The sequence below is a fragment of the Lepidochelys olivacea genome, assembly GCF_965140295.1.
Source record: "Lepidochelys olivacea isolate rLepOli2 genome assembly, chromosome: 20".
In the NCBI taxonomy this organism is placed as follows: Eukaryota; Metazoa; Chordata; order Testudines; family Cheloniidae; genus Lepidochelys; species Lepidochelys olivacea.
Genome location: NC_140430.1, coordinates 12,247,082 through 12,388,921, shown reverse-complemented (window position 1 = coordinate 12,388,921; position 141,840 = coordinate 12,247,082). Strand labels below are relative to the sequence as shown.

General features: G+C 52.2%; 2 protein-coding genes across 2 annotated transcripts in view; both read left to right on the top strand.

Moving 5' to 3' along the window:
• Nucleotides 1–29,777: 29,777 nt before the first annotated feature.
• Nucleotides 29,778–116,223, top strand: RAPGEF3 (Rap guanine nucleotide exchange factor 3). Its single transcript, XM_084610801.1, has 28 exons — nt 29,778–30,083; nt 30,238–30,444; nt 89,133–89,186; nt 89,545–89,651; nt 90,458–90,579; nt 91,596–91,764; nt 92,531–92,615; nt 93,351–93,411; nt 94,082–94,158; nt 94,545–94,691; nt 97,581–97,696; nt 98,177–98,265; nt 99,231–99,309; nt 100,133–100,283; nt 100,784–100,866; nt 101,502–101,541; nt 101,809–101,890; nt 104,371–104,517; nt 105,440–105,537; nt 106,042–106,167; nt 106,297–106,478; nt 106,644–106,734; nt 107,556–107,606; nt 109,137–109,224; nt 109,969–110,033; nt 111,824–111,878; nt 113,598–113,669; nt 115,205–116,223. The coding sequence occupies exons 1-28, from the start codon at nt 30,078–30,080 to the stop codon at nt 115,321–115,323; spliced, it is 2,769 nt and encodes a 922-aa protein (XP_084466927.1). The 5' UTR covers nt 29,778–30,077; the 3' UTR covers nt 115,324–116,223.
• An 18,086-nt stretch (nt 116,224–134,309) lies between these two features.
• The window catches only part of LOC311510263 (E3 ubiquitin-protein ligase TRIM58-like), a 9,006-nt gene continuing 1,475 nt past the window's right edge, over nt 134,310–141,840 (top strand). Inside the window, exons 1-5 of the mRNA XM_084609792.1 lie at nt 134,310–134,817; nt 136,316–136,411; nt 138,754–138,984; nt 141,456–141,478; nt 141,583–141,683. Coding sequence (XP_084465918.1) covers nt 134,389–134,817; nt 136,316–136,411; nt 138,754–138,984; nt 141,456–141,478; nt 141,583–141,683 — 880 coding nt within the window. The 5' untranslated portion in view covers nt 134,310–134,388. The remainder of the gene's footprint in view (nt 134,818–136,315; nt 136,412–138,753; nt 138,985–141,455; nt 141,479–141,582; nt 141,684–141,840) is intronic.

Sequence of the window (141,840 nt, the reverse complement as noted above, 5' to 3'; positions counted from 1 at the left end):
AATACCCACTTCCTCGGTTTTGTTTCACAATGCTGGAAATGGATCAATATTTGGCTTTATGGATTTATGTGAATTTTTTTTAATGTTTTTCTGGTTTTCAAAAGTTTTCAATTTTCAGAAAGGACAGGAAAGGAAAATAGGGTTTCAGCTACTTTGGAGAGGAAAAAGCCAAAAGGATACAGAAAAAAAGGAACAGTCAAAAATCAAGAAAAAGGCTGCATGGTGTCCGATTTGGTCAAAAAAAATCAAAGTTTTATGAAAATGTATTTGGAAAAAGGCCATTTATCAGTGAAAAAAATGTACATTTGAAAAATGTCCAGCAGCTGTACCGGTAAAACTAGTCTGCTCCCACATGGGCTGAACTGACACTGCACTGCTGTTCCAGAGTGCATGATTGTGGAGACAAGCTACTACAGAAGGAGGTTTGAGCAGAGCAAGGGAACTTGATCAAGTCTCACTCCTGTGGTTCTTTGGTTACACACAATGCCTGTTACTCAGATACTCCACATTGGCTTGTGAGCTGCGATCACAGTAACACCTCCTGTGCACACCCAGCCACAACAGAGGTAAATGCAGGTCCTCACCACACTGCAAAGAGATGAGATGTCTCCCTCTTGTCATGGAGAGTGTGGCGGCTTCAAAGAAAAGCCCAGAGGTGTTAGGAAATGGGGCCCGTCAGCAAGTATTCACAGTTAACTCCTTGTCACACTCAGTCTCACCCACGGTTTTTCCGAGCAATAGATTGCTGTTGTGCGACATATAGACACGCCCTCTCGCTGATTCTGGTCCCACTCGCTCTGTCTAGCTCCTGTCACATCACTGAACTTACTCCTGCTTCACCCCAGTGTAAGTGAGAGTGAGAGCGGGACCAGGCCCTGAGTGTTTTGCTGCCCCTAGAGCAGAGCAATGCTGTTGAAGTTTCTAATAGACTTAGACTTGTAGAATCATAGGACTGGAAGGGACCTTGCAAGGTCGTCTAGTCCAGTCCCCTGCACTTTCTCACCCTCTGGAGCTTTCTCTTGGTCTCTGCCCACATGCCTGACCTTTTAATCCAGCATTTCCAAGATGTGGAGTGCTCACAGATCTAATCCAATGCTCTCTCTTGGGTACCCACCAAACTTGTGTGGGAACCAACCTCTAGATCTGAAGAGAATCCAGGCACTGCCCCATCTTGGAGTCCCTAGGCACACTTTTGCGGTATAGACCCTCTACCTACCACCTTCTTGAGAACTTAGACCCTGAGATCCAACTTCCTAGTACTCGGGACTAATGCTGACCTTTCAGATTCCCTATAGATTAAACACATGCCCTCCCAGAACTCCAGACGTGAGGGTGTTCTGCATTCACAAGGCAACTCTTCAATGGTGTGTGGTAGTGTAAAAGGGTGCTGGCCATGAGGTTCTGAGCCAGGCCCCTGTTAGCCCAGCCCCAATTAAGGACTATTAATTGGTGCTGGCTGGGTATAGCTCGCAGAAGGGCTTCAGGGCTTCAGCAGAAATGCCTGCTGGCCTGCTCAGATAGGGAGCTATATAAAGCTGGCAGAAAGGAAGCTAAGAGGGGAATTGGAAAGGGAGGAGTCTGTGGCTGTAGTGCCCTGCTGGCTGAAGAAGCTAGCTGTTCCCTAGGGAGCTGTGTGGAATGGACTGTACGTAATGGTGCTGGGAACTGACACTGTGAATAAAAGGGCACTGGTGCTGGCATGCTAAGCGGTCTCTGACTGATTTGTGGCATGAGCAGTGAAGGGCTCTGTTACAGGTAGGTGTAGTACATAAAATGCATGGATGCTTTGCACAGGACTAACAACGTTGCTCTTTACTTAATTGCACAAGAAATATACAGACCTAGACAAAAATAACAAACTCTACATGTATTCCCCTGGTTAAGTTTCCTCACCATTCCAGAGCATTCTTTGGGCTAGAGCCAGGGTCCTCTGGGGTAGCCAGGGCCCTTCTACTGCAGCTCATGACTTATCTTCCCAACCATGGGGCCTCTTCTCTCTCTCCAAGTCACCTGGCTTTGACCTTGGTTGGTCTCGCAGCTAAACTAGGCCCCCTCTTAAAAAAGAACTTGCCTGTCAGTGGGACAATGGGGCCTGTGACCAGACTCTCCTATCAAGTGGGGGGCCCTGGAAAAATGGGTGTCCCAACACCCTGACCCACTCTGCCTGCCTGCTAGGTGCTCCTGCTGTGGAGTGGGGTTGGGGTGCAGCAGCTTGCCCTGCTCTTCCTGGTACTTGTCAGGAAGTGGGGGAAGTCCTGGTGCCCTGACCCTGCTCCCTAGCAGGAGTGCCTAGTGGGGGGCAGGGCAAGCCCTCACACCCCAACCCCATTTCCCTGGCAGGAGTGCAGGGAGGTGCAGAGGTGGCCCCCTTTTCCTCTGGCCAGGGCCCCACAAAAGCTTAATCCACCTCTGTCTCTTCCCCTCTCCTGCCTAAAACTTCTTGTGTGGCTCTGAGTCTTTATCTGACTCATCCCACTTCTGTGGTATTTAAAGACTAGCATCAACACCTTGCTTTCTCTGTCCTGCTGTTGGTAATTTTCCACTCCCCAAATGCCAGCCCCTACTGAGGGGTTGGGTAAACTTATTTCTCCTGGTTTCAGCCAACCTCCTTAGCACACCCATTGTGTGGTTAGAGTTAACGTCTCTGCATTGTCCCTAGTCCAGTGGGTACGTGTTTACAAGCCATACCAGCATTCATATGTTGTACAGAGATTCCCCAAATCATCACAGGGTGCTGCCCTTAGGGGGTGCAAAGGACTAGCTGGGCATTGGACAGGCTCCTCAGTTAATCTCCAGAATGTTCATTTTCATTTTAAAAATCACTCTAGCTGTTCTGGTTGCAGAGAGACCTTGAGAATATGATTCAAGTCTAAAGGATGCAGTGATGGCTGCCTGAGTTTGCAGAGCCTGAATGATATTTAAATTTCAACATTGTTAATTATTTCATGACTCTTCAAAGCATGTGAAAAAGAAGAGGGAGGGTGAGATTTGCACACTCCACTCTGAAGGAGCCCTCATTTATTCAGCCCCCAGGCCAGATGGGGGCTGCATTGTTTCATTTTTCTGTTGAGGGGGTGTCAGCTTCCAAAACTTTGGGACAGGCAGTTCTTACACTTGTATCATCTTCATAGCCCTTCCCTGGATTTCTTTAGGACTAGTACCTTGCTGCGAATGTCCACTGTGACAAACGCCTTTCCCGGGCTTGCTGCTAGCAAACAACAGTGCTCGTGGAGATGCACAGGAACGGTGACCAGGGGATACAAGAGTGCTATTATTATTACTGCTGGTTTCCTGTGAAGAGGGACTGGCAGCCACTGGAGCCTGTCGCTCTCTGCGAAATGCTGGGAAGCAACTGCTCCCTGAATAATGTAACCACTACCTCTAACTCCCCTCCTTGAAAAGGCTGTTAAGAAGCTCGGGTTGGCACAATCCCACCAGCACTTGGCTTCCCCCAACAACCCGGTTCAAAGAGATTGACTTTGATTAGTACAGGGCCAGAGAGACTTCAGGGTTTCCTGACACAGGCCCTTTCATTCACTGCAGCAGCAGAACTTAAAGCGAGGGGCTCTGGCCAGGCAGTTGGCCTGGGTGCCCTTCTGGAGCTACTCCCGGCAGGTTAGTCTCTTTGTTTTGGGCATGAGGGACCATGTCTGAAGAATCCAAAGAAGGTTTTAGGTCCCCCTCTCCCTCCTCCCATCGCTCCAGCAAGGTGGCTTCTAGGCCTCTGTCCGTTCCGGAGGAGTGCCAGGGAGGGCCCAGGGGCTGGACTGTTTCCAGGGGCCACCATAAAGAACCCCAGGGGGATCCTGTTTCCTCTGGTCCATGAGGGCCACCCAGGCAGAGGGGCCATCCGGGGCGAGAGGCAAGGACCCAACCTGAACAGTGTGCAGCCATTCTGTGGGCAACGTGGAGGCTGTTGCTTTTCTTAGCTAACGGAGATGTGATGAGAAATATACAAAGCCGCTCTCCTGCCCCCTCCCCCCATGTCTCTCTCTCACCCTCAAAGCGGGGACAGCGGGTGAGTGCTCTGCCTGCGAGAGGGGCCACATCAAAGCAAGAGTTGCAGGTCTTCCTGCTTCAGAGAGCCTGCAGCAAGAGTGAGAGAGACAGAGCAGAGAAGGGGAGGCTACCAGCATTTTCAGGGGTCCTGGCCAGGCTCTGCAGGGCCCCCATAGCTCTCAGGAACAACCAGCAGGTACGTTGGGTTTGCTTGGGGGGTTGCAAACTGTGAATGGAAACTGCAGCTTGACTCTGGGGTCAAGACAGGTGTACCAGTGGCTCCCCTCAGTACTAGGCGCACACACTGCAGAGGGGCAAACATGACACCTGGGAGCCATCCCTCTGCCCCAATCACTCTGCAGCTAGTGGGGGGGTGGTCTGTGCCAGGGAATCCTAACTATTTGGCATGCAGGTTCGCTGCCCTCATCCTGGTCAAAGAGCTCTGGGGCGTACATTCCTGCCTTTGGAGCAGTTGCTGAGAAAAACAGGGGATGTGAAAAGCAAGGCAGACTATTGAGATCAATAGTAGAATTTCCCTGAACAAACTCAAAGTGGGGAGGATCTCCCTGTCTGCCTGGTCCCACTGTCTGCCACTGCACTCAACCAGCAGCCACAAAGCCTCAGTGAGTTTCAGCAGGCTTTGTGGATACGCTTTTCATTATTCAGCAATTATGGATGATTTGAGAGGAAGAATGGGCTGACTTGGGAGAGCAGGGTTCTGTTCCTGGCTCCAGCACAGACTCCCTCTGTGACCTGGGCCTCTGCTCCCCATCTGTGCAATGGAATGCCCTGCCCTGCCGCACAGGACGTGGGAGGACAAATGCATTAAATATTGGGAAGTGCCCAGCCACTGTAGTGATGGGGGCCTGATAAGTGCCTTAGATTAATGGTTTATTGATCTTTCAAACATCCAAAAATGTACTAGGTGCGTCACAAAAACAAGTTGAAGACTCAGTTCTTGTACTGAAGAGTTGCTAATCTCTGTCTGACCTGACACAATTAGCAAGGACCATAAACAGGCAAGAGTGATGTATGGAGGAAGGGCAAGGGGGGATAATAAAACAAGGAGGATGATCTTGGGCTCTGGAATGGGACCCTGGAAATCTAGGTTAAATTTTTGGTTCTGCCTTAGACTCCCGGTGGAATTCTGGGTATGTTTGAAAATCTGGCCCTTAAGGGGGAGGGGAAAAAACCCCTCCATGTGCCTCAGTTTCCCCATTTGTAAAAGGGGGATCATGTCTTCAGTCTAATAAGAGAGTTGTGAGGGTCCAGTCACCAATGTCTGGGAGGGACTTAGAGTTTAAGGCCAAAAGGGACCATCAGATCATCTATTTTGATCTAGATCGCATAGAGACTCTTGCAGTGAAAGCAAGAGTTTGTCTAGAAAAGGAAGATGGCCTCAGTGGCCTTGGCAGTGGTGGAACACGAAGTACCTGCATAGACAGAGCTCTAGGGGCCCCCAGCGCCTCAGGACAGCATAGGCTTATATTACTGCTTCTGGTGGCATTTACGATATTTTTGGGTATTTTGCTATCTTTTTGCTGAAAACTTTATATGAAAATTCCAGCCTAGTGGTTGTTTCACAAACTGTTTTTGTTTTACTTGCTCATTACTTTTAATTGTCACTGGGGAGCTCATGATTGGTCACTTGTCACATGGTGTTTCCATTTTAGATGGCCTGTGTGACCCAGGAGCCAAAGTGCCCTGGTCTGAATTTTCAGGGAGTGGGGGACTAGCAGTTTCTTGAACAGACCAGACTGAAATGGGGGCTCATCTGTGCACGGCCAGCGTGGCTGGCTCAGTTTGCGCATGGCCCCATTCTTTCTGCTGCAGGACTCTGTCCTGCCATTAAACGTCTCCTCCCACCAGCTCTGTAATTGCCCCTCCAAAGAAGGACAGATTCATAAGAAATGTCTGGGCCACACATCAGAGATTTGTCCGGCCTAGGGTGTGCAGGGGTTGTGTGTCAGAATGAAGTAGTAGCTAATGCCTTCTAACAGGTCCTTAAACAACGGAGGGCGAGACAGAGGCTTTGACTAGCTGGACAAGTTGAAGGCTAGACTCCCACTTCTCAGCTCCAGCTCACTCAGGTAACCCACGTTAAAGTCTCTGCTGCCTTGTCTCCACTAGACCTTCAGAACAGGGCAGTTTGAGTGTGGTACTAACCCTTCCTACCAGCTAGTCAGGGCAAACCTAGACAGCCACACAACGCGCAGCCCTCTCCACAGTACACAGAACACTATTATGGCACAAGACATAGCCCTGATGGCATGGATCCATTTGCAAGTGGAATGGGTCCCCTGGGAGCTGCTAGCTAGGGCTAGTACCAGCTCCTGGTTGTGGGAAAGGCCAGGTCTGGAGCTATAAAAAGAATTCACTCTGACATGTCACAAGCTTTATTCAGTGTTGACAATGCGTGTTTGCTGCTTTTCCCACAGAAAGCTGGGACCAGCCTGCTGTGTTCCTGGGAGGTTATTTTATCTTGGACTTGATTTATGAAAGGGCCCAAGAGAAAGCTAGAAGGCTTTAAAACTGGATGAAGAGATCTCACCGTTCAGGGGGTGAAACACAGGGGAGGGGCTGGGCAAACGCTCCAGAAAGGATGGTCTGGCTTATCTCTTGTGGGGCTCAGAGGAGCACTCACTTCCTGCCAAATTGCCTCTTCAGCGTTCCCAGGAGTCCCAGCATGAAACAAACCCAGAGTTTATTTAGGTCTCTGGTGGTGGCAAAGGGCAGTACCCAAAACCTGTGTGAAGTCAAGGTTCAGCTTGTGTGCACTCCCCTGCAAAGGCAAGAGAGTTTGGGACTGCCGTGTGAATTGGCTAGGCAGAAGAGTCCTGCTGACAGCAACTAGTCTGGAATCTCAGAAAGGGTGAGAGGTTCTTCTCTCTCCCACCCCAGCATCAATCAGAAGTAGCTCCCCTGCCACCTGTGGAGTCACCCTGGCGTATGATTGGTTCAGGTGAGATTGGATTCAGGCTCAGTGGGTATGCCTACACTGCAATTAAAGGGGCTGTTTAATTGTGATGTAGATCATAGGACTGGAGGGGACCTTGAGAAGTCATCTAATCCAGTCCCCTGCACTCATGGACTATATTATCTAGACCATGCTTGACAGGTGCTTGTCTAACCTGCTCTTAAAAATCTCCAAAGATGGAGATTCCACAGCCTGCCTAGGCAATTTATTCCAGTGCTTAACCACCCTGACAGTTAGGAAGTTTTTTTCCTAATGTCCAACCTAAACTGCCCTTGCTGTAACTTAAGCCCATTGCTTCTTGTCCTATCCTCAGAGGTTAAGAAGAACAATTTTTCTCCCTCTTCCTTGAAACAACCTTTTATATGCTTGAAAACTGTTATCATGTCCCCTGTCTTCTCTTTTCCAGACTAAACAAACCCAATTTTTCAATCTTCCCTCATAGGTCATGTTTTGTACACCTTTAATCATTTTTGTTGCTCTTCTCTGGACTTTCTCCAATTTGTCCACATCTTTCCCGAAATGTGGCATGCAGAATTGGACCCAATACTCCGGTTTTTATAATAATCAGTGCAAAGTGGAGCGGAAGAATTACTTCTCATGTCTTGTTTACAACATTTTGTTAATACAGGCCAGAATGATGTTTGGTGTTTTTTTGGCAACAGTGTTACCTATTGACTGATATTTAGCTTATGGTCCATTCTGACCCCCAGATCCCTTTCCGCAGTACTCCTTCCTAGGAGTTATCCTAGTTATCTCCCAGTTTGTATGTGTGCAACTGATTGTTCCTTCCTAAGTGGAGTACTTTGTATTTGCCCTTATTGAATTTCATACTATTTACTTCAGACCATTTCTCCAGTTTGTCCAGATCATTTTGAATTTTAATCCTATCCTCCAAAGCACTTGCAATCCCTCCTGGCTTCATATTGTCTGTAAACTTTATAAGTGTGCTCTCTATGCCATTATCCAAATCATTGATGAAGATATTGAACAGAACCAGACCCAGAACTGATCCCTGTGGGACCCCACTCAATATGCTCTTCCAGCTTGATTGTGAACCACTGATAACTACTCTCTGGGAATGGTTTTCCAGACAGTTATGCATCCAGCTTAGATGTTCAGGCTCATGCTGGAGACCACACTGTAGGATCCTGTGAGGAGGGAGGGTCCCAGAGCTTGGGCTGCAGTCCGAGCCCAAACCTCTACACTGAAGTTAAACACCCCTGCTGCAGCCCAAGCGCCACCCCCACCCCTGACCCCAAGTCAGCTGGCATAGGCCAGTCGCGGGTGTCTAATTGCAGTGTAGATATATACCCAGAGTTTTTCTCTGTGGGGGTTTGAAAAGTACTTAGCTGTCCTGGGAACTCCTTTCTGGTCAGCTACTCCAATCCTGTTGGAAGCTGCTGGTGTCCCATCCCTGCAGAGCTCCTTGTTTCCCTGGAGAGGAACACGGAGGTGACGCATGCTGTTCAGCACGGCCGTTCTGTGTGTTGGAGTTTCTCGTGCGAAGAACAGGGAGGGTTTCTGGCTTGCAGGAGGAGGGCGTATGCTCACCGCAGCTAGGTCAGGGATGTCGTCTCTGTTCACAGCAGGACTGTGGGCTGGGTTCTGAATGCTGCAGCTCTCTAGTGTCAGTGTTAGTGTGTCCTGCTCACCTGGACCCTCTTCCAACCCCCATGCTGGCAGGGCCTCAGCTTCCCTATTGGTGGAATGGCCCAGCTGAATGCTGGGCTGCACTTGGGAGCTGGTTTGGGTGACTTTATCCCCTTTGCCTATTTGTCAGACTCTTGTGAAAGCTGGAAGTGACATTTCTTCCCCTGGTTTGGTTTCCCCACTTGGCAAACAGTCCCCCCTCCATGCCTGCCTCCCCATAGATCTGGATGCTACATTATTGTTTGCTTTCTTTGGGGAGCGCTCAACTGGCACTGCCAGATATGAGAACGGGCCCCACATGGCATCGTGGAGTCCTGAGTTAGACTCCTCTCCTGGAAACGCACGTTTCCTCCTGAATACAAATAGAGTACGAGATAGTGGTGTTGTAGCGTGTCAGTCCCAGGATATTAGGTCTGGTCTACACTACAGCATTAGTATGTCAACCAAATTCTTGTAAGCGTCAACACTAAAATGTAGCTCCCACTGACGAAAGTAACCCACTGCACCGACCTAATAACTCCACCTCCGTGAGAGTCGTAGTGCTTAGGTGGATGTAGTTAGGGTGCAGTGTCCGTGTAGGCACTGCACTACTTACATCGCCTGTTGGCTGTTGCCCCTGTTCAGGGCTCACAGCTGGAGCCCCCCCCCTTGCTCTGGGGCTGACAGCCCAAGCTCACTGCTCAGCCTGTCAGCTCCTGGTGGCAGAGCTCCAGCTGTCAGTGCCCCACACAGTTAAGTCAGTGGAAGCTCCTGGTAATGATGTGCATCACCAAGAGAGGGGATGTAGTGTGGATGTGATACAGCGCTTTAATTACTACAGGGGCTGTACATCCAGTTAACTTTTTTTTTTAGGGTTTTTTTAAGGTCAGGCTTGACAAAGCCCTGGCTGGGATGATTTAGTGGGGGATTGGTCCTGCTTTGAGCAGGGGGTTGGACTAGATGACCCCCTGAGGTCCCTTCCAACCCTGATATTCTAAGATTCTATGATTAACTTAAATCAACTTAACTTTGTAGTGTAGACATGCCCTTAGAGAGACCAGGTAGGTGAGGTAATATCCTTTTATCTTATGATATCTTAATAATGATACATATTTAACCCAAGCTGTGGGACCTCCCACTTCGTACGGTCCTAGAGCCTGGGCACCAGCCCGAGCCTGAACGTCTACATTGCAATTAAACAGCCTCTTAGCCTGTGTCAGATGCCATGGGCCAGCTGTGGGTGTCTAATTCCAGTGTAGACATACCCTGTAAGAAAGGCCACTCCCGGTCCCACCATTCTGGTGCAGCTACAGTGAAGTGGGTTGGCAGCCATCGCTTTGGCTCGGAGGCGGAGAACCTGGCGGGGGAGACAGGACCCTGGTGGTTCAGGCCTCGCTGCCTCAGGCTGCTGTTGAGACTTACATGGCCTTGCACAGGCCTGAGAACGTGCCCTGGGGCTTATGCCCCCCACCCTCCCTCTGTCCCCGTCTGTATGGCATCCTGGGGGAGGGGCAGTGCAGGGTGTGTGTGCTGCGGGACAGGCAGCGTGGAGGGCGTATGTGCTGGGCAAGTGGTGGGGGGCGGTTCTGGGGAAAGGCAGTGTGGGAGGGCATGTGCTGGGGAGGGGCAGTGGGGGGTACATGTGCTGGAGTAGTGAGGGTTGCTGGGGGAGGGTATGTGCTGAGCAAGGGGCACTGCAGGGGTGACCATGAGGGCCAGGCTTTGAGCCACATGGGCACATTCTGTAAGTCACAGACAAGAGACTTTCCAAGCTTGGTTTGTGCCTTTGTGATAAAGTAACTCATGTGCAGTGTTCAGCATCCCACCCCTATGGAGCAAGCAGCTCCCCTTCCCGAGGTCCAGGCAGTCCAGGGCAGATGGGATAAGGCACAGGCCCCAGGTGCAGTCAGCAGGTAACATATCACCTTCCTCATCCTCTACAGGGAAGGAATGGCCTCCTTATCTGACCCCCAGGGCAGAGGGCACCCCCACGGTGGGTGCTGAATGGCCTGCCCTGTGTCAGAGACCAGCTATCTCCTATCTCGCTCCTCTGGTGCAGAAAGCTCTTGGGCATGGCTGGGCCAGAGGAGGCTGAGGCTGGTTTGTCACCAGGAGGGTGATCCAGGCAGGGCTCAGTCCGAGCATGGCTCCCACTCACCTTAGCACCTGATGGGGACAAAAGGGGTCACCCCTGTGAAAACCCCACCCCCTGTGGTACTGCACTGGTGGCAGACGGGAGGGCTCTGCCCAAGACTGGGCCAGCCCTAGGAGCAATATCAGCAATGGAAGCGGAGTGGCAGTCAGATAGGGAAAGGGCACAGGCTGGGGCACCCCTGCAGCTTTCCCCTGACCTATCTCATTAATGGGGCATGCAAGACTCAGAATAAGACGGGCCCTTTCACAGGGTTCCCGGGACAAAACCAATGCTGGCAGGCTGGGGATTACCCTAGTGCCAACTTTCCCTGCAACACTCCCTGCTCAGGGCTGTGTCCTCAGTATCATCAAAACCTCACACCAGCTTTCCCCCAACAGCCCTTCGCACCCCGCCGCCCTCCGCCACATTTGCCTTTGCATCACCCAGTGACATCAGAGGGGAACACCTTTAAAATTGGTCAAAGGAAATACTTTTCACGTCACACAATTAGCCTGTGGGACTCTCTGCTACCAGATGTCATTGCGGAAACAAGCTCAATAGGGTTAAAAGAAGAACGGATGTTGTATCCCCGTTTCATTGGAGAGGGTAGAAAGGGTACAAGGGCTATAAACCCTACTGCCCCATAGGTCACTAATGGAGGGGGTTAAGGAGCCATGGACAGGTTATTCCAGAATTGCCCACTAGAGGGTTTCCTTCAGCTTCCTCTCAAGCAGCCTTGTGTCCAAGACAGGAGCTGGATTAGATGGACGCTGCTCTGATTTGCTACAGGAACGCCTGTGTTCCACGGCGGGTGCCAGGGCATTGTGTCTACCTGGCCATATGGGGAGCTTGTTGTGCGGTCCAACAAAAGCCCCTGCTGGACACAGGCTTCCTCCTCCTGCTCCCGTGGGAGGAAGAGGCAAGCAGCTTTAGGGCCAGACTGGAGCCACACAAGGAGCCTCATTCTGGGTGAGATTCTCAGGTTGGGGGCAGGAATTTCAAACTTTTCTCTGGGAGAAAACTGATCTCTTATCTTCAAATCTCAACTCGGGCAGGGGCTGCAACTGTGCCTGGACTTGAGTCAGCAGCTCCCAGCCAGCAAGGCTGATTGTGACGAAGTGGGACTGTTCTTAATGTTTCCTCTGAATAGTGTGGGGGTGCCTCAGTTTCCCCTATGCAGTTCATAAGTATCTAGGTGGTGGGGTAAGGGTGTATGATCATTGCAGAGCCCTAGAGGGCAGGTGTGTGCAGGGGTCTGGACACAGAGAATGGCCGACACCCTGTTTCCTGGCAACTGATGGCCTGGGCCCTTCCCCCCTGCAAGGTGAGAGCTAAAGGGTTGGAGAACAAAGGAATCTGGTGACCTCCTGGCCCTGGGAAAGGGACAAAGCCCAGAGGAGGAGGGGCTGGAGGGAGTTTCAGTTTGGGGCTGGCTGGGACATGGAGTGAAGTGCAGACGTGGTTGTCTGGCTCACTGCCCCCAAAATGGACCCAGCTGAGGAGTCCCGTTCTCTGCACCTACAAGCTCTGTGATAGACCATGTTCCTGTTGTCTAATAAATCTTCTGATTTACTGGCTGGCTGAGAGTCCGATCTGACTGCGGAGTTGGGGTGCAGGACCCTCTGGCTTCCCCAGAACCCCGCCTGGGTGGACTCGCTGTTGGAAACGCACGGAGGGGCAGAGGATGCTGAATGCTCCGAGGTCAGACCCAGGAAGGTGGAAGCTGTGTGAGCTGTGTGTCCTGAAGACAGGCTGCTCACAGAACGGCGACTGTCCCAGAGTCCTGCCTGGCTTCATAGGGAGTAGTTCCAGAGCATCGCCCGGGGACTCCATGACACTGATATCCACAATCCCCTATTCCAGGAGCTCTGGTCCTCTGGAGCGGGTCCCTGCTCCTCCATTGCAAATCTGTGTTACCACCTGCGGGACAGTGCACCATCACCATGCCCCGGCAGGCTCCGAGGCGAGGGCAGTCTGACACAGAAGACACCCCCAGCTAGGGTGAGGGGGTGGCAGGGAAGAGCACAGGTTACAGCTATGTGCTGGCTGGCGGGTAGAGGGCATCTCTGCCTGTTCACTGACCCAGCCACCCCACGTGCTCCCCTGTGATTGTCTCCTCTCCTAGAGATCAGCTGCCCCTGTGGATCAAAGTCCCTTCCCAGAGGCCTCTGGGATTGGTGCTGATGATGAGTTTGCCTTGACACATCAGTGGGTGCTGGGGCTATTGCCCCATGATCGTTTCAAAGCTGAGGAGGAATTTCTCCCTCTTCCAAGGACTGCTCATCTGCTACAGCTTGTGGGAGGGTGGTTAAAGCCAGACAGACCAGGACCCACCCGCCCTGGCCTGGAAGTGCCCAGAAGATTTGGCTGTGCCCCAGCGAGATGGAGGTGCTGCTTCCATGCAGTCAGGACGTTTGCTGGTTTATGGCTGTGAATGCCATGATCAGCCAGATGCAACAGTCCAAGGGAGCTGACGTGACTCACTGGCTGGAGCAGGATCCCACGAGGAGCAGGAAGCCCCTTGTCTCTGAAGAACATTTTCTTATCCCCACTCTGCGCTGCTAATAGGAGCGAACTGATCAGCCATCGGCCCCGAAGGAGGATCCTGCCCAGCACAGAGTTGTGCACAAGGCGGCTGGATGGGGAGAGCAGGGAACCCACAGCCTCTATTACTGAGATGCTGCTGCAGGGTTAGCAAAGCCCCAGAGAGCGGAGAGCACCTAGCTAAGTGCCTCTGTCACTGGGTGGCTGCCCTTTGAGGGATCTTAGACCTGCCTCACCTGTGTCTGATCAGCTATTTCCAGCTGAGATGCTAAAAACCGGGGATGAGCTGCAGGAAGTGGCCTGCCCTGGAGCAGCAGGAGGGGTGCGAGGGTAGAGGCCCCTGGGCCTGCACTTTGTGCTACTTGGTGAGTTCGTATTTGAAGAATAAAACTGCCTTGCAGGCAGGGCCTGAGCAGACTCTGGGTCAGGGGTAGTCCTTCTGGGGCTCAGGAGCCAGGCCAGCAACTTCCAGCCTTGTCCTTAGGGTGAGGAGGGTCACTGGTCCATGTATGCTCAGCCATGCCCACAACAGATTCCTTGGGTGCCCTGCCTATGTACAAGGTGAGGAGGCTGGTCGGCAGGAGGCTCAGATTCCCCCCCTGCTCAGGTTTGCTATGTTCATCAGCTGCCAGGACCCTAGATTGTGAGCTGCGTATCAGTGCAGTGCTGAGCTTGCTGGGGCCTGATCTCTGCTAGGGGCTCAGGCTCAGCTACAACCCAAATTGCTGCCAGGAACCAGTGCCCATGAAATCCTCATGCTGGAATGTAACAACTGGTGTTCCCCATGGTGTGATCCCACTCATTGCTGGCTGCTGCTTTGTAACTGGAGCTTACTGTGAATGGATTGAGTGTGACCTCCTGGGCAGTCGTGCAAGGGCTCCGGTATGAAACTGCAGAAAAACCTGAGTGTCTCTGGATTAAGTTTAGAAGTGTGTGCAACAAGAGTGATGTAGTGGTGGGAGTCTGCTATAGACCACCGGACCAGGGGGATGAGGTGGATGAGGCTTTCTTCCGGCAGCTCACGGAAGCTACTAGATCGCATGCCCTGATTCTCATGGGTGACTTTAATTTTCCTGATATCTGCTGGGAGAGCAATACAGCGGTGCATAGACAATCCAGGAAGTTTTTGGAAAGCGTAGGGGACAATTTCCTGGCGCAAGTGCTAGAGGAGCCAACTAGGGGGGGTGCTTTTCTTGACCTGCTGCTCACAAACCGGGTAGAATTAGTGGGGGAAGCAAAAGTGGATGGGAATCTGGGAGGCAGTGACCATGAGTTGGTTGAGTTCAGGATCCTGATGCAGGGAACAAAGGTAAGCAGCAGGATACGGACCCTGGACTTCAGGAAAGCAGACTTCGACTCCCTCAGGGAACGGATGGCCAGGATCCCCTGGGGGACTAACTTGAAGGGGAAAGGAGTCCAGGAGAGCTGGCTGTATTTCAAGGAATCCCTGTTGAGGTTACAGGGACAAACCATCCCGATGAGTCGAAAGAATAGTAAATATGGCAGGCGACCAGCTTGGCTTAATGGTGAAATCCTAGCGGATCTTAAACATAAAAAAGAAGCTTACAAGAAGTGGAAGGTTGGACATATGACCAGGGAAGAGTATAAAAATATTGCTCGGGCATGTAGGAATGTTATCAGGAGGGCCAAATCGCACCTGGAGCTGCAGCTAGCCAGAGATGTCAAGAGTAACAAGAAGGGTTTCTTCAGGTATGTTGGCAACAAGAAGAAAGCCAAGGAATGTGTGGGCCCCTTACTGAATGAGGGAGGCAACCTAGTGACAGAGGATGTGGAAAAAGCTAATGTACTCAATGCTTTTTTTGCCTCTGTTTTCACTAACAAGGTCAGCTCCCAGACTGCTGCGCTGGGCATCACAAAATGCGGAAGAGATGGCCAGCCCTCTGTGGAGATAGAGGCGGTTAGGAACTATTTAGAAAAGCTGGACGTGCACAAGTCCATGGGGCCGGACGAGTTGCATCCGAGAGTGCTGAAGGAATTGGCGGCTGTGATTGCAGAGCCACTGGCCATTATCTTTGAAAACTCGTGGCGAACCGGGGAAGTCCCGGATGACTGGAAAAAGGCTAATGTAGTGCCAATCTTTAAAAAAGGGAAGAAGGAAGATCCTGGGAACTACAGGTCAGTCAGCCTCACCTCAGTCCCTGGAAAAATCATGGAGCGGGTCCTCAAAGAATCAATCCTGAAGCACTTGCATGAGAGGAAAGTGATCAGGAACAGCCAGCATGGATTCACCAAGGGAAGGTCATGCCTGACTAATCTAATTGCCTTTTATGATGAGATTACTGGTTCTGTGGATGAAGGGAAAGCAGTGGATGTATTGTTTCTTGACTTTAGCAAAGCTTTTGACACGGTCTCCCACAGTATTCTTGTCAGCAAGTTAAGGAAGTATGGGCTGGATGAATGCACTATAAGGTGGGTAGAAAGCTGGCTAAATTGTCGGGCTCAACGGGTAGTGATCAATGGCTCCATGTCTAGTTGGCAGCCGGTATCAAGTGGAGTGCCCCAAGGGTCGGTCCTGGGGCCGGTTTTATTCAATATCTTCATAAATGATCTGGAGGATGGTGTGGATTGCACTCTCAGCAAATTTGCGGATGATACTAAACTGGGAGGAGTGGTAGATACGCTGGAGGGGAGGGATAGGATACAGAAGGACCTAGACCAATTGGAAGATTGGGCCAAAAGGAATCTGATGAGGTTCAATAAGGATAAGTGCAGGGTCCTGCACTTAGGACGGAAGAACCCAATGCACAGCTACAGACTAGGGACCGAATGGCTAGGCAGCAGTTCTGCAGAAAAGGACCTAGGGGTGACAGTGGACGAGAAGCTGGATATGAGTCAGCAGTGTGCCCTTGTTGCCAAGAAGGCCAATGGCATTTTGGGATGTATAAGTAGGGGCATAGCGAGCAGATCGAGGGACGTGATCGTTCCCCTCTATTCGACATTGGTGAGGCCTCATCTGGAGTACTGTGTCCAGTTTTGGGCCCCACACTTCAAGAAGGATGTGGATAAATTGGAGAGAGTCCAGCGAAGGGCAACAAAAATGATTAGGGGACTGGAACACATGAGTTATGAGGAGAGGCTGAGGGAGCTGGGATTGTTTAGCCTGCAGAAGAGAAGAATGAGGGGGGATTTGATAGCTGCTTTCAACTACCTGAAAGGGGGTTCCAAAGAGGATGGCTCTAGACTGTTCTCAATGGTAGCAGATGATAGAACGAGGAGTAATGGTCTCAAGTTGCAGTGGGGGAGGTTTAGATTGGATATTAGGAAAAACTTTTTCACTAAGAGGGTGGTGAAACACTGGAATGCGTTACCTAGGGAGGTGGTAGAATCTCCTTCCTTAGAGGTTTTTAAGGTCAGGCTTGACAAAGCCCTGGCTGGGATGATTTAACTGGGAATTGGTCCTGCTTTGAGCAGGGGGTTGGACTAGATGACCTTCTGGGGTCCCTTCCAACCCTGATATTCTATGATTCTATGATTCTAAGGGGGTCAGGGGAGTCTAGACACAGGGAGGAACTGCTAGTCCTGCTAGTGTCTCAGGCATACAGGAAGTCATGCATTCCCCACCCCCACCTTGAGAGCTGCTTACTTGAACACATGTACTCAGCCTCCGCTTTGGCCATCTTTCTGTTACTGCCCAGCGAGCCCCCAGCCCACTGCTGTTCCATCTCCCCACCCTGCTGCCAACAGTGGCTGTGGAGAGGCTGGCAAGACAGGTGCCTGCCCAGCAGCGTAACCTCCTGATCCACATACAGCACATGAACCACAAGGTATGTTTAGATGAGAGCCTCAGATCTGAGTGACTGTTGCTCGGGATGAGAGATGGGAGTGAGAGACTTTCAGCCGTGCAGCCCTGGCCTGGTTACCTTCCCTTCGGTGCTGATCCCAGGGCTGCTTCAGAGATTAGCAGCTGGGTTAGCCATGACCCACCGCGTGCCCAGACAGTCATGGCTCCCCTGCATTAGCTTGGCTGGTTTCAGTATTGACTGCTTTGCTGCAGTAGTTATTTGCATTTTCCAAACACCCCTTTAGGTGCCATCCAGTGTGTGGGCACCAGTTCCATCACTCTCAGATCACACTGTAAGGACTGACCACAGCTACCCCTGCTGTCCACACGCTCTTCAGCAGCCTCACCCAAAGGAAAGATGAGCTTGCAGGCATGCCTGGAAGGTAATAAATCAGGGTGCAAGTGAAGCTGGGAGCAGTGAGTTCCTAAATTTATGAGCCCCCCAGCCCAATGTGAGCTGCCCCCAGCCCTCTCTCATTTATGCTGAATGAATGCAGTGGTGTGGATTCACACCACCTGAGAATCCAGCCTGCAATGTTTCCCCTCTAATGCTTGCAAGAAATAAAGACCAGCAACATTGTAGCCACTGGAAACAGGCCTGTGTAAGGCTTCTCAGGTCTTGTGATAATACACTCTTCTTACCTCAGCCCTGAGGCTGCCCTTTGCACTGCTCGGGCAGCACAAGCCCTGGTACTGCAGAGCTCTGCTCCTAGCTCCCAGCCCAGCAGATGAGTTGGGGGTGTAGCCAGGGAGAGGAGTGTGGCAGGAGTGCCAGTGCGGTCTGGAAATCCCCTGTTGCCAGAATGGCTCTTGGGGACTGACACAGCTGGGCACAATTTGGAGGAGCCCTGAAACTACTCACTAGTGCCCCTCCGATATGCTGAGAATGACTCTGCCGTGGCAGACCCTCAGTGTGCTGCACAAATTACTGGGAGCAAAGGCAAAGCTGGTGAGTGGGTGAGATGGCATGGGCTGGTGTGGGGCGAAGAAGGGCCAGAGAAGTATCATAGAATCATAGAATATCAGGGTTGGAAGGGACCTCAGGAAGTCATCTAGTCCAACACCCTGCTCAAAGCAGGGGCAATCCCCAATTTTTGCCCCAAATCCCTAAATGGCCCCCTCAAGGATTGAAGTCACAACCACAAGTTTAGCAGGCCAATGCTCAAACCACTGAGCTATCCCTCCTCCTCAAGTAGCTCAGTCCAGAACGGGTCAGAAAATGGGAACCTGTTTTCACAAAAAAAAAAGATAAAAAATTGAAAATTTGGAAGTTGTTACCAAAGGTTCAAATCAGATCCATTTTCTGTTTAGTCAACATTTTTCAAGCACTTTTTGAGTTGTGTAGAGTTTGGAAAGCATTTGGATAATAATTGCAATAATATTGTGGGGGGAATCTCAGAAGCATGACATTTTTCACGTAAAATATCAACAATCCCTCATGGAAAAGTTTTTTTTAAAAACGTGGCCATTTTTCAATGAAAACCATTTTGTTCCAGAACCATTGACAGACCGCTACACTTTGGCAATCCAGAGGCTTTGGAACAATTCCACAGAGCAGTAAAGCTTTTTCATTTTCTGGGTGGGGTGTGGGGGGGGGGCAAGCATGCAGCACCAACTCATTTCCCGCAGTTCACAGCCCTGGAGGATGGAGAGTTCCCAAGCAGCAGGTCCCAGAAGAGGGAGAGAAATTCCAATATGTACTTCAGACAAAAGGCAGATTAGTCTGGGGCCAGGCCCGGCTGTTTCAGGAGATTAATTATTAGTCAGGTGCAGATAAAATGAGCAAGTTAAATATGGTGATAAAGATTTAGATAAAGCAGAGCCATTATACGTGTGTTTTATGGCAGGGCAGGAGCTCTGCGTAATGGGGTACCTAGAAGTAACCAGCTTGTGCAGCTGTTCATGCTCTAAGCCTGTTTATAACTGAGTGTATGAAACCTGAATTTGGTGACAACCTGAGCATAAGGTGAGCTGCAGTGGCCTCAGTGCAGTGTCTGTGCCCTGACACCATCACAGGCTGCCCCACCCAGCACCTAAGGTAGGCTTGCAGATGTTACCATCATGGGAATGCTGCATATTGTGCCACCTCACACCTGGCACTGAACTGCTAGGGAGGCCAAGGGCTGGATTTTCAAACCAGTTCAGGTCCATGGAGCTCAGAAGTATGCACCCGCAGCAGCTCCGGCTGTGCTGTTTATGGGCAAGTTTTCCAAAGAGCCCAGCACCTGATGCGCTTGGTCTCAGCACTCTGAGCTCTGGCAAATCTGGCCGTGACTGGGGGTCTGAGGCTGCCCAGACGTTTGGAATAGACCAGCTGCCAAGAGGACATGGCCATGCTGTTTTGTGCATGTTTCAGGGGCTCCCTCTTCACCAGCACAGCTGCACCAGCCCAGGCCGTGACCTTGGAAATGTTTACAAGCTAAGTACCGCTCAGGCCTGCTCTGTTCTCAGAGAAACGCCCAGGAATGCATGAGGTGGGGCGGAGTGGGGGTTGGTAAATTAGGTTCTTCTCTTTGATTGTGTCGAAATTAGGGAATTCAGGAGCCGTGATTCCCCACTGGTGCAGGCAATGGCAAAGGATTCAGGTATTTTGTATCCCTGCTCAGAGCAGATCTGGATGATGTCAAGGTAAAAGCATCAGTGGCCAGTCCTGCTCTCATGGTTGCTAGCTTGGGGAGAGAGAGCTGGGGATGGGGATTCCTCCAATCCCCAAGGGGATGGGATGCTTCCAATCCCCAGTGCAGCCTAGCCCCTGTATCAGGGCTTTGTTAGCATGTTGCATTTGACCTCAGCCTTCAGGATAGATCGCCCAAGGGCAAATGCTTTTTTGAGTTACCTCACAGTAGATTAGCTTCTTTCTGCCTTTTCCTCCTTTAGTATGTGTTTGTAATTGCTGTCAAATGCATGGGTGTGTATCTGTGCATTTCAGTGCTCTTGGGCACATATCAACAGTAGCCAGGTGCCTGGCTAAGGTGGGAGAGCCCTTTATGTGTGAACTTGGCACATCCACATGCATTATACAGCCAAGAGTATTTACTTTCAGGGACGGGGAGTTTTCCAGAGGGGTCATCCCCAGCAATATCTGTTCAGCATCCTCCTTCAGAGCAATCTAAATGATAGGCCCTGCAAACATGAGTCACTCACGTTGTGCAAGTGGCAGCTCCCATTAAACTGTGAGGCACCAGACCTACGTGGGCAGAGTTCCCCCTCTCTCGGTGAGGGGGTTCCTCTGGAGACAGTGCTGCATGGCTATTTTCTAAGGCCCGCCCATGGTGCAGGCTGGAGGCAGGGCTTTCTGACATGGCAAACACACCAGGGGAAGAGGCCCCCTTGCCATGTCTTTCATGTTGCAACAAATACGGGTGCTGTTGGTTGCTGCAGAGCCTTCCCTCAGCATGCCTGTGCCTTTGAGGCTGAAGCAGAGCCAGGAGAAGAACAGCATTAAAGGTTTCCTGTACAATGGGTGAGGGCTGCAGGAGGGCCTGCCTGGAGCCGGACGGTGCAGCTAGTTCAGTGCAATGTTCGGGGCTGTTGCACACCTGGCACCACAGATAATAGGAACTGAATAAACAATAATCAGGTAATGAATGCTTTAGTGTATTTCTGTACTAATGTCTGAGTCAGGCTTTACAAATCCCTCCCAGCTGCTACAGGGTTATGCTGGCGGTGCTGGGGTGGGGAAGGATTCTGCAGAGATTTAAATAGAGAGAAGGCGAGAGGTGAACAAGACTCTGCTAGGAAATGTGTTTGCTTGATGCCTAGTGGAGAGGACACCACTGGCACGACAGTGATTTACACTCAGTTGGATCCATCTGGGAAGGATGCCAGTTCCCGCACTGGGAGAATGGAAGGAGGTTTGTTCCTCCCTTACTCATGGGCTCCTAGGGACCAACGTGACTCCTGGTGCAGGCCCTATGGACCATTTCAGGGCACAGAGTCACCAGCCTGCAAGAATATCCTTGCTATGCCCCTGGTCCATGCCCTCCCACAGAACATACCCTGCACTTGGGGCAGCTGTGGAGTGGGCAGAGCTGGCAGAGCCAGTTCTTTGCTTGGCATAGAGGCCCCAGCTTGGAAGGCTGGAGGTATTCCCTGAGACCTGGCCTACACACCCGATTCACCAACCTTTGTGGCACAAAGGAGCTGTGAGGCAATGCTGGCCCTTCCCAGCCCTGCACCTCATGTGTAATTTACACCAGTTTACAGTGGGTGTAAAACACAACTCAATCAGAACTCTTCCCTCACACCTGTCCATGTGCACACTGGATTCACCTATGGCTTGCACTCCACTGGTGTCAATAACATAGTAGGTGCCAGGTAGGGGGACTCAGGCCCATCGTTACAGGGATTGGGCCGAAGCAGACAGGGCAAAGGTTTGCCAAATTGCCGGGGCTGGGGCAGGGAGGCCTATATTAAACAGGCTGGATTTAGAATCTTGCTCTCTGCACCTGGCATCTAAAGAGCTCTCAAGGGTGGCAATGCCAGGGGCCATCCCATACTGTGCTGAGTCACTGGGGCAGACAGCACGTGCTTCCAGAGCTGCCTGCTGAAGCTGATGACATGCAGGGGTAAAGCATGGTGACCTGCTGCATCCCAGGCCTGCTGGTGCGGCAGCCACCTCCCCTTCAGTCCCTAGAAGGTCTCCTTCCAGTGCAGCCCTATGGGGCTCAGTCCCAGCAGCAGTCCTTCATAGAATCATAGACTATCAGGGTTGGAAGGGACCTCAGGAGGTCATCTAGTGCAACCCCCTGCTCAAAGCAGGACCAATCCCCAATTTTTGCCCTAAATCCCTAAATGGCCCCCACAAGGATTGAACTCACAACCCTGGGTTTAGCAGGCCAATGCTCAAACCACTGAGCTATCCCTCCCCTCCTTCTCCGAGGCTGCTGCAGTTTGAGGTGACTGAGCTGTCCGCTTGCAAGTGGAGGGCGTATCCTCACCCAGCTAGGTCAGGGATGTCGGCTCTCTTCACAGCAGGACTGTGGAGCTGGGCTCTGAATGCTGCAGCTCTCTAGTGTCAGTGTCAGTGTGTCCTGCTCACCCGAAGTCCGGACCCTCTTCCAACCCCCATGCTGGCAGGGCCTCAACTCCCCTGCTGGTGGAATGGCCCAGCGGAGCCCTGGGCTGCACTTGGGAGCTGGTTTGGGTGACTTTATCCCCTTTGCCTGTTTGTCAGACTCTTGTGAAAGCTGGAAGTGACATTTCTTCCCCTGGTTTGGTTTCCCCACTTGGCAAACAGTCCCCCATCCATGCCTGCCTCCCCATAGATCTGGATGCAGCATTATTGTTTGCTTCCTTTTGGGGGGCGCTCAAGTGGCAGGGTCACAAACCAGATGCCCCCAGTGTTGATGTTCTTAAAACCTGCAAAACACCCTGCCCCCCTACAAAGAATTCCCTCTCTGTGCCCAGAGAAGAGAGAGAAAAACACCTATTTGTGTCCAGCCTTTGTGACAGGTGTCACAAAAACAGTGAACCCCCAGAGACGGCTGGAGCATGCAATGCTGAGAATAACACTTGGTGCAGCTTCTGAGCCCACAGGGGCGTGCATAGCAGTTACAGCACTGGTTTTATGGAGGCCCTAGGGAAACCTTGCTCGTTGTGCCATTGGTTTCTGTGCTGTCAGGACTGTAGTAGCGTCATTTACAGTTTACTGTGAGTGTTACAGGGTCTGATACCCCTGTAAAACTGGAAAGGAGAAACAGTAGTTTGAATGAAGTTATTCTCAATTTACACCAGGAGAATTAAGACCCTTGATGTCAACAGAATCACTCCTGATTTACACCAGAGTAGGTCAAAGGTGAATCAGGCCCTTTGAGTGCAGGGACCAACCCTGCAGCAACTCCCTGTCAAGGTGGCTCTCTGGCCACATCCCAGCAGAATTCAGCCAGGCACTAAGGGATTTGTATTTACTAGACCCTGTGAAGCAGGGAAGTATCATGCCCATGACGCAGCTGGACACTGAGGCTCAGAGAGATGCAGTGACTTGCCCAGCCCAGCACCTTTCCACCAGAACATCCTTCCCATCATCCAGGCTTGCCACCTTGGACTCCGCTCCCCCATTCCTGTCTCAGCCCAAGGCCCTCCCCAAATCCTGCCTTTACCCTTGTTGCTAAGACAGGGGTGGGCAAACTTTTTGGCGTGAGGGCCACATTGGGATTGCAAAACTGTATAGAGGGCTGGGTAGGGAAGGCTGTGCTTACAAGAAGTGGAAGGTTGGACATATGACCAGGGAAGAGTATAAAAATATTGCTCGGGCATGTAGGAATGAAATCAGGAGGGCCAAATCGCACCTGGAGCTCCAGCTAGCGAGAGATGTCAAGAGTAACAAGAAGGCTTTCTTCAGGTATGTTGGCAACAAGAAGAAAGCCAAGGAAAGTGTGGGCCCCTTAATGAATGAGGGAGGCAACCTAGTGACAGAGGATGTGGAAAAAGCTAATGTACTCAATACTTTTTTTGCCTCTGTCTTCACTAACAAGGTCAGCTCCCAGACTGCTGCACTGGGCATCACAACATGGGGAATAGATGGCCAGCCCTCTGTGGAGAAAGAGGTGGTTCGAGACTATTTAGAAAAGCTGGACGTGCACAAGTCCATGGGGCCGGACGAGTTGCATCCGAGAGTGCTAAAGGAATTGGCGGCTGTGATTGCAGAGCCATTGGCCATTATCTTTGAAAACTCGTGGTGAATGGGGGAAGTCCTGGATGACTGGAAAAAGGCTAATGTAGTGCCAATCTTTAAAAAAGGGAAGAAGGAGGATCCTGGGAACTACAGGCCAGTCAGCCTCACCTCAGTCCCCGGAAAAATCATGGAGCAGGTCCTCAAAGAATCAATCCTGAAGCACTTACACGAGAGGAAAGTGATCAGGAACAGTCAGCATGGATTCACCAAGGGAAGGTCATGCCTGACTAATCTAATCACCTTCTATGATGAGATTACTGGTTCTGTGGATGAAGGGAAAGCAGTGGATGTATTGTTTCTTGACTTTAGCAAAGCTTTTGACACGGTCTCCCACAGTATTCTTGTCAGCAAGTTAAAGAAGTATGGGCTGGATGAATGCACTATAAGGTGGGTAGAAAGTTGGCTAGATTGTCGGGCTCAACGGGTAGTGATCAATGGCTCCATGTCTAGTTGGCAGCCGGTGTCAAGTGGAATGCCCCAGGGGTCGGTCCTGGGGCCGGTTTTGTTCAATATCTTCATAAATGATCTGGAGGATGGTGTGGTTTGCACTCTCAGCAAATTTGCGGATGACACTAAACTGGGAGGAGTGGTAGATACACTGGAGGGCAGGGATAGGATACAGAGGGACCTAGACAAATTGGAGGATTGGGCCAAAAGAAATCTGATGAGGTTCAATAAGGATAAGTGCAGGGTCCTGCACTTAGGACGGAAGAACCCAATGCACAGCTACAGACTAGGGACCGAATGGCTAGGCAGCAGTTCTGCGGAAAAGGACCTAGGGGTGACAGTGGACGAGAAGCTGGATATGAGTCAGCAGTGTGCCCTTGTTGCCAAGAAGGCCAATGGCATTTTGGGATGTATAAGTAGGGGCATAGCGAGCAGATCGAGGGACGTGATCGTCCCCCTCTATTCAACATTGGTGAGGCCTCATCTGGAGGACAGTGTCCAGTTTTGGGCCCCACACTACAAGAAGGATGTGGATAAATTGGAGCGAGTCCAGTGAAGGGCAACAAAAATGATTAGTTTCAGAGTAACAGCGGTGTTAGTCTGTCTTTGCAAAAAGAAAAGGAGTACTTGTGGCACCTTAGAGACTAACCAATTTATTTGAGCATGAGCTTTCGTGAGCTACAGCTAAAGCTCATGCTCAAATAAATTGGTTAGTCTCTAAGGTGCCACAAGTACTCCTTTTCTTTTTGCAAAAATGATTAGGGGTCTGGAACACATGACTTATGAGGAGAGGCTGAGGGAACTGGGATTGTTTAGTCTGCGGAAGAGAAGAATGAGGGGGGATTTGATAGCTGCTTTCAACTACCTGAGAGGTGGTTCCAGAGAGGATGGTTCTAGACTATTCTCAGTGGTAGAAGAGGACAGGACAAGGAGTAATGGTCTCAAGTTGCAGTGGGGGAGATTTAGGTGGGATATTAGGAAAAACTTTTTCACTAGGAGGGTGGTGAAACACTGGAATGCGTTACCTAGGGAGGTGGTAGAGTCTCGTTCCTTAGAAGTTTTTAAGGTCAGGCTTGACATAGCCCTGGCTGGGATGATTTAATTGGGGATTGGTTCTGCTTTGAGCAGGGGGTTGGACTAGATGACTTCCTGAGGTCCCTTCCAACCCTGATATTCTATGATTCTATGATTCCCCAAACAGCCTGGCCCCCGCCCCCTATCCACCCCCTCACACTTCCCACCCCTGACTGCCCCTATCAGAACCTCCCACGCATCCAACCCCCCTGTTCCTTATGTCCTGACCACCCCGTCCCGGGACCCCAGCCCCTATCCAACCTCCCCTGCTCCCTGTCCCCTGACTGCCCCGACCCCTATCCACACTGCCACCCCCTGACAGGCCTCCCGGGACTCCCATGCCTCTCCAACCCCCCCTGTTCCCCATCCCCTGACCGCCCACCCAGAACCACCGCCCCATCCAACTGCCCCCTGACAGGCCCCCCGGGACTCCCACACCTATCCAACCACCTCCTGCTCCCTGTCCCTGGACTGCCCCCCGGGACCACTGGCCCCCTTACCATGCTGCTCAGAGCGGCATGTCTGGCAGCCACGCCGCCCGGCCGGAGCCAGACACACTGCCTCGCTGCCCTGCAGGATCACGCAGCCCCACTGCCCAGAGCACTGCCTGCAGGGTGGCATGGCTGCGGGGGAGAGGGGACAGTGGGGGAGGGGCTGGGGGCTAGCCTCCCTGGCAGGGAGCTCAAGGGCCAGCCTGCGGGCCATAGTTTGCCCACCTCTGTGCTAAGATGAGAGTCCATACTCAGGGAATTTCCCATCTTCACTATCGCTGGCTTCTCCTGATCAGGGCTAAACCAGTGCTCAGGCTGCTCGGCTGCTCTTGGCCTGGGTGGGGGCAGAGAGTTTGTGGGGAGGAGGTTTTCAGAGTTGGCGAGTTTCTGGGGCCAGAGAGTTCAGGGAAAGAGGAACATTTTGTGTGGTTAATAATGTTATTTAATGCTCCAAATATAAGATTGGGGGAAAACATGAGTTACAGTCCATGGGTGGGAGGGGGACTGCCACCACCCACGCACACTGCTGGGAGATCAACTGGATCTCTGGGGGTGGGGGGGGGTACCCAGAGCGTGTGTGTTTGCGCGCACATCCCAAGGGTCCACAAGCGAAGATACAAGTGTAGCACCAAGAAATTGGGACTTTTGTGCCAATTCCTATACTGTCCTCCACTCTCACCCTTTTGCTGCAGGGGCTTCAGTTTAACCCACACCCCCTGTGTTCCTCATGGGACTTCAGCCAGGGACACATTGAGAGCTGTGCGATCTGCTCTGCTTTCACCTCAGAGCCTAAATGCCAACAACGTTCACAATTAACTGTGAGACAAATTGCCAGCTACCTCCAGCAGGCACCCGTGTCATTGTGCAGATTCCAGCTTCATGGCAGTCTCTCCCACCCCTGGGCGCTGTCATGGCCCACCCAGAGCAGCGGCCATATTCTGCCCAGATGTTGCTGCAGGGGAGTGGTGGGTGAGTGATAGATGTAGCCTATGAAGTGCTCTGAGATCCAAGAAGCCTTCAGAACTACTGAAGGGTGCCAGGAATCTGCATGGATGTGCTCTTTAAAGGGATGCACAGTGAAGACAATTACATGGCAGGCTTGGGCTTTTGACTCAGATGTTCCAAGCACACTGACAGCACACAAGGGCAGACTCCAGGCCTGGTGTAAGAAGGTGCAGTGTCTTGAGCAAGGTTATGCAGAGGCTGTCATAAATATAAAGGGAAGGGTAAACACCTTTAAAATCCCTCCTGGCCGGAGGAAAAACCCTTTCACCTGTAAAGGGTTAAGAAGCTAGGATAACCTCTCTGGCACCTGACCAAAATGACCAATGAGGAGACAAGATACTTCCAATGCTGGAGTGGGGGAGAAACAAAGGGTCTGAGTCTCCCTGTGTGATGTTTTTGCCAGGGACAGAACAGGAATGGAGTCTTAGAACTTAGTAAGTAATCTAGCTAGATATGCGTTAGATTATGATTTCTTTAAATAGTTGAGAAAATAAGCTGTGCTGAATGGAATGGATATTCCTGTTTTTGTGTCTCTTTGTAACTTAAGGTTTTGCCTAGAGGGATTCTCTATGTTTTGAATCTAATTACCCTGTAAGGTATTTACCATCCTGATTTTACAGAGGTGATTCTTTTACTTTTTCTTCTATTAAAATTCTTCTTTTAAGAAACTGAATGCTTTTTCATTGTTCTTAAGATCCAAGGGTTTGGGTCTGTGGTCACCTATGCAAATTGGTGAGGATTTTTATCAAGCCTTCCCCAGGAAAGGGGATGTAAAGGTAAGGGAGGATTTTGGGGGGAAAGACGTTTCCAAACGGGCTTTTTCCTAATAATAATAATACTGGTTACATGTTTGGTGGTGGCAGTGGAAGTCCCAGGGCAAAGGGTAAAATAGTTTGTACCTTGGGGAAATTTTAACCTAAGCTGGTAAAAGTAAGCTTAGGAGGTTTTCATGCAGGTCCCCACATCTGTACCCTAGTGTTCAGAGTGGGGAAGGAACCTTGGCAGAGGCATAATTGACAGCATTGATGGTAGTGGTTGTTACTTCGTATCGTAGTAGTACTTCGAACCTTCAAACAGGATGGGGACCCCCTGGCATCAGGTGCAGCACAGACAGCGAGAGGCAGTCCCTGTCCCAAAGAGCACACTCTCACTAGACAAGACCAAGGGTGGAAGCAGGAAGGTCAGAGCCCCCATTTCACAAAGCCATGCAGGGGACTGGTCCAGGGCACACAGGGAGTCTTGTGGCAGAGCTGGGAATTGAACCCAACTCTCCTGAGCCCAACATCTGGTGTAAACTGGGGAGGAAAGGACTGTAAGCAGCAAAGCAGAGTAATGTGCCGGAGATGGACTTTGGATGTACAAAATGACCATAAATCACATGGCAGGAAAACAGAAGGGCACAGGAGGAACAACAGGAAGGAGTGAAATTTGGCAGCTCTCATCCAGACCATGTACTTGGGGCTGTATGAGCTAGTGTCTGCCCAGGGGAGGAGTAGAGACAGTCCCAAAGTCCAGCCTCATCACACATCCAGAGATCGACAAGGCTTCAGTGCCAGCCCATTGCCCCACATGCTGGCCCTTCCCATTGCCCCACATGCTGGCTCAGTGATTTGTTCTGCTGCACTCTCGGGGCCCAGCCTCTTCTCACTCCCACTGGTGTCCAACGGGAGTGGCAGCGCTGATGTCACTGAGTGATTCTGATGTAAAACGGGTGTGAATGAGATCAGAAGTAGGTCTTTGGCATGTGCATTGCACTGATTTGGCAGGAGGCCAAAGCCAGCACCTGTGTCCGGTCAGCATCTGTGTCTGGTTCTTGGGAGACCAGGAACCAGAGAGTAGCATCTCAGCGCTGGGTTCTAGATACTGCAGTGATGGGGGCCAGGTCAGCACCATGGATGGGGTTCCTGCATGGCAAGGAGGCAGGGCTGCTGGCTGCTATGCTCCTAGCCTTGGGCTTAAAGGGCACACTGGGGTTGTTACCAGGAGCAAGGGGACATGATCTAAGAATCTCTCTCACAGAACTGGCTCCCTCCAGCATTAGAGAGACACAAACGGAGCCTTTGCTCCCACAGCTGAGAATCTGGGTCTTAATGTCACTTGGCTATTTTCTCATGTGAATGGTTAGCTCCGCACTCCCATTTGTTGTCATTGGTACAGTCCCACCTGTGTAAAGGGCAGCCAGCCAGCGGTGAGAGCCTTGGAGCACTCTGGTGAGTCCAGGCATTCAGTTCACAGCACTGGATGGAGTACAATAGCTTTAACCAGTGAATTGTCCCGGGGGGTGCTGCTTTCGCTCAGCCCGGGGAGCGCTCAGTCTCTAGCCCAGCGGCCAGTTTTGTTTCATGGGACGCTGGATATTCTGTTTTTAAATTTCCAGAATAAAATTAACGGAAACAAAGTTTCTGGGTTTTGAAAAGTGTTTTTATACATTTCAGGTTTTTGTTGATTCACCAAAACACAGGAACATTGTGACCCGGATGAAGGTTCACTTTGGCTGAAAGGGCTTTTTAAAAATTTTCCTGGTCAAAAAAATGTAGAGGGAACAATGGGAGTGGCTCTGGTCACTAGCTCTGGGGTCATTTTGTATCCTGCAGGGCACGTGCAGCTCCAGCTGCTTTTAAGTTTGGGCCGGAATTTCACCTGCACAAACTTTAGAGCGAGGCTCCCACCCCTGGAGCAGGGAGCTCGTTGGCTTCTGCTCTGGGCCCCAGCCGCTCGCAGAGGGGCGCGGCGTCCTCCCCGTCCCACTGGGCGAGCTGGGGGCAGCCCCACCCACTCCCGAGCCCTGGTGGGGAAAGGGAATCCCCGGCCCGTAGATGGGGCCATGGCCGAAGTCCCCTCCCCCGGCCCGCTCAGCCTGCCCCCAGCGCCCGGTCCCTCGGCGCGCTGCGCAGGGAGGGTTTCCACGGGCTGGGTGCGGACCGCCCCGGGGGCGTGGCGCTCGCAGGCCGGGCTGGAGGCTTTTTCAGCTGAGGAGTTTCGGGTCCTGTGCCAAGCGCTGGAGCGTCTGCTGCACTCGCTCTCAGTTCTCCGCAGAGGGGAGGCGCAGCAGCCCGGAACGGAGCGTGTCTCCAGCCTCAGACAGGGCTCAGGGAGCAGGATCCCGGCCCCCACTGGTGCCCGAGAGCCATGGCTTTGCCCAGGGCATCCCTGGGGTCCTAAGCACCCCGACCCAAAAGGCGGGAGTGGTGGGGTTCTCTGCGCGCCAGTCCAGCTGTTCCTGGCACCCCCCTACTGGCTGGGGCAGCCGGCGGGACACCTGCCGGAGCCGGGCCCTATGCCAGGCTCAGCCGCGGGCCATGCAGGTGGGTGAGGCACCGAGAGGGGACGGGATACGGAGCGAGTTCGCTGCTGGCTGCGATTCATGCTGGGGTGGTGGAGGGCGGAGAAAGCGGAAAGCCTGGGGAGTTGGCCAGAGCCTGCCCTGGTTGAACTCCAAGGGTTTCTCTCTGCACACAGGTGGCCTGGGACAGGCAGGGCAGATGGCATGTCGGACCTCTCCTCGAGGACCTGCCAACGCCTCCAGGTGTGCTTGGAGACCCCGCTGCTGAAGGGCATCTGCTCTACCTGCTCCTGAAGAAGATGCACTTGTTCCGGAGCTACAGCTACCAGATCCAGCTGGAGGGTGAGGCGGGCAGCCTGCCCAGGATACAGGGCATCCGATGGGTAACTACTGAAGCTGCTTCGCGTTGCCTTGCCTGGTGTTTGTGAGAGCTGCAGGTGTCAGTGCCAAGGTGCTAGCAGGGCTCTGCTAGTGGGGAAGGGCGGGGAGGGGATGGTTTCTTGTGACAGGCTCTGGGTGCAGGAAGCTGGCACGGAGTAATGAAGGTTAGTCAGGTTGGAGCAAGGCTTTGTTTCATCCCTTGAGCCAATTGTGTAGCAATAACTCACTCGGTAACTGACTAGCAGAGCAAATTGACCTGGACATTGGCAAGTGTTTGGTGCCAGACAGTGGAACGCAGTTTCCAAGGATTCTATGGACAATTGTGGTTTCTGGGATTTAAGCAGCCAGGATTCTCTGAAACGTGTTTGACTGTAATATTCCCCTAGGATTCCGAGTCTAGCCTAATTCAGTCCAGCAGGTAATGGGGTAGAGTTAAATGGGAAAGGTGCAGGAATGCCACCTCTGCACCAATCCTTCCCCCACTCCTCTCCAGAACAGACACAAGGGCTGCAGTTGGGTAGACTGTCTCCATGCATGAATCCTTCCCTGGGGTGTGATTCTATGTTTTCCTGCAGTTTGGGGAGCCATTTATACTGTCAGCGCACATTCTAATTTGGTGGTATTTTACATCCACATGGCACTCGCTTTGCATGGCTGCACCTGACTGCACCAGGGCCAGGCAATGGGGAACTGGCCCCAGTCCAGAGGGGAGAAGGGAGTTAGTCTCCATGGCCCAGTCAGGGCTTGGCCCCTCTGCTGAGACAGTTGTTGTTAGTGACACCCAACTAGGAACCCAGTTGAGACCCAGCAAACTTAGTGAACAGAGGAGCCTTCAAATCTGGAGTCAACAGTAATTTGTGGCAGTTTCCACTGCACTTCTGCTGCATCCTTCATAGTGTGTTGGGGGTCTCAGGACTGGTGCCTGAGGGCAGAGAGCGTGGGCTGGGGGTGGCACGAGGCTGATGGGAAGCAATCAAGAGGCAACGTGTGCTGGGAGCAAAGGGAATAAAACCTCAGGGAGGGAGCCTGCAGAGTGATGTTCATGTATGAAAGGCCAACCATGCATGGGATCCCTCAGCCAGGTTCAATGCTTTCCCATTTTAACAGCCCCTTCTCAGCAGAGTGTTCCCGCCCAAGCTGTTCCTCGTGTTTGTCAGATTCAGGGGGACTCTTGTGCTTGCTATTCCTGGAAGCCCTGCAGAGCCCTGACTCCAGGGGAGGAGGAGGGGTGGGGGTGGAGGAGTCTGTCCAGCACCATTACCAGGTCTGTGATGTGCCAAGCCAGCAGTATAGGGGTGGGGGGGATGAATGGGGGTCTCTGAGGGCAAAACTTGGCCTGCGGAACCTTAATTCCTGGTGACGGCACAACCAAGGGAAGATCCCTGGCGTGACTTTCTGGTCCCAGGATGGGGGGCTGCAGGGTCAGCAGTCAGAGAAAACAGCCTCCCCTTGTACACCTAAGCAAGGAGTCCTAAGGTGTCCCTTTCAGCACAGAACTGCACTGACATTTCCAAAGACAGTCTGATCTCCATGTGCGAGTCTCCAAATGGCCTAGGCCCTGCGCTGGGCTGGGAGAGCGGCATGGTACTCACTCCCTGGTGCTTCTTTCATGTTGGGTGATTTGGGGCAGGGCAAGGGACACCTCGGCAGACATGGCCTTAGCTGTTAGTGAAAGCATTTCCCAGGCGATTGCCCCAGCTTGTTCTCCAGGTTCAGCTCTCACTGAGGCATGAAATCAGACCTGTCCTATTGTGCTTCAGTGCACAGCGGCTGTAGTGAATGTTTAAGCAATCTACTTGACCATATCTTAGAGCATGTGAACAGGAAACACCTCTACACCAATCTCGGCACCAGCACTGGATTTGTGCAGGAAATGGCCCAACTTTATTATCATGCACATTGTGTAAAGAGTTGTCACTTTGGATGGGCTATCACCAGCAGGAGAGTGAATTTGTGTGAGGGGGTGGAGGGTGAGAGAACCTGGATTTGTGCTGGAAATGGCCCAACCTGATGATCACTTTAGAGAAGCTATTACCAGCAGGACAGTGGGGTGGGAGGAGGTATTGTTTCATATTCTCTGTGTGTGTATATAAAGTCTGCTGCAGTTTCCACGGTATGCATCCGATGAAGTGAGCTGTAGCTCACGAAAGCTCATGCTCAAATAAATTGGTTAGTCTCTAAGGTGCCACAAGTACTCCTTTTCTTTTTGCAAATACAGACTAACACGGCTGTTACTCTGAAACCTTAATTTTAAAACTGCTCTAATTTATGCTGTGCCTCTTTGTGCCCTGGGAAGCAGAGAATAGCCATAGTGCAGTTCACCCCTTCCCCACCCTCCTCACTCCTGGCTGGTCCTTCCATGCCAGCGGCTGGGACCAGGGCTGTACTCTGGCAGGGAGAACCCCTGTGCAGGTGGCATTCCTGGTGTACATGAGAACTGGATCCCACAGCTTGAACACTGAGTCAGCCAGGGCTATCAGGTGCTATCCTGAGCACAGATTCATGGTGGCCTGGAAGGCTGTAGATATCAGGGATGCTCAGAACACATACTCTGTTAACTGGCCCATCTCTCAAGTGTATCCATGTCTGAATTTCTTTGCTTCAGTTTCCTCCCCCTGTGGCGTCTAAGTAAGAGCTGGTGACATTTTTCAAACAAGTTTTTCATTTAAAAAAATGGCTATTTTTTTTCAAATATTCTTTTTTGTGGAAAATTGTCCATTTTTGTGATTTTAAAAAAAGTCATTTAAAATATTTTTGTTTCTTGTTTCCTTCCCCCTACCCCCCAGGTCTTTTAGAAAATACATACAAAATGATGGGTCTAAATTAGCTGTTAACACTCAAGAAAGAGATCGTTGAGTCATTGTGGATAGTTCTCTGAAAACATCTGCTCAATGTGCAGTGGCAGTCAAAAATGCTAACAATGTTAGGAACCATTAGGAAAGGGATAGATAATAAGACAGAAAATATCATATTGCCTCTGTATAAATTCATGGTATGCCCACACCTTGAATACTGTGTGTAGTTCTGGTCATCCCATCTCAAAAACGGTATATTAACATGGAAAAGGTACAGAGAAGCACAACAAATATGATTGGGGTATGGAACAGCGTCCATCTAAAGAGACCATAAAAAGACTGGGACTGTTCACTTTGGAAAAGAGACGACTAAGGGGGGATATGCGAGAGGTCTATGAGATAATGATGGGTGTGGAGAAAGTCAATAAGGAAGTGTTATTTATCCCTTCACATAACATGAGAACTAGGGGTCACCCAATGAAATTAACAGGCAACAGGTTTAAAACAAACAATAGGAAGTCCTTCTTTGCACAACACACACTCAACCTGGGGAACTCGTTGCCAAGGGAGGTTGTGAAGGAAGTATAAGTGGGTTTAAAAAAGAGTGAGAGAAGTTCATGGGGGACAGGTCCATCAATGGCTATTAGCCCAGATAGTCAGGGACACAACCCCATGCTCTGGGTGCCCCTAAATCTTTGACTGCTAGAAACTGGGAGTGGACGACAGGGGATTGATTCCTTGATAATTGCCCTGTTTGTTCATTCCTTCTGAAGCATCTGGCACTGGCCACTGTGGGAACACACGATACTGGGCTAGATGGACCATGGGTCTGACTCAGTATGGCCGTTTTTATGTTCTTAAAATCATTCGCCATCCGCCCCTGAAAATGCCTAGGTGGGAGGAGAATGGCAAAAGGAGGGGAGAAGATGGTGCTTTATAAGTTTATGAAGGGGCTGATATGGCGGGGTTGCCTGTGATAGTAGGGGACTGGATTTGATGACCCCGTCCTGTGTTCCTGCAAATGTGGAGGTGACAGGGGGAGAAGGCAGCAATGCTGCCTAAGGAGCTGGCTGGGCCTGGCATGGGAGCAGCAGCTTCCCCTGTGTTCTCTGTTGCTCTGGGAGACCCATCCCTTTGGAGCTGCCCTTGTGGCTCTGGGTAAACACCACAATCTTACCCTCTCTCTCAGCCAGCTTTTCAGCTTTGAGCGTTTGCAGTTGAACATCAACCTATGTGCTTTTCTGTGCCTGTCATTGTGGGGGGAGGGGAAGTCATTTCAGAGAATCCTGTCAGGCTCTGGGGGTCTGAGATTCCCCTTGCCCCCACATGTATTTTGCCAAGACCTGGAATCCCTGAACTCTGGGATCGTATACAGCTCCAGGAGGGGCGCGGAGCCCTGGTTGAAGGTTCTGGGGAGGGTTCCATGGCCCAGGGCTGCAGAGGAAGGCACCCCGCATGGGTGGGCCTTACGCTGATTTCTTGCCATCCTGTTTGAGGCTGCGGAAGGGCGAGGGCCTTCACAAGAACCTTAAGGACTGAAATAGCTTTGTTATTGTCCCTGGGATCCCAAACAAAGGCCAGCGCGAGAGCAGAGCCGCGGTCCCAGGGCCTGGCCAGGTGCCCAGAGCTGCCGGATTTCTGGAGACAGACAGGATCTTGAGGCCCTTGCAGCCAGGCAGCAGGAAGATGGAAAAGGGTGACTCCTTAGGAAGCTGCCTGGAGACAGCAGCTGAAATGCTGGGACAAATTGGGCAGGGGCCAGGTGGGGATGCTCAGCAAGTCAGGGAGGGAGTGAGGTGAGCAGAGCAGGAGTCCTTGCAGAGAAAGCTGGGGCGAGGCAGGCAGTGGCGGGGCAGGCCAGTTGGGCGGGCGGTGGCTGGGCTGGGCGGGCAGTGGCTGGGCTGGGCAGCTGGGCGGGCGGGCAGTGGTGGGGCTGGAAGGGCAGTGGTGGGGAGAGCCAGCTGGGCGGGTGGCATTGGAGCACCCAGGCACTGAGTAGGGGTGTTTGGGAAGTGCTATGGCAGCAAAAGGAGAGTGGCACAAACCTGCTTTGGATACAAAGGTCCCTTTGGGTGTCCAGGGAAACCACTCACTGGGAATGTCACTAGAGTGAACGGGGGACAGTTCTAGAGCTGGTTGAATAATGAGAAAATCCTGGGTCTTCTGTGAATTAAAGTGCCCACTTCCTTTCCTTGTTCCTCACTGGATTCCAGGTGGCTGCCAGGCACTGGTGTGGTGAACACATTTGTGAATCTTGAAAAGTTTCTCTGGTTTTAGTGCAGTGCTGAGTTATGTGAAAACCCATGCTGGAAAGTGTGTTAGTTGCTCTTCTCTTTAAAATGGTTTCAGCTGGTTTGGAAAGGAGGGAGCGATTCGATCAGGGACTGGCAGCCAGGACTCCTGGGTTCCATGGCTATGTGTCTTTGGGGAAGACACTTGTACTCTCTGTGCCTTGGTTTCCCCATCTCTAACATGAGGATAATGCTTTCCAGCCTCACAGGAGGGGCTATTTCTGAAGCACTAGTGGCCTTCTAATGAACAGCACTAGCACAAGGCAGGGCATTGTTCTGTGTTTGTGGAGAGTTGACCCCAGGAGCTTAGCTGCTGCTCCTTATCCCTCCAGCTGCCCCAGGGGGTAACTCCTGCCCCGCTGCAAGCCTGCCTCTTATTTGTAAACATTTGCTTCATAATTAATTACAGGTGCGTTTCCTGCTCCATAAACCAGTCACGAGCTCAGGAATGTTTGTACAGGGAGTGACAATCTTGGTACCCAGAGGGCGACTCAGAGGCTTGGGAGAGCTGGAGGGTTTGGGGAGCTGCTGAGCATGGGGGTGTTTGGGGCCCTCTTCCCAAGTGCCTTGCTCAGGCCAGGTGGGAGGGGAAGTGAGGGGTCGAGTTAGGGTCCCCCAGACCTTGTAAAACATTTTTTTTAAATCTCAGTTTTTCACTCTCCATGAACCCTCTCCTCCTCCCCCACTGAGCAGAAACAGCAAGGGCCATTTGGCTCCTATTTGAGGATTCCCCATGGCTCACTGGAGCGGTGGGCTCAGTTTTTGCTGCATTCATTGACGCAGCATTTGTGGACCCCAGGCATGGGTCAGGCGGGGGAGGACAAGAAGAAAGGAAAGGTTCTTTGGGTAATTATACTTGCCTCTTGACATCATTAATTGGAGGGTCCTGTAACCCCCCTCCCCCATCTGTCTGCTGCTTACTCTCTCTGTCTCTCCCTCTCCCCTGTCCTTTAGGCACCCCCATGACAGTCTAACACAATGGTTCTTAACCTTCTGGGGTCAGGACCCATTTGTCAGTGTTGATGATCTGTTGCGACCCAGTAAATAGTCTGTGGGTGGAGGCCCTGGGATGGTTTCAGTGAGATCCTGTCCCCCCTGGGGGGTTGGGTCCTGCCTGGCACTCATCCCACAGTGGCAGCTCCTGCAGCTCCTGTGCTGTGGGGCTGGGCTTGGCTCTCAGCTCCAGGCATTGCAATCTCCGGGGCTGGAACACCGCTCGGCTTTGGCCCCATCCCCCTGACTGGACCCAATGTGTGTGAGTGGATTTGTGACCTGGCTCATGGGGTTGCAGTGCCACTCACTCACATTTGGCCTACCCAGACTTCCGTCATTATGACAGCTGGGCCAAACCTGAGTGGTGCTGGGACCCTGGAGGTTGCAGTGTCTGGAGCAGGGAGGCGAGCCCAGCCAGCCCCATGGGACAGGAGCCACTGGAGCTGTCATGCCACCCCTTGAAACATTCTGGTGACCCAATTTCAGGTCTCCACCCCGGGGTTGAAGAGCCCGGGTCTAACAGGTGGAATGAGGGTTGGTGTGTGTTGCTCTCCATGGAGGCAGGGTCTGGAGAAGATCAGAACGATGCTTCCCTCTGACAATGGAACTGGGGGGGATGTGTTCGAGTGGCCATGGGTGAAAGGGGACCAGATAGGGGACGGGGCCTTTTAGCCTCTCCAGCACTGTTCTGTCAAAGGACTAGATGGGCCAGGAGCTGCTCACCCACCCTGGAGTTCATCGCAGACACTGGAGATGGGAAAGGGCCATGAAGCTGTTTTCTCCTTCTTCTAAATCAGTGATTCTCAACCTGCAGCCCACAGGCTGCTTGCGGCCCAATCAGCACAGAGCTGCGGCCCATGTGACATTCTCAGATCCATAGAGATAGTACTGGATGCGGCCCACATAACACATTGTGGGCCACATATGCAGCCCACAGTGGTAAATAGGTTGAGAATCACTGCCCTAAATTATGTTTCTAAGTGAAGTTTGAACTTTCAATACAATTTTGAAGGGAGCTCCAGATTCTGCCTAGCCCAGTGCCTGCCCACAGGCCCAGTGCCTGTGCTGCCGGAATTGCCTCTGTCATTAGCACGAGAGACCAGGTGGATGAGCACCAAGGAGTTAATGAGAATGCCAGTGAATAGCCAATGTGAGACCCCCATCCTGGGCTGGGGATCCCTCTTGTGCTCTCTGGGTTAATGTTAGAAGCTCACTCCAGTCTTGTCTAATACAACACATAGAAAACAGGTCTGACAGGTCCCTTCAGCTCTGCTTCAGGCCCTGGTTTACTCAGTGCACGTTGGCCCCAGCTGGCGGTAGATGAAAGGTGGTATTTTTACAGGACACACTGATGTTCAGCAGGGATAAGCTAGTGCAGTGGTCCCCAAACTTTTTAGGGTCGTGCCTCCCCTTCCCCCCCGTCTGCGGCCCCCTGCAGCCAGGACCAGGAACGGGGCTGTGGCTCTGGGGGAGGGGAGGCATGGACAGGATGGGATAAGGGGGCCTAGGCTGGGGCCACAGCTGGGGATGGGTCTGGGTCTAGGTCTGGAGTCATGTCCAGGGGCCAAGGCTGGGGTCAAGAGCAGAGTCACAGCCGGGCTGTGGTGGGGGCCTGAATCGTGCCGAGGCTGGGAACGGGGTCAGGCATGGGGCTGGGAGCCGCAGCTGGGGGCAGGGCGGAGTTGGGTGGTGCTCATAGTTTGGGGGCCTCTGCATTAGAGACTGGAGACATAGGTGAATGAGTGCACCAGGGCCCCTGAGGAGCTACACAATGGCCTCGCCTCTGAGCCGGGTTCAGAGGAGTTCTTGAAGTGAACCTGAAACCAAAAATACTTGGGGCTGTATTGTGAGCTCCCTGTGCACATGGATGAGCACTGCCTTCTTCGCCGGGTCTCATGGTGTGAATAACTGCTCCCCCTTGGGGCTAGACTGTGCCCCACAGCTCAGCCCTGTGTAGGTCCAGCACAGTTCCAAGCGCTCCCAGCTCCCATTTGCTTAGGGTGACCATATTTTCCCAAAGGGAAAATGGGACAATTCTGGGCTGGCCCGAGGCCTCCCTCCCCCCTGGTGGGCGTGAGGCCGGCCTCATGGGACCGGTGGTCCGAGCCTCCCTGCTGCCCACCCACGTGTAGGGCCAGTCCGAGTCGTCCGCCCTGGCCTGCTGCCTGCCTATGCGAAGGGCTGTCTGAGGCCCCCCTCTGTACACGGGGTGGGCTGGCCAACCCAAGCCACTCCCCCTAGCCTCCAGCGTGCTCCCCCTCCTCGCCCCAGTATGTTCCTCCACGTCCCACTAGGGATGATCAGGTGGCAAGAACAAATGGGACAAATGTCCCATTTTGTCAAAAAAGTTGGGACGGCCGTGACGGGGCCTAAAAAAGGGACTGTTCCGGCCCAAACGAGATGTATTGTCACCTGCTCTGCTCTGGGGCAGGAGTAGGTCACTTCACCCTTTCCAGGGCACAGTTTACTGCCCCTGCAGGCCTGGACAGGGAAGAGGGATAGCTCAGTGGTTTGAGCATTGGCCTGCTAAACCCAGTGTTGTGACTTCAATTCCTGATGGGGGCCATTTAGGGATCTGGGGCAAAAATTGGGGATCGGTCCTGCTTTGACCAGGGGGTTGGACTAGATGACCTCCTGAGGTCCCTTCCAACCCGGATATTCTGTGACAGCTCTGGCAGGGGAGGGCCGCTGTGGGCACAGGCACTGACTTTTATTTTTCCCAGTGGGGGCTCCACCCCCACTCTGCCCTGAAGCCCTATCCCCACTCCGCCTCCTCCCGTAAGGCCCTGCCCTCGCACCACCTCTTCCCATACCTGTTCTGCTCCTTCCCCCGAGGCCGCCTGCCCGCTGATTGCTGCTCTCCGCCCTTCCACGAGTGCCTCTCACCGAACCGCTGATGGGTGGTCCTGCCAAACAGCTGTGGCTGGGGGGTGCCTAGCACTCCCCCTTTTTTTTTTTTTCTGAGTTGGAGTCTGAGCCTATGGCTGTGGGAGAAGGTCACAAGTGTGAAGATGGCCTCCCCATGGGGGATGGAGAGAGCCTGAGTTTCCCTCAGTAGTCCGCCCCACCATATGTTCCCACAAGGATCTGGAGCCTGGGCATGGCTGGGGGACTCCAGCATGGCGCAAACTGCATAGAAGCTATGCCTGTATTGCAGCCATGACCTGCAGTGCCTGTGGCAGATGGGAGGCATGTCAGGTGATCACAGATAACGATTTCTGAGTCATCAGGATGTTCCTGGGCCACGCCCGCTCTGCTCATAAAGGATTGGCACACGATGCTGCTTGGGCAGAGTCAGCAGAACCGATGCTGTCATGCCACACATGGGGCGGCGGGATCAGGAAGTGCAGCTGCAGCTGGGAGCCTTGGTGCTTCGGCAAGGAGTGAGGGATGAAGCTGTGCCTGATGCTGGTTGCAGGGATTTGCAGTTAGTGGGGATGGTCAGAGTGAGCTCGGTGGAGCTGTGTGTGCAGAGCCTGCTCCTGGAGTGGAAGCCCACCCCAGCTTGGCTTGTTCTACATGTTATTTCAGTGCAGCCGGAGAGGCACCATTTCAGATTTGGAGGAGAGGGGCAACTTTAACCGTGATTCCAGGGGCTACGTAGGTACCTGAAAACTCCAGTAGTTTTTTCAGATAATGACAGAAATAAGCTGACAGGAGCATTGTATCTAATTCCTATATAAGGAAAGAAAAATAAATATTAGACCCACTCAGTTCTAATACGAACATGGTCTGACAGCTTGTGTCAAGTTACTTAAGGGTCACTGGTTAGGTTTAAAATTGTAATGTATATTCTTACTTTGTTACTACCTCTTGAATACAATAGTTGAAATAATTATAGAAAAATCTAGAAGACTTTCTATCACTTTTTTGCAGTTCACAAAGCTTGGAATAGATCATTTAACTTTTGGAAACACCCTAGTAGGGCAAGGCCCCGTGAGTTTAGATTGCACCTGCCTGGGGCTCTAGGGGTGCTGCCCAATACAAATAATACACTAGAAATTCACTTTAAACAGGAGTGAAACTGACACTTTAAAGTCATTTTCAAAGTATTGTCAACCCCAAATGTTCAAAATCATGAGCCAGGCTCACCAAAATCATGAGATTGGCTTTAAAATCATGAGATTATGTAAAAACAATAAGTTTGATGAGGGGCCACAGGGACGTGCCAGCTGCTTTCAGGAGTGGTGCAGGGCCAGGGCAGGCAGGGAGCCTGCCTTAGCCCCACTGTGCCGCCGGACTTTTAGCCCCTAAAATCTCCCAGGTTTCAGAGTAGCAGTCGTGTTAGTCTGTATTTTCCACTGAATGCATCCAATGAAGTGAGCTGTAGCTTATGAAAGCTTATGCTCAAATAAATTTGTTAGTCTCTAAGGTGCCACAAGTCCTCCTTTTCTTTTTGTAAAATCTCCCAGTTTGGCTTCAGTAGGAGATAGGGCCTGATTCCAGGAGACTCCTGGTGAAGCCGGGAGGGTTGGCAACCCTACACAGGGACATCACAACCAGACATCTCTGGAATGTAAGAGAAGTTCACAGTCTGTCCCTCACATGTCCCAGGCCTCCTGCCCAGGCTCTGGTTGCACTGCAGGGATGCTGCAGGTTGGTCACTGACTCTGGCGGTGGCCACATGCCTTCAGGTTCTAGGTGGCAGGACCTTCTTCCCAGCATGCCCCCCCCCGTTGGGGTTACGACTCCCCCCACCCCCAGTCTGGCCTGCAAGGCCCTTTGGCTAGGGGAGTCTCCCTGCACTGGGCACACTGCCCAGGGTCCCCCCGTTTGCTCTCCCCAGCTGCTCACTGTACCCGGTTCCAGACTGCTCCAGCCCCAGCTCTACTCTGTCTCCAGCTCAGCTCCCTGGGCTGCTCCTCTGGCCCTGGCCGGTGCAGCTCTGCTTCTCCAGCTCAGCTCAGGCTGCTACTCTCTCCTTAGCTCAGCCCCGCTCTGTTCCAGGCAATTCCAGTTCATACAGAGGACGGCCTCTCCTGACTGCCTCATTAGCCTGCCCACCCTGTCAATCAGGCTGACCTAGAGCATTGACCTCTCCCCATTGCCCCTGGGGACTGTCAGTCTCAGGGTCCTGGCTTCCCATTGACCCTTCCCCTTTCTTTTGGTACTGGAAGATCATAGAATCATAGAAGATTAGGGTTGGAAGAGACCTCAGGAGGTCATCTAGTCCAACCCCCTGCTCAAAGTGGGACCAACCCCAACTGAATCATCCCAGCCAGGGCTTTGTCAAGCTGGGTCTTAAAAACCCCTAAGGATGGAGATTCCACCACCTTCCTAGGGAACCCATTCCAGTGCTTCACCACCCTCCTAGTGAAATAGTGGTTCCTAATATCCAACCTAGACCTCCCCCACTGCAACTTAAGACCATTACTCCTTGTTCTGTCATCTGCCACCACAGAACAGCTGAGCTGCATCCTCTTTGGAACCCCCCTTCAGGTAGTTGAAGACTGCTATCAAATCCCCTCTCACACTTCTCCTCTGCAGACTAAATAAACCCAGTTCCCTCAGCCTCTCCTCATAAGTCATGTGCCCCAGCCCCCTAATCATTTTCATTGCCCTCCGCTGGACTCTCTCCAATTTGTCCACATCCTTTCTGTAGTGGGGAGCCCAAAACTGGATGCAATACTCCAGATATGGCCTCACCAGTGCCAAATAGAGGGGAATAATAATTCCCGTTATGCCGTTAGCCTTCTTGGCAAGAAGTGCACACTGTTGACTCATATCTAGCTTCTTGTCCACTATAATCCCCAGGTCCTTTTCTGCAGAACTGCCGCTTAGCCAGTTGGTCCCCAGCCTGTAGGAGTGCATGGGATTCTCCCTTCCTAAGTATAGGACTCTGCACTTGTCCTTGTTGAACCTCATCAGATTTCTTTTGGCACAATCCTCCAATTTGTCTAGGTCACTCTGGACCCTATCCCTACCCTCCAGAATATCTACCTCTCCCCACAGCTTAGTGTCATCCACGAACTTGCTGAGGGTGAAATCCATCCCATCATCCAGATCATTAATGAAGATGTTGAACAAAACCAGCCCCAGGACCGACCTCTGGGGCACTCCGCTTGATACCAGCTGCCAACTAGACACTGAGCCATTGATCACTACCCTTTGAGTCTGACGATCTAGCCAGCTTTCTATCCACCTTACAATCCATTCATCCAATCCATACTTTTAAAATTTGCCTGCAAGAATACCATGGGAGACCATATCAAAAGCTTTGCTAAAGTCAAGATATATTACATCCATCGCTTTCCCCATATCCACAGAGCCATCTCATCATAGAAGGCAATCAGGTTGGTCAGGCATGACTTGTCCTTGGTAAATCCATGTTGACTGTTCCTGATCACCTTCCTCTCCTCCAAGTGCTTCAAATGGATTCCTTGAGGACCTTCTCCATGATTTTTCCGGGGACTGGGGTGAGGCTGACCAGTCTGTAGTTCCCCGTATTCGCCTTCTTCCCTTTTTTAAAGATGGGCACTATATTTGCCTTTTTCCAATCATCCAGGACCTCCCCATATTGCCACAAGTTTTCAAAGATAATGGCCAATGGCTCTGCAATCACATCAGCCAACTCCCTCCGCACCCTCGGATGCATTAGATCCGGACGCATGTACTGGATCACCTATGAACCTGCTGCACTTCATCTGTAATTGCCAGGAAAACATTATCAAATAGTTATTGAAAACCCAAATAAAACGCTGACGCCAAACAAAGTGGTGTCCCTGGAGCTGGCTTACCGAGCACAGGCAGTGCTTACTACTAGGCAAGGACTCTGGATGTTTTAGTGTCTTGGGGAAACTGCAGGGTCCCTGCAGCTTCCTGCGAGAGGAGTGGGTGCCGTTCTAGATGGTGTCTCTTGCTCAGTGACCAGCTGGTGCTGGCTCTCAAGAGGGACTCTCCCACTTTCAGTAACTGACGTACATCCAGCAGTGAGTCTCAAACCAGACCTCCAGGAAACGTGAACTTTTCCTGAAAGAAGTGGGCTGTGCCATCACCAGGCATAAAGAATGCACAGATAGAGCTAAATGGGGACCACTTTCACTAGCAAGCACAGGGGCTCCATGGATCTGCGGCATCCTGTCCCCACTACTGCCCATTCTGTACAGTGCCAGAGCTTTGGGCTACCTCACTGAAAAGGGTCATCTCTGGACATGAACCAAAGGATGGGAAAATGCTTTCCAGCAATTGAACTCACTCAGTGCTTCCTTCGCTAGCTGAGATATCTTCTGACCCCCACTGCCATGGTCAGCACTCTTGGAAACCAGGAGGACGAGAGAGAGAGTATTTGTACCAGTGGGAGCTGAAGAGGGACATGGTGTTGTCACATGAGGAGATCTCTTGGCCACAAGTCCTCTTTTCATTTCCTCTTTGAGGAAGAATGTATCTTTCAAATCGTCCATGCAACTTGGGAGCAACTCAGGGCCCCACAGGATAACTGGCTTTGCACTCACATCATTTCCTCCTCCTCTCAGGAGCTCTCGGAAACTCCAATGCTGTGTGGAGTCTGGCTGCAAGCCCTGCTTAGGGACAGGGCAGTGAAAACATCTGCATCATGGCAGCACTGCCAAGGGGCTTGCCGAGATCTGGTAAATCAGAGAACTAGGAGATCACATTATCATTTTCTCTACCACTTCTGAAGTGCACCCTTTTGTGGGGTATTTGAGAACTTCACGATGATGAGAGTAAATGTCCAATAGCATTGTTTGCAGCCAGATGGAAAGATGCCAGAGACAGAGCTGAGTTCCTTGGAGCAGGGTCATTCGTCCCAACACCATTCTACAGGCTGCAGGACCAATGGGCCAGATCCTGCACTGTGGTGCAGTGGCAGTGCAGATTCTGGACGGCCCTGGTGATGTGCCAGGTCTAGGGTGCTGAGTCCATGAACTGACTAAGTCACTTCTTTCTTATGCTGGTTTTCCATTGGGCCAGACCGGGGTGGGCAAACTTTTTGGCCCGAGGGCCACATCTGGGTATGGAAATTGTATGGCGGGCCTTGAATGCTCCCAAAATTGAAGGTTGGGGGGTGAGAGAGCCCCAGCTGAGGCTGCGGGCTCTGGGGTGGGGCTGGGGATGAGGGGTTGGGGGTGCAGGAGGGTGCTCTGGGCTGGGACCAAGGAGTTCGGAGGGCGGGATGGGGATCAGGACTGGGGCAGGGGGTTGGGGCATGAGAGGGGGCCAGGCTCTGGGTGGCGCTTACCTCAAGCAGCTCCCAGAAACAGCAGCATGTCTCCTCTCCAGCTCCTACATGTAGGTGAGCCCAGGCAGCTCTGTGTGCTGCCTTGTCTGCAGGCAGTACCCCTGCAGCTCCCATTGGCGGCAGTACCCCTGCAGCTCCCACTGGCTGCAGTCCCAGGCCAATGGGAGCTGTGGGGGCAGCATGTGGAGCCTTCTGGCTGCCCCTACGTATAGGAGCCAGAGAAGGGACATGCTGCTGCTTCCAGGAGCTGCATGGAGTGGGGCGAGCTCCCAACCCTGCTCCCCAGCTGGAGTGCTGGAGCAGGGCAAGCCCTAGACACTGCTCCCCAGCGGGAACTTGAGGGCTGGATTAAAATGCCTGGAGGGTCAGATATGGCCCCGGGGCCGTAGTTTGCCCACCGCTGGGCCAGACCCTCCTCAGATGAGGTAAATAAGTAAAGTCTAGTGAGGACAGGGGAGCTAGAGGGCCTTACACCAGCTGGGGATCATGCCTGCTGTTTGTCTTTATGAGATGAGAATCAGGCAAACTGAAGCAACTGCTCAGGCTGGTTATAGTGCAGGAATGTCCCCCTGCCCCCCCACCCCAGTGAGTGAAAAACAGATAAATCCTTGTTGCTGGATGATGTGACCCAGCAGAGACCAAGAGCCGATTGTGCAAAGATTGAAGTCAGTATCTGAAGTTGTTGTGGGGTTGCCATGGGAACTTGGGATTGACTCTCCTTTCTCTGCTCTTTCCAGTTTGCTCCTCATGCCGGTTATGTGGGAGGCAGGGTGTGCTGTGCCAGGGTGTGTGCTTTGCTGTCCTTTGGGCCCGTTATAACCGGAGGGTCATTTGGATGCACTGTGTAGCCAGGGCTAGGCTGCTGTGTTATGCCTGGTTTGTTCAAACACGGAGGGTCTGTCTCCACTGCAGCTGCATGTGAGCCATGAGCCTGGGTAACAGACACATGCTAGCTCTGCCTGATACTGAAAACAGCAGTGTGGATGTTGTGGCATAGGTGCTGGCTCGGGTTAGCCACCCGAGTACGGAGCCAGGTAGGCTTGGCTCAGACGGCTAACCTGTACCTCAATGTCCACACTGCTGTTTCTAGTGCCCTAGCTCAAGCAGAACTAGCGTGTGGCTGTCTACCCAGGCTGGGAAGCTCATGCCCATGTGCAATGTAGACATACATGGGGGGGCTCCTAGCATTGAGCTATACCAAGCTCGCCAGGCTAGAACATGTCATCGGCTCAGTCCATGTTGCTTCAGCCAGAAGTGCTGGGCTGGGAGCAGGGACCCCGTGTTAGATTCTCTGGGCTGGGGGAGGGAGAGGGAAGACAGTTCATTGGGGCTGGTCACTACAGTCCTTTCCAACCTCAGACTTTGCACATCTGTGCAGAAATGCAGTTACTTCAGTACTGCAGCTTTGTGTTACTTTGCACTGTGCACATTGTGGAAAGTCTTTGATTATTTGTCAGCTTGGAATGTAACCCTTCTGTCAGGTGGAGTCAGCAACTACAAGGGCCGGGTTCAATAACTAGGGATTCATCCTAACAGTACAGAACAGAACTGGTTTGAGCCTCCACCCAGAAATCTGGGAAAATTAAACCCCACCTGTGGGTGTCTCTAAGGCCAGGTCTACACTACAGAGTTTTGTTGACCAAAGTTATGCTGCTTTAATTAAACCGCTGTTGTATCTCCTTGTGTCAGCAGAGTGCATCCACACTAGCAGCTCTTGCATCGATATAGAGAGCAGTGCACTGTGGGTAGCTATCTCACTGTGCAACGGGCTGTAGGGTGCTTTGGGAAAAGTTTACAATGCCTCATGGGGCATTACAATGCCTCACATGATGCAGTGAGAGACAAAAATACATTCTTTTTAAAAGTGGAAGTTAAATCTTGGGGAGGAAAATAGAAAGGAGTGAAATGTAAAAATATAATTAGGAAGGCCAAAAAAGAATTTGAAGAACAGCTAGCCAAAGACTCAAAAAGTAATAGCAAAATTTTTTTAAGTACATGAGAAGCAGGAAGCCTGCTAAATAAACAACCAGTGGGGCCACTGGATGATTGAGATCATAAAGGAGCACTCAAGAATGATAAGGCCACTGCGGAGAAATTAAAATGAATTCTTTGCATTGGTCTTCACAGCTGAGGATGTGAGGGAAATTCCCAAACCTGACCCATTCTTTTTAGGTGACAAATTTGAGGAACTGTCACAGATTGATGTGTCATTAGAGGAGGTTTTGGAACAAATTGATAAACTAAACAGGAATAAGTCACCAGGACCAGATGGTATTCACCGAAGAGTTCTGAAGGAACTCAAATGTAAAATTGCACAATTACTAATTGAAGTTTGTAACCTATCATTTAAATCAGCTTCTGTACCAAAGGACTGGAGGATAACTAATGTGATGCCAATATTAAAAACGCGCTCCAGAGGTGATCCTGGCAATTACAGGTCGGTAAGCCTGACTTCAGTACCGGGCAAACTGGTTGAAACTATAGTAAAGAACAAAATTGTCAGACACATAGATGAACATAATTTGTTGGGGAAGTGTCAACATGCTTTTTGTAAAGGGAAATCATGCCTCACCAATCTACTTGAATTCTTTGAGGGAATCAACAAGCATGTGGACAGGGGGGAACCAGTGGATACAGTGTACTTAGATTTTTCAGAAAGTTTTTGTCAAGGTCCCTCACCAAAGGCTCTTAAGCAAAGTAAGCTGTCATGAGATAAGAGGGAAGGTCCTCTCATGAATTGGTAACTGGTTAAAAGGTAGGAAACAAAGGGTAGGAATAAATGGTCAGTTTTCAGAATGGAGAGAAGTAAATAGTGGTGTCCACTAGAGGTCTGTACTGGGACCAGTCCTATTCAACATATTCATAAATGATCTGGAAAAAGGGGTAAACAGTGAGGTGGCAAAATTTGCAGATGATACAAAACTACTCAAGATAGTGAAATCCCAAGCAGATTGCAAAGCACTACAAAACTGGGTGACTGGGCAACAAAATGTCAGATGAAAACATCCCAACTATACATATAAAATGATAGGGTCTACATTAGCAGTTACCACTTAAGAAAGAGATCTTGGAGTCATTGTGGATAAATCTCTGAAAACATCCACTCAATGTGCAGCGGCAATCAAAAAAGCTAACAATGTTGGGAATCATTAAGAAAGGGATAGAAAATATCATATTGCTTCTGTGTAAACCTATGACATGCCCACATCTTGAATACTGCTTCAAGATGTGGTTTCCTCATCTCAGAAAAGATATATTGGAATTGGAAAAGGTTCCAAAAAGGACAACAAAAATGATTAGGGGTATGGAACAGCTTCCATATGAGGAGCAATTAATAAGACTGGGACTTTTCAGCTTGGAAAAGAGACGACTAAGGGGGGATATGATAGAGGTCTATAAAATCATGACTGGTGTGGAGAAAGGAAATAAGGAAGTGTTATTTACTCCATCTCATAACACAAGAACTGGGGGGGGGGGTCACCAAATGAAATTAATATGCAGCAGGTTTAAAACAAACAAAAGGAAGTATTTTTTTCACACAACACACAGTAAACCTGTGGAACTCCTTACCAGAGGATGTTGTGAAGGCCAAGACTATAAACAGGATTAAAAAAAGAACTACATAAGTTCATGGAGGACAGGTCCATTCATGGCTATTAGCCAAGATGGGCAGGGATAGTGTCCCTAGCCTCTGTTTGCCAGAAGCTGTGAATGGGCGAGAGGGGATGGATCACTTGGTGATTACCGGTTCTGTTCATTCCCTCTGGGGCACCTGGCATTGGCCACTGTCGGAAGACAGGATACTGGGCTAGATGGACCTTTGGTCTGACCTTGTATGGCTGTTCTTATGTAGGTTTCTCAATCCCATTGTTCCATGGGCATCCTACTAGATTGGTGCCAGCCACTTTTCAACTAAAACATATGTTGGGGGGGAGAGAGTGTGTGTGTGAGTGAGTGTGAGAGAGAGAGAGAGAGAGAGAGAGAAACAGGGTATGTGTTGGGGAAGTGTATGTGTTGAGGGAGAGCGTGTCAGCATGCTGTCTCTAAATTCAGACAGCAGCCTGAGCAACCAATCCGGGGGTGGAGGGAGACCTCCCCCCTACATCAGCCCCCAGCTCTGCACAGCACAGCACTCTCCCCACCACCTTCCTCGCAGCAGCAACCCATTCTACCTGCCTGCTGCTCTGTTCCTAGTGCTGGGAAGAGCAGGATTCCACATTATTGTTTCTTTGATTCCCTCCGAGTTCTCCCATAGCCTCCTGAGCTGCCAGGAGCGGCATCTTCAGTAGCTCTGCGAGCTCTCCTTGCTGAGGAATGTCAAAGCTTCCAGCAGTGAGCAGAACGGTCACAGCGGGCATTATGGGATACTGGGGGAGGCCAGTTATGTAGACATAATGAACGGCAGCATCTACACTGACGTGTTGTCACTCTAACTTTGCTGCAATAAGCTCTATGCCTCTTGTCGAGGTGGTTTTATTTTGTTGGCAAAACAGCAGAGTTTTGCCACCAAAAGTAGCTTTGTAGTGCACTCACCTCCCCTGCTTTGTTGGCAAAAGCTGCCTTTTGCCGACAAAACTGTGTAGTGTAGACAAGGCCTAAGGGGCAATACTTCCCCACTCGCAAGTCTGTGAAAAACAAAATAAATCTTCTAATAAAAAGGGAAACATGGTGACAGATGATGTGGAAAAAGCTGAAGTACTCAATGCTTTTTTTCCCTGGGTCTTCACAGACAAGGTCAGCTCCCAGACTCCTGTAGTGGGCAGCACAGTATGGGGAGGAGGTGAGCAGCCCTCTGTGGTGAAAGAACAGGTTATGGACTATTTTAAAAAAAACTGGACATGCACAAGTCCATGGGTCCAGATCTAATGCATCGGAGGGCGCTGAGGGAGTTGGCTGATGTGATTGCAGAGCCATTGGCCATTATCTTTGAAAATTTGTGGCGATTGGGGACATCCCGGACGATTGGAAAAAGGCAAATATAGTGCCCATATTTTAAAAAAGGGAAGAAAGAGAACCCAGGAAACTACAGACGAGTCAGCCTCACTTCAGTCCCCGGCAAAAACATGGAGAAGGTCCTCAAGGAATCCATTTTGAAGCACTTAGAATCATAGAATATCAGAGTTGGAAGGGACCTCGGGAGGTCATCTAGTCCAACCCCCTGCTCAAAGCAGGACCGATCCCTAATTAAATCATCCCAGCCAGGGCTTTGTCAAGCCTGACCTTAAAAACTTCTAAGGAAGGAGATTCCACCACCTCCCTGGGTAACGCATTCCAGTCTTTCACCACCCTCCTATTGAAAAAGTTTTTCCTAATATCCAACCTAAATCTCCTCCACTGCAACTTGAGACCATTACTCCTTGTTCTGTCATCTGCTACCACTGAGAACAGTCTAGAGCCATCCTCTTTGGAACCCCCTTTCAGGCAGTTGAAAGCAGCTATCAAATCCCCCCTCATTCTTCTCTTCTGTAGACTAAACAATCCCAGTTCCCTCAGCCTCTCCTCATAAGTCATGTGTTCCAGTCCCCTAATCATTTTTGTTGCCCTCCGCTGGACTCTTTCCAATTTTTCCACATCCTTCTTGTAGTGTGGGGCCCAAAACTGAACACAGTACTCCAGATGAGGCCTCACCAGTGTCGAATAGAGGGGAACGATCATGTCCCTCGATCTGCTGGCAATGCCCCTACTTATACATCCCAAAATGCCACTGGCCTTCTTGGCAACAAGGGCACACTGTTGACTCATATCCAGCTTCTCGTCCACTGTAACCCCTAGGTCCTTTTCTGCAGAACTGCTGCCGAGCCATTCGGTCCCAATCTGTAGCGGTGCCTGGGATTCTTCCGTCCTAAGTGCAGGACTCTGCACTTGTCCTTGTTGAACCTCATCAGATTTCTTTTGGCCCAATCCTCCAATTTGCCTAGGTCCCTCTGTATCCTATCCCTACCCTCCAGCATATCTACCTCTCCTCCCAGTTTAGTGTCATCTGCAAACTTGCTGAGGGTGCAATCCACACCATCCTCCAGATCATTTATGAAGATATTGAACAAAACTGGCCCGAGGACCAACCCTTGGGGCACTGTGCTTGATACTGGCTGCCAACTAGACATGGAGCCATTGATCACTACCCGTTGATGCTCAAATAGTATCTAAGATTCTTTCAGCAGCATCCATCAGGTGCATGCCCCCTCCTGCTGTTATCTTTATTGGCCTCTGGCATCCCTACCCTCTGCTTAGTAACTGAGATTCAGTTTAGGGGGAACCTCTCCGGGACAGGCTAAGTAGAGTCCTGTTGCCCTTCACTCATACAGTCAAGATAATATTTCATTCTTCTGCACTCAACACACTACTGTGAATTGTGACCTAGCGCCAGACAACATTGATCGCTTTGCCAAGCACGTCTGAAGAGCTCTGTGTAAGCCCGAAAGCTGATCTCTCCCACCAACAGAAGTTGGTCCAATAAAAGATATTACCTCACCCACCTTGTCCTGCTGAACACCTTGACAGAGTAGGTGTGTCTGTGCAAACAGGGTCTGTTCCTGAACTCTTTTCCCCCAGTGTCTCAGTTGCTGTCAGGGGAGAGCTTTTCAGGCTCTGCTTACAGAAAGAAACCACTAAGGATCCCATCAGTGTCCCCTGCTTGTCAGATTCTGTCCTGGTCAAGCTGGTGCCCCAGTGACAATGGGGTGAGTAGCAGAGGAGTGCTCTGTGAATGCACGTTGCCCTGTTGACTGGGAGATGTGGATGTTTGGGTGCCAGACAGGTTTTGCTGTCAGCCAGGCCGTGAGGCTGGAACTGCTGTGTACCTCGCTTAGCCAGACATCTGCACACAAGGTAGGGTAAAGGGGCTTGTGAATCTCCTGGCAGAAAGGGAAGTTAGAGTGACCGTCCATGCGTCTCTGAGCTGGCTCATGAAGCCAGCTTTGTGACCCATACCCTGGCCGATGGTACCCATGGGCTAGTCTTACTCTGGCAGGAAGGAACCTGTGTGTGAGGGGGAGCCGAGCAGAGGAGCTCCACTGCCCCACAGTGGAACAGGCCAGGGCTGTGCTGACCTGGCCTAGCATTGCCCATGCTAGGGCGGTGCTGCCTCAGCCTAGGAGCAGCATGGCCTCAGCAAGAGTGTTTGCTTGTGTAACCCTTCTGCCCATCAGAGTTGGCAGCAACAAGGGCCGGGTTCAGTATCTAGGGGTTCCATTCCAATAACAAAATGCAAAACTGGCTCGAGCCCCCACCCAGTGACCTGGGACAAATATATACCACCCCTGCTGGGTGCCTCTAAGAGGCAATACTTCCCCTCTCGCAAGCACAGAGTCTGAGTGTAGCAAAAGCCTTTTAATAACAGAGACAAACAATGTGGCATTATGTTGGAGAAACACCACCAACAGGATTCACAACCCATGAGGCAAAACCCACCCCAAGCAAATTGGGGCGTGTCCTTTCCCTTTGGCTCTTGAGTCCAGCAACCCCAAATCACCCAAAGTCCCGAAAGTCCAAGAACCCAAAAGTGTCTGTCCCTGGTCAGTGCAGCCCCAGAGTTCGAAAGTTTATCTGCAGAGTTTTACCTCCCAGCCTCGGTGGAAATGAGGGGGGGAGTTAAGGGGCACCTTACATGGTCCGAAGCCGATTGCCCCACCTCTCCGTGGGGCTCTGCTCTACCAGCCGTCCCACGAATTGCTCTGCTCTGCCAGCCGCTCCACTCCACCAGCCGTCCCGTGAGCTGCTCCAGCCGTCTCACAAACTGCTCTGCTCCACCAGCCATGAGCCGCTTTAGCCATCCTGTGAACTGCTCTGCAATATATTTTCACCCCCCCCCCACTACTTAACACAACACTCAGTGATTTCAGCTCTTTGTAATTTTAGCTCTTTTGTAATTTCAGCTTGTAATAGGGGAGCCTCAGTGCTGGTGCACCATAGACCCAAAGTGAATTCAGCTCAGCAGCCTGTAACTAAACTAGGGGCTAAGATTCGCGATATGACGGAGAGTCTGCCAAGATTCATCAAGCCCTTGGACCGCTACCCCTTCCTGCTTTTCCACGTGGGCACCACTGATACTGCCAAGAATGACCTTGAGCGGATCACTGCAGACTATGTGGCTCTGGGAAGGAGAATAAAGGAGTATGAGGAGCAAGTGGTGTTCTCGTCCATCCTCCCCGTGGAAGGAAAAGGCCGGGGTAGGGATCGTCGAATCGTGGAAGTCAATGAATGGCTACGCAGGTGGTGTCGGAGAGAAGGCTTTGGATTCTTCGACCATGGGATGGTGTTCCAAGAAGGAGGAGTGCTGGGCAGAGACGGGCTCCACTTAACGAAGAGACGGAAGAGTATCTTCGCGAGCAGGCTGGCTAACCTAGTGAGGAGGGTTTTAAACTAGGTTCACCAGGGAAGGAGACCAAAGCCCTGAGGTAAGTGGGGAAGTGGGATACCGGGAGGAAGCACGAGCAGGAGTGTGTGATAGGGGAGGGCTCCTGCCTCATACTGAGAACAAGGGGCGATCAGCGGGTTATCTCAAGTGCCTATATACAAATGCACAAAGCCTGGGAAACAAGCAGGGAGAACTAGAGGTCCTGGCAAAGTCAGGGAATTATGATTTGATTGGAATAACGGAGACTTGGTGGGATAACTCGCATGACTGGAGTACTATCATGGATGGATATAAACTGTTCAGGAAGGACAGGGAGGCCAGAAAAGGTGCGGGAGTTGCACTGTATGTAAGGGAGTAGTATGACTGCTCAGAGCTCAAGTATGAAACTGCAGAAAAACCTGAGAGTCTCTGGATTAAGTTTAGAAGCCTGAGCAACAAGGGTAATGTCGTAGTGGGAGTCTGCTATAGACCACCGGACCAGGGGGATGAGGTGGACGAGGCTTTCTTCTGGCAAGTCGCAGAAGCTACTAGATCGCACGCCCTGGTTCTCATGGGCGACTTCAATCATCCTGATATCTGCTGGGAGAGCAATACAGCGGTGCACAGACAATCCAGGAAGTTTTTGGAAAATGTAGGGGACAATTTCCTGGTGCAAGTGCTGGAGGAACCAACTAGGGGCGGAGCTCTTCTTGACCTGCTGCTCACAAACTGAGAAGAATTAGTAGGGGAAGCAAAAGTGGATGGGAACCTGGGAGGCAGTGACCATAAGATGGTCGAGTTCAGGATCCTGACACAAGGAAGAAAGGAAAGCAGCAGAATATGGACCCTGGACTTCAGAAAAGCAGACTTTGAGTCCCTCCGGGAACTGATGGGCAAGATCCCCTGGGAGAATAACATGAGGGGGAAAAAAGTCCAGGAGAGCTGGCTGTATTTTAAAGAATCCTTATTGTGGTTACAGGGACGAACCATCCCGATGTGTAGAAAGAATAGTAAATATGGCAGGCGACCAGCTTGCCTTAACAGTGAAATCCTTGCTGATCTTAAACACAAAAAAGAGGCTTACAAGAAGTGGAAAATTGGACAAATGACCAGGGATGAGTATATAAATATTGCTTGGGCATAGAATCATAGAATCATAGAATATCAGGGTTGGAAGGGACCTCAGGAGGTCATCTAGTCCAACCCCCTGCTCAAAGCAGGACCAATCCCCAATTAAATCATCCCAGCCAGGACTTTGTCAAGCCTGACCTTAAAAACTTCTAAGGAAAGAGATTCTACCACCTCCCTAGGTAGCGCATTCCAGTGTTTCACCACCCTCCTAGCAAAAAAGTTTTGCCTAATATCCAACCTAAACCTCCCCCGCTGCAACTTGAGACCATTACTCCTTGTCCTGTCCTCTTCTACCACTGAGAATAGTCTAGAACCATCCTCTCTGGAACCCCCTTTCAGGTAGTTGAAAGCAGCTATCAAATCCCCCCTCATTCTTCTCTTCTGCAGACTAAACAATCCCAGTTCCCTCAGCCTCTCCTCATAACTCATGTGTTCCAGACCCCTAATCATTTTTGTTGCCCTTTGCTGGACTCTCTCCAATTTATCCACATCCTTCTTGTAGTGTGGGGCCCAAAACAGGACACAGTACTCCAGATGAGGCCTCACCAATGTCGAATAGAGGGGGACGATCACGTCCCTCGATCTGCTGGCTATGCCCCTACTTATACATCCCAAAATGCCATTGGCCTTCTTGGCAACAAGGGCACACTGCTGGCTCATATCCAGCTTCTCGTCCACTGTCACCCGTAGGTCCTTCTCTGCAGAACTGCTGCCTAGCCATTCGGTCCCTAGTCTGTAGCTGTGCATTGGGTTCTTCCGTCCTAAGTGCAGGACCTTGCACTTATCCTTATTGAACCTCATCAGATTTCTTTTGGCCCAATCCTCCAATTTGTCTAGGTCCCTCTGTATCCTATCCCTGCCCTCCAGCGTATCTACCACTCCTCCCAGTTTAGTATCATCTGCAAATTTGCTGAGAGTGCAATCCACACCATCCTCCAGATCATTTATGAAGATATTGATTGTAGGAATGGAATCAAGAAGGCTAAATCACACGTGGAGTTGCAGCTAGCAAGGGATGTTAGGAGTAACAAGAAGGGTTTCTTCATGTATATTAGCAATAAGAAGAAAGCCAAGGAAAGTGTGGGCCCCTTACTAAATGAGGGAGGCAACCTAGTGACAGAGGATGTGGAAAAAGCAAATGTACTCAATGCGTTTTTTGCCTCTGTCTTCACAAACAAGGTCAGCTCCCTGACTACTGCACTGGGCAGCACAGCATGGGGAGGAGGTGGCCACCCCTCTGTGAAGGAAGAAGTGTTTCGGGACTATTTAGAAAAACTGGACGTACACAAGTTCATGGGGCCGAATGCGTTGCATCCGAGAGTGCTAAAGTAGTTGGCAGATGTGATTGCAGAGCCATTGGCCATTATCTTTGAAAACTCATGGCGATCGGGGGAAGTCCCAGAAGATTGGAAAAAGGCTAATGTAGTGCCGATCTTTAAAAAAGGGAAGAAGGATGATCCTGGGAACTGCAGGCCAGTCAGCCTCACCTCAGTCCCCGGAAAAATCATGGAGCAGGTCCTCAAAGAATCCATTCTGAAGCACTTAGACGAGAGGAAAGTGATCAGGAACAGTCAGCATGGATTCACCAAGGGCAAGTCATGCCTGACTAATCTAATTGCCTTCTATGATGAGATAACTGGTTCTGTGGATGAACGGAAATCAGTGGACGTGTTATTCCTCAACTTTAGCAAAGCTTTTGATACGGTCTCCCACAAGTTGTCAGCAAGGTAAACAAGTATGAGCTGGATGGATGCACTACAAGGTGGGTAGAAAGTTGGCTAGATTGTCGGGCTCAACGGGTAGTGATCAGTAGCTCCATGTCTAATTGGCAGCCAGTATCTAGCGGAGTGCCCCAAGGGTCGGTCCTGGGTCCGGTTTTGTTCAATATCTTCATTAATGATCTGGAGGATGGTGTGGATTGCACCCTCAGCAAGTTTGCGGATGACACTAAACTGGGAGGAGTGGTAGATACGCTGGAGGGTAGGGATAGGATACAGAGGGACCTAGACAAATTGGAGGATTGGGCCAAAAGAAATCTGATGAGGTTCAACAAGGACAAGTGCAGAGTCCTGCACTTAGGACGGAAGAATCGAATGCACTGCTACAGACTAGGGACCGAATGGCTCGGCAGCAGTTCTGCAGAGAAGGACCTAGGGGTGACAGTGAACGAGAAGCTGGATATGAGTCAACAGTGTGCCCTTGTTGCCAAGAAGGCCAATGGCATTTTGGGGTGTATAAGTAGGGGCATTGCCAGCAGATCGAGGGATGTGATCGTTCCCCTCTATTCGACATTGGTGAGGCCTCATCTGGAGTACTGTGTCCAGTTTTGGGCCCCACATTACAAGAAGGATGTGGAAAAATTGGAGAGAGTCCAGCGAAGGGCAACAAAAATGATTGGGGGACTGAAACACATGAGTTATGAGGAGAGGCTGGGGGAACTGGGATTGTTTAGTCTACGGAAGAGAAGAATGAGGGAGGATTTGATAGCTGCTTTTAACTACCTGAAAGGTGGATCCAAAGAGGATGGATCTAGACTATTCTCAGTAATAGCAGATGACAGGACAAGGAGTAATGGTCTCAAGTTGCAGTGGGATTGGTCCTGCTTTGAGCAGGGCGTTGGACTAGATGACCTCCTGAGGTCTCTTCCAGCCCTGATATTCTATGGGGGAGGGTTAGGTTGGATATTAGGAAAAACTTTTTTGCTAGGAGGGTGGTGAAACACTGGAATGCATTACCTAGGAAGGTGGTGGAATCTCCTTTCTTAGAAGTTTTTAAGGTCAGACTTGACAAAGCCCTGGCTGGGATGATTTAGTTGGGGATTGGTCCTGCTTTGAGCAGGGGGTTGGAGTAGATGGTCTCTAGAGGTCCCTTTTAACTCTGTTATTCTATGATTCTAGATTCTTAGTAGAATCAAAATTAACTCTGATATTCCACAGAAGAAAGAGAATAAAGTGTAATTAGCATATAGGGCCTTCACCACCAGGCATTAATACCTGTCCCTAGCCCTTTTCTCTAGTCACTCAGTTTTGAAACCCATGACCCTTGCCTAGCGAGTGCTCCTTAGTTGATGGTGAGTCCCTCCATCATAACAAAAGGCCAAGTACAGTTCCACTGTCCTTGAGTCACATAATCAGGATAATAACAGTTTATTCCTGCCCCAATAACAGAGAAACTGGGGCTCCTACAGCAGCCAAAGTGACCATCTAGGTGGGGTGGGTGTGCCTGTGCAAATGAGATCAGCCCCTGAAGTTCTTTTTCACAACCCACCACGACTCGCCACCAGATGTCAGGGTAGAGCTCATCCTGACTCTGCTTACACTTGTGCTCCTTGCGCTACCTAGTGCAAACCAGGACATGGCATATGGCTCCTGGCCGGAGGAGCCAGACTTTAACCGTGAGATAACAGAGCAGGGGGGATTCTGGTTCCTGGTCCTGCAGGATCCAAGCTGATCGTGTGGGTTTGCCAGCTCTGAGTCACAGGCCCTCACTCCACGGCAGACACTACCTCTGAGATCAGAGCCAGGCAGGGGCTGTACTCCTGGGAGGCCTTAGCGGGAGCTGGGACAGGGACAGTGTCCCTAGGCCCAGAGGGGAATCTGGCCCTACACTGACCTGCAGCAAAGAGTTCAGTGTGAGAGCCTATGCTGGGCTCGCAGCCAGACTCCACATTTTAAAATGGATGTTGAAAAATTGGTGAGGATGCAGAGAAGAGCCATGAAAACAATTCAAGGCCTGGAGACCATGTTTGACAATGAGAGACTGGGCGAGCTCAATCTGTTGAGCTTATCACAAAGAAGATGGAGAGGTGACTTGAGTGCCATCTATGTACCTTCTGGGGAAGAAATAGTGGGTACTTGAATTTAGCAGATAACGGCAGAACAAGAACCAGTGGCTGGAAGTTGAAGCCAGACAAATTCAGATGAGAAAGAAGGCACAACTGTTTAACAGGGGAGGGTGAATAGCCATAGGAACAAACTCCCCAGGGCAGGGCGAGGGTGACCAGATGTCCCGATTTTATAGGGACAGTCCCGATGTTTGGGTCTTTTTCTTATATAGGCTCCTATTACCCCCCAGCCCCTGTCCCGATTTTTCACATTTGCTGTCTGGTCACCCTAGGCAGGGCTGGAGTCTCCATTGCTTGCTGTTATCCCATCCAGACCAGAGACCTTTCTGGAAGGGGCTTTGAGCAAACACAAATCATTGGGCTCAGTGCAGGGGGACTGGGTGACCTTCGGACTGCGGATGATACTAAACTGGGAGGAGTGGTAGATACGCTGGAGGGGAGGGATAGGATACAGAAGGACCTAGACAAATTGGAGGATTGGGCCAAAAGAAATCTGATGAGGTTCAATAAGGATAAGTGCAGGGTCCTGCACTTAGGACGGAAGAATCCAATCATAGAATCATAGAATATCAGGGTTGGAAGGGACCCCAGAAGGTCATCTAGTCCAACCCCCTGCTCGAAGCAGGACCAATTCCCAGTTAAATCATCCCAGCCAGGGCTTTGTCAAGCCTGACCTTAAAAACCTCTAAGGAAGGAGATTCTACCACCCCCCAATGCACTGCTACAGACTAGGGGCCGAATGGCTAGGCAGCAGTTCTGCAGAAAAGGACCTAGGGGTGACAGTGGATGAGAAGCTGGATATGAGTCAACAGTGTGCCCTTGTTGCCAAGAAGGCCAATGGCATTTTGGGATGTATAAGTAGGGGCATAGCGAGCAGATCGAGGGACGTGATCGTTCCCCTCTATTCGACATTGGTGAGGCCTCATCTGGAGTACTGTGTCCAGTTTTGGGCCCCACACTACAAGAAGGATGTGAATAAATTGGCGAGAGTCCAGCGAAGGGCAACAAAAATGATTAGGGGTCTAGAACACATGACTTATGAGGAGAGGCTGAGGGAGCTGGGATTGTTTAGCCTACAGAAGAGAAGAATGAGGGGGGATTTGATAGCTGCTTTCAACTACCTGAAAGGGGGTTCCAAAGAGGATGGCTCTAGACTGTTCTCAATGGTAGCAGATGACAGAACGAGGAGTAATGGTCTCAAGTTGCAGTGGGGGAGGTTTAGATTAGATATTAGGAAAAACTTTTTCACTAAGAGGGTGGTGAAACACTGGAATGCGTTACCTATGGAGGTGGTAGAATCTCCTTCCTTAGAGGTTTTTAAGGTCAGGCTTGACAAAGCCCTGGCTGGGATGATTTAACTGGGAATTGGTCCTGCTTCGAGCAGGGGGTTGGACTAGATGACCTTCAGGGGTCCCTTCCAACCCTGATATTCTATGATTCTATGATTCTCTGGCCTATGTGCCACAGGCCTAGACCAGGGGTCTCAAACTCAAATGACAATGAGGGCCACATGAGGACTAGTACATTGGCCCGAGGGCCACACCACTGACCACCCCCTTTCCGCTGTCCCGGCCCTGCCCTCACTCCACCCCTTCCATGAGGCCCCACCCCTGCCCTGCCTCTTCTCACCCCTTCCCTGCCCCCATTCCAACCCCTTCCCTGAAATCCCCACCCCAACTCTGCCCCCTCCCTGCCCCCAGGGGGTGCAGGAGTGGTGCGGGGTGCGTCAGGGGGCTCAGGGCAGGGGGTCGAGGTGCGGGGTGCAGCAGGGGGCTCAGGGCAGGGGTCAGGGTGTGGCAGGGGGCTCACGGCAGGGGGTTCAGCTGCAGGAGGGGCTTGGGGGTTGGGTCCGGCCCGGCGCACACCAGGCGCAGGGCAGGCTCCCCACCTGCCTGCCCTGCCCCCGTGCCACTCTGGGAAGTGGCCGGGACCTGGGGGAGGGAGGGCACAGGGACCCCTGGACCCCCACCTCCCCTCCCTTCCCTTCTCCTCCCCCAGGTCCCAGCCACTTCCCAGACCGGCGCGGGGGCAGGGCAGGCAGGGAGGGAGCCTGCCCTTGATCCCGGTGCATGCTGGGCCGGAGCCGCTCTAGGTAAACGCTGTGAGGGCGGGGGGAGCTGGCGGGCTGCAGAAAATAACCCCGCAGGCCGCATGCGGGTTTGAGACCCCTGGTCTAGATGATCTAATGGTCCCTTCTCACCTTACACTCTCTGCAGGGCAGTGCCCTCAGCGTCACCTTCTGGGGGTGCCACATTGCTCTGCACCTGGCTGGCTGTTTGTCTGGGTGTGGAGGGCGCCAAAAACTCTTCTCCGCCTTGGGTGTCAAAAATGGCGATACACCTTGGGCCAGTCCTGACTCTGTGGATCGACGAATGAATCCACTTTTCTGGAGTATCTGAATGTTGATCGGGTCTCGGATTTCATCAGATCCTGGCTGTGAGCCTGAGCTCAGGTGCAGCCCACTGGGATGTTGGGGGAAATGTCCGTAGTCAGGGGAGCGGGTGCAGAGCCCAGCCATGCTCCATCCACCCTAGATAGATGTCTCCATCCATTCATCCCAGCTGGCCAGCCTGCCCTCAGTTTCAGCCCCTAGGCCAGTGTGTGTTGTCACGCTACCACTAGTGTCCTGTTGTGGTGCCGCCAGTGGGTGACAGGCTTTGTGAGGCTAATTCCTCAGCAGAGGGTGCTCTGTGGGTTGCAGCAGGCTGGCGGCTCTATGCAGGTGGCTGTTCTGTGGTCACTCCCAGGCCACGCAGCTGTGTCCGAGCCACTGCCAGACTGGGCTCTGGCACAGCTGTGAGCTGGTCACCTGCAGAGCTGACAACAAATGGTCAAAAGGGCCTCCCTCCCCCTCACTACAGTCTGACTCCCCCCAGCCCCAGGACGGGCCCCTCCCCCTCACTACAGTCTGACTCCCCCCAGCCCCAGGACGGGCCCCTCCCCCTCACTACAGTTTGACTCCCCCCAGCCCCAGGACGGGCCCCTCCCCCTCACTACAGTCTGACTCCCCCCAGCCCCAGGTCAGGTCCCGACCCTGGACAATCACAGGTAGGGTCTGCCCTTACTCTGGGATGCAGGCATCTAGCTCTTGCTGTTGCTTGCAGTGCCCTTTGCCCAGTCAGCGTCAGTGCTGAACTCCCTTGCTGCCATTTTCTGACCCTCCCCAAAGCTAGTGGGGCCTCGCCTGTCTGCACTGGAGTGCTCTGACTGCTCCCCTGCCAGGGGAGTGCCTGACTCCCAGCAGTGTTCCCGTGGCCCCGTGCTCCCTGCTGCTGTGTGATTAGCCCTCCATACCTGTCACTAGGAACAATGCCCATGCAGCACCTTATACTGAGTACCTCACAAATCATTGCACACTGCAGCCCCTCCCCAGGATCCAGCACCCACAAAATCATAAAGTCCTAGAAATGTGGGGCTGAAAAGGACCTTGAGAGATCGTCAAGTCCAGCCCCTGTGCTGAGGCAGGGCCAAGTAAACCTAGACCATCCTGAACAGGTGTTTGTCCAACTGTCCTTAAAAACCTCCAATGATGGGGATTCCACAACCTCCCTTGGGAGCTTAGTTCAGAGCTTAACTCCCCTTACAGTCAGGAAGCTTTTCCTAACATCTAACCTAAATCTCGCTTCCTGCAATCTGAGCTTGTTCCTTCTTGTCAGTGCACATGGAGAACAATTGATCATCATCCTCTTTATGTAAGCAGAGTCAGAATGAGCTCCACCCTGACATCTGGTGGTGAGGTGTGGCAAGTTGTGGAAAAGAACTTCAGGGGCCGATCTCATTTGCATAGGCACACCCACCCCTCCTAGAATGAGGCCATAGCTGCCCAAGTGGTCACTTTGGCTGCTGTGGGATCCCCATTGTCTCTCTTATTGGGGCAGGAAGAATAAATTGTTATTACCCTGATTATGGGAATCAAGGACAGTGGAACTGTACTTTGCCTTTTGTTATGATGGAGGGACTCGCCATCAACTAAGTAGCACTCGCTAGGCAAGGGACATGGGTTCCAAAACTCTGTGAATTGAGAGAGGCTAGAGACAGGTATTAGTACTTGGTGTTCTGTCTCTCTGTGGCTGTCAGAGCTATTTTTGGGTCTATTAAGGGTCTAGCTACAGGTACTGACCTGAATTCACTTTGGCCTTAGGGTGCACCAGCACTAAGGCTCCTACTGCTACAAGCTGAAATCATTGAGCACTGTGTCAAGTAGTGGGGAGCAGTTCATGGGATGGCAGGAGTTGCTTGTGTGGAGCGGAGCGGAGCAGTTTATGGAATGGCTGGGGGAGCAGAGCAGAGCTTGTGGAATGGATCAGAATGAAGCCCTGTGGGGCAGTCAGCTTCAGGTCACATAAGGTCCCCCTTACCTCTCTTCCCTCCCCCCCACTCCACACGCACATTTTTACCCAGACTGGGGAGTAACACTCTGCAGATGAACTTTTGAAATCTGGGGCTGGACTTTTGGGGTTGTTGGACTTTTTGGACTTTGGGTGATTTTTGGATTGCTGGACTCGAGACTTTTGGGTTGTAGGACTCAAGAACCCGAGGGAAAGGATGTGGCCCAATTTGCCGGGGTGGGTCTTTGCTCATGGTTTGGTTGATGAACCCTAGTTGTGGTGTTTTCCCAATTTAATGCTGATGTCGTTTACCTCATGTTATTAAAGATGCTCTGCTACACCGAGACTCTGTCCTTGCGAGAGGGGAAGTACTGCCTCTTTCAGGCACCCAGGGGTGTGTGTAAGATTTTCCCAGGTCACTGGGTGGGGGCTCAAGCCAGTTTTGCATTTGCTTTGATGAGAGGGAACCCCTGTGTACTGAACCTGCACTAAGTGCAGGGTCCTGCACTTAGGACGGAAGAATCCAATGCACCGTTACAGACTAGGGACCGAATGGCTAGGCAGCAGTTCTGCGGAAAAGGACCTAGGGGTGACAATGGACGAGAAGCTGGATATTGAGTCAACAGTGTGCCCTTGTTGCCAAGAAGGCCAATGGCATTTTGGGATGTATAAGTATGGGCATTGCCAACAGATCGAGGGACGTGATCGTTCCCCTCTATTCGACATTGGTGAGGCCTCATCTGGAGTACTGTGTCCAGTTTTGGGCCCCACACTACAAGAAGGATGTGGATAAATTGGAGAGAGTCCAGCGATTAGGGGTCTGGAACACATGACTTATGAGGAGAGGCTGAGGGAACTGGGATTGTTTAGTCTGCAGAAGAGAAGAATGAGGGGGGATTTGATAGCTGCTTTCAACTACCTGAGAGGTGGTTCCAAAGAGGATGGTTCTAGACTATTCTCAGTGGTAGAAGATGACAGAACAAGGAGTAATGGTCTCAAGTTACAGTGGGGGAGGTTTAGGTTGGATATTAGGAAAAACTTTTTCACTAGGAGGGTGGTGAAACACTGGAATGCGTTACCTATGGAGGTGGTAGAATCTCCTTCCTTAGAAGTTTTTAAGGTCAGGCTTGACAAAGCTCTGGCTGGGATGATTTAATTGGGGATTGGTCCTGCTTTGAGCAGGGGGTTGGACTAGATGACCTCCTGAGGTCCCTTCCAACCCTGATATTCTATTATTCTAACCTGGCCCTTGCTGCTATCAACTCGGCCTTGCAGAAGAGTTACATTTATAACAGCCCTTAACAGATTTGATGACTGTTATCAGATCCCCTCTCAGTCTTCTTTTCTCAAGACTAAACAGACCCAGGTATTTTTCCATCTCTTTTCTACAGTGTGGCACTGTGATAAACTGAGAATGATTACTCTAATATTTTTATAAATCCTTTAAGTGCCTCAGTTTCCCCTGCTGCAGGGTTATTCTAGGGGGTAGAAAGGGTTGTTTGCTCTCTGTAGCAGGTCAGAGACTCTGATGTGAATGGCTTCTAGCTGTCTGGGCCTTAGCTCCATATCAATAGAGCTTTGGAGAAAACAATGGCAAATCCAGTCACTGGGACTTTGATACCTAGCAGCCAAAATCACTATGGTGGCCCACCTCCCTGCAGCAAGCCAAGCAGTGTTTGCCTAGCTGGAGAGCTAAGGGAGTGGTTAAGGGTTGGCTGCTGAGCGCATCTGGGCACACCTCCTCTGGGACAAAAAGAGGTCAAAGGGACAGGGCTTTGGGCTCTGTGCTGACCAGGATGGACTATCGTGTATCTTTCTTTTCTCTATGCTAACCAAGGATTCCTATGCTGTGCTCCAGTTGACTAATAAACTCTTCTGCTTTACAACGCTGGCTGAGGGTCACTGCAAATGCTGATGGAGGAGATGCACTGCTCCTTATGATTGTACACGTCTCCCCCAGAGGTCTGTCTCAGGTGAACTTGCTGAACAGAGCTCAAGGTGTGAAGCAGGGGTGCTGAGGGCACAGACGTCCAGCCTAAGGAGGCAGTGAAACCGCATGGCTTACCCTGAAAGAAGAGTGAGACCCCCTAGGCAGTCTGGCACGCTGACGGGTTCCTCCTAGAGGTTGTTGCAAAGCTGGGGCTATAGCACTGGCCCTGTGGATCTGTGACAGGCACCCAGAACTGGACGCAGTTCTCCAGCTGAGGCCTCACCAGTGTCGAGTAGAGCGGGACAATTATATTCTGTGTCTTACATGCAGCACACCTGTTAATACACCCCAGAGTGATATTAGCCTTTTTCACAAGTGCATCACGTCGTTGACTCATTCAATTTACGGTCCACTATAACCCCCAGATCCGTTTCAGCAGTACTACCACCAAGCCAGTTATGCCCCATTTTGTAGTTGTGCATTTGATTTTTCCTTCCTCAGTGTAGTATTTTTCACTTGACTGTATTGAATTTCCTCTTCTTTATTTCAGTCCAATTCTTCAATTTGTCAAGGTCATTTTGAATTTTAATCTTGTCCTCCAAAGTGCTTACAACCTCTCCCAGTTTGGTGTCATCTGCGAATTGTATAGGCCTTCTCTCCACACCATGATCCAAGTCATTAATAAAAAGAAAAGGAGTACTTGTGGCACCTTAGAGACTAACCAATTTATTTGAGCATGAGCTTTCGTGAGCTGTAGCTCACGAAAGCTCATGCTCAAATAAATTGGTTAGTCTCTAAGGTGCCACAAGTACTCCTTTTCTTTTTGCGAATACAGACTAACACGGCTGTTACTCTGAAACAAGTCATTAATGAAAATATTGAATACTCCTCAACCCAGGACTAACCCCTGCAGGACCCCACTAGATACGCCCTCCCAGTTTGACAGCAAACCATTGAGAGCTATTCTTGGAGTACAACCAAACAGTTGTGTACCTGCCTTATGGTAATTTCCTCTAGACCACATTTCCCTAGTTTGCTTATGTGGGACTGTGTTAAAAGCCTTAGTAAAATCAAGATATATCATATGTACTGCTTCCCCTCTATCCACTAGGTCAGTAATCCTATCAAAGAAGGAAATTAGGTTGGTTTGGCATGATTTGTTTTTGACTGATCCATTCTGGCTATTCCTTTATAACCCTATTGTGCTCTAGGGGCTTATAAACTGATTGTTTAATATTTTGTTCCAATATCTTTCCAGGTATCCATGTTAGGTTGATTGGTCTGTAATTCCCTACATCCTCCTTGTTCCCTCTTTTAACAACAGGTACTATGTTTGCCCTTCCCCAGTCCTCTGGGATCTCACCCCTCCTCCATGAGTTCTCAAAGATAATTGCTAACTGTTCTGATTGTTTCAGTTAGCTCCTTAAGTACCCTAGGATGAATTTCCTTATCTAACGTATCTAAATACTCTTTAACCTGTTCTTTCCCTGTTTTGGTTTGTGCTCCTTCCCCCTTATTGTTAATAGTGTGTTGTTAGTATCTGGTCATCATTAATCCTCTTAGTGAAGCACAATAGACATTAAACCCTGAGCCTTCTCGATGTCATCTGTTATTAGCTTTCCTTCCCCATTAAGCAGAGAGCTTTCCTTCATTTTTCTCTTGCTCCTAATGTATTTAAATAACCTCTTCTTATTGCCTTTTATGTCCCTTGCTAGATGTAACGCATTTTGTGCCTTAGGCTTTCTGATTTTGTCCCTGTGCTATTCTTTTGTATTCCTCCTTAGCAATTCAACCATGTTTACACTTTTTGTAGAATTCCTTTTTGATTTTCAGGTAATTAAAGAGCTCATGATGCAGCCAGGGGTGCTAGAAAAGCGGGGGCTAGGGGCAATGGCCCATCGCTTTTTACCTGCCTTAAGGGTGATCAATGTGGGGGAGGGAGCAGAGAGGAGGGAATGGGGGACAGAGCCTCGGGGGAAAGAGGCAGCATGGGGGCACGGTCTGGGGGAAAGAGGTGGAGTACGGTAGGGTCCTCAGGGGGAAGGGTGGAGTGAGGGAAGGGCAGAGCAGGGGGAGGAGTGGAGCAGGAGGCAGGCTTTTGGCACTCTTGGATGGAGCCATATTGGCTTCTTACTATTTTTCCAGTCTTTCCTTTGCATTGGCACAGTTAGCAGTTGTGTGTTTAATATTGTCTCCTTGAGAAACTGCCAGATCTCCTCAACTCCTTTATCCCTTAGATTGTCTTCCCATGGGACCTCACCTACCAGTTCTCTAAGTTTGTTACAATCTGCTTTCTTGAAGTCCATTGTCCTTATTCTGCTGCTCTCACTCCTTCCTTTCCTTACAATCATGAAATCTATCAGATAGGCTTCCACCTTCACATTCACAACCAATTCCTCCCTGTTGGTGAGAATTACTTCCTCCATTTTCTGAAACAAAAAGTTGTCCCCAATACATTCCAAGAACTTATTGGAAATTTTGTGTTTTGCCAAATTATTTTCCCCAGATGTCTGCATAGTTAAAGTTGCCCATTACTACCAGATCTTGTGTTTTGGATATTTCTGTTATTTGTCCTAGAAATGTCTCGCCCACTTCCTTTTCCTGATTGGTGGTTGTCATAAATATAAAGGGAAGGGTAAACCCCTTTAAAATCCCTCCTGGCCAGAGGAAAAATCCTCTCACCCGTAAAGGGTTAAGAAGCTAAAGGTAACCTCGCTGTCACCTGACCAAAATGACCAATGAGGAGACAAGATACTTTCAAAAGCTGGGAGGAGGGAGAGAAACAAAGGGTCTGTGTCTGTCTGTATGCTGCTTTTGCCAGGGATAGAACAGGAATGGAGTCTTAGAACTTTTAGTAAGTAATCTAGCTAGGTATGTGTTAGATTATGATTTCTTTAAATGGCTGAGAAAAGAGTTGTGCTGAATAGAATGACTATTCCTGTCTGTGTGTCTTTTTTGTAACTTAAGGTTTTTCCTAGAGGGATTCTTTATGTTTTGAATCTAATTACCCTGTAAGGTATCTACCATCCTGGTTTTACAGAGGTGATTCCTTTACTTCTATTAAAAGTCTTCTTGTAAGAAAACTGAATGCTTTTTCATTGTTCTAAGATCCAAGGGTTTGGGTCTGTGGTCACCTATGCAAATTGGTGAGGATTTTTACCAAACCTTCCCCAGGAAGTGGGGTGCAAGGGTTGGGAGGATTTTGGGGGGAAAGACGTGTCCAAACTACGTTTCCCAGTAAACCCAGTTAAAGTTTGGTGGTGGCAGTGGAAATTCCAAGGGCAAAGGGTAAAATTAATTTGTACCTTGGGGAAGTTTTAACCTAAGCTGGTGAAAGTAAGCTTAGGAGGTTTTCATGCAGGTCCCCACATCTGTACCCTAGAGTTCAGAGTGGGGAAGGAACCGTGACAGTGGTCCATAGTAGAAAGACCCTATCCCTACCCTCCAGAATATCTACCTCTCCCCACAGCTTAGTGTCATCTGCGAACTTGCTGAGGGTGCAATCCATCCCATCATCATTAATGAAGATGTTGAACAAAACCAGTCTCAGGACTGACCCTTGCGGCACTCTGCTTGATACTGGCTGCCAACTAGACATTGAGCCATTGATCACTACCTGTTGAGCCCAACGATCTAGTCAGCTTTCTGTATAGTCCATTCATCCAATCCATACTTCTTTAACTTGCTGGCAAGAATACTGTGGGAGACCACATCAAAAGCTTTGCTAAAGTCAAGATATATCACATCCACAGCTTTTCCCATATCCACAGAGCCAGTTATCTCATCATAGAAGTCAATCAGGTTGGTCAGGCATGATTTGCCCTTGGTGAATCCATGTTGACTGTTCCTGATCACCTTCCTCTCTTCCAAGTGCTTCAAATGGATTCCTTGAGGACCTTCTCCATGATTTTTCCAGGGACTGAGGTGAGGGTAACCAGTCTGTAGTTCCCTGGATTTTCCTTCTTCCCTTTTGAAAGATGGGCACTATATTTGCCTTTTTCCAATCATCCAGGACCTCCCGTGATTGCCACGAGTTTTCAGAGATAGTGGCCGATGGCTCTGCAGTTTCATCAGCCATCTCCCTCAGCACCCTTGGATGCATTAGATCCGTCCCCATAGACTTGTGCATGTCCAGCTTTTCTAAATAGTCCTTAACCTGTTCTTTCACCACTGAAGGCTGCTTACCTCCTCCCCATACTGTGTTGCCCAGTGCAGCAGTCTGGGAGCTGACCTTGTCTGTGAAGACCGAGGCAAACAAAGCATTGAGTATTTCAACTTTTTCTACATCATCTGTCACTCGGTTGCCTCTCCCATTCAGTAAGGGTTCCACACTTTCCCTGACCTTCGTCTTGTTGCTAACATACCGGTAGAAAACCTTCTTGTTACCCTTCACATTTCTTGCTAGCTGCAATTCCAACTGTGATTGGCTTTCCAGCCCATTTCCCTCTTGTTGGTCCTATGACCCTATAAAAACAACGAGGAGTCTGGTGGCACCTTAAAGACTATCTGTTAGTCTTTAAGGTGCCACCAAACTCCTCGTTGTTTTTGTGGATACAGACTAACATGGCTACCCCCCTGATACTTATGACCCTACAGTAATTTTCCATGTCCTCCCCAACATATTTTGTTGGCATCCTTTCATCTATGAGAGACGGTGGGAATTGCAGCCTATGATGTAGACGGTTTCCAATGTCTTATGTGACTGAATAGTCCATTCTGAGATTTGCATTATCTGTGGCAGTTATTACAAATGTATGTATCTTGGTTGGGAGCTGCTTGCTTCCTAAGGGCTCTTTTCTCTTCAAGCTGTAGGAGTCAGCTTCTGTCATGGGCTTTGATACCTTGATGGAGACAAAGGCACCACTTGTTATGATCACTTGCCAAGATTCCCAGTGGTCAGGATCAATTCCAAATTCCTTCATATCTCGCTTGCACGTGTCATTATAGTGAAGCTTGGGACATCCTGTTGTTCTTGTTCCCTCTGATAGATCCCCATATCACATGTCCTTGGGTATGCATCTGTCTTCCAACCTACTCAGATGGCCCAGCTAGCACAGTTGTCTTTGCTTGAGTAGGGCTGTCACACTTGGTAAATTTGCTCCTAGAAGAACCTCTGCATTGATGACTTTATCTTGCCATTTGATGTTGAGTATGCGGCGTAAACAGTGTAGGTTGAAACTGTTTAACGTTTTCTCCTGATGAGCATAAGTTGGCCATGATTCCCCACCATACATGAGAGTGCTGAGGATGCAAGCTTGGTACACTAGCATCTTGGCCTTGATGGTAAGCTTTGAGTTGTTCCATGCTATTTTAGTTAGTCTGCTAAAGGTGCTGGCAGCCTTTCCAATGCGAACATTTAATTCTTCATCCAGGGAGAGGTTGCTAGTCACTGTACAACCTAAATAACTGAACTTTTGGACTACTTCTTGCTGGTTTGCATTTAAGCTGATTGGAGGATCCTGTGGAATCCTCTGTCCTAATACAACGGTTTTCTTAATGCTCATAGAATCATAGAATATCAGAGTTGGAAGGGACCTCTGGACGTCATCTAGTCCAACCCCCTGCCCAGAGCAGCACCAATCCCCAACTAAATCATCCCAGCCAGAGCTTTGTCAAGCCAGACCTTAAAAACTTCTAAGGAAGGGGATTCCACCACCTCCCTAGGTAACGCGTTCCAGTGTTTCACCACCCTCCTAGTGAAAAAGTTTTTCCTAATATCCAACCTAAATCTCCCCCACTGCAACTTGAGACCATTACTCCTTGTCCTGTCATCTGCTATCACTGAGAATAGTCTAGATCCATCCTCTTTGGATTCACCTTTTAGGTAGTTAAAAGCAGCTATCAAATCCCCCCTCATACTTCTCTTCCGTAGACTAAACAATCCCAGTTCCCTCAGCCTCTCCTCATAAGTCATGTGTTCCAGTCCCCTAATCATTTTTGTTGCCCTCCGCTGGACTCTCTCCAATTTATCCACATCCTTCTAGTAGTGTGGGGTCCAAAACTGGACACAGTACTCCAGATGAGGCCTCACCAATGTCGAATAGAGGGGAACGATCACATCCCTCGATCTGCTGGCAATGCCCATACTTATACACCCCAAAATGCCATTGGCCTTCTTGGCAACAAGGGCACACTGCTGACTCATATCCAGCTTCTCGTCCACTGTCACCCGTAGGTCCTTCTCTGCAGAACTGCTGCCTAGCCATTCGGTCCCTAGTCTGTAGCGGTGCATGGGATTCTTCCGTCCTAAGTGCAGGACTCTGCACTTGTCCTTGTTGAACCTCATCAGATTTCTTTTGGCCCAATCTTCCAATTTGTCTAGGTCCCTCTGTATCCTATCCCTACCCTCCAGCGTATCTACCACTCCTCCCAGTTTAGTGTCATCCGCAAACTTGCTGAGAGTGCAATCCACACCATCCTCCAGATCATTAATGAAAATATTGAACAAAACTGGCCCCAGGACCGACTCTTGGGGCACTCCGCTAGATACCGGCTTCCAACTAGACATGGAGCCATTGATCACTACCCGTTGAGCCCGACAATCTAGCCAACTTTCAACCCACCTTATAGTGCATTCATCCAGCCCATACTTCTTTAACTTGCTGACAAGAATACTGTGGGAGACCGTGTCAAAAGCTTTGCTAAAGTCAAGGAATAGCATGTCCACTGCTTTCCCTTCATCCACAGAACCAGTTATCTCATCATAGAAGGCAATTAGATTAGTCAGGCATGACTTGCCCTTGGTGAATCCATGCTGACTGTTCCTGATCACTTTCCTCTCGTCTAAGTGCTTCAGAATTGATTCCTTGAGGACATGCTCCATGATTTTTCCGGGGACTGAGGTGAGGCTGACTGGCCTGTAGTTCCCAGGATCCTCCTTCTTCCCTTTTTTAAAGATTGGCACTACATTAGCCTTTTTCCAGTCTTCCGGGACTTCCCCCAATCGCCATGAGTTTTCAAAGATAATGGACAATGGCTCTGCAATCACAGCCGCCAACTCCTTTAGCACTCTCGGGTACAACGTATCCGGCCCCATGGACTTGTGAACGTCCAGCTTTTCTAAATAGTCCCAAACCACTTCTTTCTCCACAGGGGGCTGGTCATCTCCTCCCCATGCTGTGTTGCCCAGTGCAGTAGTCTGGGAGCTGACCTTTTTCGTGAAGACAGAGGCAAAAAAAGCATTGAGTACATTAGCTTTTTCCACGTCCTCTGTCACTAGGTTGCCTCCCTCATTCAGTAAGGGGCCCACACTCTCCTTGGCTTTCTTCTTGTTACCAACATACCTGAAGAAACCCTTCTTGTTACTCTTAACATCTCTTGCTAGCTGCAACTCCAGGTGTGATTTGGCCTTCCTGATTTCACTCCTGCATGCCCGAGCAATATTTTTATACTCCTCCCTGGTCATTTGTCCAATCTTCCACTTCTTGTGCCTCTTTTTTGTGTTTAAGATCAGCAAGGATTTCACTGTTAAGGCAAGCTGGTCGCCTGCCATATTTACTATTCCTTCTACACATCGGGACGGTTTGTCCCTGTAACCACAATAAGGATTCTTTAAAATACAGCCAGCTCCCCTGGACTCCTTTCCCCCTCATGTTATTCTCCCATGGGATCCTCCCATCAGTTCCTGGAGGGAGTCAAATTCTGCTTTTCTGAAGTCCAGGGTCCGTATTCTGTTGCTTTCCTTTCTTCCTTGTGTCAGGATCCTGAACTCGACCATCTTATGGTCACTGCCTCCCAGGTTCCCATCCACTTTTGCTTCCCCTACTAATTCTTCCCGGTTTGTGAGCAGCAGGTCAAGAAGAGCTCCACCCCTAGTTGGTTCCTCCAGCACTTGCACCAGGAAATTGTCCCCTACATTTTCCAAAAACTTCCTGCTCATGGTGAGAGCAAATGCCTGACAGGCAATTGAAAGGCGGTCCATTAGTTCTTGTAGTAGATCTTCATCATGGGCTATGAGGGCATCATCATCAGTGAATAGAAGTTCTCTGATTAGCACCTTTTTGACTTTGGTCTTTGACTTAAGTCGTGACAGGTTGAAGAGTTTCCCATCCGATCTTGTGTGCAGATACACTCCTTCTTTCATGTCCTTAAATGCACAGTTAAGGAGTACTGAGAAGAAGATTCCAAAGCGTGTAGGGGCAAGAACACATCCTTGCTTTGCTCTGCTTTTCATCTCAAAGCTGTCCAAAGTGGACCGCTCAAACTGGACATTTGCTCTCATGTTGTGATGGAATGAACATATAACACTCAACAGGGTTGGTCAGCATCCTATCTTTTCTATTATTTCAAATAGACCCGTTCTGCTGACTGTGTCAAATGCTTTGGTTAGGTTCACAAAGGCGATGTACAATGGCTGGTTTTGCTCTCTGCACTTTTCTTGGAGTTGACGCAGAGAAAATATCATATCTATAGTTGAACTTTCTGCCCTGAATGCGTACTATGATTCAGGGTAGACATGATTTGCCAGCTGTTGTAGGGGCACTAAGATGACTTTTGTGAAAACTTTTCCTGCTACACTTAGTAGCAAGATACCCCTGTAGTTGTTGCAGTCGCCCTTTTCGCCTTTATTTTTATACAGAGTGATGATGTTTGAGCCACGCATCTCTTGTGGTACCTCACCCTCTTTCCAGCATTTAAGTAGCATCTGATGAAGAGAGGGTAACAGGCTGTCTTTCCTGTACTTGAGGATTTCCGCCGGGGTGCCGTCTTTTCCAGGAGCCTGGCCACTGGATAGCAGATCAGTGGCCTTGCTTCGCTCCTCTACCGTGCACTCCACATCTAGCTCTGGCGGGACCTGTAGGGTTGGCATTTGCCCAGCGATTCGCTGGTGATGTTTCTTTCTTGTGCGTATAACTCTGAATAGTGTTCAGCCCAATGAGACAACTGCTTGCTTTTACCTGTAATGATTTCACTGCTGTGCGATTTGAGAGGGGCAACTTTGTTGACAGTGTGGCCTAGAGCTTTCTTCACGCCATCATACATGACTTTGAGGTTTTCTGTGTCTGCGGCTGTCTGTATCTCTTCACAGAGCTTGGTCCAGTAATGATTTGCACAGCATCTGCTTGCTCGCTGTACCTTGATTTTTGCATGTCAAAGTCTCACTTTGGTGCTCTCTGTTGGCTTCTTGTTGTGTTCCAGATAGGCTGTGTTCTTAATGTTGATGAGAGGTAATAGTTCTGCTTCATTTTCTTCAAACTAGTTCTTTTTAAAATTTACCCCAAATTCCTCTGCCTTCTCTGGTAGTGACTTCCCATACTAAGTTCAAAAGCCTTCACAAACTCCTGGCATTTCCTCTGGTTTTTGGTGTTAAGATGATTTTGGGCTTGCTCCTAGGTTTTGCTCTATGTAGCTGCTTGGCTGTAATCTTTACTTTGCTAATAATCAAGGAGTGGTTAGTGTCACAATTGGCACTATGGAACTGTTCTGCATTAAGGGTAGGCCTTTCCTCCTGTTGATAACAATGTCTAATTGGTGCCAGTGGCCTAATCGTGGATGTCGCCATGACACTTTGTGGCGATCCTTTCCTGTAAAATATGAATTGGTAATGTACATTTGGTTTTGGGGACTGAATACAAGAAGTTGTTGGTCATTCTCATTCATCTTGCCGATGCCAAAATGCCCTAGGCAATCTGGCCATGAGTTGTTGTCTGCGCCGACTCTTGCATTGAAGTCACTGAGTGAGGAAAAGTTGCTCAGTTGATGGTATTCTTTTGATGACTTGATCCAAATGTAAAATGTATCCTTCTCCTTGGGGCTAGATTTGAGTGTTGGTGCGTAAGCACTAATGATGTTCATAGAGCTGATAGTTGTCTGAAGTTTAAGTGAGATGATACCCGTTGACTTCCCAATGGGTGTTTCTAGGAGCTTTACCCATTTGTTTCTCACAGCAAAATGGACACCATGCTGCTTTTACCTTGCCAAAATAAGGTGTAATTGGCCTCTTGAACAGAACCAGCATCTGCAAGTCTTGTTTCCTGGAGTGCTGCAATGTCAACATTGAGTTTGTACAGCTCATGGTCTAGCAAAGCTGACTTCCACATGCTGCTTGTGTATTGTAGGTTGTCATCGTCTGTCAGTCCCAGACAAATGGTCCTGACATTCCAGCTTCCAAGCCAGAAAGTTCTTGGTTTCTTATTTTTGCCAGGTGCAATGTTTCCATCTCCCTTTCAACTTTTGGTCTAGCCCCACGCACCCCATGAGGCAGACAGACCATGGTGGTCAACACCTAACTGTCCAGGGGCTGCCCGGCTTTGTGGTGGGTGGTGGCTGACCAATGGAATGCAGTGATTTCTCCCACTGTTGAAGGTGACCCATGGCGCCATCCTGTATGCTAATCAAGTAAGAGCGTATAACCCGTAACTGCCACCTTCCGCGGTGTGTCCATGTTGCCAGCAAGGATGGAGTGTCCTCTCTGTGTGATGTGGCTGCAATAGCTCAGGCAGTTGATATGGAGATGCTGCTTTGCCCATGTGTCAGCACCCCCCTCTCGACTTCACTGATTTGGACCAAAGGAAGGACGGGAGTCGATACATTTGGAACCAGTTACATTGCAGGAGTTGCCAGTGCAGAGGCGATCTCCCATCTGCCTGCCTTTCGGGGCTCCACTCCTAGATCGGTTATCAGCTGCAGCTGAAGGGCTCAATCTGTCATGTGTGGATGTCGTTGGCAAAAAACACTGAGTGAATTTCCTCATCCGCCTTTTAATGGCATTTCCTCCATCAAGGGTTCCACTACCCTTGTCAGGTGCTCATCGGCCCAAAGCTGTTGGCGCTTCCTGAGGTTTCTGGGTTAATTAACTGCTGCCCAGCACTTGGCATTGACCAGTACAGGTTGTACCTCTTATGGTCATAGCGGTAGCAGGTTTTCAGTTCTGACCTGACAGAAATGCATAGAGCCCCATCATATAGCCCTTTGTTAAGGTTGCCTTTTTTAATGATTACCTGTGGGCTTTTGTCACTTGTCCCCTTTGAACCTAAAACAAAGCCCTCCTCACTGGGTTGGTGAGTCAGTGTGTGAAGATGCTCTTCCCCTTCTTGGTCAGGTGAACCACATCTGTGATGCTGTGATTGCAGAGCCACTGGCCATTATCTTTGAAAACTCGTGGCGAACCGGGGAAGTCCCGGATGACTGGAAAAAGGCTAATGTAGTGCCAATCTTTAAAAAAGGGAAGAAGGAAGATCCTGGGAACTACAGGCCAGTCAGCCTCACCTCAGACCCTGGAAAAATCATGGAGCAGGTCCTCAAAGAATCAATCCTGAAGCACTTGCATGAGAGGAAAGTGATGAGGAACAGCCAGCATGGATTCACCAAGGGAAGGTCATGCCTGACTAATCTAATCACCTTTTACGATGAGATTACTGGTTCTGTGGATGAAGGGAAAGCAGTGGATGTATTGTTTCTTGACTTTAGCAAAGCTTTTGACACGGTCTCCCATAGTATTCTTGTCAGCAAGTTAAGAAAGTATGGGCTGGATGAATGCACTATAAGGTGGGTAGAAAGCTGGCTAGATTGTCGGGCTCAACGGGTAGTGATCAATGGCTCCATGTCTAGTTGGCAGCCGGTATCAAGTGGAGTGCCCCAAGGGTCAGTCCTGGGGCCGGTTTTATTCAATATCTTCATAAATGATCTGGAGGATGGTGTGGATTGCACTCTCAGCAAATTTGCGGATGATACTAAACTGGGAGGAGTGGTAGATACGCTGGAGGGGAGGGATAGGATACAGAAGGACCTAGACCAATTGGAAGATTGGGCCAAAAGGAATCTGATGAGGTTGAATAAGGATAAGTGCAGGGTCCTGCACTTAGGACGGAAGAACCCAATGCACAGCTACAGACTAGGGACCGAATGGCTAGGCAGCAGTTCTGCGGAAAAGGACCTAGGGGTGACAGTGGACGAGAAGCTGGATATGAGTCAGCAGTGTGCCCTTGTTGCCAAGAAGGCCAATGGCATTTTGGGATGTATAAGTAGGGGCATAGCGAGCAGATAGAGGGACGTGATCGTTCCCCTCTATTCGACATTGGTGAGGCCTCATCTGGAGTACTGTGTCCAGTTTTGGGCCCCACACTTCAAGAAGGATGTGGATAAATTGGAGAGAGTCCAGCGAAGGGCAACAAAAATGGACTGGAACACATGACTTATGAGGAGAGGCTGAGGGAGCTGGGATTGTTTAGCCTGCAGAAGAGAAGAATGAGGGGGGATTTGATAGCTGCTTTCAACTACCTGAAAGGGGGTTCCAAAGAGGATGGCTCTAGACTGTTCTCAATGGTAGCAGATGACAGAACGAGGAGTAATGGTCTCAAGTTGCAGTGGGGGAGGTTTAGATTGGATATTAGGAAAAACTTTTTCACTAAGAGGGTGGTGAAACACTGGAATGCATTACCTAGGGAGGTGGTAGAATCTCCTTCCTTAGAGGTTTTTAAGGTCAGGCTTGACAAAGCCCTGGCTGGGATGATTTAACTGGGAATTGGTCCTGCTTTGAGCAGGGGGTTGGACTAGATGACCTTCTGGGGTCCCTTCCAACCCTGATATTCTATGATTCTATGATTCTATGATCTCTTCCCAGCAGACCTCCATCCCAGAACAGCACCCCATGGAGGTCCCGGATGACTGGAAAAAGGCTAATGTAGTGCCCATCTTTAAAAAGGGGAAGAAGGAGGATCTGGGGAACTACAGGCCAGTCAGCCTCACCTCAATCCCTGGAAAAATCATGGAGCACGTCCTCAAAGAACCAATTCTGAAGCACTTGGAGGAGGGGAAGGTGATCAGGAACAGTCAGCATGGATTCACCAAGGGCAAGTCATGCTGACTAACCTAATTGCCTTCTATGACGAGATAACCGGCTTTGTGGATGAGGGGAAAGCAGTGGATGTGTTGTTCCTTGACTTTAGCAAAGCTTTTGACACTGTCTCCCACAGTATTCTTGCCAGCAAGTTAAAGAAGTATGGGCTGGATGAATGGACTATAAGGTGGATAGAAAGCTGGCTATATTGTCAGGCTCAACGGGTAGTGATCAATGGCTCCATGTCTAGTTGGCAGCCGGTATCTAGTGGAGTGCCCCAAGGTTCGGTCCTGGGGCTAGTTTTGTCCTGTATCTTCATAAATGATCTGGAGGATGGTATGGATTGCACCCTCAGCAAGTTTGCGGATGACACTAAACTGGGAGGAGAGGTAGATGCGCTGGAGGGTAGGGATAGGATATAGAGGGACCTAGACAAATTTGAGGATTGGGCTAAAAGAAATCTGATGAGGTTCAACAAGGACAAGTGCAGAGTCCTGCACTTAGGACAGAAGAATCCAATGCACCACTACGGACTAGGGACCGAATGGCTCGGCAGCAGTTCTGCAGAGAAGGACCTAGGGGTGACAGTGGACGAGAAGCTGGATATGAGTCAGCAGTGTGCCCTTGTTGCCAAGAAGGCCAATGGCATTTTGGGATGTATAAGTAGGGGCATTGCCAGCAGATCGAGGGACGTGATCGTTCCCCTCTATTCGACACTGGTGAGGCCTCATCTGGAGTACTGTGTCCAGTTTTGGACCCCACACTACAAGAAGGATGTGGAAAAATTGGAAAGAGTCCAGCGGAGGGCAACAAAAATGATTAGGGGACTGGAACACATGACTTATGAGGAGAGGCTGAGGGAACTGGGGATGTTTAGTCTACAGAAGAGAAGAATGAGGGGGGATTTGATAGCTGCTTTCAACTACCTGAAAGGGGGTTCCAAAGAGGATGGCTCTAGACTGTTCTCAGTGGTAGCTGATGACAGAACAAGGAGTAATGGTCTCAAGTTGCAGTGGGGGAGATTTAGGTTGAATATTAGGAAAAACTTTTTCACTAGGAGGGTGGTGAAACACTGGAATGCGTTACCTAGGGAGGTGGTGGAATCCCCTTCCTTAGAATTTTTTAAGGTCTGGCTTGACAAAGCCCTGGCTGGGATGATTTAATTGGGGATTGGTCCTGCTTTGAGCAGGGGGTTGGACTACATGACCTCCTGTAGTCTCTTCCAACCCTGATATTCTGTGATTCTATGACTGGGTGTTACGTGAAGAAGTAATTCCTTATGTTAGTTTTAAACTTGCTGGCTGTTAATTTCATAGGATGACCCCTGGTTCTCGTGTTATGTGAAGGGGTAAATAACACTTCCTTATTCACTTTCTCCACACCATTCATGATTTTATAGACCTCTATCATATCCCCCCTTGGTCATCTGTTTCCAAGCTGAACAGTCCTGGTCTTTTTAATGACTCTTCATATGGAAGCTCTTCCATACCCATAATAATTTTTTGTTGCTCTTCTCTGTAACTTTTCCAATTCTAATATGTCTCTTTTGAGATGGGAAGACCAGAACTACATGCTATATTCAAGCTGTGAGTGTATCATATATTTATATCGTGGCATTATGACATTTTCTGTTTTATTATCTATCCCTTCTTCTTCGAGTGATGGTACCTATGTGTATTCCATACAGGGGTGCACATGCATGCCATCCACCTGAGTCTAAAAGTTTTTCCAAGCAGTGTCCGTTGACCCACCCGTGCGCAATATGTCTCCTCGTGCTCCTGACTGAGGGTATAAGGGGCAGTGCAGGTCGATGCCACTCCAGTTGCTTGTCAACAGAACTACAGTTCCACATAGCTACCTGTCATGCTCTGTTAGCTAAGTGTGACTTCAACGTGTACAGTAGGCTGGCAGAGTTTACAGGCAAGCTCCCTGCAGACGACCATGCCCAGTTCCAGGCCTCAGTGGATGAGAGGAAATTGGTGGTGAAGGTGGCCCTTCAGGCCATGGTGGACGCAGCTGATACTGCATCTCATTCCATAGGCACCAGGCTTGTGATGCGCAGGACTCATGGCTTCAGTCTTCCAGTTTCCTGAGGGAGATTCAAAGCACCACCTCCCTTTCAATGAAGACAATCTTTTTGATGACACAGTGGATGAGCCCCTGCACTCCCTGAAGGACTCCACTCTGCGATCCCCAGGAATCTATACCCAGCACCCAGGAGGAAGCACCAGAGGCAGCCTACTGCCTGCCAGCCCTACTACCAATGGCCACTGAAACTCCCCTGGAAATGACAGAGGTCCCAGAGGCCCTGCTTTCCAGTACCAGCCACCTCCTCAACCCACTTCCAGCCACAGGCCCAGGGTCACTTTTGACACGGGGGTCGAGACCCACGGGCCACCTTCAATGCCAGCTACCTTGCCAGCTGTCATCTTCAGAAGCCGCCTTGCCCTCTTTGTCCACACTTGGGCCAAGATCACCATAGGCAATTGGGTACTAGAGATCATCCATTACAGGTACTCCATAGAATTTCTTTCCTTCCTGCCTTATCATCCTCCTACCTGACCCTCTTTGGAGGATCCCTCTCACCAGTTCATTCTTCAGCAGGAAGCCAACTCCCTGCTCCTCAAGGGTGGGGTAAAGGGCATCCCGCTGCAATACCATGGGAGGGGATTCTACTCGCCATATTTCCTCAGTCCAAAAAATGGCGGAGGACAGAGGCCCATCCTGGCAAGCAGTAGGAAGTGCAAACGTGTCACACTTTCAATTGACACAAAGCTAGAAATATTAAAAAAACTTGACAATGGTGTTAGCCTCAGCAACATAGTGGGAGAATATGATATTGGGAAATCAACTGTCACTGATATTTGGAAAAGCCAGAAAAAATACAGCAATTTGCAAAAGAAGCCAAAGACAGCAGAGCACTAAGAAGCAGGTGTATTGTACATGAAGCTACTGCTGCTGATTTTGATAAGGCAGTGCATCTGTGGCTTGCACAAAGGAGATCAGAATGCACTTCTATAAACAGTGTGATGGTTACAGAAAAGGCAGGGTTAGTCTACCGAAAAATGTATCCAGACAAAGGTGAGGACCATTTTAAAGCTAGCACAGGGTGACTCTGTTGGTTCAAAAATTGGCACGGAATACAGGATGCAAGAAGATCCCTGACAGCTGACTCGAATGCCACTGGTGAATTTAAAGCCACTTTCAAATCATTTATTGAACAGCACGGACTTACCCAGGACCAAGAGTTTAACTGCAACGAGACAGGCCTGTACTGACCCCTGCTTCCAAATAAGACTCTGGCAGACAGTTCAGAAAAACAGGCGAAGAATTTCAAATCCAGTAAAGATGTGGTCAGGCTGATGGCTACTGCTAACGCAAGTGGGGATTTCCATCTCCCATTGGCATTCGTTCACAACAGCGTGAAACCTGGCTGGCTAAGCTAAGCAGCAGTTCTGCAGAAAAGGACCTGGGGATTACAGTGCACGAGAAGCTGGATATGAGTCAGCAGTGTGCCCTTGTTGCCAAGAAGGCCAATGGCATATTGGGCTGTATTAGTAGGAGCATTGCCAGCAGATCGAGGGAAGTGATTGTTCCCCTCTTTTTGGCACTGGTGAGGCCACACCTGGATTATTGCGTCCAGTTTTGGACCCCTCTCTACAGAAGGGATGTGGACAAATTGGAGGGAGTCCAGCGGAGGGGCAACAAAAATGCTTAGGGGGCTGGGGCACATGACTTACGAGGAGAGGCTGAGGGAACTGGGGTTATTTAGTCTGCAGAAGAGTGAGGGGGGATTGGATACTAGCCTTCAATTGTCTGAAGGTGGTTCCAAAGAGGATGGAACTAGGCTGTTCTCAGTGGAGGCAGATGACAGAACAAGAAGCAATGGTCTCAAGTTGCAGTGGGGGAGGTCTAGGTTGGATATTAGGAACCACTATTTCACTAGGAGGGTGGTGAAGCACTGGAATGGGTTCCCTAGGAAGGTGGTGGAATCTCCATCCTTAGAGGTTTTTAAGGCCTGGCTTGACAAAGCCTTGGCTGGGATGATTTAGTTGGTGTTGGTCCTGCTTTGAGCAGGGGATTAGACTAGATGACCTCCTGAGGTCTCTTCCAACCCTAATCTTCTACCTCGCTTCTTTGCAAACATCACTAGGTCAGCTCTGCCTGTCCATTACTACAGCCAGTGCACTGCTTGGATGGATAAAGGTCTTTTCTCTGACTGGTTTTTTAAACACTTTGTTCCACTTGTGAAAGACTACCTTATGTCAAAATCTGTACCTGTCCGAGCTGTACTACTGATGGGTAATGCTCCATTTAACCCTACCATTTAAAATCTATTGGTAGAAGATGGAAGCATTTGATATTTGTTTTTGCCACCAACTGTCACATGCCTCATTCAGCCAATGAACTGAGGCATTCTGGAAAACATGAAATGTTGATACAAGGAAAACCTTTTATGGCAAGTGTGACTGGGATCAATGCAATTTGAATCTTACAGATTTTTGTAAACAGCTGACAAAACATGCTGTCTACATGTGAGCTGAGTCCTGGAGTGAGACTGGCTCGGAGTCTTTGAGATGCTCATGGAATACACTTTGGCAGGGTATTGACAACACTGAGAGATAATTTGGAAAACAGAGATCAGATGGAAATAAATCAATTAATTATTTTTTTCTGAAGAGTGACAGCTTTTGGATATCACCATGGAAGAACGGGAGGAATGGCTAAATGCAGATTAACGTGAGAACGAACCCCGTATTCTCAGCGACCATGAGATAATTGAATTGGTATGAGAAACAGTACAACCAGACAGTGACAAGAAGGAGGGGGAGAACGCCAAGAAGATCCCATACATGCAAGCAGAAGAGTGTTTCGCTACCTGTCTGCAATGGCTTGAACAACAGCCTGACGCCACAGCAATGAACCTAATGATACTTCAAGAGCTACATACCTTGGCAGCAAAAAAGAGTGTTAGCAATCTCAAGCAGAGTACCATTAAAGATTTTTTCAAGTCTACATTGTTTATCCTGTAGTACTTACGCAGGAAAGTTAAGTTTGGATAGGTTTTTTTTGTTGTCATTATAAAGACTAGGGCTGGTACATTTTGCTGCAGCATTTGTTTTTTCAATTCTATTTGAATGGACATTTAAATCCATGGGCTTTTGTGTTTTCTTTTCATGGATAACAAACACTAAAAAGAAGCAAGAGAAATAACTTAAAATTGAAATACAGTACTGTGTTAAACATAAACTACTAAAAACAATGGGAAGGCTTTAAAAAAAGATTTGACAAGGTAAGGAAACCGTTTCTGTGCTTGTTTCATTTAAATTAAGATGGTTAAAAGCAGCATTTTTCTTCTGCATAGTAAAGTTTCAAAGCTGTATTACGTCAATGTTCATTTGTAAACTTTGGAAAGAACAACCATAATGTTTTGTTCAGAGTTACGAACATTTCAGAGTTATGGACAACCTCAGTTCCCGAGGTATTCGTAACTCTGAGGTTCTACTATATTTAGACTTCCAGCATTTGTATACAAGTACTTATAAAATATGTCAATATTTAATTGTCTGCCCTCATGTGATGTAATTGGATGGGACTCTTTTTTGTTTGACTGTTTCTCTTCAATTTCTGCCTGTACTATATGTATCCTCTCCTCTTTACTAGGATATAGAGTATCCCCTTTAATGTCCACGCCTGCACACCTGTCAGCTTTCCCCCAGCCCTTAGTTTAAAAACTCCTCTGAGACCTTTTTAATTTTCCATGCCAGCAATCTGGTTCTATATAGGCTCCTCCATTCCCAAGAGGTTCCTTATAAACCAAAATCCCTCCTCTGAATGCCATCATCCCATCCATGCATTGTGACCCTGCAGTTCTACCTGTCTTCCTGGCCCTGCGCGTGCAACTGGAAGCATTTTAGAGAATGCTATCATGAAGGTCCTGGATTTTGATCTCTTATCTTGCAAGCTAAACTTGGCCTCCAAATGCATTAAAGATTGCAAGGTGCTCAGATACCACAACAGTGAGGGCTGGACAGACAGGTCCTGTGATAAGCAGAAGAGAAGGAGCTGGCATGTACCCCATAGCTAATGCTCATGAGAGTGAGGGAAGCCATAGAGCTTGCCTGTTCCTGTGCAGACTCTGTACAGCCGTAGCATTGGGCAGCGGGGTCACAGCTGCACCAGACAGCTCAGAGTGGACTAGCTTGGGGGGGGGGGGGCAGCTCCCAGAACTTGCTGTGCTGTAAGGATGGATCTGCTGCAAGCCCCAGGTTTGGGTTGAACCTTATAGTAAATGTGTACTAACCAGGTAGGGATCTGTGCAGGCAGCCCCAGGCACTAACCCAGTGGCATTAACAGGAGGATGCTGAGTTAATGTTTGCAGAGATCTGTGGCTGCAAAGAACTGTGTCCATTCCTCTGCCCTGCAGCACTTGTGCCTCTTATTCCTGTGCAGGGAGGTGTCAGCTCAGGCCCTACCGTGGTTTGCACCTGCTCTGCCCAGCTGGAGAAGACACTATGTTGTCTCCAACAGGCAAGAGTCAGGCCCTGACCATTGTCACCTGTGCTCTGGAATCTTAGTGCAGGGGCCAGGAATATTCCCACAGACTCATGCTGCAGTGGGGTTGGCTAATCCAGCTGCCTTTGCTTTGCCCAGTTGCTGCCGGCACTGTGTGCTGTTAATACAGGCTCTGCCGGCTCTGCCAGGGAGGAGCAGCAATCACTCTAGGGCTCCAAGTACAAGGGACAAAGTCTTTGCTGGTGTAAATTGGCACAAACAGGATTTGTCCCAGAGAGTTTCCTGCCACTAAAGAGTGAGCTGGTCCCATAGATTCGAGCCTTGCCATCCCCAGCTGGCACTGACAGATGCAACTCTGCAGAGGGATGTGTTTGTTCCTCCCTGCTAGGCCAGGGTCTAGAGATGCCCTTGTGGCCCTGAGACCGCTCTGGAACCACGTCAGAGCAGCATGCTGGGATCGGGCCTTGTCTGCAGTCTGGTTTAGGGTGAAACTCTGGACTTTACTCCATGAACTGGGGACCTTCACCCGTGCTGCCCAGGATGGCTGGACAGGACCAGGCTGAGGGGAGGCCTGGGGAGAGACTATTGCGATAGTGTGTGTTTTTTATCCCTTGCCCATCACTGTGGTGTCTGCCTTGCAGGGCTGGGGTCCTGGTGCTGCTGTCCCTTCTGCAGTCCTGGTATTCTGGAGGGAGAGGCTGCCATGGACCCTCTCCAAGTCCACACAGGGTGTGATGTACTTGCTCTAGGGTGCCGAGGAGCATCCAAGCCCTTGTGGCACCTTGGCTTTCTTCCCCAGGGCACTGGCACCCACCCGACACCACGTCAGTGCAGCTAGTTTTGCTCTTTGATAAAAAGCACGGCAGGGTTGGCTCTGCAGATCTGGGTCCCACTTCATTCCCAGTACCTGTCCGGCCTGTCTCCCTGTAGGCACTAGGAGGCCAGCTCAGACTGCGACACCGTGCACTGGGTCTCCATTGCCATGAGCTGAGCACACCAGGCCCTCAGCACTCCTTGCTGTCCTGGCAGCCAGCACACTTGTGATGTTTGCTGTGTAAACACACTGGTGGTTGGAGGAAACGGGCACCCTTGCGAGTGACCTTGTGCAAAGCTGGGAGGATTTGTGAGACCTCCTCTCAGCAGAAGAATGCTGAGCCAATTCCTTCCTATCCATTCCCTCAAGTGGGGACAAACTGTCCAGCAAAGGGATCCTCCTCTCCATATATTCACATGGAAACAGATGGGGAACACTATCCTTCAGCAGCATGGGGCTTCTATGCCTGGGTCTGACTGGGCACAGCCCCTCTGGGCCATCCTGGGTGTGGCTGAGCACTGCCCCTTTGGGTCATCCTACTACCCCCAAAGGCCCTTGCCCTGTTGGTTCCTGTAGGTTCCAGCTCCCCAGATACTGTTTATCTGATTGATGTCCTAAGTCCCTCAGCAAACCCTTGTGAGCAGTGCAAACACAGGCCTGGAGGGAGGCTGCACTTCCACAGCACTTCAGTGAAGCATTAACCCTTCAAATGCTGACACTTTCCAGCGAAACCAGTGCTCAGAACCACAGGATGAGGATGGGGCAATGTCTCCCAGGGTCCGTACAGCACCCAGCACAGCAGAGCATGGATTTCATTGGGCCCTCTAGGCACCACCATAAGACCAATATACCTGATAAGAATTCCCCTGCTTATGCAGGGTTGTTTCCTACAATCTTGTCCTGCTATGTCTCTGGCTGGCTTTGACCAACGGGGAACAACACTTTCTAGTCCATTCCAGTGACAAATAGACGATAACTCAGCAAATGTTTCCTGAATCTTGGGCCAAGACAATTTAAAGAGCCACGGAATTCACTGAGACCAGCGGGCAGGGACGCTGCAGGGCAGGGAGTTGGGGTGGGTGCAGAGCCAGATGACTGCCTGGGATTAGGAGAATTCCCTCTGTGGGAAAGTTACTGCATAGCTGGAGGTTTCCCTCCCTCTGTGGCTCTGATGGTGCTCAGGAGCTCCTGCACGGTGATGAGTCTGCTCTGCAGCCCTGCACAGGAGATGGGGCCGGATGATGAGTCTCATGCCGTGGCTAGTGGAGGTGAGTCGAGCCTTGGGAGTTGGCAGGGAGCTGGCTGACCATGGGGTTCTGGCTCCTCTCCTGGTTTCCAGCTGCTAAATTCCATGAGCCCCACCCCAACCAAATGCGACTTGAGGCCGGGCTGCTTGGACATTTGCTGTTGAAACATTTTTCAGTGAAAAAGTGTTTTTTTCACTGAACAAGAATTTGTGAGGAAAGCATCTGCTATGGGAAAGCTGAGCAGCTAAACCCAAGGCCAGGTGTTGTAGGCAAGGCAGAGGTGCCATGGTACACATGGGCATTTCATCCTTCAGGATTATTCAGCGATTTCCAGGTCTGCAGACAAACATTGCACAAATACACAGTCTGCAACACCCAATGTGTTGGTTACTGTGGTTACATAATCAGCCAGTCAGGGAACAGAAACAATACCATGTGACATAGGGAGGTAATGGGAATACCATAACCAAATAGACAGTTGAAAATGGGCGCTCCATTGGCTAGGGACACAAGTCACATGCTGTTGTTTCTACTTTCTGATTGGATGTCTCATGTAATTTACTGACCTTCTACAAATTGCAAATTTTAAAATCAAATGTGCATTTTCCCTGTACTTTCTGTGAATGAGATTGGCAGAGACCCTGTGGGGTTTTTTGTTTTTGCCTTCCTCTGCAGTATGGAGTATGGGTCACTTGCACGTTTAAACAAGAGTAAATGGTGGATTCTCTAACTGTAAGTCTTTAAATTGTGATTTGAGGACTTCAGTAACTCAGCCAGAGGTTAGGGGTCTCTTCCAGGAGTGAGTGGGTGAGGTTTTGAGGCCTGCGATGTGCAGGAGGTCAGATTAGACGATCATGATGGTCCCTTCTGTCTATGAGACATCAGCATCCAGCATGTAGTAGTGTGAGAGAAGCCTGCACGCTCAAATGCTCATGGAAAGCATGCGTGAAAGACCACAAATGTTGGGGAGGCACCACTCAAGTCTGAACCCCAGCAAAAATAAATATATGTTGGAGGTGGGGGACTTGAGGAGAAAGGGTTAGGGAGAGGAACAGCAGGGCTTTGATCGAGGTACACATGCCTCTTGTTCAGGATAAGAGGGCTGGTGCCAGGCTCTGCTTCAATTGCTGCTTGTGCGGCTGGGATCCTTCCAGAGGTGAACGAGCTGGGGCAGGGCCAGGGGGTTGGAAAACAGAGATGCTGAGTATTCCCTCGAGGCCTCATCTCCAGAGAATTGCCTGCCCTTTCCATTCTTAGCCGTGGGAGGAAGCTCTCTGATCCGCAATGCTTGCAACTGGTAGGCCAGGCTCTGCTGAGATTCCTTGGCCCCAACAGTACTGTGTATTGCAACCCGGTTTACCTTTCTGGCAGGTTTGGAGGCTGCCAACACTAGGGGGACGGAGCAGCTGGACCACAAGAGAATTGGTTCGGCCCTGCCTGATCAAAGCCTTGACTTGGTGTCAGTTTGCAGCACCCTGGCTGCAAGGGGGCAATGTACTGCCCCAGCTATTGTTCTGAGCTCTGAGCACTGGGACCTATCACAGATCTTCCTGCTGTTTCTTTTTCTTCCTAGAGATATATGGGAGGCCGATAAGCCTGGCCAGATCCCTCCCTGCACAGCTGGGACATTTGTGAGCCAGCTGGAAGCTAGGCTTGGACCCAGAGGTCCGTTGGGCCCCTACACTGGCCAGCAGCAGCAATAAACCCACCCAATTCTAACCATGGCCGGAGGAACTTTCTTCCTATTGCCAGACCCATAGGTGTGGGAATTAGAATCATAGAATCATAGAATATCAGGGTTGGAAGGGACCTCAGGAGGTCATCTAGTCCAACCCCCTGCTCAAAGCAGGACCAATCCCCAACTAAATCATCCCAGCCAAGGCTTTGTCAAGCCTGACCTTAAAAATATCTAAGGAAGGAGATTCCACCACCTCCCTAGGTAACGCATTCCAGTGTTTCACCACCCTCTTAGTGAAAAAGTTTTTCCTAATATCCAACCTAAACCTCCCCCACTGCAACTTGAGACCATTACTCCTTGTCCTGTCATCCGCTACCACTGAGAACAGTCTAGATCCATCCTCTTTGGATTCACCTTTTAGGTAGTTAAAAGCAGCTATCAAATCCCTCCTCATTCTTCTCTTCCGCAGACTAAACAATCCCAGTTCCCTCAGCCTCTCCTCATAAGTCATGTGTTCCAGACCCCTAATCATTTTTGTTGCCCTCCGCTGGACTCTTTCCAATTTTTCCACATCCTTCTTGTAGTGTGGGGTGCTGGAGGTGCTGCCGCACCCACTGGCTTGAAATAGTGTCCATCAGATGCAGGGTTTACAGTTTGGTTCACTGACTCACAGCACCCCCCACTATACAAATTGTTCCAGCGCTCCTGCGGCCAGGCCTCACATACAGGGTCTGGCTAAGCCCTGCTCGCAGGTCCCCAGGCAGCTCCCTGAGCTGAGAGCAGAGCCGGGACCTGGTTGGGACTACAGACGGAATCCACCGCTGGCTAATGAGCGAGGCTCTGTCACAGCTGTGATCATGCGGAGGGCCAGCTCCTACACTAGGTGGTCTAGGTGGACTGTGTTTGAGGTCAGGAGGTCATGAGTTCTAGTCCTGATTTTCCTCAGGTAAATCACCTAACAATCCTGTGCACCAGTGCTCCAGCCCATGGGGTGTGTAGCCCAGGAAGCAGGTGCTGGCTGGGCAGTGTGATGAGGATGGGCTTGTTACCACCAATTACTTGTATTTAAGTGGGGAAAACCCCCACAAGGGCTGTTTACAAAACTGTTACCAGTAGCAGCACATTGGGGGAGGGATAGCTCAGTGGTTTGAGCATTGGCCTGCTAAACCCAGGGTTGTGAGTTCAATCCCTGAGGGGGCCATTTGGGATCTGGGGCAAAAATTGGGGATTGGTCCTGCTTTGAGCAGGGGGTTGGACTAGATGACCTCCTGAGGTCCCTTCCAACCCCAGTATTCTATGATTAAGCAAAGGAGCAATGATGGTTGGCTGACTAATCTGATACTAGTAACAATGGGCTGGTTCAAAAGGGCCTCATATCCAGCTGCCCATGCTTTGCTCTCGTTCCAGTCCATTCCTCTCCAGTCAGAATTTTACACTGAAAAAACTGCCCAATGCACCCACCACACATGCAGCTGCATGTTTAACAGTGAACAACTGCTATGGGGCATCCTTGCTTCACATCTGAGTTGGACTTCTGCAGGCTGGGGGCTTGCAGGCCTGCCTCTCCCCATGTAATCCAGGAGTCATCCCGGAAAGGCCCCTCTCTCCCGCAGGCTAGGACTGGGAGAGCTCTGCTGTCACCACATGATCCCTGCCCTTCACAGTGAGTGGCTGCAGGCTGTGCTGAAACCCCGCTGGCCTCTTTAGCAAAAGGGCTCCCCCTGCCACTGCATGCCTCAAACAGAGGGCGTGGGTGTGGAGGGGCCCCTGTTTGCCACTAACTGAGGAATGCCTCTGTCCTGTTGTTTTCCAGACGCCGCTCCCTGACAGCGAATCAGTCCCAGACTGCGGGCAGAGTCTTACGCAGGTGAGTGGGGTAGTCCCTGCCTCGGGAAGCCACCCCCCATCACCGGAGGGCAGTTTGCTCCCCTGAGCAAAGAAAGCAACTTAAAAGGCCATTGCTGCCTGTTGGTCTGGGAGTGCCCCTCCAACGTGCAGGGCATTCCATGTCATCTCTGGACGCTGGCTGGGTAGCTCAGGGGGCAGGAAGGGGAGAACGAGCTGGGGGGTAGTTTTATCTTGCCGGTTTCCCGTCCAAATTGTGAGCAGGAGTGACCCCGCTTAGCATGGGACAGCCAACATGGAGCGAGCCATGCCAAAGGCTGATACAGGGCTAGGGAGGAAGTGCCCAGCTTCCTGACTGCTGATGCTTGTTCGTCCCCCAGGCACCTACAGAGAAGATTTGGAGAGCAGGGAGACTCCTGTACAGCCACCTCGTGAGCTCCCGTCCTGGCCTCATCCGTGATCACAAGTACCACCTCAGGCACCACAGGTGGGACGGCCCCGCTTTGTGGCCATGGCAGTACATACCAATGAGGGAGCCTCACAGGGCAGCTCCTGTGTGCCTGGGTATGGACCCTCCTGGAGGCCAGGCCTGGACAGAGAGGTGGGAAGTCACAGCCCCATCCCCAAAGCCAGAAAGGGAGAGACAAGCATGGACCCCCACAGGCCTGGTGCTTCCTACCCGAGAGAATTTAATGTCGCTAAATGTCAGTCACAAATCAGGGCAAGTGTCCTCCTCCACACAGCCCTGCCCTCCGACCCACAGCCACTGCAGTACCTACTCTGGGTCTCCCCCTTCGCAGCTTTGCCAGAGCCCCTTGGTCTGACCCTCAGCCCCTACTATCCCTGCCCTGAGTCCCCCTGCAACTCTGCTGGTGCCCCTCAATCCCCACCCACAGCCCTCTGCTATTCCAGTCTTGGGCTCCCCCCCCCAGGCCCCAGCTCTTCTGGTGCCCTTCAGTCCTGACCCTCAGCCCCTGTTACCCCAGTCCTGGGTTTTCCCTCTTCCACAGCTCTGCTGGTGCCCCTCAATCCTGACCCCTGCAATCCCTGCCCTGGGTCCCCCTGTCTGCAGCCCTGCTGGTGCCCCTCAATCCCCACCCACAGACCCCCTGCTATTCCACTCCAGCACTCTCCCTGCCCCAGCTCTGCTAGTGCCCCTCAACCCCCACCCACAGCCCTGATATTCCACACAAACTCTCCTTGCACCTTTTCTCCTGCCCCGCTGTGTCAGCCCTAGATTCCCCAGGTCACTAGTCTTGTCTCACCCATCCATCGCCCTTTCTCTCCCTGCAGGCATTGTTGCTCTGGGAAGGAGCTGGCGGACTGGCTGCTCAGCGCAGGGCTGTCCATCCAAACACGGGGCCAGGCCATTGGGGTTTGCCAAGTGCTGGTGGATGGAGGAGTCCTGACTCATGGTGAGAATCACAAAGGGTCTGGGTGCTTCCAGGACTCCGGCCACCTCTGCAGTGCCAAGATGGGAGGAGCAGGCTGGAGAACATATGGAGTGTGGCAGGGTGGACTGGGCTGGGAGCTGGGCATGTCAGGGCCTGTGTGGGCACAGGGTGGGGCTGGGAACCATGTGGCGTTTGTCAGGTTGTGGTGGGGCAGGACCCAGCAGGGCAGGATAGGCCAGGGGTTGTGTGGGGCCTGGTGAGGCATGCTGGGGGCCATGTGGTGAGGTAGGCTGGGGGATGCATGGGGCCTGAAGTCACAGGGTGAGGTTGGGAACCATGTGGAGTTTGTCTGGGTGTGGTGGGCCAGGATGCAATAGGGAGGGGTGTACCAGGGTCTGCCAGAGTTCTGGTGGGGTGGGGTGGGACTGGGCCACATGGTGTCTGCCAGAGAGGAGGGGCTGGTGGTTGTGCCAGGTGCAGTGGGCCAGAAAGGACCCAGTTGGATGGGGTGGGGTATGTCAGGAGCTGCTAGGGAATGCACAGATCCTGGAGGTGAAGGGTAGTCCAAGGTCTGCCAGGGGCAGGCTGGGGGGCCACATGAGGTCTGGCTGGGCAGGCTGAGGGCCCCGTAGGGCCTGGCAGGGTGGGCTGGGGGCTGGGCCAGGTATGAAGAGTGAGGTGTGCCAGGGACTGCCAGGAGCCTGGTGGGGCAGGCTGAGGTCACGTGGGATCTGGTAGGGTGGGCTGGAAAGCACATGGAGTTTGTTAGCATGTGCTGGGCCAGGACCTGCTGGAGTGTGGTCTGCCCATGACAAGGAGAGCGAGGGGGGATTGCCTGTGCTCACCCTCCCCCCCGTGGCACATGCTGACAGTGCCCACTGTGACCCTGGTGTCTATTCCTACCCCATCTCATGCTGGCCCGGCTCTCTCACGGGCTCACAGCACCTCGTGACCTGGTCCAGGCACTTTGCCAGCCAGGCTCGTGCCACGCACAGTGTCACACACAGGCTGATGCTGCCATGTGGCTCTTTCCCCAGTGAAGCAGGAGTGGCATTTCCAGGACAAGGATGCCCAATTTTACCGCTTTGCCGAGAGGGAGCTGAGTCTGGAGCCTGGCACCTGGGACACTGAGGAGCTACTGGAGGCATTGGCCTTTCTGGCCCAGCTGGGCCCTGATGCACTGCTCACCATGGCCCTGCGCAAGCCGTGAGTATGCCACATGTGCCACCATGGCTGGGGAAGAGCTGAGCTTCCCACCAAGAGCCTTCCCCCTGTGCCATGCCCCCCCCACGCCTGGGCTGCCCACCAAGAGACCCGCCCTCCCCCACGCCTGGGCTGCCCAGCAAGAGACCCGCCCCTGTGCCATGCCCTCCCCCACGCCTGGGCTGCCCACCAAGAGACCCGCCCTCCCCATGGCTGGGCTGCTCTCAGTGGGCCTGAGACCCTGGGGAGGGTGTAGAGGGCGCTGAGTGGGCCATCTCCCCACATTACCACAAGGGCTCTGTGGTCTGCCTGGATCCTGGAATTGTCCTGCCAGGCTGAGGTACATGTGGGTGGTCAGTGCCCTCAGCTCCAGATCCTAGACAAACAGACCCCCCAAGACAGCACCTCAGGAAGGGGGCTGTGAGACCCACCCTGCTGCCTGGCCAGGGGCTGCCCTCTGCATGGGACCATGCCCAGCTCAGGGGGTTGCCTTCATGTGGGGTCATGCCAGAGCCGGGGGGAGCTGCCCCGTGTGAGGCCAGGCCTGAGTTGGGGGGGGCTGCCCTCATGGGGGTTTTGCCCAGCTCAGAGGGCTGCCCTCATATAGGGTCATGCCTGGGCCGGGGGCCAGCTATGAGTTGGGGGGGGGCTACCCTCATGTGGGGGTTTACCCAGCTCAGGGGGCTGCCCTCTGTGTGGAGCCATGCCTGGCATGGGGATCTGTGCCCCAGGCAGGGCCAGTGCCAGGGTAACACCGCTCTCTCCCCAGCCCTGCCCAGCGCACAGAGGACGAGCTGGAGCTCATCTTTGAGGAGCTGCTGCACATCAAAGCTGTGGCCCATCTTTCCCACTCGGTGAGTGCCAGGTCCCCCTCACCCTGGCCAACCCCTGCTCCTCCCCCCGCCAGCCCCTCTCCCCACCAGCCCCGCTTCCCGCTGCCTGCCAGCCCCCATTCTCCTTCCCACACCAGCCCTGCTTCCCTCTGCCTGCCAGCCCCCATTCCACTCCTGCCACCATCCCGCACTCCCCTCCCCGGTCAACCCCTGCTACGACCCCCGTCAGCCCTTCTCCCCACCAGCCCCACTGATCTCTGCCTGCCAGCCCCCATTCCCCTTCCCCCACCAGCCCCCACTCCCCTCCCTCCAGTCAACCCCTGCTCCCCGCCCGCAAGTCCCCGGTCCCCTCTTCCTCCGCCTGCCAGCCCCCATTCCTCTTCCCCCACCAGCTCCCACTCCCCTCCCCCCCACCACCCCTGCTGTCTTCCACTCCACCTCTACCCCCACTGCTTCTACCCAGTCCCAGCCTTGTTCCAGCCATGGGGCACCCTCTGCCGAGCACCTCTTGCCCTCTGAGTATCCTAGACTGTCCATCCTGACACCCCAGCTCTCTCTGATCTCTTGGCCCCGTGGAGTTCCCCTATCCAACACCCCAGACATCTCACTGGACTCCACTGGGCCGCCGCTGTTGCTCCTGCCCTGGTCTGCCAGTCAAGCCCGGTCCAGCAGCGCACCCTCCCTCCCACTGACCCCCTGCCCCAATAGGCTCATGATCTGTGCCAGGGTAGCGCTAAGGGGTGTCTCTCACTGCAGGTGAAGCGGGAGCTGGCCTCTGTGCTACTGTTTGAGTCACACCCCAAAGCGGGCACCGTGTGTGAGTATCACAGCCTGCCCCAGCCAGTGACTCTGTGAGCATGCTCCTACCGGCCTGGGTCCAGACGGGGGTGTCCTGCGCTCTGCCAGTCTGGTTCCTGGACCACCACCGTACCCAGCCTGATGCCTGGTGTCCTCTGACCAGGAAGTTACAGCTTGGAGATGCAGGAGCAACCCAGTGCAGCACCAGGCACTGCCCCATGGTGTGCCATTGCCTGGCACCACACAGCAGACTGACCAGCACCAGAGAGGGCAGTGACCTCCCCTGGCACTCACTGCAGGGCTCCGATCCCAGGGACCCTTGTGCCACCAGACCCTGCGGGAAGGGAAGGCAGGAGCCCCAGGGCTGTTTGCTGGGGTCTGAGTCCCTGGGCGGTCAGCGTGGGAATGGCTGGAAATGGTGGCATTCAGAGTTTGGCACATCCCAATCCTGCTGTGCTGCCCCACAGGCCCTCACGGTTCAGGGGACAGAGCTGGCCAAAGCACCAGCCCAGAGAGTGCTTGTCCCATGCTCCCCAGATCTCCGAGCTCCCCAGGGCAGGGCTGGGCTGGGCAGCTCCCCTGGAACGCTCAGCCTCTGTGAGGCTGGGATGTGCGGTCCAGACCCTTGACAAGGGCTGCCCCATCTGCAGTCTCTTGGGCTTCCTGGACAAACCACAGCTTCTTTGCAGTGTTCAGCCAAGGAGACAAAGGCACCTCGTGGTACATCATCTGGAAGGGCTCAGTGAATGTGGTCACTCATGGCAAGGTATGTGCTTCCCTGCCCTCTACGCTGCCCTTCCCCTACAATCCCACTGGACCCCACTGCTGGGACGGAATCAGGACCTCCTGACTTCTCCCCCTGCAGGCCCACTGGGCCTCGGGTGACCAGATATAGAGGGTGAAAAATCGGGATGGGGGGAGGGTATAGTTGCCTATGTAAGACAAAGCCCTTAATATTGGGATATCTAGTCACCTTAGCTGTGCTCCACTGCTGAGGTGGAACCTGGACCTCCAGGCTCTGCCCCTTGAGAGCAACCAGTGGAGGTGGGAGTTGAAGGGCCTGTGCCCCCTGGGCCAGCACGGTGCTCCCTCTAGATCCCAGGGGGTGATGGTGTGGGAGTCTCTGGTTTCTCACCCAGCTGCCATCCCCAGGGCCTGGTGACCACCCTGCATGAGGGTGATGACTTTGGACAGCTGGCACTGGTGAACGATGCCCCCCGAGCCGCCACCATCATCCTGCGGGAGGACAACTGCCATTTCCTGCGTGTGGACAAGCGAGACTTCAACCGCATCCTCAAGGTGGGCCCAGCCCCTGAGCCATGGGGCCCAGTCACCAATGTTCCCTCTAATTTTTGGCAGGCCATGTGCACAAAAAAATTTCTTCTGTGCAAATGTTTGTGTGTTCAGTGTTTCACCATGTGGGCGGGGCTTAGGATCTGTGCGCGCACACAGCTTAGAGGGAACAGTGCCAGTCACCCCTCAAGGGCAGTTCTCCTGTGTTCCCCTTCCTGCTGCCCCTGCCAAGCAGGCTGTGGGCACCGGGACCGCTGCCTCTTTGGTCTGTGGGTCATCTCACATCACCAGAGCCACCTGGCCCTGTGTCCATGTTGAACCAGACTGGGGACGCTGTGCAGCAGGAGGGAGCTTTGGGGGGGTGGGGGCCTGGCTGACACATGGCGATCCCCTGAGCTCTGTACTGTCTTGCTGAGTCCCTGCTGCAGGCACATCCGCAGTGCAGCCCCAGCTGCAAGGAGGCTGTGTCCTTTTCGGGTAGTGATCAATGGCTCCATGTCTAGTTGGCAGCCGGTATCAAGTGGAGTGCCCCAGGGGTCGGTCCTGGGGCCGGTTTTGTTCAATATCTTCATAAATGATCTGGAGGATGGTGTGGATTGCACTCTCAGCAAATTTGCGGATGATACTAAACTGGGAGGAGTGGTAGATATACTGGAGGGCAGGGATAGGATACAGAAGGACCTAGACAAATTGGAGGATTGGGCCAAAAGAAATCTGATGAGGTTCAATAAGGATAAGTGCAGGGTCCTGCACTTAGGATGGAAGAATCCAATGCACCGCTACAGACTAGGGACCGAATGGCTCGGCAGCAGTTCTGCGGAAAAGGACCAGGGGTGACAGTGGACGAGAAGCTGGATATGAGTCAGCAGTGTGCCCTTGTTGCCAAGAAGGTCAATGGCATTTTGGGATGTATAAGTAGGGGCATAGCGAGCAGATCGAGGGATGTGATCGTTCCCCTCTATTCGACATTGGTGAGGCCTCATCTGGAGTACTGTGTCCAGTTTTGGGCCCCACACTACAAGAAGGATGTGGATAAATTGGAGAGAGTCCAGCGAAGGGCAACAAAAATGATTAGGGGTCTAGAACACATGACTTATGAGGAGAGGCTGAGGGAGCTGGGATTGTTTAGCCTGCAGAAGAGAAGAATGAGGGGGGATTTGATAGCTGCTTTCAACTACCTGAAAGGGGGTTCCAAAGAGGATGGCTCTAGACTGTTCTCAATGGTAGCAGATGACAGAACGAGGAGTAATGGTCTCAAGTTGCAGTGGGGGAGGTTTAGATTGGATATTAGGAAAAACTTTTTCACTAAGAGGGTGGTGAAACACTGGAATGCGTTACCTAGGGAGGTGGTAGAATCTCCTTCCTTAGAAGTTTTTAAGGTCAGGCTTGACAAAGCCCTGGCTGGGATGATTTAACTGGGAATTGGTCCTGCTTCGAGCAGGGGGTTGGACTAGATGACCTTCTGGGGTCCCTTCCAACCCTGATATTCTATGATTCTATGATTTCCTGCTGTGTGGCCCTTGCCATCTGTGCCCTGGGCCTGGTGCCATGGTGACATGGATCCTCAGGCCCGGTGCTCTTGTACCACCCTAGAATGGTCCCTGAGAGGAACCCTTCAGTGTATCAGCCCCATTAGGGTCACACTCTCTTACTGGGCTAAGCCCTTGGCTTCACCACCTCCTGGGTCCGAACCTTGGAGCCTTCAGCGCTCCTGCCTCACACCATAAGCTCTCTGCAGCTGGATTGGTCATGGAGGGAGATTTACACACCCAAAGGGAGCAAGGCACCCCCAACTTTCTTAATCTGGAGTGACTCAGCCAGCGGTGTGAATGCAGGAGGGTTTAGTAGCTGTCTGGAACACAGCATAGAAAGTCCTTAGTAAACACAGAGAACAGAAAGTTACAGCAAAGTCCATCTGGGTCAGACCAGAGCCAGAGCCCTCTCCAACACCTCTTTAGTCCCAGGCCAGGAGCTTCTCCCCCTCCAGCAACCCACACTTAACACCACTGCCTGGCCCCTCCTCAGGCCTTTTGTCCTTGTTCCCAAGCAAATATTGTCACCTGGCCTCCTCCCAGCCCTTTGTACTCCAGCTGGTCTCACCCAGCTGGCTTCCTGCGGAGGGGTCTGCTGTCCATGGTTGTTAGTTGCTAGGTACCAAATGTCTGGGGCAATTGGAATGGTCATTGCCTTCTCAGCCCAGGCCCCAGGTAGCCACACCTGGATCTTTCCCCCCACCTAGTTAACCATACACACGTAGGGGAAACTGAGGCACACACAGTCATCCAAAATATTATGAAAAATTCCTACTCTGTCACACATGGGGACTGATGCATGGTGCCCTCCAGGCAGCCTGCCAGTTTGCCTGCGACCCCACCTCTTTGGCTCTGTCCATCATCACTGATATTCTCCTCTGGGAGAGACCTGGTGCATCTCCTACCTAGGAAGGGAGTGGACTTTCTGCCCCCACCCCCACTCCTTGCCCTGTCCCAGCCCTTGCTCTGCCCCTAGCCCTGCCCCTGCCCTAAACCTTGCAGTGCCCTATTCCTGCCCCAGTCATTGTCCTGCCCCTTGCCCTGATCCAGTCCTTAGAATCATAGAATATCAGGGTTGGAAGGGACCTCAGGAGGTCATCTAGTCCAACCCCCTGCTCAAAGGGGGACCAATCCCGAATATTTACCCCAGATCCCTAAATGGCCCCCTCAAGGCCACAACCCTGGGTTTAGCAGGCCAATGCTCAAACCACTGAGCTATCCCTCCCCCCCTTCCCAACCCTGCCCCAGTTCTTGCTCTGCCCTACCCCTTGCCCTGCCCCAGTTCTTGCACTGCCCTGCCCCACCCCTGCTGACCCATCTCATGGAGACAGTTCAGCAGCAGCACTCATGCTGGGTTCTCTAGGATGTCGAGGCCAATACCATGCGCCTGAAGGAGCACGGGAAGGTGGTGCTAGTGCTGGAGAAGAACCTGCAGGGCAGCGGCTGCAGCAACCAGTCACCGTCTGCGGGGAGCAGTAGGTACAGCGGCTTCTACCCCCGCGGCCAAAACCTTGCCAGGCCTGGGACCAGCAGCACCCCAGGGCCCGGGTGGCACTGAGACAGATTGGGTTGTTCCCAGGGAGACCTCACTGCGACCCCAGGCTGTCCCATGCAGCTCCCCACCCTCACCCCATCTCCTCCCTCTGATGGGGTCTGATGCAGCAGGGTGGGAAGCTGTTGCTTCTGCTTCCCTTGGCCTCCCAGGGTCTGTTGTGGGAGGCAGCTGCAATGTTTCAAAGGAGCCATGGTGCTTGCTGCAAAGGATGCTGGAACACATCTCAACTATGGGCCACAGCTTCCAGATTCGGAGCGTGTGTGGGGCAGGTAGAGGCATTTCTGTAGTTGGCCACCTGGTGGCTCTGCTGAGCCTGTGTGGGCTGTGGCTCGGCCATGTGTCTAGGGGATGAGGATTATGACCCTGCGGGAGTCTGACATGCGTGGGCGTGCTCTGTCCTCCAGGTACTCGGTGATGGCCGGGACCCCTGACAAGATCCTGGAGCATTTGCTGGAAGCCATGAGGCTGGATGCGACATTCTCAGACCCCCTGGGTATGTGTGGGCTGGCTGGGCCCCCGGATACACGCTCCCGCGGATACATGTGCACCAACACGCCCAGAGACACGCGTTCCCAGATACACAGGCGCAGGCATGCCTGTGCGCAGAGATACACATGTGCATGGACGTGAGCCTGGATACACACGCACACAGATACACACTCCTGGGCACATGCACATTCAGAGCTTCTCTGAGCTGGGACATGGTGCCAAGCTCCTGCAGCACTAAAGGGAAGTGCAGAGCAGAGACTGTCTGACATCCTCCACACAACGCCCACAGCTAGAGCCTTACAAATTCATGGTCCAGTTTGGTAAATTTCACGGTCATAGTATTTTTAAAAAATTGCATTCATGGTTTCAGATATTTAAATTTTAAATTTCAGTGTTGTATCAAAGCATGACTATGTATTTAAAAACACAAACATATAAAGCCCTTAAGTCTCCATTTCTCAAACTGGGGGTCCCGACCCAAAAGGGCAGCTGGAGAGCGGCGGCTGCTGGCTGGGCACACAGCTCTAAAGATAGAGCCACCATCAACAGCAGCGCAGAAGTGAGGGTGGCAACACCAGACCAGGCCACCCTCACTTCTGCGCTGCTGCTGGCGGTGGCGCTGCCGTCAGAGCTGGACAGCCGGAGAGCAACAGCTGCTCTCTGGCCATCCAGCTCCGAAGGCAACGCAGGGGGCTGGGATGGCTGGGGAGATGGTTGGAGCACAGGGGCTGGGATGGTTGCGGGCTTATAGGACATGGAGGCTGGGATGGTTTGAGGGAGCTGGGATGGTTGGGGGGTGGGAGTACAGGGGGCTGAGGTGGTTTGGGGGTGGGGGACTGGGATGGTTGAAGGGATGGTGGGAGCATGCTGGGCCCAGAGCCCCTGCCTGGGATTGCTGCTGGGCCCAGAACCAGTGGGTCCTGCCTGGGGCGAGAACCCTTTAACGCATGCTGGGCTGGTGTTTTTCAGATACCTTGATTGGGGATTTCCTGCTGACCTACAATGTGTTCATGCCGACCGCCCAGCTCTGCAGAGCCCTGCTGCACCAATATCCTTCTAGGGCTGCAGGGACCAGCACCTCGCAGGGCAGCCGGGGAGGGGGTGGGTCACAGGGGTTTTCTCCTGATCACAAAAGACAGAGAAACAGAGAGAATCTGTGAGGAGCCCTCCAGAGAACCGCTAGGGGGTCTGTAGCTCTGCAGTCTGTGTGTTCTTCACTTGGGCTCTGCTTTCTGAAGAGACAGGCCCATTATCAGGGCCCACTGGCCTGGCAGTGCCACCCCCTCCACACTTTCACAGGGAGACCCAGATCCTGGTTCATTTTGCTGGTCTCTCAGTCTATGTCTGCACTGCAAAGAGAGCATACACTGGTGCAACTGCATTGGTCTGAGCTCTCTCGTGCGGCCATAGTCTGCCCCCTCTGGCTCAGAGCACCTGTGGCCTGGGCCAGTCTGCACCAAGCTGCACGCTGCACAGGGGCCGTATGCAGAGAGCAAAGGCATCACAGCTGCCGAGCTACAGCCTAGACAGAGCTCCTTGCACATGGCGGGGGGGGGGTGTCTGGGATGTGGAATGGGGTGATTGTCAGCAAAAGGACAGTGCTGCTAAAGCTAGCAATGTGGGGGTCCTGGTCCCCACCACTGCCCATGCAGTGGGTCTGATCGCCTCTTGCTGTGCCTGAGGCACGGTCCCCACATGCCTGTGCTGTGGGGCTGATTGCTTCTGCTGGTCTCTGGGTGCACACTGCAGGGCTCGCCCTGCTCTGTGCAGTGGGGCCAATTGCCCCTGGGCATGCCCTGCAGACTTGCTGCCTGATCCCATTACTGCTCCCAGCACAAACTGACCTAGTGGCTTCCTTGACTGGCCCCCACTTTCCATGCGGAGCCATCAGAGGGCTCGGAGCAGGAGAAGGCTGTCTACTCCCTCAGCAAGCGGCAGAAGATCCTGAGGCTGGTCAGCCAGTGGGTGCTGCTCTATGGGCACCTGCTGCAGGCTGACCACAGTGCCATAACCCTGCTGCAGGTACTGCGGGGAGGGAGGAGCTAAGCAGCACGTCGAGGGAGTGTGGTGAACAGTGGGCTGAAGGGGGCTGACATCCAAGGGAATAATGAGGCTGGTCCTGGCCCTGGAGTTGCTGAGCTCTGTGCCTTGCCACCCGTGGCCACCGTTCCTTGCACGTGCCTTGCCAGTGGGGATGCAGCCCATGAGGACGCAATTCCGTAATCCAGCACCAGGGGTGCTACCCTAGGAAAGATAAACTGCCCCTGGCAACTGCACCCTGCATAGCAGGACTCCATCCTTTTTGCCTCAGGCACTCAACCTGCCACAAGTCATGCTGGCATTGCCAGGGGTGTCATGTGGGGGCATTGCTCCCCATGGAGCCAACCCCAAATACCACCCCCCCAGGGAGAGATTTCCAGGCCCCTGCGTAGGGTGACCTCAGGTGTCCCAGCACATGCTCTGGAATCACTGCCCTGTACGGTGCAGCTTGGCACTGACCAGCCAGAGCCCTTGTCCTGCAGAACCTCTCAGACTTTGTGAGCCGGGATCCTCGCCTGTGCAGCCTGCTCCGGGACCAGACACAGGATCGTCGGAGGAACAGAACGTGAGTCACCGCCCCGCCCCATCTCCTTAATCCCCTGAGGCCCCGTCCGTGCCTAGACAGCCATCTCTCACAGCAACTCAGCCGTAACCGGAGCCATGCCTGTGCCTCATGCGGGCCTGAGTCCTGGAGACGCTGCAGTGTAACCCGTGTGGCAGTGACTGGAGTGCTGGGTCCTAGTCTCAGGATGGATGCGCAGGTGTGTGGGGTTAGAGTGGGGGTGGGGAGTCAAGAGGTCTGCCTTCTACCCCAGCCCTGCTGCTAACTCGCGTGGCTGGGCCAGGCCTCTGTGCCTCAGAGGGAATGGACTTGGGAGGCTTAGGAATCTTGGACATGCCAGGAGGACACACTCTGTGGAGGAGGAAACTAGTCAGTATCATTCAGACCCTCTCCCCATCCAGGTATCTGGGCTTCCAGCTGAGAAGGAGGGGTTTAAACCTACAGGAAGCTCTGGGGGCTCAGTGCTCTGGTGGGGGAGCCCCAAGCTGAACTCCCCAAGTGAACTCGCGGCCGCCAGCTCTGCTCTGGGCGACGTGGTGCCCCCCAGGTGCTGTGACTGCAGGGAGCAGCGCGCTGATTCACGCCTGGGAGGTGCCAGCTCTAGGGCTCTCACCCGTGTGTGTTTCTCCTCTTTGCAGACTGGAGAACGGTGGCGGAAGCGCATCTCCACAGCCCAAGGTACCGACAGCCCAGCAGCGCCACGGGGCACCTGCTGCCCCTCTCCTAGGGGCATGATAGGTGGGCAGGGAGCCAAGCAAACGCCCCGAAAGGGAGTGGCCCTGACACAGGCTGAGGGCAATTGTGTGGTGCTTTGAGGGCCTGGCTCACCTGAGCTGCCCTGTGTGTCTCCATGGGAGTGCTGTCCCCTTGGACTGTGAGCATGGCAGACGCCAGTGTCTGCCATTCGGCACCCCATGCGGACTCTTCTTCGTTCCCCCATCCCAGGTTCGGAGCACAGTGAACTGGATCGCCAGCCTTGAGGATGCCACGCTGAATAACAGCTGTGCCATCGGGGCCCAGGACAAAGGTAGCAGCTCTGCGTCAGCCCCCTCACCCACACACACAGACAGGCTGCTTCCGCCCCCTCACCCACACACACAGACAGGCTGCTTCCGCCCCCTCACACATGTGCGTGCGCGCGCACGCACACACACACAGACTGTTTCCACCCCTTCTCACACATCACACAGAAGATTGCTTCTGCCCCCTCTCTCACACACACACGTACAGATTGCTTCCGCTCCCTCACACACACCACACAAGACTGCTTCTGACCCCTCACATGCACAGATTGCTTCTTCCCCTTCTCACTCACTCACACACACAGACTGCTTCTGCTCCCTCACACACACACACACCAGACTGAGTGCTTCTGCTCCCTCTCTCTCTCTCACACACACACACATGCACGCGCACCCACACACACAGAAACACACTGCTTCTGCCCCCTCACACATGCCACACACAAGACTGCTTCTGCCCTCTCTCTCTCTCTCACACACAGATTTCTTCTACCCCCTTACACACACACACCACACAAGACTGCTTCTGCCCCTTCACACACAATACACACACAGAGACTGCTTCCGCCCTCTCTCTCTCACGCGCACACACACACACACACACACTTCCCCCGTTTATAGGTTCCTCCAGCTTGCTGGAAAGATCTTTTGCTATGATGTGAGTCAAAAAGTGTCCATTGTTTACCTGCCCCCTTTGAGAAGGCTTCATTGTACACAGATAATGGTAACGTGGATTCTAGGGTTGCCAACTTTCTAATTTCAGAAAACCAAAGACCCATGCCCTGCCCTCTTCCCCGCGGCCCCACCCCCACTTACTCCATCCCCCCCCCATCTCCACTGCTCGCTCTCCCCCACCCTCACTCACTTTCACTTGGCTGGGGCAGGGGGTTGGGGTGTGGGAGGGCACTCCGGCTGGGGGTGTGGGCTCTGGGGATTAGGGGTTCAGGGTGCAGGAGGATGCTCCGGGCTAGGGCCAACCCGTTCGGAGTGTAGGAGGCAGGTGCAGACTCTGGGAAGGAGTTTGGGTGCGGGAGGGGATGCAGGGTGCAGGCTCCGAGAGGGAGTTTGGGTGTGTGAGGGGGCTCTGAGCTAGGGCAGGGGGTTGGGGCACGGGAGGGGTTCGGGGTGTGGGCTCTGGGCGACTCTGGCTGGTGCAGTTTGCAGGGGCTCCGGGAGGTGCTGATGTCAGGCGGCCCCTTAAATAGTAGCTGCACCAGCACTGCCCTAGCATTTCCTGGGCCTCAGAGGCTGCTCTGTCTACCATGAATCCTGGACACATGGCTCAGGGAGGACAAAAGTTTTTCCTGTTCTCTGGGGACAGGAGCTTCAACTTCAGCCCCATGCTTCCGCGCAGCCCATTCATCCCCGAGAGGAGACTGACCAGCCACAGCCCCTTACCTGCTGGCCGCATGATCCCAAGTGAGGCCGGCACAGCACCCCCGCGGGAGCAGGCTCCTGGGCCCGGGGCAGGTGGTGACGGCTCGCCCTGGCCCCCTCCCCTGCTGCTGGCTGCATAAAGCTCCTGGGAAGCCGGGGCAGCTCCTCCCTCCACTCTCGCCGGCCGGGAAGCAGAGGGCCAGGTAGGGAGGGGGCTGAAGGCACTTCCTAAAGGCCACAATGCCCGCTCCGCAGGGAACCCCCGGCCACCGTGGGGCCCACCGTGTCTGGGGTTAAGCCTGCCGGCCCCAGAGTGCAGCCGAATGCCTTTCCCAGCCTCTCTGCTGGGATCCACCCCCTGCCTACCGGGGCTTGCACAACCTTCGAGCTCCACAGAGAGAGCTGGTGCAGGCCCCCTCCTCATCCCCACCACCACCGATCAGACTTTTAACAGCCCAGTTGGCAGTACTGACCGGAGCTGCCAGGTCCCTTTTCGAATGGGCATTTTGGCTGAAAACCAGACGCCTGGCAACCCTAGTGGATTCCCCTTACTGAGCCATCAGCACTGTCTGGCTTCTCCATTGTTGTACCCAAAAGGCTGCTTGTGGGTGTTCCCAAACTCACAACATATTTCAGTAACACACACAGCAAAACTTCATAACTTTGCATACAATGATTGCACGTACAATCCATCAGGATATTAATGCTCAACAGATCAAGACTTTTAAAATAGTACCTCGCAAGGCAGACTTTTTACAAAACACATCATAATTATATCACCATGGTAGATATGGGGGTGCCAGGGTGTTGCTTTGGGGTAAAGAGTGTCACACCTCCCCTTAGACACAGTCACCCTGGGAGGTGTGTGGGGTGCAGACTCCCTGACATGGTGGCCCCCACACCCCAGAGCCCGGGCCCTGCTCGGAGCCCACAGGGACTTGCAGTCAGGGCTTGTGCTCTGGGACCCCAGACTGCCTCCCATGGAGTTCACAGCTCAAACCTGCCACCAAACCGGGCTCCCTGCCCAAGGAACCTGGGTGACTGCTGCCCTCAGCTGGCTGGGTCCTGGCCATAGGGGTCTCGCTAATGTGCCCCCTGCCTTCCATAGTGCCCTATGATGTCTACAGAGCGGACCACTCCTGCCTCACCATGGTGCTGCCAGTGAACGCCTCCGTGCGTGATGTGCTCCAGTCCCTCGCCCATCGGGAGGGCGGGCATGGTGAGCGCATGCTGGTCAAAGTCAACTCAGCAGGGGGTGAGTGAGCAGCGTGGCGTGGGCGGGGAGCTGGGAAGTGTGTTCTCCCCACTCCCCCCACCAGCTGCACTGGGGCAGCACGTTCCCCCCCCCCCAACCTCCCCTGCCAGCTGCACTGGGGCAGCACGTTCTCCCCACCAGCTGCGCTGGGGCAGCACGTCCCCCCCCAACCTCCCCTGCCAGCTGCACTGGGGCAGCATGTCTCCTCCTCCCCGCCAGCTGCACTGGGGCAGCACGTCCTCCTCCCTCCTCCCCACCAGCTGCACTGGGGCAGCACGTTCCCCCCCCCCCCAACCTCCCCTGCCAGCTGCACTGGGGCAGCACGTTCTCCCCACTCCCCCCCCCAGCTGCGCTGGGGCAGCACGTCCCCCCCAACCTCCCCTGCCAGCTGCACTGGGGCAGCACGTTCTCCCCACTCCCCCCCCCCAGCTGCGCTGGGGCAGCACGTCCCCCCCAACCTCCCCTGCCAGCTGCACTGGGGCAGCACGTCCTCCTCCCTCCTCCCCACCAGCTGCACTGGGGCAGCACGTCCTTGCCCTACCCCTGCCCACTGCACTGGGGCAGTGTGTCCTCCCGCCTCCCATTGCCTCCCCGCACCAGCTGCACTGGGGCAGGATGTCCTTGAAGCAGCTGGAGTGAAGAGGGGCAGTAATGAGGCTGGGGGCGTGGGATACATTCCTTTTAGGCAGTGGCTGCCTGACTGCTCCCCCATCCCCTCCCTGGGGTCTCCCAAGCATCTGGAGGCTTGTTCACCTGCACAACCCCTTTTCTGCAGCAGCGACACCTGACCCCTCTCCCCATGCTCACCCTGCGCTCTCTCGGGGAACGTGCCCGTCCCTGCTGGCTGGTGTGTGTGCAAACACCGCCGCCCGGTGGCTACTGCAGGAGTAGCTCTCCAACAGGCTCTCTCTCTGTCTGACAGATAAAGTGGGGCTGCAGATGGACACCATCAGCGTGTACACGTCCCTGGGTCTGAACGAGAGACTCTTTGTTGTGAATGTCCAGGAGCTGCACACCCTGGTGAGGGCTGGGCAGGGGGAGTGGGGTTCTAGGCTGGGGGCCAGGGGAGTCTTGTGCCCCTCTATTTGCCAAGGGCTGGAGACCCCATCCCACAAGCTCTGAGACTGGGGACAACTGGTCCAGCACACATGCCACCTGGGGGCTGCTGCCCGTTACCAGAGACAGGGAACTCAGAGCTGGGAACTGGTTGTTACAGGACATGGAGACCCCAGGCCCAGCACTGCAGCACACAGGCCCTGGGCAGCAGTGCCTCTGTCCAGGGACTGCCACAGTCTGCTCCCAGTGGCAGGAGCCGCACCTTGTCCTGTGGTGTGGATGGCTCGGGGTCTGGCCCCTGTGGCTGGTCTGCCTGGGCATTTGCTGTCACCTGAGATCTTCTACCAGCTCCCTGCTGAGCTGGGCAGGGCTCTGGCCCAGGGCTGCCTGGCTCACCAGCAGGCCATGCAGAGCATGCAGAACGAAGGAGATGGCGGCGTGTGACATTCTCTCTCCCCCTCTATCCAGACCCCTCATCCTGAGCAGTTGGGACCCACCGTTGGCTCCTCGGAGACCCTGGACCTCATCAGCTCCAAGGACTTGGCCAGTCAGCTGACAGATTATGACTGGAACCTCTTCAGCAGCGTCCACCAGGTAATGGGCAGTGTCTGGAGCAATAAGCCTGGGGTCAGAGCAGAGGGGCTGTGGGCCAGGCGCAGGGCTGGCTCTCAGGAGATGTGGGTCCACTCCCAGCCCCTGAGCTCTGGCCCTTGTGTTTTGAAGGTGGAGCTGATCTATTACATCTTTGGGCAGCAGACGTTTCCCAGCGCAACCACGGCGAACCTGGAGCGCGTCATGCGGCGCTTCAACGAGCTGCAGTACTGGATCGCCACCGAGCTCTGCCTCTGTGCGGAGCCGGGCAAGCGGGCCCAGCTGCTCAGGAAGTTCATTAAACTGGCTGCACAGTGAGTGACTTGCGGGCAGGGAACTCATCCTCCAGGAGTCCCAGCAGCACCCAAGCCCAGCCCTCTCCATAGAGGCAGCCTGGCGCTGGGCCCTGCTGTGCTAGCTGTGTCATGCAGGCCCAGTGGTGGCCCCTAGCCCCCGAATAACTGTATCTTCCATTTCAGCCTCAAGGAGCAGAAGAACCTGAATTCCTTCTTCGCAGTGATGTTTGGTCTGAGCAACACGTCCGTGAGTCGCCTCTCCAAGACCTGGGAGGTACAGACCAAGGCACAGGCCCTGCTGCCCCAGGTCACATCCAGCCTGGGAAAACTTCCCCCAGGCGCTGGGACCAACTCCAGTGGTAAATCAGCATCTCCCTGCTGGGCCCTGACAGGCAGAGGAGGAGCTTGTCCCAGGAAAGAGGCCATTTGGCATGTTCAGCTTGCCAGGCCATTGGGCTGAGATGTCAATCCAAGCCCTAGGACGTGGGAAATGATAGCATGGCCCTCAGCTCTTAACAGACTTGGTGGAGTTCATCACTGGGCGATGGACCGGAACCAGAGCCCCAGGCTCAGTTATACCAAGCGATGGGCCGGAACCAGAGCCCCAGGCTCAGTTATAAGGAGCCATGGATGGAACCAGAACCCCAGGCTCAGTGAATGCGAGTGTCCTGGCCAAAATCCAACTGCTGCTCACCCCGCTCAACTCCCTCCTATGTCGTCTCATTCAGATACAGACTCCTTTGCTTCCTTCCCTTTACCCTGTGTTCCATCCCAAAGGTGGCTGCAGCTCAGTGCTGGCTGAAACAATCCTTGTGTCTAGTTTCTGGGCCGGGGACTGCCTTCTTCACTCCCAGAACTCCCTCGGGAATGGAGGCAGTTCTGGGTGCCCAGGGCCTAGCTGTGGAGGGGCCGTGGGGGTCAGCCTCCATGCAGGCCCCAGCGTGGCAGAGGCTCTGAGATTTATGTTGTGATTTATGATGATCAGGGAGGAGACGTGGAACCTGTGTGAGGTTCAGGAGAGGGTCCTGGTGCAGGGGGCTGGAGGATCCCCCTAGGGTTCGGGGGACACTCTCACCTGCTCTGTCTCACACACAGAGGCTGCCGCATAAAACCAGGAAGCTGCACACGGCACTGGAGCGGATGCTGGTAAGTTTGGCTCCCTTTGTCAGCACCTTCACGTCCCCACACGATTCTTGCAGACAGCAGAGACACCCCCAGGCAGGTTCCCATAGCCCAGCCCACCCAGCTGTGGGAGCTAAGCCATGCTGGGCTGGGGCAGTACCTGGGGTAGGGGTCCTTTGGGAGAAGGAAGTGGTGCTGGTGATGCAGGAAGGGGAACCCCCTGTTAGAGAGCTTATTCCTTCACTATCCCACTTCCCTGGTCCTTCCCGCATGAACAGAGAGCAACAATACCCAAAGTCCGAAGGTGCAAACAATTTGATGTTTATTGGGGTGAACTTCCAGCAAGCTTAAATCCAAGTTTCTTTTTCCTTATTTTCAAATCCCAACTTACTTCCTGTTTACCCCTAATTTATATAGTAATATTCTTAGCTATACCTTAACCAATCATTCTACTGAAATTTAACTAACCAATCCTAACATATTGTAACATGATTAGCTAACTAATTATATCCCACCACCTTAATTAGTTTACAGCCAGCAAAATTAGTTATACAGCAGACAGAAACAATCACAGAACCAGACAGAGACCATGCCAATAAACAATAGCAAAGTGGGAACTATAATGACAAAACAATACAGAAGTGAGGATTTCACAACTACATCTATAAAGACATAAAGGTTTCCCAGCTGTGTCTATTGATAAGTGAGTTCTTACCAGACAGAAAACTATCAAACTAAATTTCCTTTTACATCTTCTAGGCTCTTCCCTTTCTCTGGAGGTGATAGGCATTATCAGGACAGGATTGTGTTCCTAACAGCCCGATAGCACCTTCTTTCAATGTGACTAGTTTGGAATGTGAGGAGGTGACTGGTCGCTTCCCAGCTTATGGCTGCCTCTGTTGCTTAGCCAAAGGCCTTAGCCTAAGAACAGGCCTCAGACTGTCCCCGCAAGAGAAGGACCTTACACTGGCAGACAGTGATTTTGATTCTTTCTTTTATACCTCTAACTAGCCAAGTGATAAGAATACACCTAAATTCTTAAAATACAGGCCTCTGCAGACAGGCCTGAATATCTATCTCCTAATACCCTCACTTTCCGTGCTGCATGCAGCCCCCATGCAGTGCTAGAGGCTCTGGCTCCATCTCGGGCTCTGGCTCCATGGTGTCAGAGCACTGCAGGAGGAGCTGTGCTAAGCCCCCTGGTCACGAGCAATCCCAGGTACTCTGGGTATGAGCTGGGGTGCTGGCCCCAGCGTCATCTGGGTGAGGACTTTCTGCCTCCCTACATCCCCCGCAGCATCCCCTGCCCTTCCAGCCCAGAGCTACTGCTAAATAGCTGCTGTGCTCCACCCCAGCGGTGGCGAGGTGACCCTCCAACTGGGGGCTCCCTCAGGCTGCGTGGGGCTGCACTGGCCTGGGGAGTCACAGGCTGCTTGTGGCCAGGGGAGCTGAGCTCTTGCCTGCTGGGGGCCTTGCCTGCAGCCATGGCCTTGTGAAGCCACCGCCCTGGAGCCAGGAAATGGCTCCTGCTCTGAAATCCTCTTCTCTTTCCAGGACCCCTCCTGGAATCACAGAGTCTACAGACTGGCCATCGCCAAACTGACCCCACCCATCATCCCCTTCGTGCCCCTCCTTCTCAAAGGTACAGGAACAGCTCAGAACTTTCAGCCTGGGAGGGCGAAGGAGGGGGAACTGCGAGAGCTGGGCAGTAACTCTGTTTCCAGAAGTGATCCCCTCCTACAGTGGGTTTGCAGGGACCCCACCCCAGCACCGGGTCCCCTTCTTACCAGGGAGACCAGTTCCCCTGGGCACTAGCGCCCCAGAGAGGGCAGGCAGTGGGGTACTCCTGGGTCCAGGCACATGCCCTGGAGAAGCTCAGGAGACTCCTCACTTGGCAGGGCAGTATGGCTACTGAAGGGGACAGCGTTGCACTGCCTCACAGTGACACAGAGCACATTCTGCAGGATGAGGGCTCCATCCTGTGGGGCTGGGGGACCAGGGCTCCATCTCACAGGGCAGGGGGACCGGGGCTCCATCCCACAGGGTGGAGGGACTGAGGAATTCAATTGTATGCAGTTAGCTCCAGCCCCCAAGCCTCCAGAGGACACTGGATTTGGCTACTGTCGGGCTGCTCCTTGGGGACGTTCTGAATCCACACCTCCATTAGCAATCATGGGGTGGGGGGAGGTGGGGGAGTCCCTGCGGGAGCCCTGCCCTGCTGGACGGAGGAGCATTGGTGGGATGGGCGAAACACAGGTTCAGTGGCAGCAGCCTCCCCGCTGCAGAGAACCCCCATCTCTGTTGATGGTCTGAGGCATTAGCTGGCCCCTGTGGAAGGAGGCTGAGCCGCGGGGCTGGGCACTGACTTTGAGGCTTCCCCTTGCAGACATGACCTTCATCCATGAGGGCAACCGCACGCTGGCAGAGAACCTCATCAACTTTGAGAAGATGGTGAGCCAGGCCGAGCCTGTCACCCCCCTGGCGGCTGGGCGGGTCTGGCGAAGTGAAGCACGGCACAGACACTAATGCTCATGAGCTCCATTTTTCCAGGGAGGCAGCTGCAGCGCAGTGAGAACCCAGGTGTTCTGGCTCCTGGCCTCATGCTCTGACTGGCCTGTGGTCGGCTGACCACAGTGCTGAGAGGTTTTAGAGTAACCACCGTGTTAGTCTGTATTTGCAAAAAGAAAAGGAGTACTTGTGGCACCTTAGAGACTAACCAATTGGTACCTGGTACCAATTAGTCTCTAAGGTGCCACAAGTACTCCTTTTCTTTTCACAGTGCTGAGAGTGCCTGTGAGCCCGGGCCGGATGGGGCTGGCTGGGGCCACTCCCAGCCCACAGGCTCCTCCGCCCCACGGCAGCGCCCCAGCAGGGCATGGCTGGCCCCACCTGCCCATCCTGCAACGCTACCCCAGCTGAGCAGAGGGGATGCCCCGCCATGGTGCCCCATCCCTGGGCCCATGGGATTGTGGCTGCTCCGCACGTTTTGCCCCTGTTGCCCATGGCACTTTGCTGGGGTTGCCTGGATGAGGGACAGGCCGTTGGCAGAGGGTATGTGCTGGACGAGGCAGCTGTGCCCCACACCCCTCACAGGCACTTGGCTAGTGATCAATGGCTCCATGTCCAGTTGGCAGCCAGTATCAAGCAGAGTGCCCCAAGGGTCGGTCCTGGGGCCGGTTTTGTTCAATATCTTCATAAATGATCTGGAGGATGGTGTGGATTGCACTCAGCAAATTTGCGGATGATACTAAACTAGGAGGAGTGGTAGATATGCTGGAGGGCAGGGATAGGATACAGAGGGACCTAGACAAATTGGAAGATTGGGCCAAAAGAAATCTGATGAGGTTCAACAAGGATAAGTGCAGGGTCCTGCACTTAGGACGGAAGAACGCAATGCACCGTTACAGACTAGGGACCAAATGGCTAGGCAGCAGTTCTGCGGAAAAGGACCTAGGGGTGACAGTGGACGAGAAGCTGGGTATGAGTCAGCAGTGTGCCCTTGTTGCCAAGAAAGCCAATGGCATTTTGGGTTGTATAAGTAGGGGCATAGCCAGCAGATCGAGGGATGTGATCATTCCCCTCTATTCGACATTGGTGAGGCCTCATCTGGAGTACTGTGTCCAGTTTTGGGCCCCACACTACAAGAAGGATTTGGATAAATTGGAGAGAGTCCAGCGAAGGGCAACAAAAATGATTAGGGGTCTGGAACACATGACTTATGAGGAGAGGCTGAGGGAACTGGGATTGTTTAGTCTGCAGAAGAGAAGAATGAGGGGGGATTTAATAGCTGCTTTTAACTACCTGAGAGGTGGTTCCAAAGAGGATGGTTCTAGACTACTCTCAATGGTAGAAGAGGACAGGACAAAGAGTAATGGTCTCAAGTTGCAGTGGGGGAGGTTTAGGTTGGATATTAGGAAAAACTTTTTCACTAGGAGGGTGGTGAAACACTGGAATGGGTTACCTAGGGAGGTGGTAGAATCTCCTTCCTTAGTAGTTTTTAAGGTCAGGCTTGACAAAGCCCTGGCTGGTATGATTTAATTGGGGATCGGTCCTGCTTTGAGCAGGGGGTTGGACTAGATGACCTTCTGGGGTCCCTTCTAACCCTGATATTCTATGATTCTATGATTTTTTGATTCCGAAGGAGTGGGAGGGGGAAGAGCTTTCCTTGGCCTGGGAGGGAGATGGTGTGTGCGCCGGGCCACGCTCCCTGGCCAGTGAGTAACCCTGTGCCTTGCTTGCAGCGAATGATGGCCAAGGCCGTACGTATCATCCACCACTGCCAGAGCCACACGTATGGTGAGTGCGTGCCAGGGCCTGTGAGCAGGGCCAGCACCCAGCCCTGGGGAAGGTCACCCTCCAGCCAGCATCACACAGACAGCGTGTCGGGGCATGGGGGCCGTGGCAGGTAGCACCTCCTGTGGGTCGAGTTCTGGCTCCTGTGGGAGCAGGCACTTTGCCATCCACCCCCAGCACGGGGGTGCGCCCTTCAGGGTTACAGCCTAGACAGGGCTCAGGGCAGCCAGGGTGGGGGTCCTACAGAAATAGCCCAGTAGGCACTGCCGGTAGAGTGGGATTTAGGAGGAGAGGGTTCCTGGGGCATGTAGGGGGGCAGGGAGGGCACTGTACAGGGGACCTGGGGGGCATTGGAGAAGGAAGCCAGAGGGTGGTGGGAGACAAGGAGGGGGAGTGCCCAGAGCTGTTAGGTACCTTGCCACCACCTGTCCTAGTGTAGGAAGCCACGTCTGTGCCTGCCAGGCTCAGCTCCCTGGCTCCACCAGCCACAGGCAGCACAAGCATGACCCCCTCCGCCCACACAGGCCTCGCTGTCCCCCTGCAGGTTAGTGACAGACATGCTCCAACCCCCCAGTCCTCCAAGTGTTCCCGGGGCTGCCTGGGGCCCACAGGACACTCCCAGAACTGCCCCCCAGCTTACCCGTTTCACCCCAGGGGCATCGCTCGACTCAGCTCACAGCGCTTAGATTGCTTGTAGTACAAACAAGTCAGAGTTAAATTAACGAAGATCAGAGAAGGCAGTGGAATTAATGGAAACAAAGGGTTATGTATAAAATAACTAAAATGGCATTCTCCTGCCTCCTGAAGGTTAGCTTACCCAAAGTTTAACAGGGATCCTCCATTCATAGGACAGGCTTGCTGGCAGCTTCCCCCTGGGGGACCTCTGCATCCCCAGATATTGTTCCAACCATCTATTTTCTTCACTTGTAAACAGGGTACCCCCTCCCTGCTGCTTGTGTTTCTGAACTAGAATCTCCCCTGGAGACTTTGCAAGCATTTGATTAGCATTTTGCTTGGATTGTAAGTAGGCGTCCATTGTGACGTGTACAGTGGTCACTTTACATACAGCCAGACAGGCGTCTCCTGCCTGACAGAAACATACCATCTTCTGGGCCATATAGACACACAGCTCCTGGCATAGGACCTGCACATACATTCTTCACTGATTGCAATGATCAATGTGACACAGGCTTTCAGTAGGGCCTCACATGACACCTTATGCAGAGATCAGACAGGGGAGCTCTGTAACCTTCTGTGTCCTCTGCCAGTTGGGTCACAGATATGTAGGAAATGCATTGGGGCAGGAGGGCAGAGGTTGGGGGGCAGGGGAGAAGGGGGCCCATGTGGGCAGGAGAGCAGAGGTTGGGGGAGGGGGTGTAGGAAAGCAGGGGGCCCATAGGATAGGAGGGCAGAGGTTGGGGGAGGGGAGTGTAGGGAAGCAGGGGGCCCATGGGGGCAGGAGGGCAGAGGTTGGGGGAGGGTGTGTGTGGAGGATCAGGGGCCCCATGCAGGAAGGAGGGCAGAAGTTGGGGGAGGGGGATGCAGGGGGCCCATGGGGGCAGGAGGGCAGAGGTTGGGGGAGGGGGGTGTAGGGGAGTAGGGGCCCCATGGGGGCAGAAGGGCAGAGGTTCAGGGAGGGGGGTGTAGGAAAGCAGGGGGCCTGTGGGGGCAGGAAGCACATGCTGTGAGTGCCTAACGTCCTGTTCTGTTCTCCCCTCCTAGGTCCCATCTCCCCCCTGCGGAGTCGTCCCCCGCAGCTGCTGGAGGACCCCCAGGCCCTGCGGATCTCCACCTGTACGGAGCCCCACTCTCCTTACCCCTCAGGAAGCCAGGCTGCTTGGAGGGATGAGTAGGAGCACAGGGGGAGGGGGGAAGGGGGGGAAGGAAGGGAAGAGGCTAGGCCAGTGCTGTCCCTTCCCCATTCATGACCTGTCCTACAGCTCCACTGCCTGGTCCAGCTGTACCCACTGTGGCGTCTCTGCCAGCACCAGCCAAGCCAGAGGCCTCGTGTGGGCATGCCCTGCCCTCTGGCTGTCCCCTAGTGGGGCTCCCACCTCACACCTGTGCTAGCAAGAGCACGTCAGGTCTGGGGAGTGAGTGTATGCAGGGGCCTGCCCACAGCCCACCCACAGCAGTTGGGGGGAGATTCTAGGGTGCTCCTGCCTCTAGCCATAGCTGGGGAACATGGCCAGCTGGTTGCGTTCTGTCCAGCCCACCCTTGTCCCCTCCAGTCAGGCACCGCCCCGCCCAAATTTTCCATTCATGTTCCCGCCCCCCGCCCATTGTCCCTGCACTAATGACCCAGGGATCTTCCTGCAGCATCAGTCAAAGGCTGGCTTCCCTGTACCAGCAGGAGCTGTGTCTGCCACTGTGCCATGGCACGGCACCCCAGTGCTGAGTCATGGCACCATTGCACTTATTCTCGGTGCTCCCTTGGACAAGGGGAGAGCAGTGCCCCCAATCACAGCTGGCAGCTCGCCCTTCAGCACCTGCTCACAGAGCACCTGCCCTCCTGCTCGGGAAATGACCCCTCTCTGCTTGCCCAGGAGCAGCCCCACTCCATACTCTGATCCCAGGGTGAAAGGGTTGGAGTAAAAAAGGATGCCAGTCCTGCCTGGTGGGCATGAGCCACATGCCTCCAGGGCGGCTCGGGGGGGCATAGCCCGAGGCTGCCTCCCCTCCTGTTCTGAGGGCCCAGCCCCTGTGCACGTAGTGCCCTGTTCTGCTTGACTGCGATTCCGCTGGCTTCTTGACTGCAGCCTAATTTCCCACTTACCCACCTGACACAGCCCCAGGAGGGACAGAAGTGGCTGCTGGAGCCTGGCAGTCATTCAGCCTCCCAGTCCCCTCCTGCACTCGCTCCTCTCCTTGCTGGGTTCGGATGGGTTAAGCATGGGCCAGGTAAGCAGGTGCTGCTTCTGTCACTAACTCGCCCTGGGACCTTGGGACTGTCCTGGCATCAGTCTGTCAGGTGGGAATCAAACACAAGATCTCCTGGCTCCCAGTCCTGTGCACATTCCAGCCTAGCAGGTACAGAGGCTGCACTGCCCCTGCCTTTCCCACTGGTCACTTGTGGGAATGCGCCTGCAGACCTGGCTTTGAATTCCCTCCTTGCACAGCCCAGCAGAATCTGCTCTGTTGGAGCAGAATCCAACAGAGCCAGGCATGAGCTGGACTGCCAGCTGTCGCTGCCCTTATCCAGCACTGGGCTAACACTGCAGCCTTGGGGCTCAGTGTCAAGCTGTGGGGCAGTGAGGGAACAGCTGCCTGTGCTGAGCTGTGGGCTTTTGCCAAGAATGTCACTCTGATCTGGGGCTGTTTCCTTGCAGGCTCTGAGCAGTCCCTGAGTGGGCGGAGTCCTGCCCCCACCCAGGCCTACCTCCAGCACCTGAAAGTGATCGACAACCAGAAGGAGCTATCACGGCTTTCCCGGGACCTCGAGTCCTGATGCTTGGGGCCAGGCTAGACCCTCCAAAGGGAAAACTCCTCAGCCCACCATCAGCACAGTGCCCCTGCCTGTCTGCAACTGGGCCATTGTGCATGCCCTCCACCTCCTGCGTGGTGCAAGGGCTGGCCATGCATTCCGACTGTCCCCGCTGCAGAGGGACTCCACTGCAGCCTATCTGCCAGACCGCCTGCCCAGCCAGGACTGGGGACCACTTGGTCTGCACCGTTCCTCTCAGACTTGGAGCCAGCTGGCTAGAGCCTGGAGCAGTAATGGGCCAGCCCCAATGATGGCTTCTGCTATGAAGAGAGACAGGGAGGGGCAGGACCAGGGGAAGAAGGGCTGGACACTCTGGCTTTATCCACCGCCGTCAATAGAAGTATTTTTTGTACACAGGGATGTTTTCCTTCCTGGTCCTGCAGCAGCATCTTCAGCATGGAACTTCCAGCAAGGGGGAGGAGGGAATGCGGCTTCTCTGCTCAAGAGCCTCCTGCACCCCCAGCACCATTGCGGAAGGGGACAGCCCCCAGGCACATCAGAGCCTGGGCCCTAGCTACAGTGCCCATTGCTGGACCTGTCTGGGTGAGGCTGGGGTGGGTTAAATTGTGCCAGCCAGAGTACCAGAGCCCTCCTGTAGGCAAGGCAGCAGGCACTCCGGCCCTGGCTAAACTGGAAGAGGTAGAATACCTTCAGGCCCAGGCTTCTCAGGCCTAACTTAGCCCATGCTGGAGAACGACTCTAATTGCAAGTGTAGACATGGGGGTAAAAGCTGTGCCCACTGGTAACTAGCAAGTGGTGGGTTCAGAAGAGGGCCCATTGGAAGCAGGAGCCGGAGAGCCTGTGCTGACTGCTCCGTATGGGGTGGCGGCTGGTGCTCCACTGCCAAGATGGATTGAAACTTCATTCGAGTTCCAAGAGCGGGGAATAAAAAGGCCCCTCCCCAGCTGCTGCAGAGAGAAGAGGCAGGATTTCTGGGCACACAGCTCACTGCCGGCCAGGGTGGGCCCCAGGCATGGTGCTCCCACCCAGCAGTGTGGCTCAGTGGGGCACAAGGGTGCAAAGTTCTGGGGGCCCAGTGCTGAGGGGGCTGGCCAAGGGCACCCATGTGAGCTGCCTGGGGGTCAAGGCCTCAGCCAAATGTTCAGTCACCTCCTTAAGTTAGTACCTGACAGGTGGCTCAGCCCAAAGGCTCTGGGAAGCCCCAGAGAGCAGGAGGGGAAAGAGGAATCCAGCGGCACCAGCCCCGGAACCAGCACCTCCATGAGATAAGTTGAATGCCTCCCTCTCCCCCAGGCGTCACTGGGCACGTGCTTACACCACTCCCTCCCAACACTGCCTGTACTGGGGGCAGCATGTAGGACACAGGGCATCCTGCTGGGTAGCTGGACTCTGCAGCCAAACACGCTCTGGGGAAGGGACACCAGGAGGTGTCCCGTGCACCTGCTGCAGGGGGAACGGTCCTTGGCTTATAATTCCTGCCTCAGCTCTGTTGCCCTGCAGCTCCTGGCATATAGGCAGCAGGCTGCCTACAGCTGACATGGTCCTCACTGGCTGTGTGAGCTCAAGGCTCCCAGCTGGGAGCAAGGCCCTGGGCCACCTAGCTCAGCAGCCTGAAGGCTCAGGGAGAGCCTGTCTCTCTGAATGACCTAGTCCACCCCTGGGTCCAGGCCAGTTGGCTGGGACTTAGACGTTGCCAGAGGGGAGGTTTGTCCTTCAGCTCTGCTGGTGATAGGAGCAGGGTGGAGTTAAGGCCCAGGCATCCTGCAGCAAGCAGGACCTGAGCTCAGCAACAGAGTGAGAATGGGGCAGCAGCTGCTGTGAGGCTCTTACAGGTGAGCAGAACTGGGCTTAGGGCAGCAGCAGGCTGGGAGCAGGTGAGGAGTTACTCTGACCTGGGCACACATTAAAGCCTGCTGGTGACAGTTTGAGGGGGACACGAGGGGCTGGCCATTTAAAAATATTTATTAAAAACCAGCCAAGCTGTACCACCTGGTGGCCTGTGCTAGCCAGCCACTGTCACAAGCTTCAGGGACCCCACGAACAGCTACAGAGACAGTACTGGGCTGCAGGGGAGAGTGCGGGAAGGGCACCAGGCTGGGTGAGCTGTGACAATGATGCATTTCATAGGCACTTCCACCTTCCCAGCCTGGTAAAAGCCAGCTCCCCTCCCCTCCAGTACAGACTCTGAGAAACAGTCCCCTTTCCCCATCCAGAGCAAGTGACACCCAAGCTCAGTCTCCCTGCAGAGGTGTGAACCTCCCCTAACTGATCCCAATGAGCGGCCTCTCTTCCCAGTTCTGCCACAGGGTCCTTCTGTTTGCACGGTACTCTAGGCTTAGCCCCAGCGCTGCCGTGGTACAGGAGACCGGCTTGTCGGCCCCAGCTGCACCGTGTCTCCCCGACCATCCTCAGGCAGCGCTGGCATTGCCAGCTGTCCCCCAGCACACTCTCAGCCTGCTCCATCTAAGCCTCTGGGATCTCCTGGGAGCTGCTGGAGTGCAGCCACCTTTGGGGAGCCAGTGCTCTTGGGGCTCTTCCCCAGGGGCAGTGTGATTCCCTCAAGCCTTGAACCTGTCCTAGGTGGCTCATGGCACGTGGTCTCCTGCTCCTCTTCAGGCCAGGATCGCCCACAGATGGACTCACTTCTCAGGGAGATAAACCAGCCCTTGGCTGGAGCAGGGTGGCTGCGTCAGGGAGAAGCATCAGGGACTGGGCACTGGGATAGTTGGTGTCCACGCTCAGCCCAGGGCAAGTGCCCAGCACAGGCAAGTGCCCCCTGGGAGCTGCCTAGAAGGTGGTCCCAAGATGCTGGTCATGGGGGATGAGCTCCAGGATGGCAGCATGCTCCCAACCCCGAGGTCAGTACAGCACCTTGGCTGCATGGCCAGCACAGAGCCCCTTGAGTGGCTTGACACGATGGGAGACCCCAGAGCGGGCTAGTCTGCAGGAACCAGCCAACCATCCACATCCACGCTGCTCCTCCAGGAGGAGCAGAGCTTGCCCTGCAGAAGGAACTGAGAGTGGTCAGGCTCCTCCACTGGCCCTAGGGCCCTGCCCAGTGCAGAGCTGCCCTCGTAGCGCAGCCCCCTCCTCACGCTGCCCCGCCATTTGCTCAGTCCCTGCGCTCAGTCCCTGGCTCAGGGCCCCTGCTCCAGGGAGAGCCAGCTCACCCACGCAGACCGGTGGGACAGCTTGCGAGGTGTCTGACTGAAGCCATAGGCTGGTGGGTTCCGTCACGCACTGGCTGTGCTGGAGAGGACAAGGCTGAGTCTGTGCACAGACGTGGCCTAGTCTCTGGTTAGTACCTCAAACTGAAGAGACTGTCCCTGGCGGCTCCTGAAGCACTTCTGTCTGGTACAGAGAGATACTCCAGTTGAGCAGCAGTGAAGTAATGCCCGGACCCACCCTGTTAACACAGCCACTGGAAACAGGAGCTGCCCGCAGCTGAAGACCTGCAGCCCTGCAGGCACCATCTCCAGATACATGGTGAGAATGGGAGCTAGACCCTCCAGTGTTGTAATAACTCCTCCAGCAGCTTTGCTGCGATTGTGCTGGAAGCAGGTGGATCTATATGCACCATGTAGATCATGGGGGATGCCATGGATGCCATGTACCTGCAGGGCCGGTGCAAGGATATTTTGCGCCCTAGGCAAAACTTCCACCTTGCCTCCCCCTGGGGCCTGGCAAGGCACAAAGCATCCCCCCCCAACCTCCCCCAAAACCCAGACCAGCGCACTCCGTCTTGCTCCACAGCCCCCTCCCTGGCTGGCTTGGCCTGCTGGTCTGCCACCTCCCCACCCAAAGCCTAGTCCAGCACACAAAGAGCCCCCACAGCCAGGCACACAACCCCTCTTCACAGCACCCAGCCAGACACACAGCCCCCTCGGTCCCCCCTCCACCTTCTCCCCCCCGGCACACAGCACCCCCCCCCCCCGCCGTCTCCCCTCCCCAGCCCTGCTCGGCACACAGCACCACCACCCCTCCACCTTTTCTCCCCCAGCACACAGCACCCCCGCGGCACACAGCATGCCCCCCCCAACAGCCCTGCCTGGCACACAGCTGAGTCCTGCTCCCGTCTCCAGAGCGTGGCACACAGCCCCCTCTAGCCCAGCTCACCCGTGCCTCAGCCTGGCCAGCCCACAGGACCCTGCCCCCCACTCCAGAGTGTGGCATATAGCCTCCCCCCGCACTTCTACCCCCAGCCCGGCCAGCCACATCATGCCACGTCACCCCTCCCCCAGAGCCTGGCACACAGGGTCCCCCCCCCGAGCCCCTGGCACCAGCAGGCCCCTGTCTCCCCCCGACAGGGAAGAGCCCCCCAGGCAGCACATGGAGTCCCCTCCCCAGCAGCCTGAGCCTTCCCCCTCACCCCGCCCTTACAGCCTGGGTGCCCAGCGCTCCCTCCCGACCACTCGCCTCACCTCCTTGGGTCCAGGGGAGCCGGGGCTGGGCACAGGGCTGGCACCTGCAGGGGGAGAGGTGGGGCGAGAGCAATCAGCGGGGGGGCGACCCCAAGCTCGCCCCCACTCCGCCAGGCCACTGCCCACCTGCGAGCTAGTCACCGCTCATCCCGCCAGAGCCTTTTTTGGCGTCCCCAAATCTTGGCGCCCTAGGCGGCTGCCTAGTTCGCCTAGTGCTTACACTGGTACCTGGCTGGGCACATCCAATATTCATAGAATCATAGAATATCAGGGTTAGAAGGGACCTCAGGAGGTCATCTAGTCCAGGGGTCTCAAACACGCGGCACGCGGCCCCTCTGGTTCCCCCCAGCATTTACCTAGAGCGGCTCCGGCCTGGTGCACACCGGGGGCAAGGCAGGCTCCCTGCCTGCCTGCCTGCCCTGCCTCCGCGCTGCTCTGGGAAGTGGCCGGGACCGGCGGGGGGAGGGGGGCACAGGGGGTCTGTGTGTTGCCCTGGCTGTCCCCCGAAGCTCCCATTGGCCGCGGTTCTATCTGCAATGCTGGGCCTGGCCATTCTTCAAACATGGAGCACAGGTGCCTCAAGAAGCCATACGTAGGCACCTAGAGAAAAGCTGGCCAGTTTTCAGAGGCACCAAGCACCCAGCCCCTGGGGCAGAAGCCCTGTTTGAAAGTGCAGGGCTGGGTCCCTATGGTGATGTTCAGCAAAGCTCTCCAGGCAGCTGGGGGCTAGAGGGGCCATCACTGGGGGCTGACAACACACCACAGCTCCTAGCACCATAGCCGTGGTACCTATGCAGGGCCCAGCAGAAATGCAGCCCCGGAAGGGTCAGACTGAGGCTTGGGGACCCCCTCCCCCTCCCCCTCCCCTTGAAAGACACCCCTGCCAGCTGGCGGTGAATACTGGGAGGTGTTGCAGAGTGGGGAGGCCCATTACCATCACTCCTGCATGGGGGTGGGGCCATTGTGTGGGGACAGGGCCAAGGTACACCTAGGGCCTCAGATTGCCTTGCATGCTCTTGCCCTGAGGGCGGAGTCCCAAGGAGTCACATGCGGCATGGAGAGCACATGATTCCACCCCATTGGGACGAAACACCAGGGACAGATGCCCTTGCACTGTCTCTGAGCAGCCAGCAAACAGCCCAGGAACTGGCTTGGGGGCCCATTGCTCTGCTGGGGTCTGGCTGGTTCAGCCTTAAGGCTCAGGGCAGGGAGCCACTCCCTCACTCCTGGGAGTCCAGGGCAGGTTTCTCCAAAGAACAGAGCTGCTGTACACACTAATGCAGAGATCTAGTGCATCCCAAGAGTCATTCACGAACGGGTCAGAGAAGGCTACAACCCTGCCCCTCCCTTTGAGAGTGGGAAGGCCCCTCTACAGAACAGATGTCTCAGAGCCTTGTTAGAGAGGGGCAGGGCCTTGGCTAGCGACATCCTGCACCACACCACAGGCCTTTCCCTCATTCGTCTTCACAGTGACAAGTCTGCCTGACCATTAAAAGTTTCACAAGATGTAATGTGTGTCTGATGTCACCCTCTAGTGGCTGATCCACAGAAGATAACAGCCTACTACTGCTACCACCAAACAGAGTTCCCTCTCTAGTTCAAGGGAAGCAGCCTGTGCTTTGGCATGGAAGATCTCAGGTGCAAACCCTGTTGGCAGCCCATAGGGACTGGGGGGTCATCATATGTTCAGCCCCGATCGGTATCTTTATAGGCAGGAAGGAGTGCAGAGAGGCCATCCAGTGACTAGCAGGCTCTCTGCACAGAAAGTTTTCAGCCTGAGGGGTAAATACAAAGGCACCTTTATAGGACGCTGCACTTAGGCTACCACAGGAATATCTTTGCCCATTCTTAGGCCAGGAGAAGCCCCCCACCCCACCCCCCCGCCAGTCTTGCCAAGTTCACAGACTCAGGCTGGGCACCAGTTCCTCCCCCACGGCCATGTTCAGGGTACAAGCAAACTCAGACGCTTCCTTCAACATTCGGCCCCTCTTTTCCCTCCCATTGGGACCAAGCAGCAGGAGAGGCCAGGCTAGCACCTACACCCTGGTAACAGTGAGGAGTTGCATGTGTAACCCTTCTGCCAGGCCAAGTTGATAGCAGCAAGGGCTGGGTTCAGTACACAGGGGTTCCCTCTCATCAAAGCAAATGCAAAACTGGCTCGAGCCCCCACCCAGTGACCTGGGAAAATCTTACACACACCCTGGGCGCCTCAAAGAGGCAATACTTCCCCTCTCGCAAGCACAGAGTCTTGGTGTAGTAGAATCTTTAATAACATGAGGTAAACAACATCAGCATTAAATTGGGGAAACACCACAACTAGTGTTCATTAACCAAACCATGAGCAAAGACCCACCCCAGAAAAATTGGGCCACATCCTTTCCCTCGGGTTCTTGAGTCCAGCATTCCACAAATCACCCAAAGTCCAAATCACCAGCCCCAGAGTTCAAAAGTTCATCTGCAGAGTGTTACTCCCCAGTCTGGCTAAAATGTGCCTGTGTGTGGGGGAAAGAGGTAAGGGGCACCTTACGTGTCCTGAAGCTGACTGCCCCACAGGGCTCGGCTCGGCTCTGCCGTCTCACGACCGGCTCCGCTCTGCACAGCTTGCCGTCTCACAAACAGCTCTGCTCACCTCGCCATCTCACGAACACTCCGCCAGCCTGTCCACGAACAGCACCGCTGCACTCTAGATCTTCCAGCTCCCCACTACTTGACACAGGGCTCAGTGATTTCAGCTCATAGGAGTGGGAGCCTTAGTGCTGGTGCACACTAAGGCTAAAGTGAATGCAGTACAGTACCTGTAGCAAGACTCTTAATAGACCCAAAATTAGCTCTGACATTCTACAGTGGAGAGAGACAGCGGTGCAATTGGTGCTTCAGGCCCTCAAAAACAGGCCCACATACTAATACCCATCAAGTCTCTCAATTCACATAGTTTTGGAACCCATGTCCCTTGCCTAGCAAGTGTTACTCAGTTGATGGTGAGTCCCTCCACCATAACAAAAGGCCAAGTACAGTTCCAAGCACAGTTCCCATAATCAGGGTAATAACAATTTATTCTTCCTGCCCCAATAACAGAGACATTGGGGATCCCACAACAGCCAAAGTGACCATTTGGGCAGTTATGGCCTCATTCTAGGCGGGGTGGGTGTGCCTATGCAAATGAGATTAGCCCCTGAAGTGCTTTTCCACAACTTGCCACACCTCACCACCAGATGTCAGGGTGGAGCTCATCCTGACTCTGCTTACACATGTTCTGCTGAGCCAGGCAGAAGCTGGAAACATGCCACCCCCATAGACATCCCCAATGTTCAGGGAGTCCTGGAGCAGGGGTTTGGCTCAGTCCCATCCACATAGAATAGCAGCAAGTAGGGCCAACCTTAGGGGTGGGCTACCCAGACAACTGCCCAGGGGCGCCATGGTCAAGGGGGCAGTGCAGAGGAGTGTGGCAGTGCAGAGGAGCACGTTGCCAATGTAGAGTCAGAAGCTGCTCCGAGCTGGCAGGGGAGCACCGTGGGGGGGGGGTGCGCCCTGGTCTCTCCCTGCTTCCTCCTGGTGGAAGAACATGGGGGTGGGGGGGAAGTGGTGATGCACAGACACTGCTTGCCTCCCACCATGTTCCTCCATGCCCCCCCAGGGAGCTGTGAGGGTGGGAGCAAGGAGCAGCACCTAGTGCTCCATGCAGCCAGGTCACTTTTCCCACCTGGGCTGTGCTGTGAGGCGAGCATCAGCAGCTGCTGCTCTCCGGCCCTGCCCACCCCTTACACAGCCCAGGTGGGGAAAGTGACTTGGATGTGGGGAGCCCTGATGTCAATCCTTGCTCCCCCGCTCACAGCCCCTAGGGTGGGCATAGAGAAGCAGTGTTCAAGGGAGGAGTGAGCAGCAATGCCCGCTGCTCCATGCATCCAGGTCAATTTCCTCATGTGGGCACAGGAGTGGAGTGCAGGGGTTAGGGGTGAAGAGGGCACAGTGCAGGAGTTAGGGGGTGGGGAGCCTGGGGAGCCCAAGGGGGTCAGGGGCACCAAAATACAAGTTTGCCCAAGGCACCATTTTCCCTAAGGCCAGCCCTGGCAGCAAGTGTCACCTTACAGAGGCTTCAGAGCAAGCATCAGGCACCATTGATCACTGCTAGGGGCATAGCTTCTAGCCCTATAAATACTGGACTCCTGGTTGCCAGGCACTGTGGGCATGAGGGGCTCTCTCGGCCAGGTTTGTCCCATACCTGCAGTGCCAGAGGAGCAGAGCAGAACGGGGGGAAGGATAGGTCAGTGGTTTGAGCATTGGCCTGCTAAACCCAGGGTTGTGAGTTCAATCCTTAAGGGGGCCATTTAGGGATCTGGAGCAAAAATTAGGGATTGGTCCTGCTTTGAGCAGGGGGTTGGACTAGATGACCTCCTGAGGTCCCTTCCCACTCCTCCAGAACACAGCCACGTGCACCCCAGGGATCATCTCTGGCAGTGCCTCCAGAAGGGACCATTATGATCGTCTAGTCCGACCTCCTGCACAACGCAGGCCACAGAATCTCACCCACCCACTCCTGCGATAAACCCCGCACCTATGTCTGAGCTACTGAAGTCCTCAAATCGTGGTTTAAAGACTTCAAGGAGCAGAGAATCCTCCAGCAAGTGACCCATGCCCCATGCTACAGAGGAAGGTGAAAAAACTCCAGGGCCTCTTCCAATCTGCCCTGGAGGAAAATTCCTTCCTGTCCCCAAATATGGCGATCAGCGAAACCCTGAGCATATGGGCAAGATTCACCAGCCAGATACCCAGGAAAGAATTTTCTATAGTAACTCAGAGCTCACCCCATCTAACATCCCATCACAGGCCATTGGGCCTATTTACCATGAATATTTAAAGATCAATTAATTACCAAAAATCATGTTATCCCATCATACCATCTCCTCCATAAACTTATCGAGTTTAATCTTAAAGCCAGATAGGGCTTTTGCCCTCACTGCTTCCCTTGGAAGGCTATTCCAGAACTTCACTCCTCTGATGGTTAGAAACCCCTTCATCTAATTTCAAGTCTAAACTTCCCAATGGCCAGTTTATATCCATTTGTTCTTTTGTCCACATTGGTACTGAGCTTAAATAATTCCTCTCCCTCTCCGGTATTTATCCCTCTGATATATTTATAGAGAGCAATCATATCTCCCCTCAACATTCTTTTAGTTAGGCTAAACAAGCCAAGCTCCTTGAGTCTCCTTTCATAATACAGGTTTTCCATTTCTTGGATCATCCTAGTAGCCCTTTTCTGTACCTGTTCCAGTTTGAATTCATCCTTCTTAAACATGGGAGACCAGAACTGCACACAGTATTCCAGGTGAGGTCTCACTATACAAGGTATAACGGTACTAAAACCTCCTTATCTCTACTGGAAATACCTTGCCTGATGCATCCCAAGACCACATTAGCTTTTTTCACGGCCATATCACTTTGGTGGCTCATAGTCATCCTATGATCAACCAATACTCCAAGGTCCTTCTCCTCCTCCGTTACTTCTAATCGATGCGTCTCCAGCTTATAACTAAAATTCTTGTTATTAATCCCTAAATGCAATACCTTACACTTCTCACTATTAAATTTCATCCTATTACTATTACTCCAGTTCACAAGGTCATCCAAATCTTCCTGTATGATTTCCTGGTCCTTCTCTAAATTGGCCACTTTTTGTGCCGAGGTCAGTAATAAAAAGATTAAATAAGATTGGTCCCAAAAGTGATCCCTGAGGAACTCCACTAGTAACCTCCCTCCAGCCTGACAGTTCACCTTTCAGTAGAACCCACTGTAGTCTCCCTGTTAACCAATTCCTTATCCACCTTTCAATTCTCATATTGATCCCCATCTTTTCCAATTTAACTAATAATTCCCCACATGGCACAGTATCAAACGCCTTACTGAAATCTAGGTAAATTAGATCCATGTTTCCTTTGTCTAAAAAATCTGCTACTTTCTCAAAGAAGATCAGGTTGGTATGGCACGATCTACCTTTTGTATGTAAGCAGTGTCAGGATGAGCTCCACCCTGACATCTGGTGGTGAGGTGTGGCAAGTTGTGGAAAAGAACTTCAGAGGCCGATCTCATTTGCATAGGCACACCCACCCCGCCTAGAATGAGACCATAGCTGCCCAAATGGTCACTTTGGCTGCTGTGGGATCCCCAATGTCTCTGTTATTGGGGCAGGAAGAATAAATTGTTATTACCCTGATTATGGGAATCAAGGACAATGGAACTGTACTTGGCCTTTGGTATGGTGGAGGGACTCACCATCAACTGAGTAACACTCGCTAGGCAAGGGACATGGGTTCCAAAACTATGTGAATTGAGAGACTTGATGGGTATTAGTATGTGGGCCTGTTTTTGAGGGCCTGAAGCACCAATTGCACCGCTGTCTCTCTCCACTGTAGAATGTCAGAGCTAATTTTGATTTCATTAAAAGTCTAGTTACAGGCTGCTGAGCTCACTTTGGGCTGACAGTGTACCAGCACTAGGGCTCCCCTACTACAAGCTGAAATCACTGAGTGTTGTGTTAAGTAGTGGGGGAGCCTGACGATATATTGTGGAGCAATTTGCGGGATGGCTGGAGTGCCTTGTGGACAGGCTGGTGAAGCAATTTGATGTGGCGCAGCTTGTGGATGGCAGGAGCTGCTTGTGGGCTGCGGAGCGGAGTGGAGTGCAGCTGAGTGAAGGAGTTTGTGGGGCGGCTGGCGGAGTGGAGTGGAGCGGAGCAGAGCTATGGAGCTGTGGGGCGGTCATCTTCAGATCATGTAAGGTGCCTCTTACCCCCGTCCCATCTCCACCCAGGTTGGGAGGTAAAGCTCTGCAGATAAACTTTCGAACTCTGGGGCTGCCCTGACCAGGGACAGAGACTTCTGGGTCATTGGACTTTTGGGACTTTGGGTGATTTGGGGTTGCTGGACTCAAAAACCAAAGGGAAAAGGGCATGCCCCAATTTGCTTGGGGTGGGTTTTTTTTGCTCATGGGTTGTGTTATGAATCCTGCTGGTGGTGTTTCCCCAACATAATGCCACATTGTTTCTCTCTGTTATTAAAAGGCTTTTTGCTACACTCAGACTATGTGCTTGCGAGAGGGGAAGTATTGCCTCTTAGAGGCGCCCAGCAGGGGTGGTATATATTTGTCCCAGGTCACTGGGTGGGGGCTCGAGCCGGTTTGCATTGTGTTATTGGAATGGATCCCCTAGATATTGAACCTGGCCCTTGTTGCTGCCAACTCTGACGGGCAGAAGGGTTACATTTAAAACTATTTTGTATTTTGTTCCATTTACCATTGACTTCAATGTTCCTTAACTACTTTCTCCTTCAAAATTTTTTCCAAGACCTTGCATACTACAGATGTCAAACTAACAGGCCTGTAGTTACCCAGATCACATTTTTTCCCTTTCTTAAAAATAGGACCTACGTTAACAATTCTCCAATCATACAGTACAACCCCTGAGTTTACAGATTCAATAAAAATTCTTGCTAATGGGCTTGCAATTTCATGTGCCAGTTCCTTTAATATTCTTGGATGAAGATTATCTGGGCCCCCTGATTTAGTCCCATTAAGCTGTTCAAGTTTCGCTTCTACCTCAGATATGGTAATATCTACCTCCATATCCTCATTCCCATTTGTCATGCTACCATTATCCCTAAGATCCTGTTTAGCCTTATTAAAGACTGAGGCAAAGTATATGTTTAGATATTGTGCCATGCCTAGATTATCCTTGAACTCCACTCCATCCTCAGTATTTAGCAGTGCCACTTCTTCTTTCTTTGTTTTCTTCTTATTTATATGGCTATAGAACCTTTTACTATTGGTTTTAATTCCCTTTGCAAGGTCCAACTCTACTTGACTTTTAGCCTGTCTCACTTTATCCCTACATGTTCTGACCTCAGTAAGGTAGCTTTCCTTGCTGATCCCTCCCATCTTCCACTCCCTGTATGCTTTCTGCTTTTTCTTAATCACCTCTCTGAGATGCTTGCTCATCCAGCTTGGTCTACAACTCCTGCCTATGAATTTTTTCCACTTTCTTGGGATGCAGGCTTCTGATAGCTTCTGCAGCTTTGATTTAAAGTAATCCCAGGCCTCCTCTGCCTTTAGATCCATAAGTTCTTCAGTCAAATCCTTACTAATTGCCTTAAGTTTTGTAAGTCAGTCCTTTTGAAATCAAAAACCCTAGTTGCAGATTTATTTTTGTTAATCCTTCTGTTCAGTTTGAACTGAATTAGTTCATGATCACTTGAACCAAGATTATCCCTTACAACTATTTCTTCTATGAGGTCCTCACTACTCACCAAAACCAAATCTAAAATGGCATCCCCTCTAGTCGGTTCAGCAACTATTTGATGAAGGAATCCATCAGCTATCGCATCTAGGAAAATCTGAGCCCTATTATTATTACTAGCACTCGTCCTCCAGTCTATATCTGGGAAGTTAAAGTCTCCCATGATGACGCAGTTTCCATTAGTATTTACTTCATTAAAAACATTAAAGAGGGCTCTATCCATATCCAATTAGATATTAGATCAAATTAGATCCCGGCGGTCTATAGCACACCCCAAGCACTATCCCAGGGGAGGCTCTAATAGTTTTCTTCCCCAATGTAATTTTTGCCCAGACAGACTCTGTCTTATCCCTTCCATCGCTTCTTATTTCGTTACATTCTACCTCATCATTGATATACAATGCTACTCCACCACTTTTACCTTTATTTCTGTCTTTCCTAAACAGCACATACCCTTCAATATCCTGTCCCCTCTTGCTGGTCTAGAGCTTTGTCATCTAGTCCAACCCCCTGCTCAAAGCAGGACCAATCCCCAATTAAATCATCCCAGCCAGGGTTTTATCAAGCCTGACCTTAAAAACTTCTAAGGAAGGAGATTTTGGGCAAGTCACATGCTCATGCCCAATTTCCCTCAGTCATTGCAGGAAGCCATTACCTACACTCCAGACAGCACGTTTACATGACAGTCCACTCAGTGTAGATGGGCATCTCCCGTGGTCCATTGTCAACCAAGTGTTTCTTGATGAGCCACTTAATTTGAATAGTCCCTCCAAGATCTGCTGAACATTACCTTGTGGGTGTTATCCCAGGAGCAAACATTTGAAATCCAAGTATAGAGCCAATACTTATAACTTCACATACAAAAATGACACATGCATACAGATAGCATAATTATAACCAGCAAATCATAACTTTTTCATAGACACCTCACTCAACAGCCTTTGTAAAATATTTGCTGCAAGTATATAGCAGTGGTTGCAACAATGAGCTATATGGTTATATTTTAATCAGATAATATCACAGTTAATTTTTGAGCGCTTGTTCAGACCTGAGGCACCAAGTACCTGCTCCCTCCTGCACAGCCAGAAAAGGGTGTCTAGCCCTGCTTTCACATGGGGTGAAGCAAGGGACACACACATGCTAAGGAACCATGTCAGTTGGGGTATGAACCAAATATGAGGGAGGGGCCACCTGCTTACAAACACACTACAGGTCTGTAGTGTAGACAGGGCCCACATCTCTGTCTCATTTTCTCACCCTGTAAAATTAACATAATAAGTCCCATCTCGTTGAACTCCGTTTTATCATTGGGGAAACTGAGGCAGACAGTGGTGAAATGACTTATTTGTGGTCACAGTGACTCAATAGCAAAGCCAGAAATAGAAAATGGCAGGTCTTCCTGATAGCCAGTCCTGGGCCCTTGCTCTTGTTATCCTGACTTCTTTTTTTGAACGTCAGTCACAGCCTCTCTACAGGTTTTTCTTTATCTCCATTTCCCTTAATTCCATGTGGAAAGATTTTCTCTTATCCAAATTGGCTCTAATGCCTGTGGATGTCTGTCCAAAAGATGTGCTCTGCCTCAATCAGAAGGTATGGGCTTGATGGAGGAACCACTACGGCCTGTGTTATACAGGAGGTCAGACTAGATGGTCATAATCATCTTTTCTGGCCTTAAAATCTATGCATCTAGGCATTTTTCTGCTACTATTGAAAGAATTCCGGACATATTTTCTGTCATTCACTTGCAGTTGGAATAATTTAAATACAGTAAAAGGATTTCTTCTTCCATTGTGTCCTGAGCACTTTTGATTGCAAACAATGTATGTTAAACCAACAGGTCATAATTTCAGATTGTCACAGAGTGAGATGGTTCTTTACAGAGGTGGGGCTCAGCTGCACCTCTGCAAGGTTTAGCCACCTCTCAAAGAAGAGGGAATGAGTGTAGGGGTCACCTGACAAGGGGCAACGTGTCATAAATATAAAGGGAAGGGTAATCCCCTTTGAAATCTCTCCTGGCCAGGGGAAAGCTCCTGTCACCTGTAAAGGGTTAAGAAGCTAAAGGTAACCTCGCTGGCACCTGACCAAAATGACCAATGAGGAGACAAGATACGTTCAAAAGCTGGGAGGAGGGAGAGAAACAAAGAGTTTGTGTGTCTGTCTATATTCTGTCTTTGCCGGGGATAGACCAGGAATGGTGTCTTAGAACTTTTAGTAAGTAATCTAGCTAGGTACGTGTTAGATTATGATTTCTTTAAATGGCTGAGAAAAGAACTGTGCTGAATAGAATAACTACTTCTGTCTGTGTATCTTTTTTGTAACTTAAGGTTTTGCCTAGAGGGGTTCTCTATGTTTTGAATCTAATTACTCTGTAAGGTATCTACCATCCTGATTTTACAGGGGGGATTTCTTTATTTCTATTTACTTCTATTTTTATTAAAAGTCTTCTTGTAAGAAAACTGAATGCTGTTTCATTGTTCTCAGATCCAAGGGTTTGGGTCTGTGGTCACCTATGCAAATTGGTGAGGCTTTTTATCCAACATTTCCTAGGAAAGGGGGGGGTGCAAGTGTTGGGAGGATTGTTCATTATTCTTAAGATCCAAGGGTCTGTAGTCACCTAGGCAAATTGGTGAGGCTTTTTACCAAACCTTGTCCAGGAAGTGGGGTGCAAGGTTTTGGGAAGTATTTTGGGGGGAAAGACGTGTCCAAACAGCTCTTCCCCAGTAACCAGTATTAGTTTGGTGGTGGTAGCGGCCAATCCAAGGACAAAGGGTGGAATATTTTGTACCTTGGGGAAGTTTTGACCTAAGCTGGTAAAGATAAGCTTAGGAGGTTTTTCATGCAGGTCCCCACATCTGTACCCTAGAGTTCAGAGTCGGGGAGGAACCTTGACAGCATGTGATTAGGAACCAGGCCTTCTGGGAGATATAAGGACAGCCTGTGCTGAGCCTGGACTGAGATCCCAGGGAGTTCAGACTTGGTCCAATCTGTTAAGGGCCAGGAAAGAGCCACAATGAGCTCACTGGAAGAGGCCCTGTGAGGAAAAGACAGAATAATTTTGGGGATAGGGCAGATGACCCAACTGGTTTAGGCTCTCAGGGACAGACACCCACAGGGGGTTGTGGGGGCTTATGTTCTCCTTCCGCACGGTAGGTTTTCTGGAGGAGGAAACTGATGCAGTGAGGGGAAGGGAATTGACCCCAAGGCCACACTTGTGAGTCTGTATCATAATACATATGCACAATGGAACTGCACTAAGGTTGTACTGACACCAGAGAAAGTCCATTTTGAGGTCCCCAGACTTCATTTTGTATCCCTGGCTTCCATTTGGAATAAGCAAGAGTCACTCCACCATTAGATGGAAGCTGCAGGTCACATAGCGCTAAATATAGAATTGGCAGGAAAAAGGTAGTAAAACAATGACTCAGCAGATCATAATACCGTCAGATAAATAATGGTTGCAAGTCTAAAAACAGAATTGGCAGTTAGCAAAAGAAGAGAAACAAATAGGATGATGCCATGTGTCTAAAAATAGAATTGAAAAAGGTATAAAAGTCAGTGTGTCAGAACAGTCGGTCATGCCTGACCAACCTGATTGTCTTCTATGAGGAGATAACTGGATATGGGGAAAGTGGTAGACATGATATATCTTGACTTTAGCAAAGCTTTTGATATGGTCTCCCACAGTATTCTTGCCAGCAAGTTAAAGAAGTATGGACTGGATGAAAAGACTATTGCCAGCAGATCGAGGGAAGTGATTATTCCCCTCTATTCGGCACTGGTGAGGCCACACCTGGAGTATTGCATCCAGTTTTGGTCCCCCCACTACAAAAGGGATGTGGACAAATTGGAGAGAGTCCAGCGGAGGGCAATGGAAATGATTAGGGGGCTGGGGCACCTGACTTACGAGGAGAGGCTGAGGGAACTGGGCTTATTTAGTCTGCAGAGGGGGGGGGGGGGAGGGAGTTGATAGCAGCCTTCAACTACCTGAAGGGGGGCTCCAAAGAGGATGGAGCTCGGCTGTTCTCAGTGGTGGCAGATGGCAGAACAAGAAGCGATGGTCTCAAATTGCAGTGGCGAAGGTCTAGGTTGGATATTAGGAAACACTATTTCACCAGGCGGGTGGTGAAGCACTGGAATGGGTTCCCGAGGGAGGTGGTGGAATCTCCATCCTTAGAGGTTTTTAAGGTCAGGCTTGACAAAGCCTTGGCTGGGATGATTTAGCTGGTGTTGGTCCTGCTTTGAGCAGGGGGTTGGACTAGATGACCTCCTGAGGTCTCTTCCAACCCTGATATTCTATTAATTTGGTTAGGACTGTTTGTTTATTTTTATCAAAATAGTTGTCCTGGCAAAACTTCTATTGCAGACAGTTACATCTTTATAAAAGTGCCTTAAATCAATATAGCTTATTTCCCTCCCTGTACTGGAATAGCTATACTAGTGGTATAAAGCAACTTTATACTGATCTGTGTCTGCTTTGTACTACTTTAACTATACTAGTAAAGCTCAAGCAGTACAACTTCCTAGTGTAAACAAGCCCCTGCTCACCCACACCTGTGCACCTTTATATTAAATTTTTTAAAAGGTCAGGTTCTTGCTAACAGGGAAGAGAGATTGCCTCCCAACAGGAAAAATGACACTCAGATACGTGGCCCTCAGATACTGTGCGGACGGGCACCCATTGAAAATGAACCAGATGCATAGTTGCCTGGTTATGACAGCCACACTGCCATTCATCTGGTAGCATCAGCATTAGGTGCCAGGGTATTTGTAATTTGAAATTAGAGTCGGTCAGAACACAGAATTTCCAGGCTGTGGGAAATTCTGACATCTTGAAATTTACATTTTTGTCCTGCATAGGGACAAAAAGTTGAAATCTTGAAATATCTAGCAGATTGGAAATTCTGAAATATTTTTATTTTGAAATACCAAAGCATCCCTATCAAAAAAAATTTATTTGAGAATGTCAGAACACTGATATAAAATATTTAATATATATTAAATATATGCATAATAAATTTAATATTAAAATTAATATATTATAAAAGACAAGATTAAACGAAAAAATCAGAACAAAACAAAATACCCTATTTTCATTTTGTATGGTTTCAAAACTCTTCTGTTGGAAACTATGCTGAAATTGGCATGTTCCTGTGAAACATTTTGCTTTTGTCAAAACACCATATTCCAGAGGGAAACTGTCCCATCTAATTTTTTTGACCAGTTCTACTTAAGTGATTTTTTTAGTTCTTTGTAGTCTAAGATGAAGCCTACTCAACCCCACCATTTGAAGATGGACCTAAATTCTGCATCTTGGCAGGGGGTTAGACAAGATGACCCTTGTGGTCCCTTCTAACCCTATGGTTCTGTGATTCTATATCAGGGCCTGGAGTTTAAGGGTCTGTGTATGCTGAAGAAACATTTAACTGACTTTAAAAACAGCACTGCTAAACTGATTTTCGACCCTGTGAGTGCTGTAGTAGAGACCAGCTTCCAGGCTGTTTAAGGCAGCATGACCTACTTTTAGTGAATTAGTTTTCTGACTGAGAGTGCTCCAAGCACCCTAAGAACTGGCTGAAGTAGATGACACTTTTAACAGGTCTAGAGGACAGATTCAGGCTAATCAGCTTCGGTCTGGACTATTTTAGCAACAGTGTGAATGAGGACAAACTAAAAGAGTTCAACTGGCCATTCTGCTACTGTCCAACAACGCACCAGTGGCATTTCAAAATCTCCCACAAAGCACTGTGTCTGAGAGCTGAAATAGTAATTGTGGGGTAGGTATCCAGAGAGTGTTGATAATGCAACAGCTTAAGAGCAGAACTATGCAGACGTGATGCAAAACTGCAATGGTTCTTGAACTGATCCAGTGTGGCTGGGGTGGGAGCACCGACATGGGTCGGTTCCAGATGGTTCAGTCCGCTAGTGCGAGGTTAACCTCGCACCAGCAGCAGGAGTGTCAGAGCACTCCAAGCAGAGCTGGGCACCAGGGATGGGGTGAGGCAGAAATCCATTAATCTGGTTTGCGGCTATCCGGCTGGTGAACTGCTCTTGACTTAGCTGGACAAGCATTGAAGCCTAAACTCCCTGCATTGCCAGAGCTGTTTCCCTTCTGATGCCTTTGCGAATCTGGAGAGGAAATTCCCAGCAATAAAACCCACTGAGGGCTTCCAAGGGGGAAATTGCAATCAAAAACAAATCCGCAGTGCTCAGCAGCTTCTAGTCCCTCCCCCACTCCCCAGTGCCCGTCCCTCCCTGTTCCAGCCCCTCCTGCTGCAACCCTGCTAGAGAAAGCCAGGAAGGAGGAACTCCTGTTGCTGACTGGTTGGCAGCCCTGCAAGTGGAAATATTCTGAATGCAGCAGCCATGGCCTCAGGAAATAACCTGATGGAGAAGCTCCAAGACGAAGTGTCCTGCTCCATCTGCCTGGAGTATCTGAGGGACCCTGTGACCATCGACTGCGGGCACAACTTCTGCTGTGTGTGCATCACTGACTATTGCGAGAGGTGGGAGGGCTCCACGACTGAGGTGTTCTTCTGCCCTCAGTGCAGAGGAGGGTTCCTTCAGACCACGTTTAGGCCCAACAGGCAGCTGGCGAACATTGTGGAGGGCATTGAGCAGTTGGCACTGCAGCCAGGCAAGGAACCCAAGGAGAAGCTGTGTGAGAAGCATGGCAAGAAGCTGCGTCTCTTCTGCGAGGATGATGGGGAGGCCATTTGCCTGGTGTGCGACAAGTCCCGGGTGCACCGCTCCCACACTGTGATCCCCATCGAGGAGGCTGCCCAGGACTACAAGGTAGGAGCAGTGACAAGCATCCAACTAGCCAGAGCCATGAGAGGGGTCGGGGCTGTTGGGCAAAGCTCCAGGGATGTGCTCCACCCCCATTCCCAGTCCCCTGAGTTCTGGGCTCTTAGGAGCCTGGGCTGTGGTTCCTGCCTGGGGTTTTAGACAGGGAAGGTGCCTGTCTCTGACCTAAGCCCTGGGCCCTGGTTAGGGGGTCCCATCTGTAGCCATGGAGTTCTCCATTCTCCAGAGCCCATGAACAGAGTTCTCTCAGCCAGAGAGGGCATCCACAGAGCAGCTGTGAGGGGCTCTCTCCCCAACACAGAGCTTCCCAGGCTGCGACCCCACCCCCTGCTTGAGCAGGTTGGGCACCCAGCCCAAGAGCATGTGAACAAACTGATGGAGGACATGGTTCTACACTGCTACTGGCCCTGGAGCTGGGCCCCTCACCACTGCTGCCACAGAGCTGGGCACTGGCTGTCTGCCCCCTTACCACTGCCTTGTGAAGCCAGGCTCTGGCCTCCCCCTCACTGCTGCCCTCCAGAGATGAGCTCCATCTGGCCTCCCCCTCACCGCCGCCCCCTGGAGGCGAGCCCTGTCTAGCCACCCCCTCACTACCACTCCCTGGAGGCGAGCCCCGTCTAGCCACCCCCTCACCACTGATCACCGGAGACAAGCATTGTTTATCTTCCCCCTCACTGTGGTGCTGGAACAATTTGTATAGTGAGTCATTGAGCCACACTGTAAACCCTGTATAAAATGGAAACCACTTTAAGCCAGGGGTGCTGCCGCACCCCAGCACCCGCAGTTCCAGCACCTATGACTCCCTCCCTGGAGACGGGCCTCATCTGGCCTCCCCCTCACCACTGCTACCTGGAGGTGAGTCCTGTCTGGCCTCCGCCTCACTGCTGCCCCCTGGCGGGGAGCCCCGTCTATCTGACCCTTCACTGCTGCCTCCCAACCCAGAGCCGGGCCCCATCTAGCTGACCCCTCACTGCTGCCCCCCCGGCAGAGCCAGACCCTAGGTGGCTGTGCACTCACCACTGTCCCCTGGAGCCGAGCCTGAGCCCTTGTTTTGGAATGGATAACTGCCGAGAAGAGGGGAGCAGGACCCCTGCCCAGTCACCTGTGACAGCCCTGGGGTGCCAGCCTCTCTGCTTCTTCCCCTGACTAGTTCAATGGTCGCTATGGGAGTGAAGGATGCTGTGAGGGACCCATGCCCTTACCCAATGCTCCACAGGTCGAGGAGCGGTTCTCTGTAGCCATTGGAGCCCCATTTCGGAATCCTTCTTTGAGCCCCCCAGTGGAACGGATTACCTAGGGAGGTGGTGGAATCTCCAAGGCCCGGCTTGACAAAGCCCTGGCTAGGATGATTTAGTTGGGGTTGGTCCTGCTTAGAGCAGAGGGTTGGACTAGATGACTCCCTGAGGTCTCTTCCAACCCTGACATTCTATGATTCTATAATTCTAAGTGGGCACTGGGAGGATTCAGCCCCATTTTCTCCCCACAGATGAAACTGCAGGAAGCTCTGGATCTTTTGAGACAAGTGATGGGAGAGATTGCAAAGCTCCAGGCCCAAGAGGGGAAGAAAACCGCCCAGTGGAAGGCAGGTGTCGTGAGTGTGATCCCACCACAGCCTCCCCTGTGCCATGGGACTGGGTGCCCCAAGCAATAGCATGAGGGTCTGGCACATTTGCTAAGGGGGGACATTCACACTGAGTACCTGATTTTTTGCTCACATTGGTTTTACTTCAATTTAACTCCAGTGGCTCCTGATTTTTCCCTGTGTAACTGAGATCAGAATCAGGCCCCAAGACTATAATGGAGCATCCCGGTGGGACACGAGTGGAAAATTCCCTCCAGAGGGGACTATGACATAAGTCTGGCAGAGCGGGGGAGGGCACCGTTGCTGCATTGTTCCCAGGAGAAGAGCATACAGCAGAATGACATCACAGTCACACTCCTCAGCCTCTGCTGCCAGCCTGAGGCTAGCTTACCTCAATCACAACAGTTTATCATAATGGGCCCCTCTGGCAAGGTGTGAGGCCTGCTTGGAATGTGTGTGTCCCCCAAACCCAGCTCTGTTAATAGTTGGAGCCCCCCACATTTTGCAAATGAATCTGTTTCCCCAGTATCCTGGAAACTGATTGAGTCACTTTCAAACTGTCCTGCCCAGGCAGTTGTGCAAGCCCTGCCCATTGCACAATCCGAGGGACCAGGAAGTGCTGTGTCACCGCAGAGTCTGAGCAGCTCTTGTACTGGGCTTGCTCCCAGCTCTGCTCCGTCCGAGGGGGGGCAGGGCCCAGCTTCGTGGTGCATGGCTCAGTCTGACTCCCTGCCATGGCGTTTCTGAGGCGTTCCTGGCCCTGTTGGCATGGCATGGAACCAAAGTACTGCTGCACCAGGCCAGCCGGATAGGCTTAGCCAGAGCCAGCCCATTAGTTACACATAGCTGGGAGGGGCTTTGTAGAGCCCATGGCACACTGCAGTGGGGACTGCATGGCTCAAGGGCTGATGATAGGATATGGAGTCTTTCACCCCTTTCCAGGTCCAATCCAGCAGTGACTGAAAGTTGTTGCTGGCTGATGATCTCTCTAGTGACTCATGGACTGAGTTTGGGGCGGTTCTCAGTCCACTTGCCAGCAGACAAATGTCCACGACACAAAAATACCCACACCTGCAACTGACATCAATTGGCATCTTGTTGGCAAACAAACAAGGGAGGGTAGATCTCAACCTTTCAATCCCGCCCACAGGTTGCATAATGTGTGTGTGGGGGAAGGCGGGGCGCAGGGGGATGTGCACTGCCCCTGCCCATGTAGAGTGGACCTTACCTCTGGCTGGTTCATCAGGCTGCGGAGCTCGTGGCTGTGCAATCACTGTGCTCCATTATCCTTTGGCTGGCATTCCCTCCTGCCCTGCTGTGGGGCCGAGGTGGCATGCCAGTGCAGATGAGCCCAGAGGGGTCTGTGTGCCCAGAGCTGGAACTGCAGGAACTGTGTGCCGAGCAGGAGCCATTCCTGCCCACTGCCTGTGTAGCCTCACCCACTGGAGCTGACCAAACAGCCATTTTCTGTGGGAAAACCTCTAGCACAAACAATTTCCACCAGCGCCATTAATAGCTCAAGAATAGAGGGTGGGGAGGGTTGAGGCTAAGGGGCATGGTGGCATGATGGCAGGGACAAGTGGGGATGACAGAATGAATGGAGGGGCACCCTAGGGGCAAGGGGGACAACAGCAGGGACAAAGGGGCAGTTTGTTACAGTGTGCTAGGAGCATATTATTATAGCATGAAACAGGGGTGGCCAAGCTTACCGGCCCTCTGACCCACATACGACAATCTTCAGAAGTTCAAGAGCTGGGGCCCGGTGCTCGGGGCTTCGGGCCCGGTGCTCGGGGCTTCAGCCCCACAGGAGGTGCCTGCCGGGGTTTGGGGCTTCAGCCCCACTCCTGCTGAAGCCCTGAGACCCCCATCCCTGCTGTGCAGAAACCTCTACCCCACCATCCCACTGCAAGGCAGAGGTCCCAAGCTCCCCGCTGAAGTCTGGTAGGTGGAGAATGGGGGAGCGGGGGGAATGTGGGGAGGCTCTGTGAGCCACACTTTAATGCTAAAAGAGCCACATGCGGCTCATGAACCAGTTTGGCCACCCCTGGCATAAAAGATCCCACAGGGCCCAACCCTTCTCCTTTAAACCCCCAGCAAATGGGCCATGGTTCCCAACCCACAACCTTTAGACCACCAGTAAATGGCCTGTGCCCAACCCACCACCTACAGATCCCCAGGAAACAGCCTGTGAGGCCCAACCCACCTCCTCTAGATCCTCCCAGTAAACAGCCCACCAGCCTACTACCTACTACCCCATAACCCTCAGCAAACTGCCCTGTTGTCAAATTTGGCCTTACCCCACTGGGGTTCCTTCCTCCCTCACATGGTTTCTGCCCCTGCAGGAGAAGGTGAGGGAGCAGAAAAAGCTCATTGTAGCTGAGTTTGCCAAGCGCCATCGGGCTCTAGAAGAGGAAGAGCAGCTGCTTGTGTGCAGGCTGGAGGAGGAGGAGGAGGAGACTCTGCAGAAGCTTCGGGGGAATGCAGCGTTCCTGGTAGAGCAGAGCTCTAGCCTGGCCCAGCTGATAACGGAGATCGAGCAGAAGTGCCAGCAGCCAGCCACTGACCTGCTCAAGGTGAGAGCCCCTCTCATGGTGTGATGAGCTTCCTCCGGGTGCCATATGGGACTGGGATACCACTGAGCCCGCCTGTCCCACCAGCTTGGGTTCCCCTTACTCTGTGCTGCTGTGACAGGCTCTCAAGCCCCCTTCCAGCACACACACAGGTAGGAACACACCCAGCGGCGGTTATATTCACCCAGATGCTGAGATCTGCTCTGCCTGGGACGCTCAGCTAGGGAATTGCCCAGCACTCAAATGTACACCGCCTCTGGAGTGTAGACCCAAAATTGTATCATCTTGCGCTGCACAGAGAACTGTACAGCGTAAGCTCATTGAAATCTGCTCCCTCCCGCAATGTGGAGTAAGATATGCACAGCTTTTTGCCCCCCACCCCAGTTATGAATTCCACAAACTGGTTTTAGAGAAAATAAAATAAAAACGAGTTTATTAAGTGATTATAAGGGATAGCAAACAGATCAAAGCAGATTACCTAACAAATGAAACCAACACACAAGCTAAGTTTAATATACTAAAGAAACTGGTTTTAACTAGCAAATTCTCACCCTAAAGGTTGTTTTAGGCAGATTGCAGAGGTTCTTGAAGGCAAGCTGCTCTTGCTTTCACCTTAAAACTCCAAGTATTTCTTTCACAGGCCAGACACCCGCTAACCTGGGTTCAGTCATTTCTTCCCCAGTTCAGTCTTAGGTGATTACAGCAGTCATGTTTGGCATAGGCGCCGACTCCATGGGTGCTGCGGGGCTGGAGTACTCACAGGGTAAAAATTAGCAGGTGCTCAGCACCCACCGGCAGCCAAGCTCCCCTCGCCCCGCCTCCTCCCTCTCTCCCAAGTGCGCCGTGTCCCTGCTCCTCCCCCTCCCTCCCAGTGCTTCCTGCCGCCTGGCTGCCCACTCACTGTGGGGAGGTTTGTAACAGGGAAGGGGAGCAGCCACTGGAGCAGCCTCCCAAGGCCCTTTTGGGGCATAGGTGCTGACTTCTGCTCCTGCCGGTGGGTGCTCAACCCCCCTCTGCCCCCAGCCCCACCCCGACTCCACCCCTTCCATGAGGCCCCGCCTCTGCCCTGCCCCCATTCCAACTCCTTCCCCGAAGTCCCTGCCCCAACTCCACCCCCTCCCTGCCCCTATTCCGACTCCTTCCCCAAATCCCTGCCCTGGCCCTGCTTCTTCCCTGCCTCCTTCCCTGAGCGCACCACGTTCTCACTCCTCCTCTCCCCCCCCCAGAGCGGCCAAACAGCTGTTTGGTGGCAGCTGGATGGGAAGTGCTGGGAGGTAGGTGGAGGAACGGGGACGCAGCGCGCTCAGGGGAGTAGGCGGAGGAGGAAGTGGGACAGGGGGGAGGGGAGCTTGGCTGCCGGTGGGTGCAGAGCACCCACTAATTTTTCCCCATGGGTGTTCCAGCCTCGGAGCACCCATGGAGTTGGTGCCTATGCTTTGGGGTCACTGTGGGGAGCCTCTGACCTGGGCGATGCTGGATGGTCAGAATGGTACCTCCTGGCTGTGACCTCTGTGGGTCTAAGAACGTTTAATTTTCAGTAACACCCCCGGTCTCATGGGCCGTTTTCAGCTACTTCAAGCCAGCCAGCTGCCAGTCCCAAGGGACCTTCCTGCTTGCTTAGCATCGGAGTGACTCAATGAGACCATTGGTTGGGAGGATCAGTAACACTTTGTGTTCCAGCAATACCATTGGAAATCCTGAGACTCCCGAGACTCTTTCTGCGCTCGCTGGAGACCGCCCCCCATACCTCCTGATTAAGTCCAGTTTCAGAAAGGCATGATCTGCTGAGGCCACAACAAGGCACAGTGCTGTGCAAGACAGGGCTGGGAGCTGGGTTGCTGCAGTTGGTGCTTCACGCTGCAGTTAAGAGCCCTCTCTCTCAGTGGCACTTATCTGGCTGCCCTGGTGTCAGAGCCTCACAGTCTTCAATGCATTTATCCTCACACACCCTGTGAATAAGGCAGGGCTGTTATCCCCATTGTACAGACACTGAGGGCCAGAGAGACTCAGTGATTCACCCAAGCAGTGAATGGCTGAGCCAGAAACTGAACTTCAATTTCCTGAGCCCAAGGCTGGTACCCTGACCACTCACCATCCATCCCCTGGTGGCTGTTTTCTACCAGGTACATTTCCAAGCCTCTTTGCAAGAGAAGAAGAAACTGAATGTTTTAAAAAATGAAAGTCGAGCTTCTTCTTTATGTTCCCAGGCCCAGATTTTTCAAGGTATTTAAGGTATTGAAATCAGTGGGAGTTAGGCACCTAAATACCATGGAGGATCTGGGTCCCAGGCCCTGTACATTAGGGAAGTCCTTAGCCATGGGCTTCCTTGGGCTGCAAAGGCTGGAAGAGTGAGAGAGAGAGATGAATCTGGAGAAGGCAGGATGCTGGACTGGCTGGGCAAAGATCTGGCTTGGCATTGAAAATCCTCACTAAGAGGCAGACCTTTAATTGCTTTGTGTTTTCTCTCCCTTTAGGATGTGAAAAGCACGTTGATCAGGTAGGAGAGACATTTCAGGTCCCCATTGTGTTCCTGTTAGAGGCATCATAGATGGGCCCTATGGCTGGCTGTTGTATGCTAAATAGCTAACGTCTTCTCCTTAGGAGCCACAGTGTGAAGCTTCAGGAGCCAGAGGCCGTTCACATGGAGCTACAGGATTCCTATGAGGTCCCCAGGGTGATGGAAACACTGCAGAAATACGGAGGTAAAGGAGAGCAGATACAAAGGGGGCAACCAGGAGCTGGGCATGGCAGTCTATGGGAAGGGAATGCAGGGGAGCTCAGGGGGCTGTGTGATTTGGGGTTCATGGACAGGGGTGAAAGTAAAATTGATCTCTTACCATTACGGGGGGGGGGCTGTGG

Coding starts and splice junctions, on each gene's coding strand:
- RAPGEF3 (XM_084610801.1), top strand. Junction 97,697..98,176: donor CCGTCTGCGGGGAGCAGTAG/GTACAGCGGCTT, acceptor TCTGTCCTCCAG/GTACTCGGTGATGGCCGGGA. Junction 106,479..106,643: donor TTCATTAAACTGGCTGCACA/GTGAGTGACTTG, acceptor CTTCCATTTCAG/CCTCAAGGAGCAGAAGAACC.